Source organism: Dromiciops gliroides, chromosome 2, assembly GCF_019393635.1.
Source record: "Dromiciops gliroides isolate mDroGli1 chromosome 2, mDroGli1.pri, whole genome shotgun sequence".
NCBI lineage: Eukaryota > Metazoa > Chordata > Mammalia > Microbiotheria > Microbiotheriidae > Dromiciops > Dromiciops gliroides.
Window position 1 is genome coordinate 688,696,282 of NC_057862.1, and position 144,179 is coordinate 688,840,460.

The window sequence follows — 144,179 nt, forward strand, 5'->3', positions numbered from 1 at the left end:
TTAGAATGAAATAATTTACTTTCCAATTGATTTTCATTCTACTTTTCCATGGCTCTTTCTTACATGTATTTTTTATTGCATCATGGTCTGAGAAGGATGCATTTACTATTTCTGCCTTTCTACATTTGACTATGATGGTTTTGTGCCCTAAGATATGGTCAATTTTTGAAAATGTGCCATGTACTACTGAGAAAATGGTATATTCCTTTCTATCCTCATTCAATTTTCTCCAGACATCTATCTTGATTAACTTTTCTAGTAATCTATTCACCTCTTTCACTTCTTTCTTATTCATTTTTTGGATACATTTATCTAATTCTGAGAGGGGGAGTTTCAGATCCCCCACTAGTATAGTGTTACTGTCTAATTCCTCTTGTAACTCATATAATTTCTCCTCTAAGAATTTGAATGTTATACTACTTGGTGCATACATATTTTATGTTGATATCACTTCATTATCCATAGTGCCCTTTAGCAAGATGAAATTTCCTTCCTTACCTATTTTAATGAGATCTATTTTTGTCTGTGCTTTGTCTGAGATAAGGATTGCTACCCCTGCTTTTTTTACTTTAGCTGAAGCATAATATATTCTGCTCCAACCTTTTACCTTTGCTCTGTGTGTATCTCTCTGCTTCAAATGTGTTTCTTGTAAACAGCATGTTGTAGGATTCTGGTTTTTAATCCGCTCTGCAATTCACTTCCATTTTATAGCAGAGTTCATCCCTTTCACATTCACAGTTATTATTACTGTCTATTTACCTCCTTTGCACTTTTCCCCCTTCTTTCACCCTATTCCTCCTCACTGACATTTTGCTTCTTACCCCTGCCTCCCCCAATCTGCCTTCCATTTTTATCACCCCCCTCCCTTTTCTTTACCCTTTACTCCCTTGCTTTTGTCCTCCCTTCTATCAGTTCCCCCCTTTCCCTTCCCCTTTTACTTCTCTAAAGAATGAGCTAAATTTCTTTATCCCAATAAACTTATATATTATTCCCTCTTTGAATCAAATGTAATGAGAGTAGGGTTGAAACAATTTTCACTCTTCCTTTCTTTCCCTCTATCGTAATAGTTTTTTTTTCAACTCTTCATATGATGTAATTTACCCCATTCCACCTCCCCTTTCCTCTCCTCCCCATAGACTCCCTTTTTAAATTCTTAATTTTCTTTGTAACCTCACATCAAAAACAATTTATAGTTATACCCTCTATATAACGTCCTTGTCTCTGCCCAAATGCATTTACAATTCTTAAGAGTTTTGAGTATTATCTTCCCATTTAGGGATGTAAACAGTTTAACCTAATTGAGTAACTTTTTTCCCTCTGTTTACCTTTTTAAACTTCTTTTGAGTCTTGTATGTTAAGATCAAATTTTCTATTTAGCTCTGGTCTTTTCATCAGGAAACATTGAAAGTCCCTAATAGCATTGAATGTCCATCTCTTCACCTGAAAAAGAATTATCAGTTTTGCTGGGTAATAGTTTCTTGGCTGCAATCCAAGCTCCTTTGCCTTCCAGAATATCATATTCCAAGCCTTGCGGTCCTTTAATGTTGAAGCTGCCAGGTCCTGAGCAATCCTGACTATGGCTCCATGATATTTAAATTGCTTCTTTCTGGCTGCTTGGAGTATTTTCTCCTTCACCTGATAATTCTGGAATTTGGCTACAATATTCCTTGGAGTTTTCCTTTTGGGTTCTCTTTCAGGAGGTGATTGGTGGATTCTTTCAATGATGATTTTATCCTCTGATTCTATAATATCAGGCAGTTCTCCTTAATAATTTCCTGGAATATGGTGTCTAGATTCTTTTTCTGATCACAACTTTCAGCCAGTCCAATGATTCTCAGATTATCTCTCCTGGATTTGTTTTCCAGATCAGTTGTCTTTCCAACAAGGTATTTCACATTTTCTTCTATTTTTTCATTCTTTTGATTCTGCTTGACTGATTCCTGGTGTCTCATGGATTCCTTATCTTCCATCTGTCCAATTCTAATTTTTAAGGCATTGTTTTCTTCAATGAGATTATGCACCTTTTTTTTTTTCCATTTGGCCAAATGAATTTTTTAAGGCATTGTTTTCTTCAGTGAAATTGATCACCTTTTTTTCCATTTGGCCAGATGAATTTTTTAAGGAATTGTTTTCTGTAATCAATCTTTGTGCTTCCTTTTCCAAGCTGTTGATTCTTTTTTCATAGTTTTCTTGTTTTGCTTTCATTGCCCTCCCCATTTTTTCTTCTACCTCTCTCAATTGTTTTTTTTAATACTTTTTGAGCTTCTCCAGGAAGGCTTTTTGCTCTTGATTCCAATTCACCTTCCCTCTTGAGGCTTCACGTGTAGGCAATTTCAGGGTATTGTCCTCATCTGAGTTTGTGTTTGCCTCTTCTGTGTTGATACAGGAGCTCTCCATGGAGAGGGCTCTTTTTTGCTTCTTAATCATTATTGCAAATTATTTATTTATTTTTTAAGTTGAGGTATACTCTGGGGGCACCAGGGTCCCTGTTTTGGGCTTCTTGCGCAGGTGTACAGGTGCTGTGTGACCAGTTTTTTTACACTGAGGTCTTTATAGTGTGTGCAGTTTGCCCCCCTGTACTTCCTATCTGAGCGTACTAGATCAGTGGGCCTAGTCACTCTATTCTGTTTGTGGCCCTCTAGCTGGAAACTTGACCTCTCAGATTGTGCAAGAAGGTTTTTCCATGGTCCTGCTGGGCCACCAGATTTTTGAGCCAGGATCCAGGTGCTTCAGTTGTTTGGCTGTGGCCCGCAGCTCCTGCTGACTTGCCCCGACCCCCTCAGCACTGGGCTGCTGCCCTGTGCTGTGCCACCCTTTTGCCCGAGTCAGACCGACCTTTCCTGAAGTCTTCTAAATTTTCTCTGGTTGGAAGACTGTGTCTGTCTGTCTCTTTGCAGGTTCTGTAGTTTCAGAATCCATCCAGAGGCTTGACTTAATGTTCTTTTTGAGGGAAAAGAAGGAGAGCTCAGGCAGCTTGCTGATTCCTCTCTGTCATCTTGGCTCTGCCCCCTACTAGACACTTTTCTAAGCATGGGTAATAATAACTTCCAAGCCTTTTGCCTCATGAAGGCCATTGCCTTTATTTTAACTGGTTTTATTTGTAATTCCACATATTTAATTCTATCCATTTAAAAATGCCATTCAGAGAAGCCATCTATAAGTTTTAGCAGGTTACCAAATGGATCCAGGACACGCAAAAAGGATTAAGAATCCCTAGTCTTTAAGAAAACTATTGGCCATGTAGTTTGGGAGTTCAAAATATTCATTATAAACTTGCTTTGTGCCAGGCACTGAACTTAGAGCTGGAAAGGGCCTGGGAAGGTAAGAGACCTTCTAGGGCAACCCTCTCATTTAACAAAGAAGGAAACTCCACTCCAGAGGTAGACAGAGCCAGAGAGAAAGAGACAGATGGAGATGGAGAGAGACAGAGAGACAGAGAGAGAGCACACGCCATTGGGCTGGATCAAGTCTCATTCTCTCTGAGCCTCTTTGTTTATCTGCCAACAGACTATAAGCATCCCAACCTCTCAGCACTGGGGAGGGTCAAATGAGATAATCCATGTAAATCTCATTGCAAACTTTAAATTTCTATATAATGTCAGTGATTTTTTTTTTTTTGGTCAGGAAGATAATAGCTCATTCATTTTCTCTTTACTGCTAATAATTAAAGACTATTGGTTTGGCAATGATGCTCTAGTGATTCCTGGGCATCATCAGACATCAGCAGCTCCCGCTCCCCTTTCTCTAAATGGTCTCCCTTGGGTTCCCTCCATTCACTCTATAGTCCAGTCTAGTCAGGGATAGCTAGGTGGCACAGTGATAGAGTGTTGGGCCTGGAGGCAGGAAGACCTGGGTTCAAACCCAACCTCAGACCCTTATTATCTGTGTGACCCTATGCAAGTCACTTAATTGTCATTGCCTCAGTTTTCTCATATGGAAAATTAGCTGGAGAAGAAAATAGCAAAAACCCTACAGTATCTTTTCCAAGAAAAGCCCAAATGGGATCAAGAAGATATAACTGAGGGGCAGCTAGGTTGCTCAGTGGATAAAGCAATGGCCCTGGATTCAGGAGGACCAGAATTCAAATCCTGCCTTGGACTCCTTAAACTTACTAGCTGTGTGACCCTTGGCAAGTCACTTAACTCCTATTGCCATGCCCACTGCCAAAAAAAAGATATAACTGAAGCAATTGAACAACAATAACAACAACAACAACAACAAACCAGGCATAATTTTCAACTCCCTTGCCTGATCTCTCTCACCCAAATAGTTAATCTATAAGCATTTGTTTAGGATTATATCCTAGACACTTTTCTAAGCATGAGTAATACTTACACCCAAGCCGTTTGCCTCATGAAGGTCATTGCCTTCATTTTCACTGGTTTTATTTATTTATGCCACATATTTAATTCTATGAATTAAAAATGCCATTCTGAGAAGGGGTCCATAGACTTCAGCAGGCTAGCAAATGGATCGAAGATACACAAAAAGTATTAAGAATCCCTGGTCCTTAAGAAAGCTATTGACCATGTAGTAAGAAAACATGCATTTATTTCCAAACTCTACTCTTTGTGTGTGTGATTGAATGTACTATGTCCTCTCAGTGATGAAAATCCCTTTACTGATGCAGATGGCACCTGCTCTGTAATTTACAGCCTTTGAGAGCTTTCTAGGACACTGGAGAAAAAAGTGACTTATCCAAGGTCATTCAACCGATATGTATCAGAGGCAGGAACTGGAAAAGTTCTTTTTTTAATTAAACATAAAAGCATTTTATTACTTTCTAATTAGATGTAGAGATAGTTTCCAACATTGTTTTTATAAGATTTCTGGTTTCAAATTTGTCTTCCTTCCTCCCCACCCATCTCTTCCCCAAGACAGAAAGAAATCTGATATAGGTTATATATGTTCAATCACATCAAACATATTTCTGTGTTAGTCATGCTGAGAAAGAAGAATTAGAGCCAAGGATAAAAACAAACAAAAAAACAAAAACAAAATAGAAATAGTATGGTTCAATCTTCATCTAGATGCCACAGTTTTTTTGTTTTTTGTTTTTTGTTTTTTCTGGATTTGGAGAGCATTTTCCATCATGAGTCCTTTGGAACTATCTTGGACCATTGTATTGCTGAGAAGAGTCAAGTCTATTGATCAACACACAACATTGTTGATACTGTGTACAATGTTCTCCTGCTTCTCCTCATCTCACTCAGCATCAGTTCACGTAATTATTTCCAGGTTTCTCTGAAATTCACCTGCTCATGGTTTCTTACATCACAATTTATTCCATTACATTTATATAGCACAACTTGTTTAGCCATTCCCCAATTGATGGGCATCCCCTCAATTTCCAATTCCTTGCCACCACAAAAAGAGCAGCTATAAATATTTTTGTAAATGTGGGTCCTTTTCCCTTTTTTATGATCTCTTTGGGAAAATGAACTAATAGCCTTATTGCTGAATCAAAGGGTATGCATACATTTATAGCCGTTTGGGCATAGTTCCAAATAGCTCTTCAGAATGACTAGATCAGTTCAAAACTCCACCAACAATGCACTAGTGTTATTTTTCCATAGCTTCTCCAACATTTATTATTTTCATTTTTTTGTCATATTAGCCAATCTGATAGGTGTGATGTAGGACCCCAGAGTTGTTTTCATTTGTATTTCTCTAATCAATAATGATTTAGAACATTTTTCCATATAGCAATAGATAATTTTCTTTTCTTCATCAAAATACTGTCTGTTCATATCCTTTGACAATTTCTCACTTGGGAAATGACTTGCATTCTTATAAATTTGATTTAGTTCCAAATATATTTTAGAAATGAGGCCTTTATCAGAAATATTGTCTATAAAAACTGTTTCCCAGCTTTATGTCTCCCTTCTAATTTTGGCTGCATTGCTTCTGTTTGTACAAAACCTTTTTAATTTAATATAATCAAAATCATATGTTTTGCATTTCATAATTTTCTCTATCTCGTGTTTGGTCATAAACTGTTCTCCTTTTCATAAATCTGAGAGGTAGACTGTTGCTTCCTCTCCTAATTTATCTATGGTATCACCCTTTATGTCTAAATCATGTACCCATTTTGACCTTATTTTTGTATAATGTGTAAGATGTTGGTCTATGCCTAGTTTCTGCCACATTCTCTTCCAGTTCTCCCAACAGTTTTTGTCAAATGCTGAGTTCCTATCCCAGAAGCTGGAGTCTTTGAGTTTAGAAAACAGTAGATTACTAGGGGCAGCTAGGTGGAACAATGGATAGAGTACCAGCCCTGGATTCAGGAGGACCTGAGTTCAAATCTAGCCTCAGACACTTGACACTCAGTAGCTGTGTGACCCTGGGCAAGTCACTTAACCCCAACTGCCTCACCAAAAAAAAAAAAAAACACAACAACAACAACAACAGAAACAAAAAAAAAAAAACAGTAGATTACTAAAGTCATTTGCTAGCGTGTCTACTGTGCCTAACCTATTCCACTGATCTACTACTCTATTTTTTAGCCAGTACCAAATAGTTTTGAGGACTGCCACTTATAGTAAATCTTCAGATTTGGTACAGCTAGCCCACCTTCCTGTGCATTTTTTTCAATATTTCCCTTAATATTCTTGACATTTTGTTCTTCCAGATGAATTTTGTTATTATTTTTATAGGTCTATAAAATAATTTTAGTTAGTCTGATTGCTATAGCACTGAATAAGTAAATTAATTTAGGTAGAATTGTCATTTTTACTATATTAGCTCAGCCTATCCATGAGCAATTGATATCTTTCCAATTATCTAGATCTGATTTGATTTGTGTGAAAAGTTTTTGTAATTGTGTTCATATAGTTCCTGGGTTTGTCTTGGCAAATAGACTCTCAAGTATTATTTTCCATTACTTTAAATGGAATTTCTCTTTCTATCACTTACTTCTGGACTTTTGTTGGTCATGTATAGAAATGCTGATGATTTATTTGGATTTACTTTATATTCTGCAACTTTGCTAAAGTTCTTAATTGTTTCAAGTAGTTTTTTAATTGATTCTCTAGGATTCTCTAAGTATACCATCATATGATCTGCAAAGAGCGATAGTTTTGCTTCCTCCTTGCCTATTCTAATTTCTTTAATTCCTTTTTCTTCTCATTGCTAAAACTAACATATCTAGTACAATATTAAATAAAAGAGGTGAAAATGGACATACCTGTTTCACCCCTGATCTTATTGGGAATGTGTCTAACTTATGCCCATTACATATAATGTTTGCCGATGGTTTTAGGTAGACACTGCTTATTATTTTAAGGAAAGCTCCACCTATTCCTATGCTCTCCAGTGTTTTTATTAGGAATGAGTGCTGTATTTTGTCAAAAGCTTTCTCTGTATCTATTGAGATGATCACAAGGAATTGGAGCAGTTCTTCTTGATATAAAGGCTGGCTCTCTTTCCACCGCACCACTGTCTATTCCTTAGTGATTGTAATATATCAGCAATTGGCTTGAAGTCTTTGGGTCTGCTGACCTCTAAGGTTCTTTCTGGTTTGAAATATTATGAACCTAGGGACAGGAAGAGCCCCAGACTAAGGCACATGCAAAAAAGAATAACAACCCACAGTTTAATAGTATGGTAAGATCTTTAAAGCATTCTTTCCACAGATACATTGGGTAAATGACATGAGATTTAATATCCTCCCTTTAAAGAAGGAGAAATTGTACTAGGGTAAGTGTTACAGGACCAGAACACAGGCCTCCTGATTTCAGGTCAAGGCTGTTTCTTACTTCAGTCTAGTAAATATCTTTCAGTCACTTTGTTTTCTTCTTAATAATAAGAGATTGCATTGTTAGAGACCCTTACAACTTGCAAAGTCCTTTCTATAGAGTATTTCATTTGATTTTTACAGGAACCTTATGAGATATGTGATACTATTAATTTTACTTTACATATGAGAAACTGAGGCTAACACAGGGTAAGTAATATAGCCTGCATCACAAAGCTACTAAGTTTCCAGGGTCTGGAGTCAAAGTCCAATATTCCAGCCACCACACCACTTAGCTATCTCTTTTTATCCAAGGAAGACACCTCATTTTATAGGATTTATTCCTAGCATCTAGACTCAGTTTCTTAATCTGTAAGGTAAAGGGATTCTTAATATGGTCATAGTGAGAGGAGTTTAAGTTCTAAATCTATAATTGTCTGGTTGTATGAATATATATTAAATTGTTGTAAAGATATATCGAATCAAACCCAATCACATGGTCCTTTGGAGTGCTTCATTAGAAGAAAAGGAACTACTTTTAAATTAGGCATATTGAAGTGATGTAAGAAGAAAGGCTCAAAGAGACTGTGTGTCCCCAAGGTTACACACTGATTCAGTCCTAGAGCTAGGAAATGGATAGAAAATGGTACTCCTCGAGAAAGTATATTACAGCACAATCCCTTCTCATTTTGCAAAATATAAATGCATGGAATGGGGCAAAGAGTAGGGAGGAAAAAATGACTTAACTTCATTATGGGCAAAATTCATCTCTACATATCATTGCAAGACCAAGAGCAAGCCCCATAAATAGGGCTGATTATTCTTTATGAGCCTTCCATTTTTCGGTTACTTATGTCCCCTTCATATCGAAAAATCTCATAAATGTGCTCACCATGACTCGTCCAGACACAAGGTTTTATACTTTCTTGTACAAGTGAGGAATTTTTATGTTTTTTTTTTTTTTCCCAATGACTGAGTTCTGAGTCAGGAACAAAGTACAGGGTAAGCATGAAACAGAGTGATTTATCTGTGTGCAAATAGATTTTTAATATTCTTTTTGGTAACAATAATGATAAAGATTACCTGCTCACCAAGTTTCTGTATATTATAAATGCTGGTCAAATGATTAAAACATTGGATGATAATTAAAATGCAAAAAAGGGGGAAGGAGGGTGGATCCTGACATGCTGGAACATTGGTCCGAATCTGATAAAATAAAATAAAATATCATTTAGCAAAATAAAGTTCTATATTTGGGTTAAGAAGTTAAATTCACAGATGTAGGATAAAGAGGTCATGACTAGACAACAGGTTGTGTTGAAAGAAACCTCAAGATGACTTAACAATGAGAAAATGGTCTCAAAAAAGAATGCAATCTTAGGCTTTATTGTAAACTACAGAATCAATGAGGGGCAATTGTGTGTATACAGTTCAGAACTTATTCAAAAAAGAATACCCTCTAGGACATATTTGACAAAGGGTCATCCAGCTTTTCCTTAATGACTTCAAGGGAGGAGAGCCATTCCTTCCTAAAGCAACCCATTCCATTTAGGAACAGCCCTAATTGTTGGGAAGTTTTTTTTTTTTTTTCCTAAGAACAAATTTAAACACACCTTCTTAACATATGTGCATTACAGTTGGTTCTACCCTATGGGCCTAAGTTTAAGACTTTGAATTTCTCTTCCACATAAACACTCTTCACATTTTTTTTAAATATCAGTGTTATGGTCCCTCTTAAATCCTTTCTTCAGGCTCAATTCTTCAGGAATCAATTCCTTCATCCAAATACAAGACATGGACTAGGGGGATTGCTCTACACTCCTCATTCCGGTTGGTCTCCTATGATTTTTTTCCCCTCTTTTTAATAGGTTTTCTAAAGTAAGATGCCAAGAACTGAATACAATACACTTGATGCAGTCTGACCCAAGCAGAGTAGAACAGGAGCATAACACCAGCATAGGCCTAGATACAAAGCCTTTCTTAGTGCAGATGAAAATGGCGTTAGCTTTCATGGTTGCCCATATCACATAGAGGCACAGTGTCCAGAAAGACATGTAGGCCAGGCTGCTTACTGCTTAATCATGCCCTTGTCAGACTAAGTATGGATTGTTATTTGCAGGACTAAGCACCACTGTTTGGAAAAATGATGCTAACAATCTCCTAGTTCACTCTAAACTTAAATGAGGAAATGGCACTTCTGCTTGCACATGTCAACCCCTCTAATCCTCAAAGATTTTTTCCAGTTAATTCTACCCATTCTGGGGTAGCTAGGTGGCATAGTGGATAGAGCACGGGCCCTGGATTCAGGAGAACCTGAGTTCAAATCTGGCCTCAGACACAACAATTACTAGCTGTGTGACCCTAGACAAGTCACTTAACCCCAATTGTCTCACAAAAAAAAATTGTACCCACTCTATATTATAAAAATAATTGTAATCTCCCAATGTTTATTGGCTCCTCTCTGCTTCCTACAAACAAGCCCATGTCCATGTCTCCTCTGTCACATACACACACACACACACACACACACACACATACACAAGCACACATGCACACACTCACAAACATATAGATATGTACATAAATAGAAGGGATCAAGCAATTTTATGACACTTACTATGTGCCAAGCACTATGTTAAGTACTTCACAATTATTATCTCAGTTGATCTTCCCAACAAGCCTGCAAAAGAGGGGCTATTCTTAGCCTCATTTTACAGTTAAGGAAACTGAAGCAAATAGATTAAGTATATTTCCCAAGGTTACATAGGTACTAAGCATCTGAGGCTGGACTTGAACTCAGGTCTTCCTGCCTACATATGTATATATGTATATATACATATGTGTTTATAAATGTATGTGTGCATGTATCCACACATATAAATATACAGATTGTGCATATTTACCCACATATGTGTGCTTTTAGGAAGGAAATTCTTGTAAATTTTGAAGTTTTATTGATGTAAGTTATTGTTTTCTATTGTTACCTCAGTTTTTTGGGGGTGAGGCCATTAGGCCTGGTCTATAGAACAAGGCTCCTGAAGTCAAATAAAGTTGCTGACATTGCTTGCCTGTGTAATGAGTTACTAGATTCCTATGTAGCAAAGTGCTGGACCTGGAGTCAGGAAAACCTGAATTAAAATCTTGCCTCAGAATTTAGTAGTTGTGTGACCCTAGGCAAGCCACTTAGCCTCTGAAAAATCTGTTTCCTCAACCATAAAATAATACTAATAACACTTCCCTAGCAGAGTTATTGTGAGGATTAACAGATATAATAATAACAATAAATACTTGGTCCCTTAGTATAATTTTCCCCATCTGTAAAATGTGGAAAATAATAGCACTTAGTTCACAAGGTTGTTTTTGTTGCTGTTCAGTCACTTCAGGTGTGTCCAACTCTTCATGAACCCATTTTGGGTTTTCTTGACCAAGATACTGGATGGTCATTTCCTTCTCCAGACACACGGTCAGTTCGACAAAATTAAAAATGCTTTCAAAACTTTACATTTCCAAATAACTATCAGTTATTGTTATTATTTTATTAGTATTTTCAGAATTATTTCTGGAGATTAAAAGAGAAAAGATGAAGCACTTAAATTGACAAACAGATCCTCAGATGCATCTATTCGAACTGCAGGCCCCAGAAGTTGCTGTCCAGCCTTTGTCTTAAGAATTCCCAGTGAGAAACAAGCCAAAAGTAGAGAGCTCCATTCCCACCCCATTTCATCAACTTCTATTATTAAAGAAGAATTTGGTGGGGGGTGATTTCAGGGCCCTATGTTACATGAAGCCTCCAATTCCTGAATATGATTTCTGTGAGTTTTATTTTCTTAAAACTCCCCTAATATTTTGATTCTCCCTCTCTTTATCTTCTAGCCTTTAGGACATGGACTCCAATAAGAAAAGTCATAGGTTTATTTTCTAATGAGGAAGATAGCCTGTGTGCATATATGTATACTAGAATGCAGAGAAAATGAATACCGGGTGTTTTGAAAAAGTGAAGTCCTAGCACAGAGGGGGGATCAAGAAAGATTTTTTTTCTCTCAGGAACTCTAATGTGTAATGCTTCACACAGGTTAAACATTGAATAAAGTTTCCTCCCCTCCTCCTTTCTTCCCTTCTTTTCTCCCTCTGTCCCTCCCTCCCTCCCTTCCTTCCTCTCTTCTTTCCTTTCTTCCTTCCTCCCTCCCGCTCACTTTCCTTTTCTCCCTCCCTCCTTCCATCTTGCAACTATTGTACCCTAACCTCAAATTACCTTGCTTCTATTTTTGTTTCCGTTGTGTAAGTGAATATAAATGGCTTCATCATCTCCCCATACAGTGGTAACTTCTTCATTTTTTCTTTTTGAAATAATAATAATAATAATTTTTAGTTATATTTCTGAATTCCAAATTTTATCCCCCTTTCCTCCCTCCCTTCACACCTCCCTGAGGTGGTAAGAAATCAGATATAGGTTATACATGTGGAATTATATAAAACATTACCATATTAATCATTTTGTATGAGAAAACTTGAATAAAAGAAAAAATGAAAGTGAAAAATCACATGCTTCAGTCTGTGTTGAATCAATATCAGATCTTTCTTTGGAGGTGGATAGTATTCTTCATCATTAGTCCTTTGGGATAGTCTTGGGTCATTATATTGCTAAGAGTCGTCAAGTAATTCACAGTTCCACATCTAACATTTGTAACTCTCCAGCAGGTGGCATCATTCCAATCATTACACCTTGTGTTCCAACTTCTCTTTCTCCCTCCCTCCCCTCCAAGAACTGAAGCAAATCAATATAAGCTATACATGAGTAGTCATGGAAAACATTTTCACATTAGCCAGGTTGTGAAAAAAAATAGACAACAGCAAAACTGTGGGTAAAGGAACTAACAAAAAAAAATTGCTTCAATATGTATTCAGACAACATCAGTTCTCTATCTGTAGATGAATAGCATTTTTCATAAGACCTTCAAATTTGTCTTGGATCATTTCGTTGCTGAAAATAAGCAAGTCATTCACAGCAGATCATCTTACATTATTGCTGTTACTTTGTATACATTACATTTCACAATGCATCACCTTATGCAGGTCTTTCCAGGTTTTTCTGATAGCATTCTTCTCATAATGTTTTATAGTAAACTACATTTACATAGTACACTAAATGGAGATTTCCTTAAAGTAAATACATGAGGTTTATTCTTGCAACAACAGTAATAGATAACATTTATATAGTACCTCATACCTGATAAAGAATTTCCTTCACAATAGCCCAGCAAAGTAAGTACCATAAGTTTTCTCATCATCATCAATCAATTCTCATCATCATCAATCATCCTCATCATCAATCAGTACTCACCATCAATCAATCTTCCTCAATGATCTTCATCTTCATCCGTTCATCATCAATCCAGAAATCCAGCAATTTTCACCCTCCTCCTCCTCATTGTCTTACATTACTCTTGTCTCTGCTTCAGAATTATTTTTCACAGTTCGTATTCTTAACTGTTTCCCTCTATCATATTTCCTCCCCTGTGATATTTATTTTATTTTCTATCTTCACTCTATTCCCCCTCAAAAGGGTTTTGCTTCTGACTGCCCCCTCTGCCAATCTGCCCTCCCTTCTTTCACCTCTCCCTCTTTATCCCCTTCCTCTCCTAGCCTCCTGCAGGGCTAGATAGATTACTCCACCAAATTTAGTGTGTATATTGTTCCCTCCTTGAGGCAACTCTGACGACATTGTGGTCTTTGAACCAATTCTGATGAATATAAGGCTTATTCACTGCCCCACTCTTCCCTCATCTCTCTACTCACTCCATAAACCCTTTCCTGTTTTTTTTTTCATGTGGGATTTCACCCTATTCTCTCTCTCACCTTGCCCCTCCCCAGTACATAACCCTGACCCCTCAATATTACCTTAAAGATATCATCATGGGACAGAGAGGTGACACACTGGACAAAGCATCCATACTGGACCAGGATGACCCGAACCCAAATCTGGCCTCATATACAAGACACTCACCCACTGTGCAACCCCAGGCATGTCATTCAACTGCAACCACCCCATGAAAAAAGATAAATTTAAAAAAATGATTTATAGATATCATCCCTTCACAATCAATTCCCACCTGTGCCCTTTGCCTTAATTTATTTATATCGTCTGTGCTAATACTGAGAAATTTCTTATGAGTTTGGCATACCACCTTCCCATATAGGAATGCAAATGGTTTAACCTTTTAACGTGCCTCTATTGTTTTTTCCTGTTTACCTTTTTATGCTTCTCTAGTGTCCTGTATTTGAAAGTCAAACTTTCTATCCAGTTCAGGTCTGTTCATCACAAATACCTAAAAGTTCTCTTTTTCATTGAAGTTCTATTTTTCCCCTGAAAGATTATACCAGTTTTACTTGGTAGGCAATTTTTGGTTGTAATCTAAATTCCTTTGCCCTCTGGAATATCATATTCTATGCCCTCTGGTCCTTTAGTGTAGATGCTGCTAGACCTTGTTTTATCTTTACTGTAGCTCCACAGTACTTGAATTGCTTCTCTTTGGCTGCTTGCAAAATTTTCTCCTTGACCTGGGAGCCCTGAAATTTGGCTAAAATGTTCCTGGGAGTTTTCATTTTGGAATCTCTTTCAGGAGGTGGTTGGTGGATTCTTTCAATGTCTACTTTCCCTTCTGCTTCTAGAATATCAGGGCAATTTTCCCTGACAATTTCCTGGAAGACGATGTCTAAGCTCTTTCCCTGATCATGGTTTTCAGGTAGTTAAATAATTTTCAAATTATCTCTCCTGGAACTATTTACCCCCTTGCCAACTGCTCAGCGCTCTCATTAGACTGTGAGCTTAGTTCCACAAGACACTGATACTGCAGCTGATTCAGAGACTCTGGGTGTCTCTTTCTCTGGCAAGGCTTGCCTGGGACCAGATGTGTGTGAGCATGGCCATGTGGTTGGGCTCCACTCCTGCCCTCGCACAGTGGCCCCCTCTTTCTGACTTTCTAAGATGTCTGTTTAGAAAATGATCTCAGCCTATTCTTTTGTGGGTTTTGCTCCAACGCTTTTCTTTATAGAGGGCAGATACTGGAATGTTAGCTCCTTCCCTTTTGCATCTGCTGCTCTGCCTGACTTCAACTTCACTAAACAAGGTGAACCTGGAACTCCCCAGTGTCCTGTTCCTTGCTCTCTTTTGTACCTCCTTTTGTGTAGTGCCCCTTCTTTTATATTATAAGCTTCCTGAGGGCAATTAATATATTTATTTTTATTAATTATATACCAATACTTAGTACAATTTCTGGCACATAGTTGGCACTCAAAAATGTTTATTGGATTGGATTGTATGTATATATGATGCTTAGCATATATGTGTATATATGTGTGAGAGATTGAGAGAGAGTTGTTACAAGTGAAATATGAAATAATAGTGAAAACAAAGGTTCAAGCCTCTGAGGATATCCATTTATTAAGCAATGCATGCTAATTGCATAACAAATTGGGATCAGACCTCCTCAGATTGGCATTGAACCCTCAATATAGGGGGAAGATACATATTTTTTGAATTAAGAGGAAAAAATAACAGGATATAACACAGGATATGAGATTAGGTAATCTGAATTTTAATTGGTGGAAAGATTAAGGACTTTCTGAATTTGGAAGGAAATGAGTAACTTTTGAGAGTTGGAAGCATGGGGAAGAGTGAAGAAGTGCAATTCTCTGAAGTCAAAAAAATGGGTGTTTCCACTCCCACTTATCTGTATTCAACGAAAAGAATAAGCAAATAGTAACTGATTGAGCAGTACAGCCCCACTTTTTAAAATAAGATGAAACAATTACTTGATATGTTTAACTATGAGAACACTCCTTCTGTGAATCGTTGAATCTGACTAGGTATCTGGTCAGAATAACCTCACTTAGACCATCAGTTAAAGATCTCTAATCAGCAGGTAGAGGTGGCCCAGGTTACCCACTGCACAGTATTAGATTAAAATATTTTTCTCTTAGTTCTCATAATTGACTAAACTTTTCTCACAAGACAGAAACTAGACTGGATCCATAATTGAATAGAAAGCAGACCAAGCTAGATCCAGAATTTAATAACAAGATATAGTTAATGTGATTCACTCAATTCCTACAATTCCTACCACGAATACACTTGTGTGTCTATATACATGCATATATGTGTATATAGAATATGTGTCTATTTGTAGGCATATGCATATTGTGGAGATATATTTGCATATGTATATATGTATGCACACATATATACACATGCACCCACTAAACATATACATTGTTGAAATCTTTCCCTTCATTCCCCCTGGACCTCTATATCTTTCCAATGCATTTAATACATTATTATTTTATCAAGTTGAAAGACAGCATAACATAGAGACAAGAGTGCTTTGGGGCAATACCATGGTACTCTACCTCTGATGCTTCCTGATCGTGTCACCCTGAACCAGTCATTGATTTTCTTCAAACTCTGTTTCTCCATCTCTAAAATTTTGATGTTAATCTCCAAGTGTCTACCCCACAGGATTGTCTTAGAGTTAAAAGGAAATAAAAAAAATATATCAAGTGGGCAGCTAGATTGCACAGTGGTTAAAGCACCAGCTCTGGATTCAGGAATACCTGAGTTCAAATCCGGCCTCAGACACTTGACACTTACTAGCTGTGTGACCCTGGGCAAGTCACTTAACCCCCATTGCCTGCAAAATATATGTGTATGTGTGTGTGTGTGTGTGTGTGTGTGTGTGTGTGTATTAAGCACTTAGGAATTTTAAGGCATTATATTACAGTTGGGAAAGGAACTGTGATAGAAATTGAGGCTAAGAGACCTTGATTCAAGGTCTACCTCAGACACATGGACAATCCAGGTTATTTAACCTTTAACTTATTCTTTATTTTTGAATTCTATAAACTGATCATTCTCTAACACTATGCATTGAAGACCTATCTAGTACTAATCTTCATTGTCAGAGAGAGTTTCCTCACTGAGAATTTCCTATAGCATTGAAATCATTAAGTTTTGGCCTAAATAGATGTTGCCCATTAGGGTTGCCATACAGGGCTTAACCCTGCAGTAGAGAGTAAGCTCCATGAGGCAAAGTATTATATCGATTTTCTTTATTGTGTCCTTAGAGCTAATCAAGGGACTTTGTTCATACCAGTTGCTTAATCAATGTTTGCTGAAGTGAGGGGAATTGAATATATGGTAAAACTTTTGTAGCCCTAGGACCATGCTCAATTTAACTTTTTAAGTCTTAAAGGAGATATAAAGCATGGGCAATTGGTTGCTTATTGGTGTCAGTAGGGAATAATTTTCTGGGAAAATAAATCAGGCTTTTTTGAACTGATAGAGGAAGGAAATCTATTCTCTGAAGAAGACTGAATCTCCAGATGTTCCATCTGTGAAATAACCTGATGCTGCTTTCCAGACTGGGGAGGGGAGTGAAGAAGGAGGAACAAAAGCCTGCTTATTCTGCTTTCTCATGTCTTACTTCAAGCACACATCGATTTGGTTCAGGAGAAATGATGGGGTTGAAGTTAGAATACATGGGTTCAAAGATTGGCTCTGCCGCTCAGTATGATGTAACCTTGAAGCATTGGATCACCCTTTATGGACCCAAGGTACCTCAAGTATAAACTAGTAGATTAACCTTACATGATTTTAAAGAAATCCAAATAAATCTAGGTGATTTTTTTTCATTTTAACATCTATAATACTAAACAGAAATTTATATAGACAGCAGCAGCAGCAGCACCTTCTGACCTTTTTAGTTGCCGAGAATTTCTTCTTGATAAATGGCTTCCAGAAAGCCCCAGGTCTATCTCACTTCTGTGCTTGACTCATCCCTTCTCTTCCAAATCATCAAGCTCAATTTCCCTGTTGCTGTTGTCTTTTTTTTTTTTGAGAGGCAATGAGGGTTAAATGACTTACCCAGGGTCACACAGCTAGGAAGTATATCAAGTGTCTGAGGCCAGATTTGAACTCAGGTCCTCCTGAATCCAGGGCCAGTGCTTTGTCCACTGAGCCACCTAGTTGTTGTCTTTCAATATTGTCTCTCCAACATTCAAGATTCCAGTATTACAAATCATGTCTGAACCTTTCAGTTATATCAGTATGGTTCATACCAATGATGATACATCCAAAAGAAATGTCCCATCCTCCACCTAGGATCTGACAGCTGTTGGTTATTAGTCTATACGGGACTAGTAAAGAGGCAATCAGTTCCTATGGAAAGGGTATTGGGGTCTGTATATATCTTGTATGTAGGTAGTTATTTGAATATTGCCTCTTCCTTATATTGTGAGCTTCCTGAGAACAGAGATCATTTTTTATATTTATTTGTATCCCCAGAACTAACCACAGTGCCCAGAACATAGTAGTTATTTTTTAAAATGCTTCTTTAGGGGGAAGCTAGGTGGTGCAGTGGATAAAGCACTGGCCTTGGATTCAGGAGGACCTGAGTTCAAATCCAGCCTTAGAAACTTGACACTTAACTAGCTGTGTGACCCTGGGCAAGTCACTTAACCCTCATTGCCCTGCAAAAAAAAATGCTTCTTTACTTGATAATTTGGGTCCCAAGTAGGATCTAAATGAATATAAACCAAAGGACTGAGGTAAGTTTTGAAACTGGGTTTCTATGGAGTGTAGACATCAAAAATTCCAAAGTGAGTGGGAAGTCAGTAGAAAAAGCAGATTTTCAGGCCTAGGTGGTCACTGATAGATTGGGAAGTGGGATACAAAAATGATCAGGGATAATTTGCTCGACAGCATATCTTGTTTTAGAGCAAAAACTCTGCCATCAGCCTTGCCCTAACCTGATATGTGATACAGGCTGAGTTTCTACAATCCTTCCTGACTTCTCTGCAGGCAAAGCACCATCAACATGGCTGTTCTCTTTCAGCTAAATCTTTGTCCATTGGAACTGCCCTGATTTGTCTAATTGGAACATAGAAATGAGAAGTGGTTCCTGGAACTGTTTGGCTACCCTGTGCCTGAGTATGATCTAGAAATGAAGCTACATATCTATATTTTATACCATTGGTATGTAGGTTTCATTAACCTTTAAAAGGCATAGGGGTTAATCTGTCAAATTTCCTTCCTGAAGGCATTAATTAAACTGAAGCAATGGGAGCCAATTTTGTGTCCTTTGAAATGAGTCAGTTTTCCTTAACTCCAGTGGAATTTATTACTGTATAATATCTGAAATGAGATGTTTAATTCTTTACTTGTATTAGGACCCTCTGCTGCACAGTTTAGTTTTCAAAATGCTTAGTGAGTAAACTGACCAAAATCCCCTCATAAGTTTCATGAAAATTGATGTTTTAACTAAGTTGGGTCACGTTATAAATGCAATTCAATTCAATTCATTTCAAGAATCCTATACTTCACAGGTTGTGATTGATTTCTAATCAATTTCAAAAATAAAAATACCTTCCTTTGGGAAGTTTATAATCTAATAACTGCCCTGGGGTAGCTTCCAATTTAATGACATTCTGAAGTAAAGCTTAAAGGATCTAGGGGACCATTTCACTTCAAACCCCACTTCTGACAGACAAAGTCTGGACTTGAGAAAATGTATGACTTGCATAAGGCCACACAGGTAGAAGAGTTGGGATATTGTTGTTGGGACCTTATTTTTGCATTTCCTTCATTAAAATGAATATAGCTACAAAAGGCAGACAGTAAATTTGCAGATGACACAGAACTGGGGAAGATAGCAAATAAAGATAATGCCAAAATGGTGGTTTAAATAATCCTAATGATCTAGATTGATTGGTTGATTCTAAGAAAATGAAATGGATTAGGAATAAAGGTAATATCTTCTAGTTAGGGCACAGAAGTACAGGATTGGCATGGCCAGAGAATAGCTAAAAATAAACGGAAGAGAAGGAACAGAAAGGTCTTTTCTATGGGTTAGTTGTGAGACACATGTTAAGATCATAGATAAACCATAGCATTCATCTAGTGCAGCTCCATTTTTTAAACAAATAAGGAAATCGAGGCCTGCAGAGTTTAAATGATTTGCAGAAATTAAGTAAAACCTAGTTCACTCAGGCAGTAGGTGGAAGAACAGGGAACTTAAGTTGTGATTACTGACTCCAAATTCAGCACCTTATGATGATGCCAACAAAGATGGCAATAACAACAGCAATGATGTCAGCAGCTTACATTTAAATAACCTTTTCTGCTTTACAAAACGCTTTACAAATATCATCTTCTCATCACCCTAACCTTAGGAGACAGGTTCTATTATCATCCCCTTTTTGTACTTGAGGAAACTGAAGTTGAGGGAAGGAATACTTGCCCAAGATTACACAACTATTATGTAAACATCTAAAGTAAATTTTGAACTCAGGTCTTCATAAGCCCAGTCTAAATGATCTGTTCTATACTGCCTAGCTGCCTGCATGAGCAATACAGGATTCAATGCAAGGAAACCAATAGTTTCATTGTACTCTTTGCTGGTCTGGCCACATTTAATATATTATGTTGACATATGGACCTAGGGACATAGGAAGGACAGAATATTCCCTGAGGAGGGTGACCAGGATGAAGAAGCTACTTGAAGCCATATTCCATGAAGAAAACCCAAATTCCTTCTAGTGGTTTGTTCATCTGTAGAATAAGAGGTTCTTTTGATACAGCCTCTTGTGCCTCTTTTAGCTTAAGATTCTATTATTTTATGTTTACCCAAAAGAAAAAGAAGACCTGGGGGAAAGTAAGAAGCTTATCATTCTAGAATAGGTGAAAATTTGTCTTACAAAAGTGGGTCAGACGTGTGGCTTGAGATGCGAAAAGAATCTGGAATGGAGGGTAGTGGTAGTGGTAGATATTTCAGTCCAATAAGAAGAGGAGCAATATAACAAAGAGAGCTGTCCAAAGAGAGAATGATCTATCTGCCTGCTGCCTACTTGTTACAACATCACATAACAAGTAGCTCAGGCAACAATTGAACCCAATTTTATTTTGTCTCTAAATCCACAGCCCTAACCAGAGCATCATGATACTTCTCAAGGTCAAGTGCAAACTCATCAGTTTCTTCTAGATATTCAATTCCATTCTACAGGAGGAGAAAAAGATACAATTCATTATTTTCAGCATGTCTTCAACAAGCCCTTATTCTGTCACCCCCTCCTGTCCTGTTTATTTTGGTTTTATGGTAATATTCTTTGGGGGGCTATTTTTTAACTCTAGGATGTCTCTTCTCTTATGAGCACATCTGTTCCAGCTGCTGCTTGTTCACTTGAAATCATCCAGCCTCCCTCTGTGACATCATAATCATTTCATTGTCTACCAACTGCAAAGTCACAGACAGCAACCTTGCCAGTCAATTTTGGAAAGAATACTAGCTCTCTTTTTAGAAAAGAAAAAAAAAAAAAAAAAAGCAAAACAAACCATGTGTGCATTAACCTCTTAAATACTCAGAGCATCTTTCCTTCCCATTTCATCTACAATTGGTGAAACTCATTAAAGGTGACTTCTAAAAAGACATATTTAAAGGAATGGACCTGAGAACATATCCATGCTTTCTGTATAATGTTAAAAGATCTTTCAGAGATATGTCTAGGGAAATATTCTGAAATATATCTGGAGAATGCTACAGGAAATGGGAATATTTTTGAGACAAATGTAATAGAGAGAGGTAGAAGAACGCCCAAAGCCAAGATTCCATTGGGAAGAGATCACAGGGCCTTGGTATCCTGCTTGACAGTATGACTCTCACAGGGGGAGGGGAATATGAAGGGAAGGAGGTCACCAGGAGTGAAAAGCATCACATCTAGAAATTTCCTATTTTAGCTCTTTCTTAATAACATCTGAGAACCAGCATGGCATGAGGGTGAAAGAGTTGGTTTTGTGCTGACAAATGTGGAAATATGTTTAATGCAATTGTACATCTATAACCTATATAAGATTGTTTGCTGTCTTGGGGAGGAAGGAGGAAAGAGAGGGAGAGAGAAAAATGTGTAACTCTAAATCTTATAAAAATGAATGTTGAAAATTATCTTTACATATTACTGGAAAAAATAGTATTAAGATACTTGGCCTTGGGACTAAAAAGATCTGAGTTCAAGTCTTGTTTCTGATTACATTTAACCTCTCAATATTCCAAAAGTCAAAGTCCAAGAGAACATGGTGACCTACATAGGTGAGTTTTCCTCATCAAGGGTGTCCCTTGTAGCAACAAAATGACAGGTTGAGTCCCCATCACTTATTTTGCCAATTAAGTTCTAAGTTCACTCACTCCTACCTATTGAGGGAATTTAAATACTGTTGGTGTTTTGTTTTGTTTTGTTTTTAATTTCAGCAATCTGAGGGAAAGTCCCAGTTGTTCTGCCCTAGTTATAACTCTTTCATCAATGAAAAAGAGCAAAGAGCATACAGAAGTCATTTCTCAGAAGCAAGTGGAAACAGCGAGATTGAAACTCTGAGAGATTGTGATTGGAGGAGACCCCTACTTTAGATGGGGTAGGGAGTAGGTTGGGTTTGAGGATTATTTTATCGAAAAAACAGAAAACAGGAGAAGGAAGTAGGCCACATAATATTAATATAATATAATACAATATAATATAATATACTTTAAGGTGAGATGATATGATAATAATATTATAATAATAACCTCAGCTATTTCTACTTACGAAAGGATTATGAGAATTGTCAATGCCCTCTAAATTCCTCTGCTTTTGTGCACAGTTCCAGTTGCAGAGTCCTAATTAAGACTCTAAACATTATAATCTATGAAAAATAGCTTGGATCCCTGAATTCATTGCCTGAAAGTACTTCAATGCTTATAGAACTTATATATGTTCAGATTGTTGAAGAAAAATATCTATTTCAAGGAATATGAATAGTATAGGTAATGTTGACACAAGTGCTCTCTTACCCAAAATGCTAATAATTCATTGTCACCTGTTTGATAGTCAGGAGACAAAGAAGATGAAGCTCAATGTGGAGAAGGGAAAAAGAAGAAAATGAAAAACTATATGCCCAGGATTTTCCAGAAAATTACAGTATAATGAAAGTTATTTCCAAATAGGAAAATTTTGTAAGCCTAGTCTTAGGGGCACCGTGTCTGGTTCATGATATACCTTTGCCAAAATTATTTTCTTAAAGCACTGGTGAGGTCATGTCTTGTCCCTACTCAGTAAATTCCATCAGCTCCCAATTGTCTCTAGGAATAATGATAAACTCCTTTGTTTTACATATAAAGCTTTTCACAGTCTGGCCTCACTACACTGCTGTAATTTGAATATGCTTTCTGACCTTGCCTATACTGTATATTCAACTCTACTGATCTTTGAGCTATCCTTCACACATGACATTCAAGTGGAAAGAGCACTAACTCTGGAAGTAAAGAATGAAGAGCATTTATTAAGCACTTATTTTGTGCCATGTATTGGATAAACTCTGTGGAAGTAGACAAAGATTATTTCAGCTCTCAAAGACTTTACATTGTAATAAAGGAAGGGAAAACTGAGGAAGGGCTGGATTTGAAAGGGCCAGGAAGTATAGGAGCGTTCTGATTCTGTTTAAGATAAGTTGATGGATAAACAGTTTAGAATCCAGGCTCCAGTGGGTGAACAAGGGGTGAGTAGGATGAAGAGAGAGATCCAAGTTTGGTTACATGACTTGGAACTAAACAGAAGAGGTATTTGACTCCTCTGAAGTCTTAAGTTCAAATCCTACCCCTTAAGTTAACTACGTATTTAATTTAGGAAAGTCACCTAACCTCCTAGGCATCAATTTCCTCATCTGTAAAATGAGAGGGCTGGTCTAGAGGAAATCTGGGGTCTTTTCTTGGTTTGAAATGCTCTCTCCCAACTCCGTTCATATTGCTGAAATGCATTCAAACCTTATAAACTGCTGAATGCGTTACCTGCTGAAGTAGAAAAGGTACACTTTCTACATGAGGCTCCTAATTTTCCCTCATACTTGGATCCTCCCTTCTAAATTAAATAATGCTTATTTCTTGTATATTCTGTATGTACTCATTCATTCATTTTGTTTGTTTGCTTGTTGATTTATTTATGTGTCTGTTGTCTCCCTTGATAGAGTGGGAGCTGCTTGAAGTTAGGGACTCTTATTTTTGTCTTTGGATCCCCAACAACTATTGAAGTGCCTTATGTATATATTTGTGCCTGACATAAATATATTTTGAAATATTAATAAATGCTTGTTGGCACAATAAATGACAGAGGACAGTTTCTGTGTCACATGAAAGCTATCAACCACATGACTCAATGAATTCATACCAATGAACTGGCAGTAGACATTTATTTAATAAGGAGTCAAGTGTTACAAAGTTTATATACTAACAATACTTGGCATTTATATGACAAGTTAAAGTCTGCAATTCACTCTATATAAACTAAACCAACATGAGTGCCACAACAAATATGTAATATAGATGGGTACAACTAGTGTTGCATTCTCTTTACAGATAAAGAAAATTGACGTTCAGAAATATGAAAGTACTTGCTCATGTTGATACACCTGGTTTTAGGGGCAAGATTTGGGACCTGGTCTTCATGTCCAGCACCAGATCCATATTCCTTTTGCCACAGATCTCAAACACTGGAGTTAGAGCCTGAAGACATAGTTTTGAAACTTAGATCTTCAATTGATCTATTGTGTGATCTTGGGAATGTCCCTTATCATTCTAACCTGTTTCCACACCCCTAAAAACTGAGTGAAATAGACTTGATCTCTAAGATCCTCTCTATCCTTAAATGCTGTGAGGAACATATGATCTCATGGAGTTTATAGAGTAGTAGAAAGAGGAAATCAAATAGATAGATAGATAGATAGATAGATAGATAGATAGATAGATAGATAGATAGATAGATAGATAGATCTATTAGGCATAGTTGCGTGATGAGTGATTCAGAGACGTACAGGATAAACTGCTATGTGAGACATGTGAAGGAGAATAGTATTACTGATGGGGATATCAGGAAAGAATTCATGACTCATAGGCTTGTTGTGAGGAAAGTACTTTCATGAATCTTGGAATACTATAAATATAGGTTGTTAGTGTGAGTTAAGGACAGCTACATTGGTACACTGGATTTGAAGTCAGGAAGACCTGAGTTTAAATTCAGCTTCTAACACTTACTAGCTATGTGATCTTGGGCAGGTGACTTAAATCATGTTTACCTCAAATTGCTCATCTGTAAAATTAACTAGAGATGGAAATGGCAATCCATTTCAGTATTTTGGCCAAGAGAACCCCAAATGGGGTCACAAAGAGTTGGACATGACTGAAACAACTGAACAACTAGTGTGAATTATATGGAAGACTTGATATTTGAGATGGACTTTAAAGGATGGGTGTGATTTCAAAAGGCATAGATGGGAAGAAAGGATATTCCATATGTAGTGGGATATAATAACAGAAAGTGAGGATTAAATATCAAAGGTTATAAGGTATTAAATGTGTTAATGAAGTGCAAAGGTATGTGTATATACTGGCTTCCTTTCAGGATGGGTAGGAAAGACTCTGATTGAATTGGAAATTAATTCCTGGCTATTGACTGGGGAAAAAATGGGCTATAGACTGGCTTGCCCAAGCTGGCTAATCTCACACAACAGTTCAGAGACTTTCAGATCCAGAAAAGAATAAAAATCAATATTCTCCAGACATACAAACAGAAAGACAGCATTCAAAACAGGAAAATGCTTCTAGGACCAAGATCCCTGTCAGGAAATAAAGTTGGTTCAGTATTCAAGGGCTGGAATGACAAGAGCCTAGATACAGAGGGAGCTCAGCAAACCAACCAATCTTAACAAAAACACTGTGCCCAGTGATGAACCACATGAGGAATCCCCAAGAAAGGAAAGGGATCAGAAATACCAGAGGCATGACTTACCTTGACCACATGTGTCCTCTAAATGTTAACTGCACTATCATTCAATTCTTAAATTGTGTGAATTTTTACAGGAAAACAGCATGTATTTATAGAGGAATATGGGTCAACTTTATGATAGGGAGGGTGCAGAGAAGGATTCTAGCTACTGTTCTTACTGCATCATCTTATTAAGTGACTTTATGTTCAGCTAATTAGATCTACTGTTGTTGTTCCATTGTGTCTGACTCTTCCTGACCCCATTTCAGGTTTTCTAGGCAAAGATACTGAAGCAGCTTGCCATTTCCTTCTCCAATTCATTTTACTGATGAGGAAACTGAGGAAAATAGGGTTAAATGACTTGCCCACTATCATACAGCTTTTAAGTATCTGAGGCCAGATTTGAATTCAGGAAGATGAGTCTTGCTGACTCCATAACCAGCACTCTACCCAGTATGCCAGCTAGCTGACCTATTATATCTACTGATTGAATACTAAAGGGAAACTTATCAATAAAAAGTGATGGGCTATAGTTTTAGGGTTGTAGGCCTACAGACAATATGTATTCTTTAACCTAACATTAGTACATAATACTTTTTCAGGACATGCTACAGAGTCAAGGAGAATAGTGCCAACAGAGAATCGGGGTATACAAATCCAAAATTTGGGTGAAAGGTTAGATGTCAGAAGAGTCAACATCTTTGGAAAGAAAGGAGATAAGGAGTTCTAAGACAACAAAAGCCACACTACTGAGAAGACAAGGGGATCAGGGAAGACTTCATTTGAATTTGGCTTAATGGTACTGATAGGAATTCTTCAGGCAAAGAGAAAGAGAAAGGACATATGAGTCATAGAGAATAGCTTTAAAAAAGGCACTATGGAAGGTTGGGGAAATAAATGGATGTGCTCTGATACAGTCAAATTATTTATTCATTTAGAAATTAAATCACAAAGAGGGCCCACAATTCTTTTCTTGATTAAAAAAAAATCATGCCCAATTATGTTTTGTATTTAAATGTGTGAGATTTAAAATTGGATATAAGAGCATTAAACTCCCCCTTTGAACTTTTCCCTTATATATCTTCCAGACCAGTAAGAAAAGAAGCCTCTGAGCTTCAGTGAGGGATTCGTTTTTATTGTTTAGCCAACAAACAGGTGATACCGATTAGGGAAATAGGAAAGTAGAAATACAAATGAATAATCCTAGATCTAAGCTTAGTCTACATTCTTTTATAAAACTCACTGAATCCCCAAACTGCCTGCCAGGCCGAGAACCAGAGGCGATCACCAAAGCGTGCGGCGTCAAGCCAGAGTTGTGCGAGACCGAGCGCCAACTTCCGTTCTACCCTCCATTTTAATTTGGTGTCCCGGAAGTATGGCGTGTGTGGCCACACTCTCCCGACCAGCAGCAGATGCACAGCTGTTCATCACTGTCTGTCTCCTCCCCAAAAGGGCAGTCCTTCAAAAGCCACTTCTGTAGTATGCATTCAACTCTCCAATGATTCAGTAAAATCTTCTGTTTTTTACCACAAATGACTAGGGATGGGGGAACAAAAACCGGATTATTTAATTTTTTTTCAATTATCTTTGCTGGATAAGACAGGAACAATTAAAAAATAAAATTACCCAAAACAATTTAAATATTAAATTTAAATTTTTGAATTAATTTTGAATTATTTAAAATATTAAAAAATAAACAACATTAGTTTCAACTGGCCCAGGGAAACCACTGTTTTCTTGAAGATCATAGGTAATTCTGATGGGGGATGGAATTAGGATCAAGTTGATTGTGAGTCATCCTAAAAGAATTACAAGACTCAGTGACTCAGTTTCCCAAATTTTGTTGCAATACTGTGAATGAACACAGGGAAAGAACCAGAAAAGTGGAAAGGGATCTCTCAAATAAATAAATAAAGAAAGTTATATTTATAGTATGGATAAATTGATTATCAGTCTCATTACAAGGGACGGCCTATCCTAATTTGGAGTTCCTGGGGTCCTAAGCCAACCCCTGAGGTGGATACTTTTTCCGTGAAGGCATGTTTTGAGGGTTTTCATAAGGTGAATCTGGGGACAAATTTGGCCTTTTCTGCACATGTCTCTTTTTGGTTCCCATGTCCAGTTTCAAACTATCTTCTTTATCAGCTTGGATTTCTCTACCCTTTCTGTGCATGATTGTTATATTTAAGGACTCTATGACTTGCCTCTTTATGTTCTTGTTATTGGTGCTGACTAATGTGGGTAACAAGAATATAGACTCTGACTTGTATTAATGAAGACGCACATCTTAAGTTATCCATTAACTGGGGTCTGAATCCCTCTTAGAGTTCAAATCCAAATTAGATCTTGGGTCTTAAGTTTTTCTATTAACCCCTTTTTTGCCTCCGACATAAATTCTGGCCCATTATTGGATTATTTGTATAGAGAGTATTCCCTTGCTCATGTAGCAGAAATCTCTCTTGCCAACTATCTTACTGTTTAATTAAAAATTGCTTTTCTAAACTAACGTATCCCCTGGTTGTCTTCTAAGAGAAACATAATAGTAGTAGTTCCTGAGCTATGCTTTTGGGAGTTTGCTAAATCATACTTGGGGTTTAGAGAGGCCCCCATGTACATGCCATAGCCCAGATAGTAAAGGAATATTCCTTAGATAACCTTATTTTATCCTCACAACTGAGTGTTTCAGGCAGGACATGCATTATTAAGCCCATTTTACGAATAAGGAAAAGGAAGATCATGGAAGGTAATGATTTGCCCAAAGCCCCAGAGTGATTAATCAATAACTTCTATCCATGTCTTCACTTCAAGCCTAGAAGCCTTTCCTGGGAAAAATAAGTAACTTTGCTATCCCTTCATAATCTCAGTGGTGCTGGGTGCATCTGAATTGGCTGAGTCTTTTGGTTTGTTTGTTTCTTTGTTTTTTCTCCCTTTTGCACATTAGAGATAGCATAGAGCTCATGACACTGTACAGTTCATTAAAATTAAAAATGAAAACCAGAGATTGTTCTCTTCCACCTTGTCTTGGGGGATCTAGGCTGGTTTCTGTTTGTTGTTTTGATTTCCGCCCCCCAATGTTATGCACTCCCTCTGGGCTCTGTTAGGAGCTAATTCAATTATCCCCTTTGTCTTGCTGCAGGAGCTCTTCTTTAGATTGTTCATATTTATCGATGTTTAACAATGCAAACCCAAACTTGCTGTGAACAGAGACAATATTTAACAAAGTAAATGCTCCAGGGATTTCTGGAGCTGCACCAAATCCTTTCTTTGGACAACACATTTTGAAACAAATATTCCCATACATGGTAAACAGGAAATATATCCTCCTGTTCAGTCCCCCAGAAGATCTGGAAAAACAAACAAATGAAAAAAAAAGAATGCCCAAATGGACCAAGCCCACATACACACAAACCCACTAATCATGTTCAAGGGAGTGAGATTATAGACCATGGGAAACAAAATTCAAAGCACAAAGACACTTCCAGGTTTGATACCATTACCTACACATTATCAGAGAGAGGAAATGCTACCTTTGTCCAGATAATTTAGCATCCTTTTCCTTTATTATTTTATTTTGTTTCTATCTATAGCATGATTTTCATATACTGTTTGATATTAATTATCTTGTTCTCCTTTCCAGCCCCTCCACAACCTAGCAAAAACTTCCCCTCCCAGCTAGATATCATGCTATTCACCTCCATACAGTCAAACTTCACCCAAATCAGACACTTCTTTGACCTCTGTGTGTCCACTGAGCTCTGAGCTCTCACACCTTTGTGCTTTTGCTTATCTTAGTCATTATGGCAGGATTGCATTCCCTAGGTCTCTAATTCCTGACCACATCTATTCTATAAAATCCAACTTAAACATCACCTCTGGCTAGTCTCCACTATTCACTTTGCTTAATAATAACCTTTCTATTTAAACCTCAAATGTCATATTGCTTTGCAAAGACAACAGATCAATTATTCAGTGAACAAACATGAATTAAGTACTTATTATGTGCCAAACAGTGCTATAAATTGGGGAAAAAAAGGCAAAAAGACACAGTCCCTGGCCTCAAGAAGCTCACATGGGTAGCCAAGCACTGCTTCAATAGAAAATGGTATGGGGGTGAGATTTCTTTCCTGATAAGGGTTAAGCCCAGAGAAGCAACAGCAGTGTCAAAATCAAGAAGGGGAAACTGGCCTTCCAACTGAAGATGCCTGGGGCAGAGCCAAAAGCATAGTATTTACCCACAGTTTCATTGGGGTTTCCTGAGGCTGGCTCAAACCACATCTGGATACATTTGCTACTGCCCTGGCTAAAAGAACTTGCTTTATAAGAATGAATCTAAATATCCTCACATAGGGAGGCTGGTGTTGAAAAGTAAAAGGTGAAAGGGTGTCAGACAGCCTTAACTGGGCACTCGTTAATCCCTGAAATCCAATTCCAACCTTTCTGCCAGTTCTCTTTGCAGGTGTATGAAGTTTGGCAGTCCTCCCACCACTGGTTACAATCCTTCTTTTTTTGTTTTTGTTTTTTTGGTGAGGCAATTGGGGTTAAGTGACTTGACTAGGGTCACACAGCTAGTAAGTGTCAAGTGTCTGAGGCTGGATTTGAACTCAGGTCCTCCTGAATCCAGGCCCGGTGCTCTATCTACTATGCCATCTAGCTGCCCCGGTTACAATCCTTCTTGCACAGGGGAACATTCAGGATCAGTTCCTTCCTCCAACTTGAGGACACCAGTTGGATCCAGGGTCCTAGCTTGGGGGAGCACTCATAGACACATGTGTCCTGCATAAAGTGGCATCTGCAGGCCAAACCATAGCCAAAATTACTCCCAGTATGAGACCCTTGGACTCCAGCTTCCTGCCTGACAGAGCCTGGCTCTCCTAAAACCCTGGCTTCCTCCCAATCTGGATTCTTCCCCCTCAAACCTGATCTGGAAACCTCTAACCCCCTACACATTGGATTTCACAGACCCCACACCACTACTGAGTGAGTCAGAGAGTGCCCTTCTCCCCACTTTTAAGTGATTCCAGGTCCAGTCTCCTACCTTTTTCTCTGCATAGCACAATCTACCCTTTTCTTCTTCCTTCTTTTCTTTAGGGGAAATTAAATACTGGTTTTGCCCTCTCTAAAGTGAAATCCTCCTTAATACTACTCCTTTCTATTTTTTTTTTTGTTGTTTTTGAGGCAATTGGGGTTGGGAGACTTGCCCAGGGTCACACAGCTAGTGGGTGTCAAGTGTCTGGGGCCAGATTTGAACTTGGGTACTCCTGACTCCAGGGCCAGTGCTCTGTCCACTGTGTTACCTAGCTGCCTCAACTACTACTCCTTTCAAGTAGGGATTGTTTTATTGATGATATTTGTATCCTTAGTACCCGGTCCATATATGTTTAATAAGTTTAATGTTAATTGATAAAAAATTCTTTTTTTAAAAAACATTTATTTTATTTTATTTTTTTCATATAAATATTTTATTTTCCAGTTACCTTTGGAGATAGTTTTCAACATTTGTTTTTTGTTTTTTTTTTTTGTTTTTTTTTTTTTTTTAGGCAATGGGGGTTAAGTGACTTGCCCAGAGTCACACAGCTAGTAAGTGTCAAGTGTCTGAGGCCGGATTTGAACTCAGGTACTCCTGAATCCAGGGCCGGTGCTTTAACCACTGCGCCATCTAGCTGCCCCCTCAACATTTGTTTTTATGGGATTTCTAGTTTGGGATTTTTCTCCTTCCCTTCCTCCCTCCCCGAGACAGCAGGTAATCTGATATAGGTAATATATGTACAATCACATAAAACATGTTTCTGAATTAGGCATGTTGTGAGAGAAAAATCGGAGCAGAGGTAAAGGACCTCAAAAAAGAAAAACAATAAAAACAATAGAAATGGTATGGTTCGATCTGCATCCAGATTCAACACTTTTTTTTTTCTTCTGGATTTGGAAAGCATTTTCCATCATGAGTCTTGGACCCTTGTGTTTCTGAGAAGAATCAAGTCTGTCACAGTGGATCAACACACAATGTTGTTGATGCTGTGTGCAATGTTCTCCTGGTTCTGCTCATCTCGCTCATCATCGGTTCATGCAGGTTCTCCCAGGTTTCTCTGAAATTGGCCTGCTCATCGTTTCTTGCAGCGCAGTGGTATTCCATTGCATTCGTGTACCGTGGCTTGTTCAGCCATTCCCTAATTGATGGGCAGCCCCTCAATTTCCAATTCCTTGCTGCCTGGGATGCTAAAATGTTCAACTATGAAACCGCAAAAGTGGAAGAGAAAAATAGAAGACATGAAGCTGAACATCTACTTTATAAGTGAATGCAGGGAAATATCACTATGTACATTTCAGACCAAAGGACTATTGATGAAACATACCATATATCTCCAAAGAAAGAAAAGAAATACTATAGGTATGGGAAGCATTTCCTGCTGGGCTGTTAACACCAATCTTAGAACACAAGAGCTCAGTAGTCTCAGTAGGTTAGAAAAGTTTCTCATTTTACAGGGCTGCTGGGCTAAAGGAAAGAAATTGAAGCTCAGACTCAGCTAGGCAACATGCTCTTCAGTGCTATGTGCTTAAGTTGTAGCCATTATTGCTGTTGTTGATTGTGGATGGGGAGAGAAGGGAGAGAAATTTCCTTTTTATTTTTTTGGAAGTCCAAGAGAGAGCTGGTGCTGGATCTGTCCCAGGGCAGCCCTAAAAAGAGAGGTGGTAGAGGTCTTCCATAACTCTTGTAGCCTAATGAAAAAGGTTTCTGCACAAGAGTCTATCCCCTATGACATCCAATGATCAATACTATTTGCAGACACCTACCCTCTGCCCCACAGTTGTGCAGGCACATAGGGAACAATCAAGAGGTGCTGTGTCACATCAGCAAATTAAAAGTACCTTGCCCTCAGCAAAGTTCAATGTCTAAGTCCTTTCATACAAAGCCAGAGCACATATTCCATGGGATTGTCCCCACTACATTTATTTATATTGTGAGAGGTATCTTGCTGGAGGAGCATCTTTTAGGTTACTTTTTACTCTATCACATCACAGAAACAATAAGTACAGTAGAATCTTGTATGCTCTACAACTTTCAGTCAGTTATGTGACTGAAAATGTAGTAAGCTATAAAATACTGTTTGTGAAAGCAGTCAGCTCTCTTATACCTTTATCCAGGATATGCCTGATATATGCATAGATAATTTTCATAAATATGTTATAAAGGGGAGAAAGGCAAAAAAAAGAAAGAAAGAAAATGGTATGGGGCTTGGAAACATGAAGCCCTAACTTAGAATGTTGCATGAGTCATTTACTAGCTGAGACCCTAGAAAAGTCATTTTACTTTTCTGTGATGAGGTTCTGCATCTTTTTAATCAGAACAACAGCTTTTACTTCACAGTAATAACTGCAGCAAAGATACAAACCAAAATGCTCTTTGAAGTCATTTGGGGAAGATCATCAAGACCAGGAACATCAGGCAAAACTTCCTGTGAAGACTGTCCTTATGTGGGACATAAAAAGAATGAGTGAGCAAATGAATGAATTAGGAAATTTTGGAATTGGAGGCAGGGATAACAGGATTCATATATAGCCTCTATCACATATTAGCTGTTTGACACTGGGAAAACCACTTAAATTCTCTGTATCTCAGTTTTTTCATCTGTAAAATGATGGTGCTAATGACATCTAGGGTACATTCCAGCTCTAATTCTATCATCTTTTCCCATGACTGATGTCTTAAGACTTTCTAATGGAATAATCACTGATTCATGACCCCACAATTAAATACAAGATCACAATTGAGAAATTTTCAAGATTTCTTTTAATTATTTGCTTTCTGTCTAGGAAACAAACAAGTCAATGTGTGGGAGACAATGTCTATGTAGAAAATTTTTGAGATCTCCATCTGTTCTAAAAACACTTATTTTTAATCACTCATTATTATTAAAGTCAAAGGGGTATGTGTGTGTGTCTATATATATGTATGTATATATATATATATATGTATATATATATATATATATATATACACATACATAGATAGATATGTATGTGTGTGTGTTTCCCTGAGTACACAATTGTTTGGGAAAACAGGGATGAAAGTCAAACATGATAACATTTCCTTTCCCTTTATTCATGAGGCCTCTGGAAACTAATGAGATTTATTCTGAGAATGGCTTTCTAATTGTGCTTTAACTGCATGGTGACATTTCATAATGTCAGAAGGATTTTGCTTTAGGCAGAGTGATTTTGGTCCCTGCAGAAAATTAATTACCACTTTCTGAATAAGCCACATTTTATTTTATTTTATTTTTTATAAATGCGCAAAGCAAAATTCTCAAGGTTAACCTGCTTTCCAATAGTGAAGAAATCTTGGGGAATAAAGGGGTAAAATGCACATCTACTTTAGGTCTAGTTTTATAGCCAATTTTGCCTACATAAACAAACCTGCCATGGGTAAAAGTGGAAGTCATCTACTAACAGGTATCAAAAACAACTAGTGTGTCCTAGAAATACCATAGACTTTCAGAATGTATTTCCATGGACAAAATGAGTTACTAACTTTTTTTTTTTCAGTGAGGCAATTGGGGTTAAGTGACTTGCCCAAGGTCACACAGCTAGTAAGTGTTAAGTGTCTGAGGCCAGATTTGAACTCAGGTACTCCTGACTCCAGCGCTGGTGCTCTATCCACTGCGCCACCTAGCTGCCCCATTTACTAACTTTTGAGGTGAGATAGAATCCCATTTATTATTATTGGATCAAAGATCTAGAAAAAGAAGTGTGAGATTTAGCGTGCTACCAACCTGTTGAGAAACATACTGAAGGGAAGCTCTGCCATGAATAGAACACATGTGAGTTAGCATCCAGAAATGACCTTTCTGGGGTTTTGAAGGTCAGATCAGGATCAGAAAGTGATGTCAATCAGAGATACCAGCCAATTAGCTTGGGGCTGTGTGTGTGGATGGCCCTCTTTCTTGTTTCACAAGAGGCATCTAGGAGAAGCTGTGGAGGGGAGAGAGCTTTTCATTTCCATATGGTGGAGAGCCAGCAGGGAAAGGAAGAATAGGGAGAGTAGACAAATCTCATACTTTATTCATGTGTTTCTCTTTACTAACCCCTAATATGCTTTAATAAATACTTAATGCCCAAAGATGGGTGCTATACATTTTCCAATTTAAGGCAACCACTCGTTAGATTTTAAACATCACAGCTAGAATTTTAGTTCCTTACATAAGAGAAACCAGGGGACATCTAATCTGATACCCTTGTTTTATTGACATTTGGAGAGAAAAATTGGTTTACCTAAAAACAGAAAAGTTGTAAGTTACAGAGTAAAGTTTCAAACCCAGTTTCAGTGAATTCAATGCCAATTCCCTTTACATGGTCTGTGAGAGTTTATTGATCCAGTTTATAATCTCAGCCAGTTCTCTGTTTTCTCACCATAGTTATTTGCCCCCAAATCCACTGTCCACTCTCCCTTTCATGGCCATGAATATTAGGATTAGAGAGTCATCACAGTATGGTAGCTAGGCTTAGAGTTAATACTAGCTAAGTGACCATAGGTAAGTCACTTAACGTCTCTTGGCCCCAAAGATGATTGTAGACTAGTAATATGGGAAAGGGTTCTGTTCCATTTGAAAATATATGAGGGTGCTTATCTCAGTTCTAGGTTTTAGGGAATTTAGCTGGATTTTATAATATATTGCTACTTATAAATTAGAGGCTATAGCACCAGTCTTTGACATTAAGCATTTTTAAAGCATATTAAATGTTAATAAAGAGAGAGCACATTGCTCAGAAATTTCAGAAGCCCCACATACCTAGGTAGAAAAGAGAGGGGGGGGGCATGCAGCTGCCTCTTCCGGTGTCTCAGGCACAGCATAAAATCCCCAAGGCACAGGTAGAAGACTGGGGAGAGAAGAGAGTGACCTGGCTCACCCCAAGGATTTTTATCCTTTATCAGATAGAGGTGGGTCACTGCACATTGGTCCAAGTTAATTGGCCAGTCCATTGATTGACATGACTTGTGGGGGTTGCCTAGGTGAGTTAACTTCCTTCAGCTAGTCAGGAAGGTCAATCTACATTTCTTTTCCAATTCTACTGACTCGGGGCTGGCCTTAAAAGAGGTCAGGCAAGGCTCCCTTTAGTGCAGGGCCAAAAAACACCCATTATTTTCTCACAGTTCCCAGACCAAAATTGTCCCACACTTACAAAGTCACAAATATAGATCAAAACCTGAAACAAAAGCCTAATTAAAAAAAAAAGTAAGAAGTGATATTGTATTTTTCTAAGAAAAAAATCAACCTTAGTTTTAGGTTCTCACCATATTTGAAGTAAATTAAGTGAATTGGGATCAGAAGAACATAGATTCTCTTAACTAATGACAGGAAGATTTCATGGGAGCCAGGAATGGTTATTGTTGAAGACATACTCATGAAAATTAACTCATGGAGATGAATTTCTCATTTTTTTTTCATTGGAGTGAACTGTCAGATAAGGATTTTTTTTTCTCTTTTTCCCCTGGAATTCCATTTTTACTTGCAAACTGCATTACTTCTACCATCTTAGTACACCAAACTGCTTTCATTTTTCTCTATTTATTTTAGTCTTGGGGGGGGGGGCAGCTAGATGACACAGTGGATAGAGCACCGGCTCAGGATTCAGGAGTACCTGAGTTCAAATCTGGCCTCAGACGCTTAACACTTACTAGCTGTGTGACCCTGGGCAAGTCACTTAACCCCAATTGCCTCACCAAAAAACAAAAAAAAAATGAATGTTAGTCTTTTTTGTGATCATTTCCAAAATTTCTGATTTTGTGATCATTTCCAAAAGGCCATGCATTATGTAACACAACCTCTGGAGCTACTTTGTTGTTGTTGTTGTTTTTCAAATCCCATTCATACTGATCATTTGGGTCCCAAGAAGTTATCTCTCAGGATTACAGGAGTCACCCAGAGGGTTTGAACTTTCTAGTACTATTGATCATATTCCCCAATCAGGGATCCTCTCAATTAATTATAAGCTGGAGTTAATAAGCTTTTAGAAAAGGTTATTTAAAATATTTAAATGCATTTGTTTCAGAAACATTTCTCCACATCAAGGGCAAACTCTTCCCTTGAACACAGTTTCCTTAGTGAGTATGGGGTTCAGATTCTGATAGGATATGTGTACAAAGGATACTCATTGGAAGTTATTTTTCTTCCTTCATGGAATCCTCATAAGCCACACTGAGGTATAGCTCTCTGATGAACTCTGAGAGTCAATGCTTGAAGAATACTGCAATTCTCTTTGTTATGTGTGTCCTCAGTATTTCTCTCAGTTCCTAATGCATATGCAATTTATCCAAATTGTTTCTGACCTTTTATAGTTCCCAAGGTTATCATTTAGTCAATAGAGAGGAAAAGTGGAAAAATATAACTCATCCTCCCTTCTCAAATGGCAATTTTAGTTTTGTGGGACAATGAGGGTTAAGTGACTTGGCCAGGCTCACACAAGTTGTAAGTGTCAAGTGTCTGAGTCCAGATTTGAACTCAGGTCCTCCTCAATCCAGGGCTGGTGCTTTATCTGTTGTGCCACCCAGCTGCACCTCCCAATTTTTTCTCAATGGTAATTTGCCACTTGATTCTACTACTACTTCTTATAATTGTTGTTGAAATGCTCATTTCTGAATTCACTTGTTGCGTACACATAGGCCCAGGCATATGTCTGATCTATACAATTACAAGCTATTTTCTAAGTGACATCATTTGTATTTATCCAGTAGTCAAAGAATGTTATTACTCTCAAGTTGATTAAAGACTTATTTCATACTTAGTTTAGATATTTGATCGATTGATTCAATCAATGCTGGGCCTTCTATGATTCCATTGAAAGGCCAGCCTTTCCAATTAGATCCCATAGCTACTGCTTGAAGAAAGGGAGATGAATGGCAGTGAGCTCTCTGCATGAATGCTGTTTTCTACAGGAAGTCTTTCCTGTTATAATAAAATGAAAAAGAAAAAAAGAGAATTGAATGGATTGATTCATTGACTAAAAGAATCATGGAGTTATAGGATTTAGAGGTGGAAGGGACCTTTTCTCACCATCTAGTCCCTCTCTTTTGTGTTACAGAAGTGAAAACTTTGATCAAGGGTAGTCAAGTGCTTTGCTCGATATTTGTTATCTAACTTGACACTAAATGTGTGACCTTGGGTGACTCACTTAACCCTCATTGCCCCACAGAAACATAAAAAAAATTTTAAATTTAATTTTTTTTAAAACATATCATTAGGCTACAACTTTTGGGGGCAGCCAGGTGGTAGAGTACATAAAGCACTGGCCCTGGATTCAGCAGAACCTGAGTTCAAATCTACTCTCAGATACTTGACACTTACTAGATGTGTAACACAGGGCAAATTACTTAACCCTCATTGCCCTGCCCCCACAACAATTTTTTTAAAAGCTTAAAAAATTCATTATCTAAATAAGCTGAAAAATTGAGATTTCTAAAAGAGGTCTGGTTGATTTCTCTCCTTAAGAACCTCAAATGAGGGGCAGCTAGGTGGCACAGTGGATAGAGCACTGGCCCTGGATTCAGGAGGACATGACTTCAAATCTGGCTTCAGACACTTAACACTTACTAGCTGTGTGACTGGGCAAGTCACTTAAACTCAATTGCCCCACAAAAAAAGAACCTCAAATGACTTTCTCTTGGCACTGCAATACACTATACGGTCTTCTTTGGTTATTAAAGCTCTTGGAAAGGGGAGGGGACCACCAGCAGGGCTTAGCAGGCTCTGAGGCTGGTATCCAATTCTGGACTCCCATTCCAGCAAGAATGTAAAGCTGATTAGAACAAGATCCATGGCCTATGCCACAAGTGCCAGGCGATGTTCCTGGGCTTGACAATCCTCCTGTAGCTGGAGGTGCTGCTCAAAATCTGTAATGACACCCATAGCCAGTACTATGATCTGCTCAGAATATTTGTATGGATGCTTTCTCTCTGAGAGTAACTACCTCTTTCTGAAGGAACTAGGCCCAGGGCAAACAGTCTTTGGAAACCATTTGTCTTCAAAGGCCTACAAGGTCAAATACCCAGAGAATTTCTTCCTTTTCCTCCTGCTCCTCCTCCTCAGGTAAGCACAAGCTCGCTAGCATCAACCCCTTCTTTGGCAAACACAAGAGACACTACAATATAAATCTCTCAAAAATTTCCATGGGCTCCTTCAGCCACCTGCCCAGAGCAAGCATTTTAGATGAGAAGGTTTTTGCTCACCCAGAGGACTGTCCCCCGACTTGCAGATCTGGCCCATCATGTACCACACGAAAAGCTACTGTGTGGCCTCCTGTGGCCAGACTCTGACAAAGATGACCAAGGCTGGGAGGAGAACCACCGAGACATCTCCTTTATTTTTGGAACCAAGTTCCTGAACAAGCATGACCTGGACCTCATCTGCAAGTGCACCAGATTGGAGCGGGAGAGGGTTGAAGCTAGGGTCAGGACATCCTGACTCAGTGCTGACCAGGTTTTGCTTTGGCCCAAGTGGTAGAATATGTCTGTGAGTCCTTTGCTAAGTGGCAGCTAGTGACATCCTTCTCTGGCTCCAACTACTGTGGCAAGTTTGACAATTCAGGCAACTTATGGACTCTTTCCAGTTGGGTGATCCCATGCCTGGAAGGGAGGGCAAATTTCATGGACCAGGCTCCCCAGGGTGGTACCTCTGACCAGCCCTATACTCTCTGTAGATCCTTGTTGGAATGTATAGATACTGACAAGAACAAAGGCAAATAGGGGTAATCCCATGGTCTCATTCATGGCAGCTGCCCCACCTTTCCATCCTGCAAATCCAAAAAAGCCTAGAAATAGCTTTTCCTGGGCTTCTTCAGGCATGACTGATTGGGCAGAAACCCTGGCTTCTCTTGCTGTATCAGACACCCAGGAGGGTGTCCAAACTTCAGTGTATTTTTATAAAGCAAAATCAAATTGAGCTTAATCTGTTCAAGACCTGGCCTATTCTTCCCCCACCCTTCTGCCCCATGATCTGGATCCTGGGCAGGAAGATGAGGGAAGAGAGAGGAAGGACCCCTTAAAGCAGGGAAGAAAACTTGAATCCTTCCTGGGCTCAGCTGCTCTGCCTCTTGGGCAGAGGGGTTGTGGGAACATAAGGCCCTGTGCCTTTTTCTGGTCTTTTCTGAATAAATTCCAAAGCTGGATTCAAAAACAACTAAACAATAAATCTTTTCCATTGTACTCAAAGTTACCTTACCATGCAGCTTAAACAGCACTTTCCTTCATATAATTTACCTTTCTCCATAGCTGAACTGCTTGCTCTTCCCTCTGAGTTTGTATAGTCTGTCTGTACCTTTTAGAATATTGCCCCTTCTTACCTTCACTTAACAGAAACCCTAACTCCCTTTGAAATTGAGCTCAAGTATTACCAACTACAGGGAGGTAGTGATCAAACCAGTTGCTAATGCCATGCCTCTGTAAGGATTACTTTGCATCTGCTAAGTACATATGTTGCATTCACTTTTCTGTGTTCATTTTTATATCCATTAGCCTCCAAATTCCTTGAGAACACTATTACATTTATTTTTCTTTAAATCTACATCTTTGTATCTGTATCTTTGTGGGTTTTTTTTTTTTAGTATCTGGCCTATAGTTTTTATTTAATGAATGCACATTGAATAAACGAATCCAAAAAAGGGTATATGGCTTTTATATGCAATTGTATGAAAAAGGAAAAAAAATAGATCTGGAGGTTTCAGTGGACCACAAGTTCATTATGAGTCAATATTGTGATATGACATTCAAAAATACTAATGTACTTTGGGTTCCATCAAAAAGGACCTACAATTTTATTTAGATAGGGAACTCTTTGGTGAGACAACATGTTCCATTAAGACAAGTTAGTACGGGGGGGGGGGCAGCTAGGTGGCACAGTGGATAAAGCACTGGCCCTTAATTTAGGAGGACCTGACTTCAAATCTGGCCTCAGACACTTGACACTTACTAGTGGTATGACCCTGAGCAAGTCACTTAACCCCCATTGCCCCACAAAACAAGCAAAAAAGACAAGTTAGTAACTTCTCTGCAAATTTTTGTCTTAGAGTTGTCTAGAGCACTGGATAGTGAAGGGATTTGATCAGAGTCATGGAGGTAGGATATATTCAATGCACGACTTGAACCCAGGTCTTCTTGAAGTCTAGGCTGGGTCTCTAATAAAAAGTTTATCAGTCATGTGGTGCATTAGATAAAGCACTGACTCTGGAGTCAGGAAGACCTGAGTTAAAATCCAGACTCAAATGAGTAATAGCTGTTTTATCTCAGGCACTGAACTTGAAATCAGAAAGACCAGAGTTGAAAAATTACCTTATCCACCAACTTTGTTATCCTAGGCAAGTCACTTATAATCAACCTGTTTCTTTATCTGTAAAATCTACAAAGTAATAGTAACTATTTTCTAGAATAGGTGTGAGGGTAAAAATGAGACATATGTAATATATGTAAAGTGCTTTTCAGACCTTAAAATGTTATATAAATATTAGCCAGTATTATAACAAGAAAAGTACATCAGTATCTACAAATGCAATTATCACAAGAATGTTGCATAATAACTCTGGGGTGGGAGGGGAGCAGGGATCACCTTTGGCTAGCAAATTGAAGAAACTTTACTGAAGGAGTCAGTATTTGAGCTGGGCCTTGAGGTGCTGGTGGAATTTTGACAAGCAGGTGATCGAGATAGAGGGAAGAGCCTGAGACAAGGCAAAGCATGCAGAAAATGGAAGTCCTGGAAATCTAAGCCCATTCAGAGCAATGACATTGTCTCATCTCCTCACCTATCCTGGATGTTATTCTCTTCTTAATCATATCCATTTTGTCCTTTCTACTTCTACATGATACCTGCTGTTCTTGACAGCATTCAGTTTTATAGTTTTATCATTTTTGAAAATCTACCTCAGATATAAATTTGCCAATTTATTGGTCATGTTGGAAGTTCCCTGTCATAATCCTTGCTTTCAGTCCTTAATGGGCACACCTGGCATCATCAATATTCAAGAGATTGAAAGGTGAGATACTTAGAGTTAGGGACAGTCAGGAAGACCCAGGTTTGAATCCCTCTGCTGTGTAACGATGAGAAAATTTCGTAACCCCTTAGAACCTTGGAAATTATACAAGTACCTGTCATACTGGCTTGCTGTGAGGACGAAATGAGAGAATATGTAAAGGACCTGAAAGATAGAAAAAAATAATTATATGAATACTAATTGTTATTGTATTTAACTATGATCCTGGAACATCTAGGTGGAATAATGGATAGAACATTGGTCTTGAAGTTGGAAGCAACTGAATTCAAATCTTACCTCACACACTTACTGTGTGTGTGACCCTGGGCAAGTCAATTAAGCCCAATTGCCTTTTAAAAAATCTGGGGCCATCTCCAGTCATACTATGTATCTTGCCACTGGACCCAGATGATTGGAGGAGAGTGCAAGATTGGTGACCTTGCATGGCCTTCCCTCACTTAAATCCAAATGATTGTGAGTCATGACTTCACCCTGATGTCATGATCCTCTTCAAGAAAAAGGACAAATGGGGCAGCTAGGTGGCGCAGTGGATAAAGCACTGGCCCTGGATTCAGGAGGACCTGAGTTCAAATGTGGCTTCAGACACTTGACAATTACTAGCTGTGTGACCCTGGGCAAGTCACTTAACACCCATTGCCCTGAAAAAAAAAATGAAGGACAAACAACACCAATGCTCATGATCCAAGTATTTCAGGCTCCTGGGATGCCATCTTTTCCTTTGCTTCTTTGCTCCTCCTATTTTTCTTTCTTTTCCTAAATCACGATTTTTACCTTGAAAAGAGAACAGTCTTTGACCAAAAACAGGGGAAGTCAGAATCACTAGAAATATATCCCAGTTTCTTCTGACTATATCATTTGTTTTCACATGAGTCAGCAGGATTAGACTGTGGGTAGCTGGGTTGGACAAGTATTGGCAAGCACGCTGATGCCTCTCACATACACACCCTAGGAGGACAAGATCCCCCCCCCAATCAGCCAAGGCAGCCTGACATATGTCTGCCTCTGTACCCCTCAGCCAAGAGTTAGCAACCACTCATTGCAGGGAATAGAAACAGAATACCTCCCACAAGCCTCTGCCTGTGGAGCCTTCCCACCCACTCTGAGCACTCTGTATGCCAAAGGCTCCCAAGTAGAAGCATTATTCTTTGACTTCATCCTAACTTCAGTTTATTTCAAATCACATCCTGAAAATTGTTCACATGAGAAAGTCATGCATAACATGCATATTTCTGCATCAAGAACATGAAGAAAAAGAAGAAGTAGGAGGAGGACGAGGAGGATGAGGAGGACGAGGAGGAAGAGGAAGAGAATGAGAACAAGAAGGAAAAGGAGGAGGAGGAAGAGGTGAAGGATGAAGAGGTGGAGGAGGAGGAGGAGGAGGAGGAGAAGAAGAAGAAGAAGAAGAAGAAGAAGAAGAAGAAGAACAACAACAACAACAACAACAACAACAACAACAACAACAAGAATAAAAACAACAAGAACAAGAACAAGACGACCAAGAACAAAAAGATCAAGAAAAACAAGAAGAACAAGAACAAGAACTTCCTTTGTTTGGCTAAAGTGTCACAAAAAGACTTTGATTTACAATCCAAGCTTGACAACTAACCAGCAATGTGTAATAGAGCAAATCTCTCAGATATACTGGGTCTCAGTTTACTCCTAAAACTGCCTAAAGTGAAAGTCTGGCCATGTTACTTTCCTGATCAAATTCTTCCATAGTTTCCTATTGCCAGTAATATAACAGTATGAACTCCTTAGAAGGCCATTTAAGACATGCACAGTTGGAACCAACAACGTTTCCTGTCCAATTGCTAATTTTGCACCATTGATATACGATATCTTCCAGCCATACTCGCATGAATGATGCTACCCAAACATTGAATTTCATTTCCTGCCCCTCTAACTTTACATACATCGTCCCCAAAACATCATTGCCTGGAGCATACTTCCTTCTCATCTCCACTTCATAGAACACTAAATTTTTCTTCAAAGATCTACCCAGGTCTCCTCTCATACAGGAAGCTTTTCTTGTACTCCTTCCTTACCATTAGTCTTTCATCCACAAGTAGTAACACATAGGCCCCATCAGTAGAATCTAATTACTGATATATTGGTCAGTTTTAGTAAATAGGATTTTCCCCTCTTTTAAAATCTTTTTTATAAGGATTGTTTTCTGGGAAGGGGAGAAGGAAAGTACACATTGGGAAATATAGGCAATATAAAGGCTAAATATATCAAAGTATTTTAAAATAAAAATATTCATATTGACTTTTATATGGAAATAAAGGGGCTGAATTATATGACACCTACATTTGATTTCAGCTATAATCATCTATTGATTTTTCTTCTGTTAAGAGAAAAACCAGGAGTTCAATTGAACAGGTTTATACATTTGGTTTCTAGATTCTAAGACAAGGGGGACAACAACCGTGTAAATGGAAAGACCACCAGAACTAAACTGGATTCTCTAATCCCAGAGAAGGGATGAAGAAATGCACCTTCCTCCTTTCTGTGAAATAGCAGAAGAACATGAGTGTGGGACGTTGCATATATTGTCAAATGTAGTCAATATATTGGTTCGCTTTCCTCAATAGCTTTTTTTTGTTTTTTGTTTTGTTTTGTTTTGTTTTTGCAGGGCAATGGGGTTTAAGTGACTTGCCCAGGGTCACACAGCTAGTAAGTGTCTGAGGCTAGGTTTGAACTCAGGTCCTCCTGAATCCAAGGCTAGTGCCTTATCCATTGCACCACCTAGCTGCCCCCTCCTCAATAGCTTTTAAAGGTTTTTTAAAATTTTCTGTTATAAGAAAAGTCTCACTGACAAGAGGAAGTTGGAAGGATATAGTCAGGATGAATATTTAAAATGGGATTAATAAAATATTTTATATAAATGTTTTCTTAGACATTTAAAACCCTAATAATCTTCCTAGCTTCCAATTTCTGAAGCTCAAACATCAAACCTAGTGTCATGCTTAGATTTTTGTGAGTTTTTCAGGAGATTTCTTTGAAATTCATCTTCACTGAAATGGAACATTGGATGAGTCTGAAGTAAATGGTCAGGAAAAATAATGACCCATGAAAAGAAACCATCATTTCCATTCCCAGTAGGCTCCCCCACTCTTGTAAATTGCAAGTTTTCTTTCCTAGAAATCAAAGCAGCATTGACATAGCTTAAAGTACTGCTAGGCTCTGTGCCATCACTCAATGAGACAACATGAAGATAAAAGTAGGAAGAGATGGAACCTCTCTGGACCAAATAACCAATGTATAGACTAAGTTAAAAATGGGGTGAATGGGAACAATTGTGAGCATTTCTGTGACCAGGAAAGTGACCTGTGCACATTTGGATGAGAACAAATAATGCACTGTCCATCTTTCATTCAGGTTCATAAAGAGCTTTCCATACATTCTCATAGCATCCTTAGCAAAAATGGAAACAGAAAATTATAGATAGGAGAGAAGAGAGATATTTGATTTGTCACTCATTCCTTCTGTCAGAGTGCTTTTCAAATAAAGAGCTTAACATCTCAGCACAACCACCTGTCTCTTTCTAAGGGGAATAAAAAATGTGATTACTAAAGCCACATATTCCAGATCTTTGGAAGGCAATGCTGGTTTTTTTCTTATAATTTCAAAAACAATATTCAACTGTAGTTAAAAAAAACTAATTGATAGAAAATTAACTTACATTGCAAGGGTGACAGTCCAATGTTCTTTGCACAGAGAGTCAAAAATATGATGAGATTTTTGATGAAAGAATGATACAGTAGTCTAATCTGCATCATGCTGGGATAGTGAGAAATGCTAGTGATTCTATAGCAAAATATTTTTGTAGGAAATGAGTCCAATGGGAAGCCATGAAAATTATATCATATTTTACCTGGAAAGAAAAAATGAAAATATTGAATAAATTTAGTTTTACTGACCACTTAGGACATTAGAAGCAGGAGACCTGGTTTGAAACTCTGTCTCTCTCTGCCTCTCTCTATCCCTCTGCCTCTGTCTGTCTGTCTGTCTGTCTTTCTCTCTCTCTCTCTCTCTCTCTCTGTCTCTCTCTCTGTCTCTCTCTCTCTCTGTCTCTCTCTCTCTCTCTCTCTCTCTCTCTCTCTCTCTCTCTCTCTCACACACACACACACACACACACACACACACACACACACACACACACTTTTTTCCCAATTCTCTACATAGTGGGTGTCATAGAACATTTATGAGAAATCTTTGTATTTACAGGAAGGCCTTCAGCATGACAGATAGATTCAGTATGGAAAGTTTATGAGAAAGCAAGAGAAAGAGAAATAAGGGATGTGAAGAGAAACAAAAGTTGCCATTTGTGTCACTGGAGGGAGTAACCCCATCCATGACATGACTGCTCCATCTTTGTCCTAGAGTACACATTAGTGCCTGAGTATATATTTGGGTTTTCTTTCATATACTGAAATAAATTTAATTATGGTCCAGTCACAGGTCAAATACAGCAAAGGAAAATTAATTCAGAAAATTAAGTATTAGGTTTTTATTTAAGATCTCAGTGTTAAGTATCATCATATATTATATTAAAAGAGGCATTGCATTTAATAAATTGATGAAAAGAGGTGGGGAGGAAAGCATGTATTGCAAACATAGTAGGTGCCATGGAACCAGAACACAAAGAAAAAAAATGAGAGTATCTTCCCTCCAGGAATTTCATTTATTAAATTCATTAGTCATTGGGCAATATTTAATGAGCATTTCTAATGTTTTTGCACTTCTTGGTTTGGGACATAGGCTCAGTCACCATTTCCATGTGCTGGCCAATGTAACTTATTAAATCTTAAAATCTTCCCCACACAAATGAGTACATGCAAATATAGTAGTGTAACTAGCATATTAGGGACATTGATCACTATTCTTCCCTAATATGATTTTATTCACTTCAATTCGGTTTAGGTTCAACAACTATTTTATTCCAACTCTGTGTAGGAAGACTCGTCATGTGATATGAAGTCAGGTGAGGTGCTTAGAAGGCTAGTCTCAAAAATAAAAATGAAGAAAAGAAAAGAAAAAAAGAAAAAGAAAGCTAGTCTCAGAACCAGAGTCTGGATTCAGACTCCTGCTTCTAATATATGATGGTTATTTGGCCCTGGGTAAGTCAATTAATATCTCAATTCTCCAGACAATTCTACTGGTTTCAGAGAAGGTTCTGATCTATATTGATAGAGTGAGAGTCTCTACCATTAAATACAAGATTTTGTGTTAATAACTGATATTAATGGGGTTAGGAGTTGGGGGGGGCATTGCAACAACAAAACCAAAAAGCTATCTTTACCCTACAGGCATTTTACATAGAAATAGAGAGGATAAATATAAGATAATTTGAAGAAGCATCTAACCTTTATAATGAAGGACACATTCTACACAGATCTTATAAGATAATGGTGGCTTAAAGAGAAGCCAACTGTCCATAATGATCTCTCCACTTCCCAAATGTCAGCTCAGAACTGTGTCTTTCCTCCTATTCCTTTTCCAGATACAAAATACCAGGAAATATTTGACTGTTAATATTAGATGTATACAAATATTTATCTCAATCAGGGTTTCTAAATTTTTTTCAACTCATGACCCATTTTTGCCCCATAAATGTTTATAGACCCAAGATACACAGGTATATAAAATTGATATGCAAATCAAACATTTACTGCCAAATTTTTGCGACCCCCACATTCAGCTACTTAATCCCATATGAGGTCACAACCCACAGTTTAAGAAGCTTTGATCTAAATCCCATGTAAACCTCATAGGTTACAACTTACTACCCTATGCCTACCCATGAATAGTCTGCATGCCTACAGCTCAATAATAAACTAGGACATATTCATTTTACATAAAGTTCTGGATAGATTATAGCATGTCCCCAGCAAGTAGCAGGCTATTCCAACACCATGTCTTGGTTGGGCATGACTTTATTAGATACTATAAGTTCCAGAAAAAAAACAACAGAAATAAGCATCAAAGTCCTAGGAACTATGGTTGCCCAATGGTTGCTTCTCCATTAATAGTATATTCTTATTCTCCAGTGATGAGAAGGATGGTTGGCAGACAAAGCAAGAAATGGGATCCTGGAGTTGGACAAGTGAAGAGAAACAAAAGCAAAACATGAAATTGGCTATACCTTATTCTCAACTTCTCAAATACTGATTTTATGGCACAAATATAATTACAATGGGGATTTTAGAAATATAAGCATCTTTATATGTTATGTAGGAAGAATCTGGGTGACTCAGTGGATGGAGCTATAGACCTGGAATCAGGAAGACCTGAGTTCATATCCGACTGCAGACACTTATTAGCTGTGTGATCCTGGGCAAGTCATTTAACCTTGCTTTGTCCTAATCCACTGGAGAAGGAAATGGCACCCCTGTCCAGTAAACCTTTTGGGATGTATAGTCTATGGGGTCATGAAGAATTAGAAATGACTGAACAACTGAACAATAATGAATTATCCAATATAAGTCTCTCATTTTATACATTGGAAAGTTGAAGTCAAGAGAGGTGAAGGGACTTGTTCAGAAGACTAACCATCTTTGTTTCTCCCTTAAACCAACCTAATCCAGTCTAATCCTAAATCGAATCCTATCCAATCATGAAACTTTCAATGGGCAATAAAAAAGGTAATTTTGCATAATAGCTAGAAGGCCAACATCAAAGTCAGAAAGAACTGGATTAGAAATATGAATAAACCTATCATTAACCCCCATATGGGAGAAAGCAAGGGCTAGGTATACATCAAAATTACATTCTCTTAGAATTGGAAGCTCAGTCAACATAGAATCAAAGCCAAAGCTGATTAAAAATCCTCTCTGCAGCATAATTTAAAAGAGGTCATCCAGATTTTACTTGAAGACCTTCAATGAAGGGGAACTCACTACCCCCTGAGGAGGACTGATCTGCTTTTTGGATTGCTCTAATAATTATATGATGGTCACAATGATGTGTGCTCTATTAATGAATAATAATTATATTAGGAACTGTTAGAATTTTGTCCTTGAATTATATCCTTCACTATTTCAATAGATCTGAGATTCTAGGGATGTGTGTGCTCCCTGCACAGTTCAGATCCTAATCACTCTATAGAAGATGAAAGGGGTTGGTCTAAATGACTTCTACTGTCTGTTCCAACTCTAAATTTATGATCCTGTGCATTCCCTCCAGCAGTTATTGTCTGTGTTTTCCCATTAATCGTCTACTACTAGGGCCTACCAATGTGTTGCAGTCCTTTCTGGACATTGATTGGGTATCATTAGGTTATCCATCAGGTACCCCTTGCTCCTCCAGTATTAGCAGTTCACATATTTGGCCAGACATATATGTATACCACTACAATGATATGTGGGGGTGTTACTTCAAAATATCACAAAATTTTAGTTAAAAGATGCCACAGAATCCACTGAGAACAATCCAACCCGCCTTCCCCCCCCAAAGATTCCACAATATAACTTTGTTGTTTGCCCTGCATTCTCAGAGAGGATCATGACATCAGGCAGGTGATGTTATGACTTCTAATTAATTAGATTTAAGTGAGGCTGGGCTGTGCAAAGTCACTAGTCTCACTCTCTCCTCCAGAACCATCTGGGTCCAGTGGCAAGATATAGATCATGACAACAGGGAGGGCAGGGAGATGGACCAGAATGCAGAGGGAGACCTTGGCTTTTTTAAGCTAAGGCCTTTCACATAACTCAGTTTGCCTGAGGTAACAAATGAGGCAAACAATGGAAAATAGAAATAGAAATATTTAAATATTTAAATATTAAATTAAAATATTTAAATATTCAAATAGAAAGCAAAATAAACAAAACTAATATAGCCTTCCCAAGAAGAGACAATCTAGCTTCTTCTGCTTGAAGCCCTCCAAAAAGTAGCCCATTACATGCTGGGAGCTCTCTTAAACTTGGAAGTTCTCTTTTCCTTTTCTTAATAGTGTCTCCATTTTTCTCTTTCTAACTTTCATTTTCCTTTGTTTCTTCCCTCCTGTGCTAAATAGAACAAGTGTAACTCCCTTTCCACATGTTAACTCTTCAATTACTTGAACAAAGCTCCCATGTGCCTGAGTCTTCCTTTCTCTTGTCTTGTTGTTCAGTCATATCCAACTCTTCAGGAAACCATGAATCATACATATTCTCCATGGGGATTCTTGTCAAAGATACTAGAGTGGTTTACCATTTCCTTATCAAGTGGATTAAAGCAAAAAGAGGTTAAATGACTTGTCCAAGGGCACACAGCTAATAAGTGTTATAGGCCAGATTTGAGCTTAGGTCTTCCTAATTCCAGGCCTGGCACTCTATCTATTAAGTCACCTAGTTGATGCTCCTACATGAAGGAAAGGTATCTCTCTTGCCTAAATCTCCCATATTCCTCTTTTAAAAAAAATGACTTGTAATCCTTTTATTATTATGGCTACTCTGACGACTTTCTCTCACTTATGGAATGCTTTTTTTTAAAGGATCTAGCTTTATTGAGGCATGCTTGCCTAAAGAATCCTGGCACTGGAAATCAGAGGACAGAAGTTCAAATCTCAGTTATTTTAATTAATACCTATGTCCACTTTGATCAGTCCGTTAACATCTCTTGGCCTCAGTTCATCATTTGGAAAATGAGGGTTTCAGTCATATAACCTTTTTGGAAGTCCTTTCTAGTTCTTGTGTTATGGTCCTTAGTATTTCTCCTTTACCTGTTCAGTGGCTTGCAAACTCATATCTTTAGAGACTCAGGATCCATGGGAAAATCTGGTGTTAAAATGGACTTAATGTTTATAAATACATTTTATTGGTATACTTAGTTTTTAGAAAGTCACTGTGGCTTATTAGACAGAACCTGAGATGACCCCAGTTCAACCACAACTTCTTAAATGTACTTTTGGCAGGATGCGGTATGAGAAATTTTAATTCTTGATGCTCCACAAACTTCCATTCCTGAGGTGTCAACTAACACTAGTAGAGATTTCCTTACCTGGGAAAATGCTATATCAACTAAACCACAAGGCCAATTTCTATTTCTTTGATGTTATATGACCTACATCTTGCAGATTTCTAATCTTAAAAATCTGTCATTTTAGGATCACGATTATCTAATAAATAAAAATGTCTCAAATTATGCTCTAAATCTTTACTTTTATTTTGTTTTGTTTTTCTTTTCTCCGTGTTCTGTTTTATGGTATGATACATGTTCCAGAAAATGTGTGACATCACTTAGTTATAAAAATAATCAAACATATTCTCTTATCCTTTGCTTAATATTGTATTTGTTCCATGAGAATTTCCAAAAGTCAGCTCAAAACAAAACAAAAGTGAACAGTTGGAGGCAAAGACTGTTTGTCCATCCTGTTGTCATACTGAGTACATTCTAGAGACTGGAACTTCAGGCTGATTGTTTAGTTTGAACTTCCACCCTACCTTTATCCCATAAAAAGAAGAAAAAAAAGTCACCTCTATACTATATATATATATATAAAACAAAGAATAATGGAATAAGTTGCTCAAGCAATACATCCAACCCAATTTTTCAGATTGTCTTTCATTCTTTTATTATGCTAAGTTTTGAATAAATAACCTTCCCAATGCTTCAGTGAGGCCTTTGTCATTAATATTGTGCCCTAAATTAGTGCTCAAGGACTTCACCTGAAGAAAAGCAAATTAATTAAAAGCTCTTTATAAGCCTAACAACCTGTTCATTTCACCACAAGAAATGTGACTGTTTGGGGGAAGAAAAGGGAAGAAAGAAAAGAAAGTTACAACCAAGAAAGTAAAATAATAAAGAATCATTCTGTGCCATAGAGCATTAACTCACATTCATTAAAGGTGCCAGGAATTTTAAGGAGACAAATAGAAAACAACAACAACAAGAACAACACAGAGACAGGGAGAAGAAAAAGAAAAGTTAGATTGCTTACAAGATAAAAAAAAAAACATTGAATCAAAATTATTATTAAAATGTTACACAGAGACTTTCAGTCCAGAGAAGAAGTACAGTGTTTTTGAAATGGAAAAGTAAGGAAATTGCCCTTTAATAAAATTGATTTTTAAGGCTAAAATAACCTATTTCACTCAAATCTTAAAAACATCAATTTTGTGTTGGAGAAAGGGGATTATCCATATGTAACAGAGAATAACAAAAACAGAGAACCCATCTTGTCATTAAGCCAGCTGTTACAGGCTTTCAAGAACTAATTGTTAAATAAAAAAAAATACACTCTGGAAAATGGCAAATGCTACACATCAGGGCTGGAATTATTGTTTTGTTAACTTTCTAGTGTTAAGAATATGATGGAGAAAGGGATCATGATACAGATTGAACTTCTGTGTCCTAGATCATCTATGAGCTAGTTAAAAAACATTTCCAAGAATGTACCCACTGAGGTTAACTTGGCTCTATGAAATGCCTCTGTCTTTAGCCTCTGCATTTGCCAGTTTCTTTTCTGGGTAAAGAAGGAAACAAACATTAAGTGCCTACTATGTATCAGGCACTGGGTTAAACACTATGAATAAAAAAGAAAAGCAAAGGACGGAACCTATTCTCAAGGAGCTCACAGTCTATTGGGGAAGACAACTAGCAAGCAAATCAGGGGAAAAAACCAACAACAAAAAACCCTTTGTATAGGATAAGTGAAAAAAAAATAATGGAGGAAAGGCAGTAGGCTAGGAAAGACATTCTATAGAAAGCTGGGACCTGAATCTAAACAAGGAAATTATTGTGAATAATGACAAGATCAAGAATGTGACCATGTTTTATGTGTGGTGAAGTAGGGTGGGAAAGTAGGTCATAGAATATAAGTAGGTTGAAGAACTGAATAATTAACAAGTTGAAGGTAGTGTTAATATTTATGTTGAAATATCCTAGTATGCAGAGTTGAGGAGGAAATAAAATTGTGAGCCAGCTACTGAACTCTTTGAGGAGACTAGTAAAAGGAAATGTCCTGGAAGCCTGTAGCAAACAGCTAGCAAGATTTTGACTGAGTAGAATAAAATAATGAAAACCATTCATTGATAGTCAATGAATTAAATGAAAAGGGGAATTCATCAAAAATGACCAAAAAAGTTGGGAAATACAGTTTGAGAATTAAGAATTAAAGAGGAAAAATGTTTATGGGTTGCCCAGAAACCTCATATCATTCATCATAACTGTTTTCACTTGGGAAAAAAGGTATCTGAAAGCACTGGACATGACAAGTGCTGAATAACATCATAAAAAATGAAAGTAATTATATTTTAAATGACAGGCAATGACTCATTACTGATTTGGAAGTTATTTCTGAACTGGTTGTCTTTGTACAGTCTAATCACCAACTTGTTAGAGCAAAGATAAAAATTAATATAAACCCAGAAGAAAGAATGAAAATGAAATGACTAAGCCATTAAAATGAGTTAATAATATAAAAAAGATAGAGACTATAAATGAAGTATGGGTGATTGACCAATGAAGGACCTATTCTTATACCATGCACAGGTTTCTCTTACATATATCAATAAGTCAGCAAATAAAGATTTATTAAGCACCTCCTATCTACCATGCATAACAGTGCTTGCCTGATTTTGATTAAATGCCCTAAGACTTATTGCATCTTCTTTCAGACATAAATGATTGAGAGTCTGTTCCAAAGTATAAACTACTGTGAGCTTTCAGATGGGTAGAGGGGACATCAGCTGTTCTGTGTAAGGATATAATCCTTTAGATACAGTAATTGAGGTCTGTAGTTTGTTGTTATTCAGTCATTTCAGTTGTGCTCAACTCTCAATTAGCCCACTTGGAGTCTTGGCAAAGTGGAGTGATTTTTCTATTTCCTTTTTCTATTCATTTTACAGATGAGGAAACTAGGGCAAACAAGATTAAGAAACTTGCTCAGGGTCCAAAAATACTAAGTGTCTGAGGTAAAATTAAAACTCAGGTCTTTCTGATGCCAAGCCAAATACTACCTACTCTGCAGTAGAGTCTACCAATGGGTGCCGCAACTGAGTCCAACAAGGCTCCAGCCCTAAGGAGCTAGCTACATACTTTACCCAGAAAAACACTGAAACAACATGGTATCTGAGACATTGTTTCTTTCCAGCAAGGGGATAACATCTATTGGCTATGCCCCACCCGGAAAGTTACTTGATAGGTACTTGTTAAAGAGAGAAAAGGATGCCCAAGTCCATGCATGAGTATCATTTAGTCATTCATTTTCTCTACCAGTGTGTTTCAGTATCTTTACATATCAATATTTAGACCATTTTTTCTCAGGTACTCCGTGTGTCTGCAGTAAGAAAGCTAGACTCCATATTGAGGGGAAGGGGGTTTTGTACCCACCTTCTTGGAGTATGATGCCACTTTTATCAGGGATTGAGAGTGCAGCCAGGAGAATGTACCCTCCTCCTATTAGGGAAACATTTTTGCTATTTCTTCTTATATGAGATCCATCATTATTCCTTCTAGCTATGAAGAAAATTAGAAAATATAAGCATAATGTAGCTTCAGCATTCATGATTGTTTAAAAAATAATACTTTATTTTTTCCAATTACAAATAAAAACTTTTTAGCATCCTTTTTAAATTTTGAGTGTTTTTTTTTTGTTTTTTTTGGTGAGGCAATTGGGATTGTGACTTGTCCAAGGTCACACAGCTAGTAAGTGTCAAGTGTCTGAAGTCAAATTTGAACTCAGGTCCTCCTGAATCCAGGGCCAGTGCTTTATCTACTGTGCCACCTAGCTGCCCCCACTACATTCTTTTATTACTGTGTATTGTGTACCTAATATATTCCATTCATCCACCATTCAATTTTGGAACCAGTTCTAGAGTATTTTAATCATTACCACTTCAAAATACAGTTTGATATTTGGTAGGGCTAGGCTACCTTCTTCCATACATATATATGTGTGTGTGTGTGTGTGTGTACATATATATATATATGCATAAATTTTGATTAATCCCCTTAATATTCTTGACATTTTATTCTTCCAGAAGAAATTTTACTGTATTTTCTAATTCTATAAAATATTTTGGTGGTTTGATTGGTATGGCATGGAGTAAGTAAATTCAATTAGGTAAAATTGTCATTTTATTATTTTGGTTTAGCCTACCAGTGAGAATATTTTTTTCCAATTGTTCAGATTTCAATTTGTTTGTAAGAAAAGTGTTTTGTAATTGTGTTCCTATATTTTTTGGGTTGTCTTGGTAGTTAGAATTCTGAGTATTTTGTGGTGTGCATAGTTATTTTAAATGGAATTTCTCTATCTCTCTCTTGCTGTAGGACTTTGTTGGTAATTAAATATGATGTTGATTTGTATGGGTTTATTTCAAATCCTGCAAGTTTGCTAAAGTTGCTAAAATTATTTCAACGAGTTCATTATTTCATTCTGTAGGATACTCTAAATATAGCAAAGAGTAAACGTTTTGTTTCCCCATTGCCTGTCCTAATTTTTTTTTGATACTTTCTTTTTGTCTCTTCTTGCTATGGCATTTCTAGTACAATATTGAATTCTAATGTTGAAATGGGCATTCCTCCTTCACCCCTGATGTTATTGAGAAGGCTTCCCATTACAAATGATGCATTCTAATGGTTATATATATATACATACATATATATTTATACATATATATATATACATATGTACACAACTTATAATTTGAAGGAAAGAACTATTTATTCCTTTGCTTTCTAATGTGTTTTTTTGAGAATGCCTGTTGTATTTCATCAAATCTTTTCCTATATTTATTAAAACACTCATATTATTTTTGTTGGTTTTGTTCTTCATATCATCAATTATGCTGATAATTTTTCTAATGTTGAAAGAGCCCTGCATTCCTGTTAAAAGTCCTATCTGCTCATGCAAATCCTACCTGATGCATTGCTATAATCTCTTTACTAATATTTTATATAAAATGTTTTGCATCAATATAAGTACAGCAATTGGTCTATAATTTAGTTTCTTTTCATCTCTTCTGGTTAAGGTATCAATGTTATATTTGTGCCATAAAAGGAACTTGGTAGGTTTACTTTGCCTATTTTTCCAAAAAGACTATATAATATTAGAATTAGAGGGCAGCTAGGTGGCTAGAGCACTGGCCCTGGATTCAGGAGGACCTGAGTTCAAATCCAGCCTCAGACACTTGACACTTACTAGCTGTGTGACCTCGGGCAAGTCACTTAACCCTCATTGCCCATCAAAAAAAAAAAAAGAATTAAATGTTCCCTAAATGTTTGGTTTAATTTACTTGTGAATCCATATGGCCCTGGGAATTTTTCTTGTGAACTTCATTGATGGCTTATACAACACACACACACACACACACACACACACACACACACAGGGTTATTTAAGTATTCTATTACCTTTTCCACTAATCTGGACAATTTATATTTTATAATTATTTTTTAAAAATAACTTAGATTGTAAGATTTATTGACATGTAACTGAGCAAAATAGCTCTTAACAATTGCTTTCATTTCATCCTCATTCGTGGTGAATTCACATTTTTTTTAAACAAACATTTATTTTATTTTTTCTATTTACATGTAAGGGTAGTTTTCAACATTAATTTTCATAAGATTTAGAGTTCCAAATTTTTCCCCTCCCTCCTTTTTTCACCCCTCCACAAGACAACAATCAGGTTATAGATGCACAATCCATGGGTGCTCTTTTTATCAGTTCTTTCTATGGGAGTGGATTGTATGCTTCATCATTAGTCCCTTGGGATTGGCTTGGATCATTGTATTGCTGAGAGTAGTTAAGTCATTCACAATTGCTCATCAAACAATGATACTGTCACTATGCACAATGTCCTCCCAGTTCTGCTCACTTCACTATACATCAGTTCATATGAGTCTTTCCAGGTTTTTCTAGTATCATCCTGTTTGTCATTTCCTATAGCACAATACCATTTCACTAAAATCATATATCACAGCTTCTTCAGTCATTCCTCAGACATTCCCTTATTTCCCAATTTTTAGCTACCACAAAGATTTGCTATAAATATTTTTGTACAATTTTCCCCCCTTCTCTTTTTCATGATTACAATTTTTAGCTGTTTCCCTCCATCCTATTCCCTTCCCCATGATATGTACTCTATTATCTATCTTCTTTCACCCTATCCCTCTTCAAAAAGGATTTGCTTCTGTCTGTCCCCTCCCCCAATCTGACCTCCTTTCTTTAGACCCTCTCTCTTTAGTCCCTTCCCCTCCTATTTTCCTGCATTGTTAGATCAATTACTCCACCCAATTTAGTGTGTATGGTATTCCCTCCTTTTCCATTTGGCTTTTCAAGCTGTTGACCTTTTTCATAACTCTCCTGTTTTGTTCTCATTTCTATTTCCATTCTTTTTTCCATCTCCCTTAATCTTCCTTCTATCTCTCCTACTTTTTCTTCAAATTCCCACTGAAACCAATTCACATTTTTCTTGGAAGTTTTGGATGTTGGAGTTTTGGCTTTGTTATTTTCTTCTTCTAAGTGTGTATTCTGCTCTAATTTCCCCCAAAAACTTTTTATAGTCCACTGCTTTCTTTGCCTCTCATTTCAAGCTGGAAGCAGATGTCTGATTGAAATCTGATTCTTTATGGTCGGAAGCTTGGCGTGCCTATGCTCCTCCCTCACCAGACTGCAAGCACTAGAGTCTGACCTCTGAATTAGCGCCTAGGTGCTTTGCCCCAACTTCATCAGTGGTTGCAGTCACTTCACCCCTGCCAGCTTCTGAACCCCCTCACTGGTCTGCAAACCTAGTCTCAGAAGGAGCTGTTGTCACCAAAGACTCTGAGGCCCTAGAAGCACATCTGTTGCTGTCTGGGTATTCACCATGCACTGAGCTCCACTCTCCATCTGTGGGCTGAATTCCAGAAGCAGCTGTTGCCACAGTTGAGTAAGAGGTTCCCAAGGCCTGGTTCTCTGGGGCTGGGGCTGGGGCTGGGTCCACTCAGCATGCTCCACTCTCACCCTGGTACAACAGACCTTTCCTGCTGACCCTCCAAGCTGTCTTTGGCTGGAAAATTATTTCAACCTGTCCTTTTTTATGTTCTGTTGCTCCAACAATTGTTGTATGACATTATTTATAGGTATTTAGAGGGGTTTTGGGGAGAGGTCAGGGAAATCACTGCCTTTTCTACACCATCTTGGCTCTCCCCTGTCTATTTTACCTTTTAGCAAAATATAATTTCCTTTCTTATTCTGTTTAATTAGATCTGGTTTTGCTTTTGTGTTGTCTGAAATGATAATTACTATGCCTGCTTTTTTTTTTACTTCAGCTGAAGCATAATAGATTCTCCTCCAACATTTTGCCTTTACTCTGTATCTATACACATTTCTTATAAAGAACATATTATAGGATTCTTATTTTTAATCGACTATGTTATCCACTTCTGTTTTATTGTTGAGTTCATATTATTCACATTCAGTTATGATTACTAACTGTGCATTTCCTTCCATATTCCTTTTTTTCCCCTCAGTTTATCATTTTCTCTTTCTTCTTTTACCCTGTCCCTCCTCAAAAGAGTTTTCATCTAACCACATCTTCTCCCAATCTTCCTTCCCTTCCATCAGCCATCTATTAACTTCACCAATCAGGAGAATAATACACTGAGGTAGAAGTTCCTTCTATTTATGGTTTTTGGGGTGAGCAGCAAGTATGTTGATAAAGACATTTTTGAGAAGGCAACAGGAGAGTAGAGAGTAAATGATCTAAGAAAGAACACCATCAATTAAAAATAAAACAAAAACAAAAAACATTATTCATGGGTGAAATTATTTTAAAAAGTCATTGGTAACAGACCTAAATAAAAAAAAAAGAAACCATGTGAATAGAAAACTGAAAGCTAAAAACAGATGAAGGGTGGGGAAAAAATCTATAAATGATTTGGTGGTGGTGGTTGTTTATTCCCTTCCCCTTGGTGATAAAAGCAAGCATTTATATAGCACATACTACACACTAGGCACAGTGTTAAATGCTTTCTAAACACTATTTATTTAATCATCGCTGTGATCCTGGGAGGTAAGTGTGATAATTACCCCTCATTTTCATCATAAGGCTAAAAAGTGTCTGAAACTATTTAAGCTCAGATCTTCCTGAATCTGAACCCAGCATTCTATTTATTTTGTCATCTAGTTACCTATGACAAAGACTTCTCACCATCAAAGAGCATGAAGCCCCCAGAGTTGGATTCTAACGTCCTACACTAAGATGTACGTAGACGTTGGAATGACACTGAAGAGAATAAGCATGGTAAAAATGGTTAGATTAAATTAAGTATAAGAAGAGAAGGTCTATGATCGAGGTATACACTTATAAAGACATTGAGAGATCAATTTTAATGCACCTGAAGTACAAGAAGATAATAAAGACCTGGAAAAATCCAACTTTATATTATGTGTAAGATGTCTGAGGAAGCATCAAGAGAGATATGCCTGCATTCCCTTGTATATAAGATCTTAAAGGATTCTTTATTCTTATAGTGAGAGCATTCTTTATAGGTTTCAGAATGGAACAAGCACTTTCCACAAGTGATATTCCACAGTAGATTGCATCTTTACCATCACATAAATGACTGAAATATCAACAAATATTTTCCCTCAATCAACAAGCCTTTAGTGAGTAACTGAAAAGAATAGAGTATGTGCTTTTCACAATCCCACTCTACTTATAGTTTGACAATAAAAAGCATACAATTTGGCAAGCATGGACAATTTGTAGAATAAAACAGTCTTAAAGGCTCTCCTCCAACAAGGTGTATACTCTGCATGCTTAGAGTACCAATCTCAAATGAGGCATAAATCAGAAAGATTTATGCTCATCAAAAGCATTTTCTGCTATCATAGAAAAGATCCATTGAAGTGAAGAGAAAAGCCTAATAAATGGAATGATCTTCCAGATATTCATGTTTTTTCATAACATTGTTATTGCTTATCAAGCCTTGTACCTTTGCATAAACTTCTGACCCTGTTCTATTAAGGATTAAGAGATTTTGGCCTAAGAAATGGATGGTAAAAAGCTCCAATCTCATTAGATTGTGAGCTTCTTGAAAACAGTGACTGTCTCTCACCTTTATGTATATCCTCAGGGCTTAGCACACTGCCTAGAATATTTGTTTTTTAATAAATGCTCATTAACTAAATTTAGGTTGAAAGACCTGATATTGTTTAGTCTGGAGAAGAGATGACTCAGTGTTCATGCAACTGCCTTCAAATATCTAGAGAACTACAACATGGAAGAAAGCTCACGCTTGTTCTATTTTATCCCAAAGGGCAGAAATAGGAAGAATGAAAGTTATAAGGAAGGATATTTTGAGGTGATGTCAGGGGAGAAAAAAAAAATGTGGCTATTCAAAATCAGAATGTACTGCTTTGACATATATGGTTTTCCCTTCCTGAAATTTTCCAGGAAAGTGTAGAAGATGATAAATTGGGTATATCATAGAGTTTCATGTTCTTCAAGTTTGGGTTAGGCAAGGTGACCTCTAGTTCTCTCACAGTTGTAGGATTCTATAATTCTGTCAACATTTGCTATCCTGAAACCAATACTTGCCCAATATGGATTAATGTAGGGGCAAGTGTGACCTCATTGCTTCAATACATTGAGCTTTGCATTCTTTCTTTTATTTTGTTTCCTACCGGGATAATTATTTGTCCTCATTACCATTCTGTATATCTCTGATGAAAACTCATGCCAGAGGATAGGCCCATTATGTTGTATGGAATGTTCCAGTAGAGTGTGCATTTATTCCATAAGTTTCTAAGGCTGATTTTCAATTAAATGCCTTTACTACCCCTTGTGACTATCCATGGACAATAAATGAAACATTTCAGAACATTTCATTAATATTGATGAGCTTTCCACATGGCTGGTTGCTAACCAAAGGATTTCAATTTGTGAAACAGGGATAAATCCAGCAATGAATTATGTACTGGTCATTCTGTTTTAATAAAATGGAATGAAGCTGGGTGTTATAGCAGGATGATATACCCAAGCTCTATAGTCCTTTCTTAGACACTGCGGTGCCGAAGTGATTATGTACAGCCCATATCCCTGCATACAATGGAAGTTATACACACATCCTATACACTCATACATACATACATAGACACACAAAAACATATCCATAGTGACCCATTCTCTGTGTGCCATTCATAATAGAGGTGGATTTGAAGAGGGCTGATTTGGGGATTTCATTATCATTAATCCAGTTACTAGTTATATTTTGCTTTTGGATTTGAACTCAGAAAGATTTAGATTTGAATCTTGGCTTTAAAATATACTGTGTAACCTTTGGCCAACTATTTCATTTATTGAAGTCTTAATTTGATTCATCTATAAGAGTTTAACTAGTTAATATCTAAGGTCATTTTCAAAAATAAATATCTGTTTCTATAATTCCCCCAAGTGTAGACAATTCCCAACTCTTAGAGCCTCAGTGTCCTCACCTGTCCAATAACAATGATAATACTTGCACTACCAAATGCTTTGATTTCGTGAAGCAAGTATGGGCCAGTGTAAATAGGCCTAGATCTGTAACCAGAGAATATTGTTTCTCATCCTGTTTCCACTACTGATTAATTGGCCTCAGGTAAGTCACTCTCTGGCCTCTGTTTCCCTATCTTTAAAAATAAGGGATTAGAATAGCTGATTTCTGATGTCCCTTCCATTTTTAAATCTATGAAACTATAAACAGATGATAGAGAGCGAGAGAGTTACATATAGTTATACATGGTAATATATTTAGTTATATATAGTTACATATGGTTATATATTTAGTTATATGTATAAATGCTTATATATGCACATAACTCCTATATCAAGTCTTTGTGCCCTTCTCTTCTGCTTTTTCACAATCTCCAAATTATTTCAATAATTATTTGTCAAATGCTTATTGCAATTGATTCATTACAATCAAGTAATGAACACACATTAGGCATATACTATGTACTAAGAAGCATTATAGTAGGCATGGGATTACAAAGAGTAATGAAGTGATTTACCATTAATAGTTTGATGTTTCATTGTATACATACAGGTACACACATGGAGAGATAATATATGTATACAATATACATGTATATATATATATATACATAAATGTCTACATTTTCAATTCATACTTCTAAAAATAGATCTGTTCTTATCCTTTTCCTACTCAAAAATATTCAGAGCCTCCCTCTTGTCTCTAGGATAAAATGCAAACTCTGTAGCCGAGAATTTATTGTTGTTCACAATTCTGAAACCAGACATCATTTCTCCTTTTGTGTCCAGATTGCTCCCTTAGTGCACCTCTCATTCCATGCTAACTGATCCATCCCCCAACATTCCATCTCCTACTCCCATGCCTTGATACAGTCTGGGACACTCTCCTTCCTTACTCTGCCTCTTGGAATCCCTATGCAGAGTTTGGGTGCCCCCACCATAGGATACCTTTTCTCATCTTTTCTTCAATCCCCCAAAACATATTTAGTGTCTACCACATTTTAAAATCAATTAGTATATGTTTTGTATTTGCTTTATCTGTACACATGATATATACCCAGAATAGAAAATAAGCTCCTTGCCAGAAACTTGTTTGTTTTGCCCTGGTATTCCCAGACCATCACCTGGGCTATTCCATCCCCTTGCACATTGTACTCATTGAGCATTTTTTTAAATTTGATGAAATGATGTCCTAAAAGTGCCCTGAATCTAGGAGTCAAGAATAATAGGTTTGACCCTATACTTGCATGGGAAGGTCCCTTGAAATATTCAAGTCAATTCAACTACATCTATTGAGATTCTCCTCTGGGCAAAGTACTGTGCTATGGAATGTATACAGTTTAAATAAACAAAGGCTCTTTCTTTGTGTATTGTATAGTAGAGAGGAAATACACCAACTATATTAACTATATTGCAATACATTGTGTAGTACAGGGTTTAAAGTTGTACAAAGCAATATACTTTGTGGGGTCCATGGCAGGAGGCAGGGAGGCTGTCCCCAACAAGGGGAATCACAGAACACTTTCTTGACAGGTTACAAAAGATGGATAGGAATCCAACACAAGGAAAATACAGAAGAAAAAGAAATAAGAGAAGGAAAAGAAGGAAAGAGAGGAGGAAGAAGAGGAGTAGGAGGAGGGGCAGTAAGGGGAATAAAGGATGGAAGAAGAAGAAAAGAATGAGGACATAAGAGGTATGGAGAACCATGGTAAGCAAACAATCACAGAACCAGGAATATTCAATCACCTGGTATTCTGTAATCAGAGTATCTGAATCAAAATCTGTTCTCTAGGGGTAGCTAGGTAGTTTACTGGCTAAAGTACCAGCACTGGAATCAAGAGGACCTGAGTTCAAATCAGACCTCAGACACTTGACATTTACTAGCTGTGTGACCCTGGGCAAGTCATTTAACCCTCATTGCCCTGAAAACACACACACACACACACATACACACACACACAGTCTCTATTTCTTATCATCTATATGATTTTGGCAGGTCATTTAACTTTTCTAAGCCTCAGGCATTTTTAAAAATTTTTTAACTATAAAATGAGGATATTAGAGTAGTTGCCCACTAAGACTGTTGCTGGTTAGTATTTCTATTCCTATGTCCTGGGAATAGGATAGCCTGATTTAGCTAAAGTATGGCAGAGGAAGATAAAGATAATATAAGGTTAGACAGGTAGAATGTCACTAACCTATCTTAGTCTTCAAGAAAATTATAATTTTATAAAGGAAACAAAAATATGTACAAACAATTAGCATAAAGGACCACATATTCTTCATTTATCTATCAATATTTTATTGAGCTCATATTCTTCCCAATACAAGCCTGGTCCTTCATCGGCATATCAAATATTAATATTTTGTTATAAAGTTTCATTCTTATATTCATATCTATGGGCTAAACTATGGAAAATGTGAAATCCTAGGATGTATTACCTTGTGACCAACAGGAGCTGGAATTAAGTTCCCTTGACAAGTGCCATTTAATCAGAGAATCCAAACTCACCTAGTGTTAGAAAAGGCAATCTGATTGTGTATCGTAAAGGCATTGTAACGCCCTCGAAGAGTTTATCCTATTTCTTTCCATTGGAATTTCATTGTCTATAATGTTCTTTGAAATGGATTTAAAAAAACAAACACTATCCAACTGATATATTTGGGGATCATCTATATTCTTCTTTGTCATTACCAGAAATCCACAGCAGTTTAACCAATAAGTATGATCGTTGTTGTTGTTCAATCATTTCAGTCATGTCTGACTCTTCACGACTTCATTTGGTATTTTCTTGGCAAAGATATTGAAGTGGGTAGCCATTTCTTTCTCCAGCTCATTTTGCAAATGAGGAACTGAACCAGAGTTAAATGACTTGCCCAGAATCACACAGCTAGTGCCTGTGGCCATATTTGAACTCAAGAAGATGTCTTCCTGATTCCAAGTTCAGTGCTTTATCTACTGCATCACCTAGCAGTCAGTATCAATTCTAATCACATGAAATTATTCTATTTCTCCCTTCCAAACATTTCAATGGTGCCTTGTTGCTTAAAAGTTTCTAAAGTCCTTTTCATTCCTTGGTCAGGCATTGGAAGTTCTTGGCTCTCTAGTTTATTAATATCTTCCAAGAGGTATCTTTTACTACTTTCCTACAAATGGCTCCACTCATCTTATGTACTAAAAATTCCCCATTGATATTCTATTCTTTGTTATTTCCATGCTTTTGGTTGTTCCATTCATTCTGCCTAGAATGCCCCAATCTCAGTGTGTACTGTAAAACTCCATGTAATTTCCATGGGAAGACAGATTATATCCCATTTAACTTTATACCTTACCTAACCCATGACACATACTTTTATATGGAGTAGGAACTAATTAGTTCTTGTTCAATTAAATAATACCTATAATATCAATATTCCAATAGTACCAAAAACATCTTTAGGGATTTAGAAATATAGGCTTATATTGTCATAACTCTCTAAGATAGATTTTGAAGGACCTGATATATAGGTGATTATTTCTTTGAAGAAAATAAGGATTCATTTCCAGGTCTGTCAGTAGGTAAGCAGGGCTTCATTAATACATGGGCCAGTGGAGTTGGCTTTCCTCAATTATGGCTACTTGGAATACCCACTTTGGGAACACCAACGCAGAAAGAATAATGTAATGTGTCATTCTGCATGGAAAAAGTGGTAATAAATACATTCACTTATCTTTATTAAATACAAAAAAATAATGAATCATTTAATAAATTAAGACATTCTTATAATACAGTACAATCTCTTTTACATCTGAAAGTGTTTTCAGCACCCACTAACTTATCCTTGATTTTCTTTAAAGCCGATCTACCATAACATATTAGATGGTTTGTGAAAAGGAGCTAGTTTGAAAGCAGGAAGATTTATTAGGTGACTATTCTTGATTGTCATTTGTTCCCAAAGAGAACTATGAAATCTGATGATGTCCTGACTTGCATGCATTTGGATTTAATTGAGGAAAGGCTGTGCAAAGTCACCAGTCTTCCCCTTCTTCTCCAGAGCTATCTGGGTCCAGTGGCCAAATATATATCAGGATGACCAGAAACAGCAACAGATGTTTAAAGCAGTTGGAATTAAGTGACTTGCCTAGGGTCACATAGTTAGTAAGTGTCTGAGGTCAGATTTCAGTCTTCCCAACTTCAGGGTTAGTGCTCTATCTACTGAGTCACCATCTGCCTCTGTTTTATTCAACACTCAGCTCAATCCCTACCTTCTAAATCAGGCCTTTCCTTTTCCTCATAGATATCAGTGACCTCTTGAATTACCTTGTAAATATTTGGCATGTTGTGAATAAACCTATACTTTTGATCATAACTATTTATGTGCACATTATCTCCTCTAATGGAATATGAGCTACTCTAGGGTAAGAAATATTCTATTTTATATTTTTTTTCTTCAGCACTTAGAACAATGCTGAATAAATTCAAGGTAATTGGTTTTCTGAAGCTTTCTATATGTGACTACATTTTAACTTTGTGCTTTTGGACATGCAATCAAAAGACATTTATGAGTGCTCACTCTGTGCCAGGCTTTGTGCTAAGAATTGGAGAGAGAAAGGCAAAAGAAAGGCTGCTACCTACCCGTAAGGAGCTCAATCTATCAATCAATCAATCAACTTTTATTAAGTTCCCAATTATATCGTGGACACTGTGCTGAGTGTGGAGGACACAGAAAGAGACAAAAAAAAAATAGCCCCTGTTGTAAAGGGCTTACAATCTGTGTAATTTAAGATTCTAAATGGGGGTTCTAATCTATTCCCCCAGTTTTGGGGGAAACTGACTAAAATCACTGATAAAAATGAGTTTAGGTTTTTAAGGGTTTATTGAAAGGTAGAAAGAGAAAGATTGAGAACAAAATTCCAACAGCATGGCAATCCTATCTTTCCTCAATTGTCCTGTGACTTCCTCTGCTGCCATCACCACCTAAAGTCAGGAACCAAAAAAAGAGAAACCTCTCTGTACAGGCCCTCTTTCCTCCTTCCTGTCCCCTGCCAGAAAATGGGAGGCCCCTTAAGTTGATTGGCTGGTAGCCTTGGTGGACAGTACCCATGCACAAACGTTACTTTCTGACGCCAAGGAAAAGCCACATGGCCTTGTCCTCTGAGGCATTCTACTCATGGTGGAGCTTTCCTATAGTAAGTCTCCAGTAGGTGGCATCATTCCAATCATTACAAATCTAATAGGGGAAAGAATGTGTAAATATATATATAAACAAGTGTTTTCTCTCTCTCTCTCTCTCTCTCTCTCTTTCTCTCTCTCTCTCTGTATCTCTCTGTCTCTGTCTGCCTCTATATATATGTACATGTGTATATGCTTATATAAACATATACATGTATGATAAATGGGAAATGTACAATATATTACACATATATGTATCCATACACATGTATCTGTATGTGTGTACAGATACATACACACATATAAACACATATGAATATGCCCATATACAGACATACATAAACAGAGATACACGTAGGTACATATATACACATTTGAATGCATGTATACACACACATGTGTGTGTAAACAAAGGGAGAACATTAGAATTAAAAGGGATTGGGATAGTCTTCCTTGGGAAAATGAGATTTTAATTAAGACTAAAGAGAGCCATGAAGGTCAGGAGTCAGAGCAGAAGAAGGAAAGTATAGCAGGCATGGGAGCCAGCCAGAGAAAATGCTCAGAGCTGAGAGAAGGAATGATTTGTTATGAAAAACCAGAAGGCCAGAGTCACTGGATCAAATAGTAAATGTCATGGAGTAAGGCCTAAGAATGCAAAGGCAGGAGAGGGCTAAGGTACAAAGGACTTTGTGACAGAGCTCATTGTATTTACTTCCAGAAACTATAGGAAGCCATTGGAGTTTGTTGAGTAGAGGGAAGGAGTCATGTGATCAGATCTACATTTTAGGAAAATTGCTTTAATGGCTGAATGGAGAAGGGACTGGACTAGGAAGAGATCTGAGTCAGGCAGACCCACCTGCATACTATAGCAATAATCAAGATGTGAGGGGATAAGGGGATGCATTGAAGTGGTGGCAGTATTAGGAGAGAAGGGAGCATATTACAAAGCTAAAATTGTCAGGCTTTGGCAAGATCTTAGATATGGTGGAGTGAGAGATAATGAGGAATCAGGGATGATTGTGAGCCTAAGGGACTGGGAGGATAGTGGTACCCTCTGTAATAGTAAGGAAGGTAGGAGGGAAAGAATGCTTATAGGTAAAGATAATAAGTTCTGATTTAGACATAATGAGTTTAAGATATCTATTTGACAGCCAATTTAAGATGTCTGAAAGGCCGTGGGAAGTATAAGATGTAGGGTGAGAGTCAGCAGGGATAAAAGGAACAGGTGAGGGCTTTTTGTTTTGTTTTTTTTTGTTTGTTTTTTTCCAGGATAGGGGAGACATCAGCATATTGATAAGCAATATGAGAGCCAACTAATAAGGAGAGATATAAAATAAATGAAATAATGAGTATGATAGAAGAGACAATCTATTGGAGGAGATAGGATGGAATTGGGGACAATTGAACAATTAAAAGGGCTAACCTTGAAAAAGTAAGGCCAATTCATTATGTGAGGTGGGGTAAAGAAGAAGAAAGTACTTGAATGATAGGAGATGGGGAATAAGGGAGAAGAGGAAGTTCACGTTTAGTAGCCTCAAATTTTCCTGCAAAATATAAGGCAGAGTTCTCAGCTAAGAGAGTGGGGGGAGGGAAAACTATGAAAGCATTTGAGGAGGGTTGAAAAGGCTGGGAAGAGCCATTGTGTAGGATGGGATACTGAATAAATAAAGGAGGTATATGAGGATTGCCTAGCAACAGTGAGGGCCTAGTTGAGTTTATATACTCTAAATTTCTAGTTAACCCAGTCAGAATAGTTCCTTGATTTTCTCCACCGTTTTTCAGTACCACCAGTGTAGGTTCAAAGGAGACAAATGGTGGGAGTAATGTTAGGCTTACACTTGGTTGATTGTACTTAGTTATATGTTAAGTGGAGGATGGATTCAGTAGAGAAAGACAGTGTAGAGTTGAATTGGTTCACCAAGAAGTCAAGATAGGGAGAAAAAGTGAGAGTGGTTAGTTAGGGGAGATAGCCTGGAAGAGAAGTGAGGGGTCAAACAATTGGAGGTAATGGTACAGATGAAAATTAGAATTATGTAAAGGAAAGCAAAGGAAAGGGTGAACAGCCAATGGATTCTGGTCAGATAAGGGGCTTTCAGAATTCTTGAACATGAAAGTGGTGCACTCATGGTTGATGGCAACATCAAGAGTATGACCATTTTTACCAAGTAATAGCACTACTAGGCTTGTGTCCCAGAGATTTAAAGAAAGAGAGAGAGAGAGAGAGAGAGAGAGAGAGAGAGAGAGAGAGAGAAAATAACCTTTATTTACATAAATATTTATAGCAACTTTTTTTCTGGTGGCAAAGATTTGGAAATTGAGGGATTGCCGTTGATTTGGAAATGGCTGAACAAGTTGTGTGTGTCATTTGAAATTATATGGGAGTGCCTGTCTATGTTCTAGGTTTTAGGGAACTTAGCTGGGGTTTCTAATATATTGCTAGTTATAAATTAGAGGCTTTATCATCAGTCTTTGGCATTAAGTATTTATTAAATCATATTAAATGTTAGTAAGAGAGAGCACATGACTCTGAAAGTTCAGAAACCCTACGTACCTAGGGTAGAGGAGGAGAGAGAGAGGTGCCATGTGGCTGCCTCCTTCAGCATCCCAGCCCAAGAGAGCAATGAAAGAGTATAAGTTCCCTGTGGTCCAGAGGAGAGGAGGGTAGCCCTTACACACTGTGCAAAGCTAATTGGCCAGGATCATTCAAATCTATTAGTTTACTAGACTTGAGGGTGGTCCATGAGCAGTATGTGCTGAGGCCAGAGTTCAGAGGTCAGACCCTCTCAGGGGAAAGGCTTTAAGGTACCTGTAGTTTTAATCTCTACTGTCTCTGTTCAGTGACCAAATTCCAACTTTACTGAATATGGGTTGGCTCTCCTGTGGGGGGCCCTCTGGGACCCCCCAACCCATTATTTTCTCGCATGTGTTTATGATTATGACAGAATACCATTATGCCAAAAATCTGAGTGGGTGGTTTCAGAAAAACCTTGAAATACCTATATGAACTGATATAAAATAAAATGAACAGAACCAGGAGAAAAGTGTACACAATAATAGCAATATTGTAATCATTATCTACTGTGAAAGACTTAATTACTCAGATCAATATGATGATCCAAGACAATTCTGAAAGACTCATGATGAAAAATGCTATCTAACTTCAGAGGGAACTGATGAATTCTGAGTGCAAATTAAAATATAATTTTCTCACTTTATTTATTTTTCTTGACTTTTGTGGCATATCTAATATGGCTATATGTTTTGAATGATTTCAAATGTATAATTAACATATTTCTTGCCTTTGCAGTGGATAAAAGAGGGGCTGGAGGGAGAGATTTTAGACCTCCATTTAAAAAAGAAAAAGCATGTCAAAATAAATAAATAATACATTTGAAAGTGGTATGACAATTTTTGTGTGTGCTTGAGATGGGATGGAGGAGTAGCTCATGGAAGGTGAGTAGATTGAGGAACTGATTGGTTAGAATATTTGAGGAGAATTAAAATGTATGTTGAAGTTCCCCAGTTTTAGGCAGGGAAGAAAAAATGTAAACCAGATATGAAATCATTGAAGAAAGAAAGGGAGTGAACTATGGCTCTGTAAAGAATAGCTAACAGGACTTAGATTTGGTGGTAGATGTGAATACTATGAATCTCCAAAAAAGAGAGTTTACTGAGTGATGGAAGAAGGAGGAGAATCTAGAAGTAGCAATGGGTAGCAAGGAGTATTTCAACTCAACCACCTCAAACAGTGAACTATGGAAAATTAGTAAAGGTATGACTGTATTGGAAAAGTGATCAGGGAGTCTGGGTCACCAGGAGGAAGTCAAGTTTCATTAAGAGATGGGAAATGAAGTGCAAGAGGAAAATAATTTAGGTGAAGGGAAGTCTGGTGCTTATGGAACACGCATTTTCAAGGGCACAGTTGAAGAGCTGGGTGGAGTTAGGATGAAGTTTTAGCATAGAATGTTTGAAGATAATGAAAAAGATGAATCAGGTGGTAGGAGATTTGGAATGGCATTTTGATGATGATCTATAGAAGTTTAAATTTGCTCATATTCTAATGGGAAAGACAACATGCAAAAATATGCATACAAAATATCTGCATTATACATCAAAGGTAATCTCAGAGGGAAGGCACTAGCTGTGATAGGGGAAAGGAGAAATGAGGAAAGACTTCTTTATAAGGGGAATAAATGAGGGAGGAAAATATTGCAGGCATAGAGGAAAGAGAAGGTAGTCACTGGGGAAAATACAGAGATTCAAGAAATGGAATGTCATGTGTGAACAATTTTAGGCTATCTAGTGCTCCCCAATCATAAAGTATATTAAAGGGAATTATGTGTAAGAAAACTGAAAAAGTGCCAAGGAATCATGTTGTGATGGGCTCTAAAAACTACACAAAATATTTCATGTTTAATCTTAGAGGTAATAAGGACCCACTGGAGTTTATTGAGTAGGAAAGTAAAATTATCAGATCTATGCTTTGGGAACTAGATTAGGGAGATATTTCAAGCAAGAAGACAAACCAACAAGTTGTAATATTCCTGGCATGAGTGATGAGGAATTGTAGAAGGGTAGTGGTGATGTGAGTGGATAGATGGTATATACAGAAGATATTCTTGGAGGTGGAAATAATAAAACTTTACAACTTATTACAAATTTTAGGATATGTTATATGAGTGTGAATGAAAAGCCAAAAATTACTCTGAAATTTCAAGTGTAGATGACTTGGGATATGGTGGTGTCATGTATGGAACAAAGAAACTACAAAATCGGGGGGATTTTGGGGGGAAATAAAGGCATCTTATTTGGACATATGGAATTTGATAGGTTTAAAAGACATCCAATTATACATTTGCAATTAGTAACTGGTGATGTGAGACTAGTACCCATAACAAAGATTAAGCCTTGGATTTACAGATCTGAGAATCAACTTCAATAAGATGATAAATGAACCTATTAAAGGAATCAGAACACTAAGATAATATAAAGAGAGAGAAGGTCTCATGGCTCAGCAATAGGGGACACTAACAGTTAGTAAGTATAATCCAAAAGAAGATCCATCAAAAAAAAAAGAATAAGTTGTTGTCAAAAAGGAAGGAAAAGGAGAGCTTATTGTCATGAAAATCTATAGAGAAGGGATTATCAAGAAGAGGGCAATGAGCAGTATCAGAGATTGCAGAGGTCAGAAAGGATGAGAATTTGATCAGCTACGTGACTCAGTGAATAGAGAAATGAGCCTGGAGTCAAGTAGATATGAAATAAAATCTCAGACAATTACGAGCTGTGTCATTATGGGCAAGTCAGTTAACCACTTCGTACCTCAGTTTCTTCAACTGTAAAAGGGGTATAATAATAGAATTTATTTCACAGGGATGTTGTGAGGATCAATAGACAAAATATTTGTAAATTGCTTACCATAGTGGCTGGTATATAGTACATATGACAGACAGACTTGTTTCCTTCTTTGCCCTTCCCTAAACTGGGCAATTAAGAGACTATTGAAATATTTGGAAGAAATATTTTCAAATTACTAAAGAGGTTTGACAGCATATTGCAGAGTATTTAGAATCCAGGCAGGAAGGCGGAGCCAAGATGGCGGAGAGGAATCAGCAAGCTGCCTGAGCTCTCCTTCTGTTCCCTCAAAAGGATTATTAAATCAAGCCTCTGGACGGATTCTGAAACTACAGAGCCTGCAAAGAGACAGAGAGACAAAGTCTTCCAACCAGAGATAATTTAGAAGATTTCAGGAAAAGGTCGGTCTGACTCGGGCAAAAGGGAGGCCCAGCGCAGGGCACCAGGCCAGTGCCAAGGGGGTTGGGGCAAGTCAACAGGAGCTAAGGGCCACAGCCGAACAGCTGAGGCCCCTGGAACCTGACTCAAAAATATGGTGGACAAGAAGGACAGTGGAAAAACCTACCTGCACCAGATGAGAGGGCAAGTTGCCAGCTGTAGGGCCACACACAGGACAGGCGGGATTAGGTGCCTAACCGAGCGTGCTCAGACAGGAAGTGCAGGGGGGCAAACTGCACACACTATAAAGGCCTCAGAGTAAAAAGCCAGTCACACAGCACCTATACCCCTGCACAAGAAGCCCAAAACAAGTACCCTGGTGCCCCCAGAGCAGACCTCAACTTAAAAAATAAATAAATAAGCTGCAATAATGAGTAAGAAGCAAAAAAGAGCCCTCTCCATTGAGAGCTTCTGTATCAATAGGGAAGAAGCCAACACAAACTCAAGAACAAAAAGCCTTCCTGGAAGAGCTCAAAAAGGATTTCAAAAATCAATTGAGAGAGGTAGAAGAAAAAATGGGGAGAGAAATGAAAGCAAAACAAGAAAACTATGAAAAAAGAATAAGCAGCTTGGAAAAGGAAGCACAAAGATTGACTGCAGAAAACAATTCCTTAAAAAATTCATCTGGCCAAATGGAAAAAAAAAAAGGTGAATAATCTCACCGAAGAAAACAATGCCTTAAAAAATTCATTTGGCCAAATAGAAAAAAAGGTGCATAATCTCACTGAAGAAAACAATGCCTTAAAAACTAAAATTGGACACTTGAAATATAAGGAATCCATGAGACACCAGGAATCAGTCAAGCAGAATCAAAAGAAAGAAAAAATAGTAGAAAATGTGAAATACTTTGTTGGAAAGACAACTGATCTGGAAAACAGATCGAGGAGAGATAATGTGAGAATCATTGGACTGCCTGAAAACCATGACCAGAAAAAGAATCTAGAAACCATATTCCAGGAAATTATTGAGGAGAACTGCCCTGATATGATAAAATCAGAGGATAAAATCATCATTGAAAGAATCCACTGATCACCTCCTGAAAGAGAACCCAAAAAGAAAATTCCAAGGAATATCGTAGCCAAATTCCAGAATTATCAGGTGAAGGAGAAAATACTCTAAGCAGCCAGAAAGAAGCAATTTAAATATCATGGAGCCACAGTCAGGATTGCTCAGGACCTGGCAGCTTCAACATTAAAGGACCACAAGGCTTGGAATATGATATTCCAGAAGGCAAAGGAGCTTGGATTGCAGCCACGAATCTATTACCCAGCAAAAATGCAAATTCTCTTTCAGGGGAAAATATGGACATTTAATGACATGGGGGACTTTCAATCTTTCCTGATGAAAAGACCAGAACTGAACAGAAAATTCCATCTTAACATACAAGAATTAAGAGAAGTTTAAAAAGGTAAACAGTGAGGTGTGGCTAGGTGGCACAGTAGATAAAGCACTGGCCCTGTATTCAGGAGTACCTGAGTTCAAATCCGGCCTTGACACTTACTAGCTGTGTGACCCTGGGCAAGTCACTTAATCCCCATTGCCCTACCAAAAAAAAAAAAAAAGGTAAGCAGTGGGGAAAAAAGGTTACTCAATTATTCTGAAGTGTTTATATACTTACATGGGAAGATTATACTCATAAATCTTAATGACTGTAAATGCATTTGGACAGAGAGAAGGACTTTACACAGAGGGTATAAATATAAATTGTCTTTGATGTGATGATAAAAAAAATTAAGGGGTTAAAAAGAAGTCTATGGGGAAGAGAAGAAAGGGGAGGTGGAAGGGGATGAATTATATGAAGAGGTGAAAAAAAACCTATTACAATAGAGGGAAAGAAAGGAGGGGTGAACACTGTTTCAACCTTACTCTCATTAGATTTGATTCAAAGAGGGAATAACATATAAGTTGATTGGGATAAATAAACTTAGCTCATTTTTTAGGGAAGCAAAGGGGGAAGGGAAAGGAGAGGACTGATAGAAGGGAGGACAAAAGCAAGGGAGAAAATGGTAAAGAAAAGAGAGGGGGGTGTTAAAAGGGAGGGCAGATTGGGGGAGGCAGGGTTAAGAGATAAAATGTCAGTGAGGAGGAATAGGGTGAAAGAATGGGGGAAAAGTACAAAGGGGGTAAATAGAGTGGAAGGGAATAGACAGTTATTAATAATAACTGTGAATGTGAATGGGATGAACTCTGCTATAAAATGGAAGCAAATTGCAGAGTGGATTAGAAACCAGAATCCTACAATATGCTGTTTACAAGAAACACATTTGAAGAAGAGAGATACACATGGAATAAAGGTAAAAGGCTGGAACAGAATATATTATGCTTCAGCTAAAGTAAAAAAAGCAGGGGTAGCAATCCTTATCTCAGACAACATGCAGGCAAAAATAGATCTCATTAAAAGAGATAAGGAAGGAAATTTCATCTTGCTAAAAGGTACTATAGATAATGAAGTAATATCAATATTAAATATGTATGCACCAAGTAGTATAGCATTCAAATTCTTAGAGGAGAAGTAAAATGAGTTACAAGAGGAATTAGATAGTAATACTATACTAGTAGGGGATCTGAATCTCCCCCTCTCAGAATTTGATAAATCTAGCTGAAAAATAAATAAGAAAGAAGTGAAAGAGATGAATAGATTACTAGAAAAATTAGACAAGATAGATGTCTGGAGAAAATTGAATGGGGATAGAAAGGAATATACCTTTTTCACAGCAGTAAATGGCACATTTTCAAAAATTGACCATGTATTAGGGCACAAAAAGATCATAGTCAAATGTAGAAAGGCAGAAATAGTAAATGCATCCTTCTCAGATCATGATGCAAGAGATATTACATGTAAGAAACAGCCAGGGAAAAGTTGAATGAAAATCAATTGGAAACTAAACAATTTCATTCTAAAGAATGAATGGGCCAAACAAGAAATCTTAGAGAGAATCAATAACTATATCCAAGAGAATGACAATAATGAGACAACATACCAAAATCTATGGGATGCAGCCAAAGCAGTTATTAGGGGGAAATTTATAGTTCTAAATGCTTACATGAATAAAAAAGAGAAAGAGGAGATTAATGAATTGGGCATGCAACTTAAAAAGCTAGAAAAAGAACAAATTAGAAATCCCCAATTAGATACTAAACTAGAGATCCTGAAAATTAAAGGAGAAATTAATAAGATTGAAAGCAAAAAAACTATAGAATTAATCAATGAAACTAAGAACTGGTTTTATGAAAAAAACAATAAAATAGATAAAATATTGGTTAATTTGATTAAAACAAGAAAGAAGAAAACCAAATTACCAGTATCAAAAATGAAAAGGGTGATGTTACCACCAATGAAGTGGAAATTAAAGAAATAATTAGGAATTATTTTGCCCAATTGTATGCCAATAAATTTGACAATCTAAATGAAATGGAAGAATATTTACAAAAATACAAACTGCCCAGGTTAACTGAAGAGGAAATAAAATCCTTAAATAAACCCATATTAGAAAAAGAAATTGAACAAGCCATTAATGAACTCCCTAAGAAAAAATCCCCAGGGCTAGATGGGTTTACAGGTGAATTTTAACAAACATTTAAAGAACAATTAATTCCAATATTATGCAAATTATTTGGAAAAATAGGTGAAGAAGGAGTTCTACCAAATTCGTTTTATGACACAAATATGGTGGTGATACCAAAACCAGGTAAAGCAAAAACAGAGAAAGAAAATTATAGACCAATTTCCTTAATGAATATTGATGCTAAAATATTAAATAAGATATTAGCAAGGATATTACAGCAAGTGATCACCAGGATAATACACTATGACCAGTTGGGATTTATAACAGGAATGCAGGTCTGGTTCAACAATAGGAAAACTGTTAACATAATCAACCACATCAATAAGAAAACCAAGCAAAATCATATGATTATCTCAATAGATGCAGAGAAAGCTTTTGACAAAATACAGCACCCATTCCTAAGAAAAACACTAGAGATTTTAGGAATAGGGGGAGCTTTCCTTAAAATAATAAACACTATCTACCTAAAACCATCAGCAAGTATTATATGCAGTGGAGATAAATTAGAGGTCTTCCCAATAAAATCAGGGGTGAAACAGGGATGTCCATTATCACGCCTATTATTTAATGTTGTCCTCGAAATGTTAGCTTTAGCAATCAGAGAAGAGAAAGGAATTAAAGGAATTAGAATAGGCAAGGAGGAAACAAAACTATCACTCTTTGCATATGATATGATGGTATACTTAAAGAATCCTAGAGAATCAACTCAAAAATTACCTGAATCAATTAATAACTTTAGCAAAGTAGCAGGATATAAAATAAATCCACATAAATCATCAGCATTTCTATACATGACCAACAAAGTCCAGCAGCAAGAGATAGAAAGAGAAATTCCATTTAAAGTAATGAGAGATAATATAAAATACTTGGGAATCTACTTGCCAAGACAAACTCAGTAACTCTATGAACACAACTACCAAACACTCTTCACACGAATCAAATCAGATCTAAACAATTGGAAAGATATAAATTGCTCATGGATAGGCAGAGCTAATATAATAAAAATGACAATACTAACTATATTAATTTACTTATTCAGTGCCATACCAATCAGACTACCTAAAAATTATTTTATAGAGCTAGAAAAAATAATAACAAAATTCATCTGGAAAAACAAAAAATCAAGAATATCCAGGGAAATAATGAAAAAAAAATCACAGGAATGTGGGTTAGTAGTACCAAACCTGGAGCTATGCTATAAAGCAGCAGTCATCAAAACTATCTGGTACTGGCTAAGAAATAGAGTGAAGGATCAATGGAATAGGGGAGACACAGGAAATGCAGAAGTAAATGACACTAGTAATGTAGTGTTTGATAAACCCAAAGACTCCAGCTTCTGGGATAGGAACTCAGTATTTGACAAAAACTGCTGGGAAAACTGGAAGATAGTATGGCAGAAATTAGGCATAGACCAACATCTTACACCTTATACTAAAATAAGGTCAAAATGGATACATGATTTAGACATAAAAGGTGATACCATAGGTAAATTAGGAGAGAAAGAAATAGTATACCTATCAGATCTTTGGAAAGGAAAACAGTTTATGACCAAACAAGAGATAGAGTATATTATAAAATGTACAATGGATGATTTCAATTACATTAAATTAAAAATAATTTGTACAAATGGAAGCAATGAATCCAAAATTAGAAGGCTGAAATAAATCTGGGAAACAATTTTTATGACTAGTACTTCTGATAGAGGCCTCATTTCTATAATATATAGGGAACTAAATCAAATTTATAAGAATCCAAGTCATACCCCAATTGAGAAATGGTTAAAGAATATGAACAGGAAGTTTTCTGATGAAGAAACCAAAGCTATCTATTCCCATATAAAAAAATGCTCTAAATCTCTAATGATTAGAGAGATGCAAATTAAAACAACTCTGAGGTACCACCTGACACCTATCAGATTGGCTAATATGACAAAAAAGGAAAACAATAAATGTTGGAGAAACTGTGGAAAAATTGGAACACTAATGCATTGTTGGTGGAGCTGTGAACTGATCCAACCATTCTGGAGAGCAATTTGGAATTATGCCCAAAGGGTGATAAAGCTGTGCATACCCTTTGACCCAGCAATACCACTTTTGGGTCTTTTTCCCAAAGAAATCATGGAAAGGGGAAAGGGACCCACATGTACAACAATATTTATAGGATCTCTTTATGTGGTGGCAAGGAATTGGAAGTTGAGGAAATGCCCATCAATTGGGGAATGGCTGGACAAGTTGGGGTAAATGAATACAATAGAATACTGTTGTGCTGTAAGAAACGCTGAGCAGGAGGAGTTCAGAGAAACCTGGAGGGTCTTGAGTGGGCTGATGATGAGTGAGATGTGCAGAACCAGAAGAACATTATACTCAGTATGATCAACATTGAGTGTTGATCTAATGTGATGGACAATATTCTTCTCACCAATGCAATGGTATAGAAGAGTTCCAGGGAACTCATGATAGAAGAGGATCTCCAAATCCAAGAAAAAAAAAAAAGAACTGTGGAGTATAGATGCTGAATGAACCATACTATTTCTTTTGTTTTTGGTGCTGATGTTTTTCTATTTTGAGGTTTTTCATCATTGCTCTGATTTTTCTCTTATAACATGACTAATGCAGAAATATGTTTAATGTTTATATATATATGTATACATACATATATATATACATACATACATACATACACACACACACACACACACACACATATATATATATATAAACTATATCAGATTGCCTGCTGTCTAGGGGAGGGGAGAGGGAGGGAAGGGAGGGAGAAAAATCTGAAATTGGAAAGCTTGTATAAACAAAAGTTGAGAAATATCTTTGCATGTAACAGGAAAAAAAATAAAATACTTTATTAATTAAAAAAAAAGAACCCAGTCAGAAAAGAAGTAGAGGCACCAAGTTTACTCATAAAAAAAGGGAAATATAGAATATCATTAGAGCAGATGGCCCTCAAAACCCCTCAGTACATAATTGTTCACATTATACAAATTTAGTTGTGTGATTCTCATAAGTCTATGCAACTGCTTTATCTTCCCTATATAGGTCTTACTTTTTTCTGGGATAATATAGCATCACATAATCTCAAACTTGGAAGGCAAGTCCAAAGAGTTCTTTTTAATCTAACTTTTATCTGGAAAATTCTTTCTTCAACATGGATATATTAAAGAGGTGGTTGGATGGATAGAAATGTTGTAGATAGCTGCTAAATAGATAAATGATAAAGCACTTATTACATTCTTACTATGCACCAGGTACTTTTCAAAGATCTGAAAATATGAATACAAACAGAAAGCATTAATATTCTTTCCCTAAAGAAGCTTACATTATAATGAGAGAGATATCACATAAAAGGGAGAGAACATCCCTGGGGATTCATCGGAAGTCCCAAATTTGGAGCAAACATGATTGATATGGATGCTGCAATTCATAAATCATAGGGAAAGTATAAAGAGTTGAAGAGGCTGGTAAGATGAAGAAGCTTGCTAAGGCTGAGCAATTTGACAAGTCATGGATTGAATGAGGTTTGGAGAAATGCTGAAAGGTATGATTCAACCTTAATTTGAAAATAGCAAGTGAAGGAGAAACATCTGCAGCAATTCCCTCTTATTTTGGTCATCTATAATTGTTAGGAGCCAGCTAGATAGCTCATTGGATAAAGAGCTATGCCTGGAATCAGGAAGATCTGAATTGAAATCTGGCCTCAGACACTTACCAGCTATGTAACCCTTAATTTTGATTTGCCTTAATCCACTGGAGAAAGAAATGGTGAACCTAGTCCAATATCTTTGCCAAGAAAACCCCATGGACATTATAATACATGGGATCATAACAACTTGGACATGACTGAACACAAATTGGCAGGAAGTTATATGTGATATGTATTTTTATATGTTGTTTATAAAAAGCCAAAGATGGCCTCTTTGCAATTATTGATTCTTGCATCTTGTCCTGCCTCTTTTGAAAAAAAAAAAGAGAGGATGAGAAAGATTCTTGAGGGAAAAAAAACATCACAAATCCCAGAGATTGTAATGGTCAGAACATGTTGACCATTGTTGGAGTATTGCCTAGAATGTCAGACTGGTTAGAATACAAGTTGGTTGGATTAACAGTGAAAAATGAAGTTAGAAGTACAAATTGGAGTAATTTGATTAAAAGCTATTTCATTAATTTAATGATGATAAATTTAGGCCTAATCAGGGAGGAAATGGTATAAAAAAATACACACAAACACACATGGTATATATATGTGTGTGTGTGTGTATGTGTGTATGTATGTATATGTATATATAAATGTATGTATGTGTGTATGTATATGTAAAAAAGCTACAACATTTTGCAAATAGAGTATATTTAGTGATATGGTAAGGAGAAGGATGAGAAAGAAGACAAAATAAAAGAGAATTGTGCTAATAATGTTTGGAAATTTGTTGATGATAACAATGATGGGGCTGGTAGTAGAAATTATAATGGTACTGATGGCCATGTTGGTGATATTACAGAGATAATGGCAAAGAAGAAGAAGAAGAAGAAGAAGAAGAAGAAGAAGAAGAAGAAGAAGAAGAAGAAGAAGAAGAAGAAGAAGAAGAAGAAGAAGAAGAAGAAGAAGAAGAAGAAGAAGAAGAAGAAGAAGAAGAGGGTGGCATAGGTTTTGGTGGAGAGGATAATGATAATGATGTTGATAATGGTGTTAATAGAAATGATGTTGCCTATCACATAGTAGCTTAATATTTACTCTATAGCCCATATATTTTATAAGATTTAGGGTGGTTATAATAACAATGAAAATGAGTTAATGACATGGTGAAAGTCTTATTTTAAAAGATGGCAGAACCTGGGAGTTTTCTGGAAAATATGTTTGAAATTCAAATTCATTGAAATTTATTCATGATGATTATTGTCTTTAATAAAGGCAGAACATCTCAAAAATTAATAGCCATAATGATAGAATAATGAGCAGGATTTTCAGCCATTAATTTACTAATCATTCTTCCCTGCTGTGGACATTAGATTATCTGAGTTATTTGGTCAAGATGTATTCCCAGAAATATTGAAATTACAATTGATGTTTTATTTGCTTACATATGGGAATTTCAATAACTTCAACCTCCAAGTATTATTTTTTTGTATTTGGAAAACTTATGAATTTCTAGAGTAGGCAGAGAGCAGCTGGACAGTATCGGAATTACCTGAGGTAAAAAAAAAGTGGTCACTCATTTAGAAATAGTAATTAAGGAAGTATAGTCATTGTGTTTTAACAAGCATGGATATGTAAAAATCCAATTGGAAATGTCAGAGAATTTTTATAATTCTCATTTCACTAATCTGCCAAACCTGATTATTCTCTCTCATAAAAAGTTATCTCATCCCACTTTCCAGCTGAGGTTTAATATTATAGTATGGTACATTGCTGAGGTTTCATTTTATTGGAATTCATCATTTCTATAAAAGGCATTTCAACCTGTTAACCACTGATTATAAATCAGCTTATCCAAAGGATACTCCATTGAAGAAGTTAAGCTCCATATACTTTCTAAATTTAGTTAACAAATATACATTAACATGCAGAACACTATATTCTTCACTGATAGCAATATACAACTATTAATGGTGCCTGTTTTCATGGACCTTCACATCTATCTACTTAGAAGATAAAATGCACATGTGAATGAGTATATGGCAGAGTAACACTGGATAATTGCATTACCAAGGTACAAAACAAATTGTTACTTGATATCTAAGGGGGTGAAGTTGGTAGTAAATGGAATTACTGAAGGGGAAAATAGAAGTATTCATGGAGGAGATGATACTTGAGATGTGTCTTAAAGCATGGGTGATAATCATGGTAATATAGAATCACAAGGTTGAACAAGACATGATAGGCCATGTAGCCACAATGATACCTAAATAAATAGGCTCTTTGCTGAACTTGTGCAAGGTCTTTGCTAAACTATTTTTTTAAAAAGGGATCCCCACTCTCTTCAAATGGCCCATTTTACTTTCTAATTGTTTGAAAATCTCATAAGACCTATAGATTTAAAGCCTGAAGGTAATATAGGGGTGTTTTTTTTTTATTAGACCATCCCATTTTACAAGGAAGACACATGAAATCACATAAAGAATATCAAATGGATAGTGAAAGATAGAGTCAAGCATTCAACCCAGGTCCCTGAATGCCAAATCCAGTGCTCTTTCTACTATATTCATGCTCTTAAGTAAATCATTTCCCTTAAATCAAATCTATGTTTTCTTTCTGCACCCACCCACCCCCAACACACCCACACCCATATACACATACTCTCTCTCTCTCTCTCTCTCTCTCTCTCTCTCTCTCTCTCTCTCTCTCTCTCTGTGTGTGTGTGTGTGTGTGTGTGTGTGTGTCTCTCTCTCTCCTCTCTCTCTCATCCTTTATTTTTCCTTTTTCCCACTGGGTGTTGAGCTGATCCCATTGCTGTAGGGAGAAGAGGGAGAAGCTCCCTTTATCAATTCTTAATACTAGAACTTTCTATATAACATATAAGATATTGCCAAGCCTCCTTAATTCTAATGCCTTCCGTTCCGTGGTTATTACTAATTATCATGTGTAGATTTTATTTATTGTCTCCCCTATCAAATTATAATGTTCATGAATATAGGAACTGTTTTGGCCTTCCTTTGTATATCCAGTGTTTTACATGATACCTAGAAAATAGTCCAAGCTTAATAAATGCCTGTAGACAAACTTTCAGAGAGTTGCCTGAAAGTTTTAGCAATTTGTCCAGCGTGAACCAGTTAGTGCATGGCAGTAGGGATTGAAATCCAGCTCAGCCTCACTCTGAGCCTAGTTCTCTATCAATAGAACAAGCTGCTTCTCTTTCTATATGATAGAATTCCAAACCTACCTGTCCTCTTTAAGTCTTTTCATCTCCATGTCAAACATACAAAATTCCCCCCATGAGGAATAATGTGATTTCAAGACCATTAATTTTCTTGGTTGCTCCCTCTATGGCTGTTATTTTTCTTCTTAATATTTGATATCTAGAGCGTAACACAGTAGTACACAGATAATCTGATCAGGGCAGAGATTAACAGCAGAATCCTAATTTTACTAGTACTGAAAAATAGAACTTTGAAATGACATTAGTTTTCATAGTGCTTTTGGACAACATTCTCCTTTAATATACAAATATTTTATTATTTTCCCGTTACATGTAGAGATAGTTTTCAACATTTGTTTTTATAAGATTTGTAGTTTCAAACTTTTCTCCCTCCCCCCCTTCATCCCCCCTCCCCCCTTCATCCCCCCTCCCCAAGACAGCAAGTAATCTGATATAGGTTATGTATGTACAATCACATTAAAATTATTTCTTCATTAGTCATGTTATGAGAGAAGAATCAGAGCAAAAAGTAAAAACCTCTAAAAAGGAAAACAGAAACAACAAAAAACAATAGAAATAGTATGGTTTCATCTGCATCTAGATTCCACAATTCTTTTTTTTCTGGATTTGAAGAACATTTTCCATCATGAGTCCTTTGGAACTATCTGGGACCATAATATTGCTGAGAAGAATCAATCACAGTTGATCAACACACAACGTTGTTGATACTGTGTACAATGTTCTCCTGGTTCTGCTCATCTCACTCACCATCAGTTCATGCAAGTCCTTCCAGGTTTCTCTGAAATCCACACGCTCATCATTTCTTACAGCGCAATAGCATTCCATTACATTCATATACCACAACTTGTTCATCCATTCCCCAAATGATAGGCAACCCTTCAATTTCTAATTACTTGCTACCATAAAAAGAGCAATTATAAATATGTTTTGTACATGTTGGTCCTTTTCTCTTTTCCATGATCTCCCTGGGAAAAAGACCTAATAATGGTATTACTGGATCAAAGGGTATTAACAGCTTTATAGCCCTTTGGGCATAGTTCCAAATTGTTCTCCAGAATGTTTGGATCAGTTCACAGCTCCACGAACAATGCATTCGTGTTCCAATTTTTCCACAGCTTCTCCAACATTTATTATTTTCCTTTTTTATCATATTAGCCAATCTGATAGGTGTCAGGTGGTAACGCAGAGTTGTTTTAAGTTGCATCTCTCTAATCAATAGTGATTTAGAGCATTTTTTTTAATAAGGCAATATGTAAATTTGATTTCTTCTTCAGAAAACTGCCTGTTCATATCCTGTGAACATTTTTCAATTGAGAAATGACATGGATTCTTACAAATTTGATTTAGTTCCCTATATATCTTAGAAATGAGGCCTTTGTCAGAAACACTGGCTATAAAAATTGTTTCCCAGCTTTCTGTCTCCCTTCTAATTTTGGATGCATTGCTTCTGTTTGTGAAAAAAAAAAAGTTTTACTTTAATGTAGTCAAAATCATTCACTTTGCATTTCATAATGTTCTCTATCTCTTGTTTGGTCAAAAACTGTTCTCCTTTCCCAAGATTGGAAAGGTGAACTATTCCTTCCTCTCCTAATTTACCTATGGTGTCACCTTTTATGTCTAAAGCATGTACCCATTTTGAACTTATTTTAGTATAAGGTGTAAGATGTTGGTCTATGCCTAATTTCTGCCTAACTGTCTTCCAGTTTTCCCAACAGTTTTTGTCAAATACTGAGTTCCTATCCCAGAAGCTGGAGTCTTCAGGTTTATCAAACAGTGCATTACTAATGTCATCTACTACTGTGTCTCCTGTGCCTAACCATTGATCCTCCACTCTATTTCTTAGCCAGTATCAAATAGTTTTGATGACTGCCACTTTATACTAGAGCTTCAAATTTGGTAGAGCTAGGTGACATTCATGGGCATTTTTTTCATCAGTTCCCTTGATATTCTTGACCTTTTCTTTTTTTCAGATCAATTTTGTTATTATATTTTCTAGCTCTATAAAATAATTTTTAGGTAGCCTGATTGGTATAGCACTGAATAGGTAAATTAATTTAGGTAGAATTGTCATTTTTTATTATATTAGCTTGGCCTATCCATGAGTAATTGATATATTTCCAGTTATTTATGTGTGATTTGATTTCTGTGAAAAGTGTTTTGTAATTGTGTTCATAGAGTTCCTGGGTTTATCTTGGCAGGAAGACTCTTTAAATGGAATTTTTCTTTCTATGTCTTGATATTGGACTTTGTCGGTCATGTATAGAATAGCTGATGATTTCTGCAGATTTGTTTTATATCCTGCTACTTTGCTAAAGTTGTTAATTGTTTCCAGTGATTATTGAGTTGATTCTCTAGGATTCTTTAAGTATACCATCATATCATCTGCAAAGGGTGATAGTTTTGTTTCCTCCTTGCTATTTTAATTCCTTTAATTCCTTTTTCTTTTCTGATTGCTAAAGCTAACATTTCTAGAACAATATTAAATAATAGAGGTGAAAATGGACATCCTTGTTTCACCCCGGATCTTATTGGGAATGCGTCTAACTTATGTCCATTACATATGATGTTTGCTGATGGTTTTAGGTAGAAACTGCTTATTATTTTAAGAAAAGCTCCACCTATTCCTAAGCTCTCTGGTGTTTTTCTTATGAATGGATGCTATATTTTGTCAGAAGCTTTCTCTGCATCTATTGAGATAATCATATGATTTTGGTTAGTTTTCTTATTGATGTGGTTGATTATGTTAATAGTTTTCCTAATGTTGACCCAGCCCAGCATTCCTGGTATAAATCCCACCTGGTCATAGTGTATTATCTTGGTGATCACTTGCTGTAATCTCCTTGCTAATATGTCTATGGCAGAGTTCATCCCATTCACATTCACAGTTATTATTTCTATCTATTCCCCTCCATTCAATTCACTCCCTTTGTACTTTCCCCCCCTTATTTTATCCTATTTCTCCTCACCAATGTTTTGCTTCTTACCCCTGCCTCCCCCAATATACTCTCCCTTTAATCAGTCCCCCTCCTTTTTCTTTGCCCTTTTCTTCCTTGCTTCTGCCCTCCCTTCTTTCAGCCCCCCCTTTCCCCTTACCCCTTTATTTCCCTAAAGAATAAGCTAAGTTTATTTATCCAAATGAACATATATGTTATTCCCTTTTTGAATCAAATCTAGTGAGAGTAAGGTTGAAACAATATTCACTCCACCCTTCTTTCCCTCTATTGTAAAAGGATTTTTGCACTTCTTCATATGATGTAATTTACCCCATTTCACTTCCCCTTTCCTCTTCTCCCCATAAACTCCTTTTTAACCCCTTAATTTTTTATATCCTCACATCCTAGACACAGTTTATATTTATACCCTTTGTGCGTAATCCTTCTATATGCCTATATATTTTGTAATGATTGGAATGACGCCACCTGCTGGAGACTTACTGTAGAAGAGTTCTGCCCATGAAGTGAAGGTCTTTGAGGGCAAGACCAGGAGTCTCTTCTTTGGCATCAGGAAGTGACGCGGGCTAGTGGGAGGAGGAAGGAAGAGACAGGCACTCGGTCTCAGTCTCTTTCCTGAAGATGCTGGTGGAGAGCGGGGCTAGAAATGTGCTCTCCCTTTAATAGATAGATGAATGTAGGCCTTTCTCTCTCTTTACCAAATTCTTATTCTCCTTAATAAATGCTTAAAAGTCTAACTCTTGCTAAAGCTTATAATTTATTGGCGACCACTCATTAAATAGTTTAGACAGTTTAGCTAGAATTTTAGCCCTTAACTATATATATACACACATACAATATACACAGTTCTCAAGAGTTATTATTATTTGTAGTATTATCTTCCCATGTAGGCTTGTAAATGTTTTAATCTTATTGAATAACATTTTCCCCCTGTTTACCTTTTTAAACTTCTCTTCAGTCTTGAATGTTAAGATTGAATTTCCTATTTAGTTCTGGTCTTTTCGACAGGAAACCTAGAAAGTCCCCAATTTTATTGAATGTCCACCTTTTCCCCTGAAAGAGCACAATGATCAGTTTTGCTGGGGAATCCAAGCTCCTTTGCCTTCTGGAATATCATATTCCAAGCCTTGTGATCCTTTAATGTTGAGGCTGCCAGGTCCTAAGCAATTCTGACTGTGGTTCCATGATATTTAAATTGCTTCTTTCTGGCTGCTTGGATTATTTTCTCCTTCACCTGATAATTCTGGAATTTGACTACAACATTCCTTGGAGTTTTCCTTTTGGGGTCTCTTTTAGGAGGTGATTGGTGGATTCTTTCAATTATTTTATCCTCTGTTTCTATAATATCAGGGCAGTTCTCCTTAATAATTTCCTGGAATATGTTATCTAGATACTTTTTTTGATCACAGTTTTCAGGCAGTCCAATAATTCTCAAATTGTCTCTCCTGGATCTGTTTTCCAGGTCAGTTGCCTTTCCAATGAGGTATTTCACATTTCCTTCTATTTTTTTCATTCTTTTGATTCTGTTTTACTGATTCCTGGTGCCTCATGGAGTCATTCACTTCCTACTGTCCAATTCAAATTTTTAAGGCATTGTTTTCTTCAGTGAGGTTATTCACCTCCTTTTCCATTTGGCCAAATCAATTTTTTAAGGAATTATTTTCTTCAATCAGTCTTTGTGCTTCCTTTTCCAAGCTGCAGATTGTTTTTTTCACAATTTTCTTGTGTTGCTTTCATTTCTCTCTCCATTTTTTCTTCTACCCCTCTCAATTGATTTTGAAAATCCTTTTTGAGCTCTTCCAAGAAGGCTTTTTGGCCTTGAGACCTATTAATTTCCCCCCTTGAGGCTTCACATGTAGGCAATTTGATAGTATCATCCTCATCTGAATTTGTGTTTAGCTCTTCCCTCTTGACACAGAAACTCTCAATGGTAAGAGTTCTTTTTTTTTTTGTTTGTTTCTTATTTTTTTTAAAAGTTGAGGTCTGCTCTGGGTCACCAGAATCCCTGTTTCAAGCTTCTTGTGCTGAGGTATAGGGGCTGTGTCACTGGCTTTCTACACTGAGGCCTCTATGGCTTGTGGATTTCTCACCACTCTGAGATTGCTCCCTGTGCTTGCTCCTGACATGCTGAGATGGCCAGGCCTAGTCACTCCTGTCCTGTTTGTGGCCCTCTTGCTGGCAGCCTGTCCTCTCAGCTAGTTCTTGTGGATCTCACCACTGGCCTGATACACCACATCTAAGCCAGGATCAATGGTCCTCAATTGATTGGCTGTGGTCTAGAGTTTCTTGCTGACTTGCCCTAACCCCCTCTGCATTGTACTGGTCTATGGTACACTGTGCCTCCATTTTGCCGGAGTGAGACCAATCTTTCCTGAAGTCTTCTAAATTATCTCAGGTTGGAAGATTGTGTCTCTCCTCCTTCTTGTAGGTTCAGTAGTTTCAGAATTTGTCTAGAAGCTTGATTTAATGTTATTTTTGAGGGAACAGAAGGAGAGCGTAGGCAACTTGTTGGCTTCTCCCTGCCATCTTGGCTCTGACTCCCCACTATTAATTCTTTTTTTTGGGGGGGGGTTCACTATTAATTCTTAAGAGTATTTATTTTTCCAATTACTATGTGAAGGCAATTTTTAGCATTCATTTTGTAAAAATGTTGATTAACTATGTTTTCTTCCTTCTTCTTTCCTTTCCTCCCTCCCTACAATAGTAAGCAATTTTATACAGGTTATACATGTGAAATGATGTGGAACATTTCCAAATTAGTCTTCTTGTGAGAAAAGAAACAAACCAAAAGGAGAAATATGAAAAATAAAATGAAAATAATATGTTTTCATCTGTATTAAGACTACCTCAATTCTTTCAATATTGATAACATTTTCCAACATGAGTCTTTTGAAATTATCTTAACACCATTGTTTTGTTTTGTTTTGTTTTTCATTTTTTTCAGGGCAATGAGGGTTAAGTGACTTGCCTAGGATCACACAGCTGGTATCAGTTGTATGAGGCCAGATGTGAACTCAAGTCTTCCTGAATTCAAGTCCAGTGCTTTATCCACCATTCCACTTAGCTGCCCTCAACAGCATTGATTCTTAATGAACTTAGGAACTATTAAATTCAACAATTAAACTTCTCTGTGAATGAGTTTTTGCATCACCCATCCAAATGGTATATAGAGAAATGCTATTTTTTCCACAAATTGTTGTCTTGATGGCTATTTCCAACATAAATGATAAGGATTCTCAGGAATCATAACAACTAAAGTGCTAAAATGCAGGTCCCCTGTTGAGCAGTTCTGTAAATCTTCTACTGGTGGTATAAGGGAGCAATACATATAGAGAAACATATCAATATTGGGAGGTGGCATTTGTTATTACAGTTACCATGTAGCACAAATGATGGAGTATGTGTCATATCACTTTGAGAACACAAAGGGATAGAGTGAGGAGGGGTCATAAAAATTCCTCAATTCAACAACTTCACTTCTAGATGGGGAAATTGAGTTTCAGAGGAGATCAAAAATATACATTACCCTATAAAACTACCATGTCATGCAATAAATTATTATGAACAGAGCCAGGTCTGGGACCCAGGAGTTCTTGCACTCAGGCCATTACACTTTCCCATAGACTGAAAGTTTCCAATGAATGAAGCAGTTGCTGATGCATATGAATGTAAGCAAGAAATGAGTAGATTTATAGCAAAGAGTCCATATTATTAACTGAATCTCTATAATGCATTATTAAACATACTTCCTACAAACTTATATGTAATATACATAGATATTATATTTTTCAAATGCTTATCATTATCACTTATGACATAGCTTGGCTGTGTGATGCTGGGTAAGTCAATCATGTCTCAATATTTTACACTACTCTCTAAAACTATAAGTGCCAGAATACTGGGACTTGGGAAAGGCATTTCTTCACTGGGCATTCCCAATACCAATGCAATCATTGGTCCAGGAATCTGCATCCCCCAAAATATGTGGGTGCTATTAGATTGATTAAAAATAAGTTCAGTTAAAACTGTTCTTTAAATCATCAGTTTGTTTTAATATGTATTTTTTCAATAAGATTAAACTAGGCAGACTCCATTTGGAATATTGTATTTAGTTCAGGGCACAACATTTTTGAAGGTCATTGATAAGTTGGGAGAAAGGAATGATAATGATTGTGAAAGGCTATGAGATCATACTATATGGATGAACAAATGAAGGAGCTGCCTAATGGAAATCTCCTAGCCTCAACTTCTTCTATTGAAAAGTAGAGGCGAAAAAAAAGAAAAATAGAGGCAACTAGTTGGCACAGTGGATAGGGTACTCCATCTGGAGTCAGGAAGACCTGAGTTCAAAGCAGCCTCAAAACCTTTGTAGTTATATATCACTTAACTTTTGCTTACTTCTGTTTCATCATATATAGCATGGGTATAATAATACGACATAGTTCCCATGGTTGTTCTGAGGATAAAATAATATAATGCTTATAACTTCACAAACCTTAATGCATTATATAAATGTTAGCTCTTATTAAGTAAAAATAGGAATAAGTTTCCTTTCCATGAACCCTGCAAGGTTAATTAAGTGAAGCCATTTTTAAATCTTAAAACACTAAAAATATGACTCTTTTGCATAGGTGATAGAGTACAGCTTTCCTAATCAGAAAGGACTCCATTGGAATTCTGTCTCAAATGTTTACTGTAACCTTGGGCAAGTCACTACATGTCTCTGAGGCACAGTCTTCTCAAATCCAAAATAGTAGTGGTAGTGGTGGTGGTAGTAGTAGTAGTACCTGTATTGCGTATATTTCAAGGTTGTCATGGAGCTTAAGAGACTCTGTATAGAAAGGGTTTTATGAACATTAAAGTTCTTTTCATCATTATTATTTTATTATGTATATGTTATATTTGTAGATATCTCCCCACACACACAGAACCTATGATTGTTGTAGGTAGGAGGCATTTACCTTTTGTTATTGTTTCCTTCTCTCAGTGCCTGACACATAGTATATGCTTAATAAATATATGTTGTTGGATTTATCCATTGATCCCATCATCATCATTGCCATTTTATCATTATTTGGTGTCATTGAACATTTCTCTTTTTCCGCCTTAAAAATTGGAACAATACCACCTGCTCTCTCCCTGCATCACTACTGATCCAGCCCATCCATGTAATGAAACAATTTTCTCTTCATAAAGAGAAAAACTCTTTGGGGGACAGAAGAAAGCTAGTAGTGCAAATAATGATTACTAATATGATGTCCTTTTCTGTAAAAAAATGACTATTTTGAACAAAAGCCAAGAGCAGAATAGTTGCAGGTTTTCAGACTCCACTAAGTCCATGTTCAGGATAAGTATGCCTATAAAAGTTCACATGCCTCCAAAGGATTGGAACACTATCCCTGGAGGCCAAGCTGGGTCACCCTTATTGCAGATAATGAGGTGCATCCATTTGAAAAGCTGCCCTGCTTGAAAATGTGCATGAAACATATAGCAGGCTTAGGATAGAGTATGATGAACAGTGGGAAAGAAAAGAATCTCATACAGGAGTGTATCAATGGGTATGCATTCCCAGTGTGGCACAGGTGCTGCTGAAGATAGGAACATAAAGTACCTCCTGAAGGCAAGTGGTTTGTTTTGTTTTATGTTTCTTTTTTTTTCCTTTAATCTTGTTACCTCTAGGGTATTCCAGTGCATCTGGAAGTACCTTCTCAATGCCAACTGGGATGCTAAAAAATGACTTCAAAGTCAATGAATGAAGAGTCCAGGATGAGAGATTATGTCTTCTTACTTTTAAACCAACATTGAAATAATAATTTTTAAAGTTAAATCCAAAGGCTTAATTTGTTTCCTCTAGCTGAAAGAAATTTGCCTACTTTATATCCTTTAAATTAAGGGATGAAATAAGAAATCAACAATAACATTTAAAAAGTATAATGACTCAGCATACAAGAGGATAGTCCTAGTGTATGGGTCATAATGATGGATCTCTTATGGGAAATGTACTAAATCTCCCTGTTCTCAGTTGCCATGTTGTCAACATTACTGTTGTTAGATTATCTTAATTGGTAAGTAATTCTATCCAATGTCAAATTTCCAGGATCCTAAACATAACTTGCCCCATAAATGTCTCTGTAATAGAACAGAATAGCTTAGAATACTGCCTTCTGTTGCTCTTGGTCAGTACATGAAACCTAGACTTTGCTGGTTCTTATTCCCTAGGGCTGAAAAAGCCCCCAGGGAGCCAGGCTAATGAAAGAGCAGCATAGATGTAGGAAGCAAAGGAGGCCATGACGTCACCTGATTTAGATAGAGTAAGAGCAGGGGTATTATTCATCTCATCTCATTCTTTTATGCTATTTGAAAAGTTTATTTTTATACTGAATTTAATGAATATCACCTATCAAATAAAAGAACATTTCCATATACAAAGCAAAGCAGAAAAGATTATGTGTGAAAGTGTGAAGCTCTATTATATATGGCTTGCTTTTTTCAAAGTTCTGATAGGAGCTTGGGTGGACTCCTGTGGCTATTGCAGCTCTTGTGGCTTTAGCCTGTGCTCTATCATACCCCTTGGTTCAGCCCCACCTGGTGCTCTACTAAACTGGTCCTTTGAATTGTAAAAGCATTGACCTGGGGGTACAGCAGGTCTCTAGAAATAGTTTCCCTGACCTCCAACTGGCTGCAGGGAGCTTCCTTCATTTCCTGGCTACAGAAAGGGAGTTAGGTTTCATACTATTTTATTCCAGTACTATCTATTTTAGCACTGTGAATATTAAAGTAATTTAACTGTGTGTGTGTGTTTTATGGTGAAAAAATACCTATTGCATCTTAAATAAGAAAAACGTTAAACCTTCTGGTCTAGGTTAAACTTGGGGTTACCCAAATTGAAAATATATAATAAACTGAACACAATGCTATCCAAATCATCCTAATTCATTGTCTATCTTCCTCGAATAATGAATTGGGAATGAGTAGAAATCTCATTTCAAATGTTGCCTCATATTCAGTAGATTCAAAGTCAAAAGCATGTCATTTAAATTCTGAGTCTCACTTTCCTCATCTGTAAAATGTGGGCAATGGTATCTTCAGTGCCTAACTCCCAAGTTTGTTTATGAGTTTCAAATGTGTGAATATCCATGAATCACTTTGCAAGCCAAAAGATGCAACACAAAATTCAGCTATCATGATCATGATCATCCCCATAATAATTAATTGTTTTCATCATTTTGGAAAGTTTCTGTGGCATAATGGATGGAGTAATGAACTTTGAGTCAGGAATTCCAGGGTTCAGCCCCTACTTCAAATACTTCCTAGATCAGTGACGATGGGTAAGATGTAACTATGTAACTTCTCTAGACCTTAACTTACTTATCTCTGAAATGAGGGGTCCACTTTATAGCCTCTAACGTTCATTACAATTTTTGCTCTATGGCCATATGAAGTACTTTCCATTCCCTAAACCTTAGTTTACTAATTTATAAAGTGATGGGGTTGGCTTTAAGGCCTTTTGAGCTCTAGATCTAGGGTACTATGAAGACCAGGTCTAAGCAAGGAAGGGCTATGCATAGTCACCAACCTCTTCAGGTAGAGGCTGAATGGGAGTTTTTAGAATGTGTTGTAGTGGAGATTCCTTTTTATATGAATTGTAATAGTTGACTACTGAAGGCCCTTCCCACTCCCCACTTCTATAATTATTTGATTTTGTGGAAGAGTGAAGGGCATTTTATTTATTTTGCTTATTTTAACCCTTTTTTAAATGGAGGTAGGGTGGTAGAAAAAATAAAGTCTAACTAATTTTTAAAAGTACATCAAAATAATTCCAGTAACCATATGAATCATATGAAAGGAGCCAAGTGAGTCCCATTGTGTATAAAAATGTCAGAAGCTCTATAACTATCTATAACCTAATCCCCTTTCTCCAGCCATGGATGCCTACTTGTTCCTACCAGCTATTTCAAGCCTGGATACTTGACCCTGAAACCAGTTATAGCCCTGGCAAGGAAAGATAATAGAATTCCTTGACTCACAAAATGTTTTTGTTAATATTTAGAACAGGAATTGACTTTACAATCCCTGTACCCCAACCTCTTTTTTTTTATACTTGGGAAATCTGAGGCCTAGAAAGGGAAGAATGCATGCTCAAAGTGATACAAGTTAAATTTATGACCCATGATTCAGACTCAGTTCTTTCTTAAGAAATCCAAGCCCAGTCCACTTTCCAATACACAACACTACTTTTCCCTTCTATTGTTGTGTTTCCTGCTTCTTAGATTGACAGGAGTAAAATGCTTTATAAACTTTAAAACCCTACAGAAAATCAAATTAATGTTTATATCTTTATATCTCCCATTTCCTTATGACTGTTACCCAAAATTCATATTTATATCCTATTCCTTGGTTGTTGCAATGCCTTCTTCTTGACCTCAAGCTCTTTGGTGGCAAGAGCCTTTATTCAATAGTTTTTTTGCTCCTGATCTTTGGTTTACTTGATTTATTAAATTGGGACCACAGCCAGTCTGGAATAAAAGTATGGGTAGAATTTCTGGATCTCATTTCTGGAATGCTTCAATTAAAGTGCCTGATGACAAATCACATGATGACTAGGATCAATATTGACTAAGTAGATATAGCTGAGTCATATTCAGCAGAATGGACAGTGGTAAGTTCCTCATACTGAACTGCCTTTTCTCCACCACTAAGGGCATACCAGGGCAATGTGTAGCAGATGTTTTAGGAAAAAGGATAAATTTGTCTCTTTTTAGTCTCTTAGAATCCCTGGTTTAATTCAAGGTATAAGTAAATTGTCACCTTCTATAAAAGTTTTCCCTCTACATTTAATTGTTGGTGCTTTCTCCATCAAAATGTATAAGCATATTCCCTTATATATTATTTTCCCCTCTCCCTGATAATATATTAGCTCCAAAATCATAGGGATGGGTTTTCCTTTTGTTTCTATATCCAAACCTTTAACACAGGAATTGAGATATAGCAGGGTCTTAATAATTTCTGTTTGGATTACACAGGTTTGTATTGAGATGGATTGGATTTCCTAAGTAATAACTATTTTGGGATCTCCATTGTTTTATTTTTGAATGCTGTTGATATATTTTATCTTTAAATTATTTCCATTTCTCAGTAAGTTCCTTCTTCTTTTAAAGGAATTCCATTATACCTAGTGAAATGAAATCTTTTTTTTTTCTTTCTAATAATTGTATCCAATCAAACTCATAACTACAAGGCGGCTAGATAGGTCATTGGAGGGAGTGTTTGAACTGGACTCCTAAAGAGAAATGTCAATCCTGCTTCAGGTTACTAGCTATGAGACTCTGGATAATTCACTTAACCTCTATTCAACTCAGTTTCCTATTATGGATAATGAAGATAATAATAGTATCTATATCCAAGGGTTGATATGAGGATCATATGAGAAAAAATATTTAATGTGCTTTACAAACCTTCAATTGCTAAATTCTATAGATATTATTAGAACTTTGCATTTTTCTAGCTCAAAGATTTGAATCCTAATGTTACATGAACTGAAATATATCCCTTGGCATAAATGGAGGATTGTGTTCATGAGGCAAAGGGAATAAGCATTTATATAGCACTTCCTTAAGAGCATCTCAACTACTAAGTGCTAAGATAGCCACATTGATTAGTGATAAGAACATGATCCTGGGGGCAGCTAGGAGGTGCAGTGGACAAAACACCAGCCCTGGACCCAGAAGTCCCCAAGCCCACATCCAGCCCCAGACATAAGCCACCCTATTGTGCTTCCCACACATAGAACAAGGGTAAACAAACAAAAAAATAAATGTTTTACAGATATAATCTCTTCATATTCAGTTCAGACCTGTGTCCTCTATATAAATGTCTTTCTTTCAGCTACCCTAATACTGAGAAAGTTCTTATGAGTTAGAATTATTATCTTCCCATGTAGGAATGTGAACAGTTTAATCAATATCCCTCATGATTTATGTTTTCCTGTTTACCTTTTTATGCTTCTCTAAGGTCTTGTATTTAAAGATCAAATTTTCTCTTCACTTCAGGTCTTTTCATCACAAATACATAATAGTCCTCTTTTTCACTGAAGTCCAATTTCCCCCCTGAAGGATTATACTAAGTTTTGGCGGGTACGTTATTCTTGGATGTATTTCCAATTCTTTTGCCTTCTGGAATATCTTATCCCATGCCCTTCAGTCCTTTAATGTAGAAGCTGCTAGATCTTGCTTTATCCTTATTGGAGCTCCACAGTATTTTAATTCCTTTTTTCTAGTTGCTTGCAATATTTTCTCCTTGACCTGGGAGCTCTGTAATTTGGCTATAATATTCCTGGAGGTTTTCCTTTGGGGATTTCTTTCAGGAGGAAATCAGTGGATTCTTTCAATTTCTATTTTACCTTCTGCTTCTAGAATATCAGGGCAATTTTCCCTGAAAATCACTTTGAAGATTATGTCTAAACTCTTATTTGGGTCATGGTTTTCAGGTAGTCTAAGGATTTTCAAATTATCTCTCCTGGATCTATTTTTCAGGTCAGCTGTTTTTCCAAGGAGATATTTCATTTTGCCCTCTATTTTTTTTTATTAATTTGGATTTCCTTTACTGTGTCTTGGTTTCTCATAAAGTCACTGGCTTCCATTTGTTCAATTCTAATTCTTAGGCAATTATTTTCTTCTAAGAGCTTTTTTATCTCATTTTCCATTTGGCTTTTCAAGCTATTGACTTTTTTTCTCATGACTGTCCTTCATCACTCTAATTTCTCTTTTTATTCTTTCTTCCACCTTTCTAAATCTTCCTTCTATTTCTTTCTCTTTCAAAGTCCCTTTTGAGCACTTCCATGGCCAGAGACCAATTCATATATTTCTTTTAACTTTGGATGTAGGGGCCCTGAGGTTGATATGCTTTTCTGAGGGTGCATCTTGATCTTCTTTGTTGCTAAAGAAACCTTCTATAGTTCTCAACTTTCTTTGCTTGCTCATCTTGCTGTGTTTGCTTGACTTTTAACTCCCTGTTACAATGGGGCCCTGCTTCCAAGCTACAATGTCCCAAGTTTCATATGGTCCCAGGTATTTTGGTTTGAGGGAGGACAGGGTTTTCTCTTGCCTGGCCAATTCTCTGGTCCTAAGATAACCTCAAGTCAACTTGCTAATTAGCCAGCCATCAAAACTTTTTGTGCTGTGGTTTTTAACTCCAATTAGCCTGCACCCCTCTCCCACCTGGGCCTCCTGCTGCTCAATATTTCTTCCTGGTTCCCTGCTGGAGTGGACTAGCCAATTGCGTCCTTAGGTCTCACTGACACCCCTGTATTTCCACCTCCCTGGCCAGCCATTCAGCCCTCTCTCCTGACCATAAGCCTAGTTCCAGAAGATGCTGGTGCTGAAGCTGATTTGGAGGTGAAGGGGTAGGTTTATACAATGCAGCCTGCCTGAGAACTGTGTAGGTATGATTGTGGGGTTGGACTCTACTTGAAGACCAGCTAGGCCCCTCTAAGATGTCTTTGGCTGGAAAACAATCTCAGCCCATCTTTTTGTGGGTTTTGCTGCAGCAGGGTTGGTTTTATGGCTGTTTTGGGGGTAATTGTTTCAGGAGCTCTGTTCATTCAATGTCTTTCCTCTACCATCTTGGATCACAAGATGCAACAGCAAGATTGTAAGATGATCTCCTATGAATGACTTAGTTATGTTCAGGAATACAATGATCCAAGACAACTGTGAAGAAATTAGGAAAAATGCAATCCATCTACAAAGAAAGAACTGACAGTATCTGAGTACACATTGAAATCATGAAGGCTTGTAGACCATGGAAAATTGGTTGCTCAGAGAAGTTCATCAGTATTCTACATCAGTTTCATGATTGCATATTTGCATGGGTTCTGCATAATGCAAAATGTTCTTGTTCTTTCCCATCATGAATGGAGTGAAGAATAGTTGTGTGCTTGCTACCATGATTTTTTGGATGATGTTTTCAGTGATATTCTTGGACATGTGAAATTAGGTTGACATCATTGTCACCTACTACACTGTTGGTAAATAATTTAACTTTCAAAAGCAACAAGCCAACACTAAAGTGAGGGGAAAATTGGTGCATGACTTTTGTTTGTAGATGATTATGTACTCAATATAGCCTCTGAATCTGAGATGTAACAGAATATGTATCAATTCTCAGCATCTGGTCACAATTTTGACACAAAAAAATCAGAGGTACCCCACCATCCAACTCTGCACATCCATACATGGAACCATTCATTACAGCAAATGGAGAAATTTTGAATGCTGTGGACAATTTCAGTTACCTTGGCAGAATATTTTACAGGGATATACACAGAGATGATGAGGTTGATGGACATTATCAGAGCTAGTTCAATATTTGGGATGTAGACTGTCTACACAACTGAAGATCTAGAGAGCCATTTGCTTACCTCATTGCATGCCTGTGAAACCTGGACAATATACCAGTGCCATGCAAGGAAACTGAAACACTTCCATTTGAATTGTCTTAGGCAAATTATGAAGATCAGCAAGATAAGGTAACATACCCTGAATTCCTATCCAGATCTGATATGCCAAGTATTCAATCTCTAACAAAGAGAGCATAGCTTTAATGAGCAAGCCACATGGTTTTTGTCTAGTGCACTTTTGTCTAAAATACAATTTTACAGAGATTCATACAAGGCAAGCACTCACATGGAGGTCAGAATACAATTGAGGCCTCTAAAGAACTCTGGGATGAATTGTGAAATACTATAAACACTGGCAACGAACCATTCAGTATGGCATGTCCACATCAAAGAAGGTATTGTCTGGGTGAAACAGAAGTGCAGTAGTTCAAAAGAAACATGAGATGTGCAAATTTAGAGACATGTCAATTCCAAATGTTCATTTGGACTACATGGACCCAACCTGTGGTAGAGCTTTCTAGATTGTATTGGTCTGATGAGTCAAAGTCAAACACCCTGTTCCTTTACCCCTAAATAGTGATGTTATTTTGGTCCTCTTCAAATATGAAGGGAAACAAAAATCTCTGTACCAGTGTGCTAAGTCCTTTACAAATATTACCTCAATTGATTCTCACAACAATCCTACAAGTTTAATGCTATTCTTATCCACATTTTATGTCTGAGGAAACTGAGGCAGACAGAGGTTAAGTGACTTATGCACGGTCAAACAGATAGTAAATACCTGAGAACATATTAGATCTCAGGTATACCTGACTCCAAGCACTCTTCTAACTATCTAAATTCATGTCCTATTTTTGAATCATAGTCTTAGTCATAAGGGAATGTAGAAGTAATTAACTCAGATTTCCTAGTTGATTCCAGACTTTGCCCATAATATCTCCAACACACCTTCACTTGTGATAGAGAACCCTATAATTCACCAGGCAATCAACTGCATTCATGAATAGCTCTAAGTGTTGAAAAGTTTCCTGTGAGGGCAATTATTTGCAGAGAAATTACCTCTCTCATCAGAGTCTGTCATGGGTATGTTGGTTAAATCCATCCTGCAGTTTCAGAAGTTTTTTTTCCTGGAAATATCATGAACATAATTGATACTTGGGGCTAATGTTTCAGGGAATCAGCTCTAATGTGATACATGTTTTATCCTGGTTGTAGAACCAGGGGACATGAGATCTTTAGGTGCTCTTCCAAGTTATTTAATCTTTTTTGCCTAACCCTCAATTGCAATGTCTTCATTTCCCTATCCATGAAATGGGAAAAAATAAGTTATTCTTCCTATCTCTGGGAATTGCTCTGAAAATTAAAACATATTTTATTGCTCTATAAATATCTTTGTGGTATCCAGAATGGTACAAAAACACTGATCTTGGAGCCTAAAGACCTGAGTTTGGATCCCAGAATTGTCATTTGTGACTGTAGGTAAATAACTTCTCCTAGGTGAATTTCATTTTTCTCATCAATAAATTCTACTGCCTATCTCATTGGATTGTCATGTATAAATCAATTTGTAATTATTACTGCATCATAGTATAGTTAATTGAGTGTTGACTGTGGACCTAGGAAGACCTGGGTTCTAATCTTTTCTGCCATTAGTTGACTCAATTTTCATATTTGCAAAATGGGGTTAATAATAGTGCCAGTAATGCCTATTTCATAAGAGTGTTGTAAGGCTAAAGTGACATGATATAAGTAACATATTTTGCAAATAATGTTCTACATAAATGTTTTTTATAATATTTCTCCACCAAGAATAGCAACCCTCAATTCCTTAACCTCCAGAGACCAAAATTTCATCTAAAATGAAAGTCCATTATGTTGGTGGCCAGAAGGGAACAATCCCAAATATCAGTTCCTCTTACCCAAAGGAGTTAAACCAATTTAAATCTGCCATTCCATATAGAGACTGAAATATTCTGATTGGTAATGAGTAGATGAAAATTCATCTAACTCACTGAACTTAGCTGGTTCATTCCGGAACACACACCACATCCTTCACTTAGCACAGTATCAGGCACAAGTTATTCACTTAATAAGTGCTGATTGATTGACTCATTCATCCCATTGTGGTAAAAAAAAAAAATGTAAGTTTTTAACAGTCGGTTAGCAATAACGAAAAGACGCCAGTTTTTTGAAGGACCACCCTTTCAGGGAGGAGACCGTGATGAACTACCAGGTCCATCTGTTAGGCAGTCCACTTCCGAGGTGCGAGCTTAAAAGGCAAGGAGAGAACGGAAGTGAGGTCTTTGATCCGCTCTCCTAGTCTGTTGGTTGCGCTGCACAAACAGACACTGACTGAAGTGGGACTCGGCCCTGTTAGCCATAACAGCACGTGCTAGATGTGGCTCTCAGCTTCAGAGGTGGCCTTGGGTTTTTGGTGAGCCCTATCTGGGTTTTTGGTGAGTTTTATATGGAATATAGACTAAGCTTAGATTTAAGACTACTTGTTTGTATTTTCTACTTTCCTGTCTCTCTAATCAACATCACCTTGTAATTTCCAAACAATAAAAGCTCTAACTAGAGACCAGAGGCTTCTTCCACTTACTAATCTGGGAGATAAATAAGGGAAAGTTTAAAAGGGGAGTTTAATGCTCTAGTATCCAAATTTAAGTCTCACATCATCTAGCCAGTGACATGTTAACAAATCTTTAACAATTAGGTCTCTGAAAAATGTACCTACAACACACTTTTAATTTTAAAATGTAGCCTTTATATTTTCTCCACTTTAATTCTAGACAGAAAAATAACAAATTAAGGCTTGATTTGGAATATTCATCTATTTTCCAGATGTGAATGCTCAAATTGAAACATTAACATACATCTTCCTGAACTGATACAAGGGGACTCCAGGACACTCCTGCATCCAAATTTTCATCAGGAAAACAAGGTGGTCCAGCCATCATGCACATACTATTCCTTCTCTCCACATTCCACCTCACATTCTGGATCTGGAAATAATAATCAAATTAACACTATCATTGCTATTGGAAATTATATGGTCACCTGAAGTCCCTTGTCTTTACTCACAATCCAACAATGAAAACTCCCTTCACTGGTCACCTTTCCTCTATATGCTATATCCACCTAAATAATAGAATGCAAATTTCTTGAGGAGAGTAACTTGCTTTTTTATTTTTATCTCTGGGCCCTAGAAAATTGCCTAGTTCATAGTAAGTATTTAATAAATGTTTGTGCATGTATTCATCCAACCATTCAGATAAAAATGACTTAAAAATTGGAGGGCATTCTGAAGAAAGTGACAAATTTAAAGGGTCTCAAGTCCATACCATGTGAAAGTCAGTTAATGGAACTGTGGATGTTTTGCTTATAAAGGAGAAGCCTCAAAGAGGTGTGGGAGGATTATTGTAACAGGAACTCAAATGGTTGTGCTCTGAATCAGGATTGAACTTTTTATTTGGCACCAAAGAGAAGTACAAGCAGTGAGCAGAAGTTGCAAAGAAAAATATCTAAGATTGATGTAAAAACAATTGTCTAATAATTATAGTTGTTCAAAAGTAGAAGAATGTGCCTGACATAAATTTCCAATTTGGTGAGCAATTTGAAATTATGTCCAGAGTTATTAAACTATCTATACCCTTTGACACAGAAAATAATTAGGGAAAAGGGAAAAGGATCTATAAGTTCTAAAATGTTTAAAGCAGCTGTCTTTGTGGTGGCAAAGAACTAGAAATTGTAGGGATGCCAATTAGTTCAGGAAATGGCTGAACAAGTTATGATATGTCATTGTGATGGAATACTACTGTGCTATAATAAATAATTAGCTCAATGATTTTAGGAAAACATGCAAGGACGTGCATGAAATAATGAAGAATGAAATGAACAGACCACGGGAACATTGTATACAGTAGGAGAAATATTGTTTTAAGTGTGAATTGGAGCAAATAAGTTATTTTGACTTTTATAGATACCCAAATTAACTATAAAGAATATATGAAGAAAGATGCTATCAGCATTTGGAAAAAAAAGTCTGATAAAGAGGAGGATGTATAGAATAATTTTATATACATATACATATTGGTGTCTAATGGTAGCCATATCTAGTATGGGGGTATGGGTAAGGAAGAAAAAAAAAAGAAATTTACATGATAATATTGGAAAGGACTACCAATTTGTACACAGTAAATTTGCCGTTTTGTGTGTAATTATCTTTTTATTGTACAATTTTATGGAAATGCTTATTTATTTGATAAATTAAAAATAAAATTTAATAATGAATAAACCAAATGTGCCTGACAAGGCAGTGGCTTTTCTTCACTAGAAGTCATGGAGCAGGGGCTGGATTACCATTTCATTTGTTGGAAGGAAAAATATTTTTAAAATATATGTAAAACTAAGTATTTATTCCAATCCTTCCCTCATTTGAGATCCTGTTATCCTATTTTTATTTATTGTGATATCCAGTTGTTTGAATGGTGATTCTGTGTGAGAACAAGCCAACAATATGGATTTAAAATGATTGATTTGATTTGACTCACTCAAAAAGAATCGATCAGGTCAATCAGGAAAAAAATGAAGGGACTGTTTGCCAAACTCTAATTTGCTGATCAATAAAATTAAATTAACCTGAAAGTGTTTGCTTTTGTGATTGTATAGATCCAATCCTTCCAATCACTAGTTTTCTGGGATAGGCTAAATTGACTTATAATTAATGGGAGTGTGAAAGGGACAGTCTAGTTTGTTCATTTAATGTGGGAATGCCAACCAAACTCAGACAAGCCCTTGGATGCTTGTGCACCTGAAAGAACAAGAGCTCACCATTTCAAGATGCTGAACATGAAGCTGCAGAGTATTTGACTAGATCACACTTCCTCTTCTACAGGGAGTCCCACATGTCAAATGTCCCCAAATCCATTGGTGGGGGGAAGGGGCCCTTTTGGGGGATGAGGCCTTTAACAACACTGATGGCAGGGCGTTCCCCTCATTGAGGGTGTAAACACAGGATTTTCCTGCTGTCCTTCCTTGACTGTTCCCCCTACCTCATAGTTCTATGCTTTTAACAATTTTGTTTTGTTTTTCTGTATTACCTGTGAATGAAGCACAACTACTCCCTCTTACATTAGTGTTCGGAGGGCAGGAAGTGTGTTTCTTGCCCTCCATACCCATGACTTTGGACGAAGCCCCACTCTTACAATGCTAATTATGAATCCTTTATTATTAAATTCAGCTAAATGATAGTAAAGTTCATCTTTCCATTACTTTAAGTATATTAAATCCAAGCCACACCTCATACTGAATTCTCCCACGGCTCTGACATTGGCATCGTGGCACATGCAGCTTACAGCCTGGGAATCACTCACAAAGACTCAGATGCCTTGACTTGAGACTTTATATTTCTGCTATTTAGTCCAGTTGAAAAATGAGTCATCATAACGGACAGTGAGTCTTTTGGCCCACATTCTTCTCCTAATATAATAAGGAGCATTTTTGCCAAGAAATGGATAAACTTTGTCTTTACCTATCTGACTTCAAAACCAAGAGTTGAAAAAGTGAAATCCATGGAAATGTCCGTGAAAGTGACATGTTGTATTACAAAAAAGGGGGAGAACTGAATTCAACTTAAGGGGACGAGAAGTCAAATTTCCTTGAACTTCTTCACTTAAAGACAGAGTTGAAGTTTTCATGGGTTTCCCCCTGTTCTTCAAGGTAACATACTCTTTAGAAGTGGAATTATTCATATCTACTAGACTGCAAAAACTGACATGAGACAATGTCTCTCTGAGCCTAAACTTCATTTTTAATAGTAGGTACAATTTATCCCAGAAGAGGTGGCATTGAACAGTGAACAAAAGAAAAACTTTGGAGGCAGGACCGTTGGGATTCTACTACACTTTCTCCTTACTTGTACTAGCTCTATGACACTGGAGAAGTCATGGAACTTCTCAGGACCCTGAATAGTCTCACAAGACTGTCTTAGACATCAATTATATGTTGTCAAATGGTAGAAAATTTTCCCAGTACTGTAGATACTCACACCAGTGAAATGATATGAATATTGTACATTAACATATATTCTTAAAATTCTATATTCATATATATATATATGCATGCACACATGTATATATGCAAACATGTATATACACATACATATAATCATTGGAATATATAGATATATATGGAGAGTGGTTATATACATATGCATATATGTATAGTTATATGCACACATATTTATATATTCATGTGGGTATAAACTTTATGAATTTATGTATATCTATACAAGTGTGTATGTGTGTGTATATATATATATATGTATATAAAATTTCCACAGAAAGCACTTGCAAAACCTAACTTATATTATTGTTCTTTATGTGTAAATATGGTTTATTATTTTGTGTGATCTATATTTACATGGAAATATCAAGAGGGAGAGGTACCACAGACATCATTTCCATTTAATAGACAAGACACATTAAGTAATTTGCCCAAGGACACAAAGATATTAAGTCTAAGAAGTCCAGTATTTTGTTTTTTGTTTTTTGTTTTTCAGTGAGGCAATTGGGATTAAGTTACTTGCCCAGGGTCGCACAGCTAGTAAGTTTTAAGTGTCTGAGGCCAGATTTGAACTCAGGTACTCCTGACTCCAGGACTGTTGCTCTATCCACTGTACCACCTAGCTGCCCCAGAAGTACAGTTTTAACACAAGGTGTTCCTGATTCCAAGCCTAGGATGATTTCCACAACACAACACTGGTGTAAAGAAAGGGATTTTGCTGAAATATTACACAGTGCTTCTTCTGCTTCTGATACTCTATTGTCTATGTATTAAGGTCCTTCCAAGTCTTGATGTTCTATCTTCTTAGATCTCTCCTATTTCCAACATTATTTGTTTTACCATGTCTTCTACCACTGACATTCCCTGTTCTATGTGCCAATTTCCATCCTATCCCAAAAATTCTGGATTCTACTTCTTCTAGATCTGACTTTTTATTGTCTAAAATACCACCCCCCCTCACACATACACACTATGCCTCCCATTATGCTTAATATAATACTGCCAGCTCTGATGTTCTCTGTTCTTTGTTCTAAGGTCTTTGTCATAATTCTCACTTTCTATAAGCCTATGATTTCATCAACTGAGATCTTTGTTGTTGGATTTTTGGAAACACTTTTATCAGGCTAATATTTTCTATGGTGTCACCCTTCTAGCTGAATGGAAACTGATTTTCTCCTCCTCTCATCTAAAGCCTTGAAAAAAGGTATCATTTTAAAGACTCAATAAATTCTTAAAAGAACAACCATCTCTTTCAGTCACAGCCAAATACCTTTAAAATGACTGCCATACACTGTCATTAGCCCAAGAATTGCAAGTATTCCCATAGTGTCTTGTAAATTATACCTTCAAAGGTGAAATTGCTTTCTGAATGATTTTTTTTTTTAGGGCAGGTGCTTATGTTTTTAACAGAAGTATTCAGTGTTTACCTCATAATCTCCTTCCAATACCGAAGACAGTGATTGATGTCAGCTTCTCCTCCATCCCCACACCTGTAAAGAAAACAGGAGCTCACTAAATTTGGTCATCCATATTACATACATATGTCTCATTTACTCTCTTGTGGTGAGAACTGACTTACATATGAAGACTGAACTGACTGGTTAAACTGGAAAATATATAATCTCTCATGATTATGAAATAAGAGTTCTGGTGTTAAAACTTATGGACATTTTTCCAATGAGCTCTAATGTTATCAATAGAAGTTATTCCTCCCTTCCCTGATAAAGATTAAGACAAGTACTAGATAATCATGTAAAGCTAGAAATAAATCATTATTTCAATCTCTCATTTATTGTTGTTCAGGGTGGAGAGGGCACTTCTAGACCTGGAATTTCATTGGTATAGGAAACCTCCTATTAATAAATCCCTCCATCAATACAGACCATCAACACTTCCATAACATACTATTGTAGAGAGTTCCTTGGGGTACTGAAAGTTTAATTGAAATACCCAAGGTGACATTTCCAGTATGCATCAAAAGCAATGATTGAACTTAGATCACAATGATTCCATGGTCAAACTTCAATATGTTATTTTACTACACAGAGAAATTAAATCTCAGAGCATTCAATGGATTTCACCAGTATTATAAAGTAGGATGTGGCAAAATCTAAGTCAAATCCCAGATGTTTGGTGCCAGTATCCTTGAGAGAAGTTCTGTGCTACCATAGGTAGGAAATAGGTCTTGGAGTTGAAGGATTAAGATTAAAAAATCAGCTCTGTCACTTACTAATTATATGACCCTGAGTGTGACTTAGTATATCTGGCTTTTAGTTTCCTCACCTGGACAGAATTTGGAGCTCAAATGTTTTTAAAAAGAAAATTAATGTTAAAAATGAATAAACATTACATAAAAAGAGACAGAGGACATCAATGAATTGGGCATTAAATTTAAAAAGCTGGAAAAAGACCAAAGTAAAAATCCCCAAATAAATACTAAATTGAAAATCTTGAAAATCAAAAGAGAAATTAATAAAATTGAAAGCAAGAAAACTATATAATTTATCAATAAACCTAAGAGCTTGTTTTATGAAAAAAACAATAAAATAGATAAACCTTTGGTTAATTTCATTTAAAAAAAAAGAAAGAAGAAAACCAAATTACCAGTATCAAAAATGAAAGGGGTGATTTCACCACTAATGAAGTAGAAATTAAAGCAATAATTAGGAACTATTTTGCCCAACTGTGTGCAAATAATTTTGACAATATAAATTAAATGGATGAATATTTACAAAAATACAAATTGCCCAGGATAACTGAATAGGAAATAAAATCCTTAAATAAGCCCATATTAGAAAAAGAAATTGAACAAGCCATTAATGAACTTTGTAAGAAAAGAATGTACAGGGCCAGATGGTTCTTAACAAGTAAATTCTACCAAACATTTAAAGAACAATTAATTCCAATACTATACAAATTATTTGGGAAAATAGGTAAAGAAGGATTGCTATCAAATTCCTTTCATGACACAAATATGGTGTTGATACCAAAATTCAGGTGGGGCAAAAACAGAAAAAAAATTATAGACCAATTTCCCTAATGAATATTGATGCTAAAATCTTAAATAAGATATTAGCAAGGAGATTACAGCAAGTGATCACCAAGATAATATACACTATGACCAGGTGGAGTTTATACCAGGAATGTAGGGCTGATCCAAGATTAGGAAAACTATTAACATAATCAACCACATCAATAAGAAAACTAACCAAAATCTTATGATTATCTCAATAGATGCAGAGAAAGCTTTTGACAAAATACAGCACCCATTCCTAATAAAAACACTAGAGAGCATAGGAATAGGTGGAGGTTTCCTGAAAATAATTATTATCTACCTAAAACCATCAGCAAACATTATATATAATGGAGATAAGTTACTAGAGGCCTTCCCAATAAGATCAGGGGTGAAACAGGGATGCCCATTATCACCTTTATTGTTTAACATTGTACTAGAAATGTTAGCTTTAGGAATAAGAGAAGAAAACAGAATTAAAGGAATCAGAATCGGCAAGGTGGAAAAAAAAAACTGTGACTCTTTGCAGATGACATGATGGTCTACTTAGAGAATCCTAAAGAACCAACTAAAAAACTGCTTAAAGCAATTAACACCTTTAGCAAAGTTGCAGGATATAAAATAAATCCACATAAATCATCAGCATTTCTATACACAACCAACAAAGTCCAGCAGGGAGAGAAAGAAAGAGAAATTCCATTAAAAGTAACAGAAAACAATATAAAATACTTGGGAGTCTACTTGTCAAGAAAAACTCAGGAACTCTATGAACACAATTACAAAACACTTTTCACACAAATCAAATCAGATCTAAATAACTGGAAAAATATCAATTGCTCAAGGATAGGCCAAGGTAATATAATAAAAATGACAGTTCTACCTAACGTAATGTACTTATTCAGTGCCATACCAATCAGACTACCTAAAAATCATTTTGCAGAGTTAGAAAAAATAATAACAAAATGCATCTGGAAAAAGACAAAGTCAAGAATATCAAGAGAACTATTGAAAAAAAAAACATAGGAAGGTGGGTTAGCTGTACCAAATCTGATGGTATACTATAAAGCAGCAGTCATAAAAACTATTTGGTGGGGCAGCTAGATGATGCAGTGGATAAAGCACGGGCCCTGTTTTCAGGAGTACCTGAGTTCAAATCAGGCCTCAGACACTTAACACTTACTAGCTGTGTGATCCTGGGCAAGTCACTTAACCCCAATAGCCTCACCAAAAAACAAAAACAAACCAAAAAAAAAAAAAACTTATTTGGTACTGGCTAAGAAATAGAGTGGAGGATCAATGGAATAGGTTACACACAGGAGGTATAGTTGTAAATGACTTTAGTAATCTACTGTTTGATAAACCGAAAGACTCCAGCTTCTAAAATAAGAACTCGGTATTCAACAAAAACTACTGGGAAAACTAGAAGATGTTATAGCAGAAACTAGGAATATACCAACACCTTAAACCTTATACTAAAATAAGGTCAAGATGGGTACATGATTCAGGCATAGAAAGTTACAGCATAGGTAAATTAGGAGAGGAAGGAATGGTTTAATTCTCAGATTTATTGAAAGGAGAACAGTTTATGACCAAACAAGAAATAGAGAATATTATTAAATGCAAAATGGATGATTTTAATTACATTAAATTAAAAAGGTTTTGTACAAACAGAAGCAATGAATCCAAAATTAGAAGGGAGGCAGAAAGCTGGAAAACAATTATTATAGCCAGTGTTTCTGACAAAGGACTCATTTCTAAAATATATTGGGAACTAAATCAAGTTTATAAAAATCCAAGTCATTCCCCAAATGAAAAATGGTCAAAGGATATGGACAGTCTTCTTTTTTCTTTTTTTAAATAAAAGTATTTTATCATTTTCTATTTACATGTAGAAATATTTTTCAACATTTGTTTATATAAAATTTCCAATTTCAAATTTTTCTCCCTCCCTTCCCTCCTTTCCCTCCCTCCCCCCCTCCCCTAGACAGCAGGTAATCTGATATAGGTTATATATACATAATAACATTAAACATATTACTGTATGTCATGTTATAAGAGAAGAATCAGACCAAAAAGTAAAAACCTCCAAACAGAAAACCAACAGCACCAAAAACAAAAGAAATAGTATAGTCCAATAAGAATACATATTCCACAGTTCCTTTTTTTTCTGAATTTGGAGAGACTTTTCCATCATGAGTCCTTTGGAACTTTCTTGTACCAATGGATTGGTGAAAATAATCTACTCTATCACAGTTGATCAACACATAATGTTGATAATACTGTGTATAATGTTCTTTTGGTTCTGCTCATCTCACTCATCATCAGTTCATGCAAGTCCTTCCAGGTTTCTCTGAACTCCTCCTTTTCATCGTTTGAACAGGCAGTTTTCTGATGAAGAAATCAAAGCTATCTATTGTATGAAAAAATGCTCTAAATAACTATTGATTGGATAAATGCAAATTAAAACAACTCTGAGGTACCACCTCACACCTATCAGTTTTGCTCATATAACAAAAAAGGAAAATAATAAATGTTGGAGAAGCTGTGGAAAAATTGGAACACGAATGCATTGTTGGTAAAGCTGTGAACTAATCCATACATTCTGGAGAGCAATTTTGAACTATGCCCAAAGGGCTATAAACCTTTGCATACCCTTTGACCCAGCAATACCACTATTAGGTCTTTTTCCCAGTGAGATCATGGAAAAGGGAAAAGGACCCACATATACAAAAATATTTATAGCTGCTCTTTTTGTGGTGGCAAGGAATTGGAAATTGAAGGGATGCCTATCAATTGAGGAATGGCTGAACAAGTTGTGGTATATGAATGTACTGGAATACTATTGTGTTGTAAGAAACAACGAGCAGGTGGATTTCAGAGAAACCTGGAAGGACTTGCATGAATTGATGATGAGTGAGATGAGCAGAACCAGGAGAGCATTGTAAACAGTATAACAACACTGTGTACTGATCAACTGTGATGGACTTGACTCTTCTCAGCAATACAATGGTACAAGATAGTTCCAAAGGACTCATGATGGAAAATGCTCTCCAAATCAAGAAAAGAAAAGAAAAAGAACTATAGAATCTAGATGCACATTGAACCATACAATCTCTTTTTTTCTTTTTTGAGGTTTTTCCTTTTTGCTCTGATTCTTCTTGCATGGCATGTCTAATGTAGAAATATGTTTAATATGATTGCACATATATAACTGATATTGTATTGATAAGTGTCTTGGGGAGAGGGGGAGGGAGAGGAAGGAGGGGAGGGAAGGAGAAAAAATTGAAACTAGAAATCTTATAAAAACAAATTTTGGGGCAGCTAGGTGGTGAAGTGGATACCTGAGTTCAAATCCAGCCTCAGACACTTAACACTTATTAGCTGTGTGACCTTGGGCAAGTCACTTAACCCCCATTGCCCCACCCCCCAAAAAAATTCCTTTAAAAAAAGTTGCTAACTATCTCTACATGTAACTGGAAAATAGTAAAATACTTTTGTGTAAAAATAAATAAATTAGTTAATAAGTAAATAAATAAACCGAATTTTATTTTTTAAAGATGTAAAGTGGGGCAACTAGGTCATGCAGTGGATAGAGCACTGGCCCTGGATTCAGGAGGATCTGAGTTCAAATCTGGCCTCAGACACTTAACAATTACTAGCTGTGTGACCCTGGGCAAGTCACTTAACCCCCATTGCCTCACCAAATAAAAGAAAAAGATATAACATAAATTCCTTGACCACAGGAATAGAATTTGTGAATGTCTTTTTATACTGAGTACTTAACTAATACATTATAAGTACTTAATAAAATTTTATTGGTGAACTATTTATACTATTGTTTAAACCAGCCTGTGGGGAGAAGGGGAGGGATTAATCTGCTAGCATCTATTATACAGCAGGAAACATCTTAGATTGCAACATTCCATAAGACAAAAGATAAAGCCTTCCACTAAATAACAACTTACCCTGAAAAGCAGCCTATATTCCTATAAAAGATGAAAATATTTATGTTTTTTCAATAACAGAGGACTTTCAAGTATTCCTAATGAAAAAACAAAGGTTGAATGGGAACTCTGAAATATAAATAAAAAACTCAAAAGAAACTTTGTGTAACATGTAGTGCTAGCTGAGAACTGTTACCTGATCTCTCCCTCCTGACTTCCTGTAGTTTACTCTCCTGGCCTTTCAAAAGTCCAAAAATTGTAGAATTCTCTCTCTTTGTTCTAAGTCATGAGGAAAAGAGTCACTGAACTCCAGAGTTCTCAAGCCAATAAGAAGAGTCTAAAGCTGCCAGGTCTCTTCAAATGTTTTCACCTGTACCCAAAGAACCACTTCTTCAACCGCAGTCGGTTGAACTCATCAAATAATGGTATCTTTAAAGCATTTTCCTTCAAAGTCACTATTGTCCAGTAAGCAGCTACTGTGAGATTTAAAATTGGATATTAGATCATAAATCTCCCCTACTTAACCTTTCCCTTAATTTATCTCCCAGACTAGTAAATGGAAGAAGCTTTTGGTTTACTAGATAGACCTTTTATTGTTATGGTAGTCACAAGGTGATGTTGATTACAAGGATAGGAAAGTAGAAACACAATACAAATCGTCTTAAGTCTAAGCTTAGTCTATATTACTTATAAAAACTCACCCAAACCGAAGGCCACCTTTGGAGAGAGAGAGAGAGAGACCGTCTGTGCAGCACAGTCAGGAGAGCAGCAGAGCAGGAAAAAGCTTCCATTTAGAAAATCTATCTTGAGCAATCTGAGCATTAATTAGACCCCTATTCCACAAGAAAGGTACATTTATTCAAGCAATTAAAAGATGTATTATGATGATTAGTTAACATTATTTTAGGGTGAGAAGAAATGTGTCACTTCAAAACCTTAGTATTTTAATCGGGTATTGAAGAGGTTAAAGGGGAAAAAAAGAGAATCTAGGAGATGGATTGTTTCGGTCCTTAAAGTGTTCAAGAGAAAAGAAAAATCAGAATACAAATAAATGCATTCATGTTGAAAGGAGGAGTTGTGATGAAAAGATATAGCTTGCCCTAATTGGGATTTAGAAGAATACTATATCAATGTGGAGTAGATGAGTAGAGGGCATTAGATAAAGCTCACTATTATCTGAATTGGACAGAGGAGAGTTTAAAACATGAACACACACATAAGCAAAGAGATTGATATAGAAATATGTCAAACTCATCAGAGAAGGCTGTGCTGGGAAGACAGGAATTGGTGTAGGATAATGTAATGAAAAGAATAATCAAAAGCAAGTAAGCTTCCTTAACTCAGTGAAAAGAAAATCACTATAAATGAATGGAATGCCTACCAACTTAAGGTTAACAATGTATAGAATAGTAATGTAGGGAACAATATTACCCTGCAAGAAATTATGGACAACCATCTCAAAGAACCCTGGGAAGTCAGAAAAAATGCAGAATTCAGTGAGCAGAACCAAAACAACAATTTGTACAAAAGCAAGAATATAATAAAGAACAAATATCAATTCTATGAATAAACATGTCTCCTGATGACCTATAATGAAATATGCTACAAAATATCAGAAGGTTCAAAAAGAGATGTATATTTTTTGACACTTCAACAATGTGTAATTGTTTTGTTTGACTCAGCTAATTTACTTAAAAGAATTTATTTTTCTTTCTGTTTTAATTTTAGTAAACATGGCTAATGTGGAAATATACTAAATATAGGCTGAATGAGCATTCTATTTATCACCACAATGGGTACAGGAGAAGGTGGAGGGAAGGAGAGAATTTGAAACAGAAAACAACTTAAAAAATAATTTAGATGGGGGGGGGGATATGGACAGTAATGATGCCACTTCCCCCAAAGAGAAAATAAAAATATATGAGGGTCATTGAAACATTAAAAAAAAAACAGGGGGAGAAACAAAAGGAAAATTATAAAGAGGCACCATCAAGCAGAACAGTTTTAAGAGTCATGTGTTAATTTTATTAATTTTAGCAAGCAATGCGGAATAGAGATTCACACTTTAATCAACAATGGTCTATGTTCTACTTTGTTCATCAAAATCCAAATTTTTGTTACATTTTTTAAGTTTAGAATAAAATTCTATAATAATAAAAAAAGATTTAAAAGCAAGAACACATTCAGATTTCAGTTACTGGAGAGATGATAGGATTATGGACTTCAAACTGGTAGGGACCTTAGAAGCCATCAAGATCACACATCATACAATTTTATGATTCAAAATTTGGACCAAAATTCTGTTGATTCTAGATCTAGAACTCTAACAACTGCACCATGCTAACTCTCCAAAGAAATAATAACTTCAAGATCCAGCTTTGTAATTTACTAGTTCCATGGTCTTGGTCAAATTGCATTACATAATGGAAACCACAGTTTCCTCCTTTGAAAAAAAATGTGGTTAATACTAGAAATTCCAGATACATCAATCTGTTTATATTTTATAGTTCTTTTTTAAATTTTACTATAATTTCTTTTTGTGCATATGCACTTTAAATACAACTAATTACTATCAAACTTTAAAGTTTTCCTTTGAAATAAAAACAAATCCTCCTATTATAACTAATACCTTTTTTGTGGGTAAAACAAATGCAATGTATTACATCAATTGACCCAAGCTTCATCCTCCAAGGTATTGTTAAATTAAGTATTTCAGTAATAAGTGTCCTCTTCTCCAAGATCTCCTTGGCATTAGGAACAGAATGTTGCTACTAGAAGTGCTCTGTTCCTAGACAGTTCTTTGGAATCTGTACTCCAAATTTGAAAAATGAAAGTAGCAGACAATATGGGAAAGTGGAAAACTTCCCCAAGGATGACAACATCATGCCCATCTACTTCACATACTTCCTAATTCATATGACCAGTATGGTTCACACTGTCATTGAAGTAGATGGTTTCCATGGTAAATAAGAATAAAATAGTCAAAAAAATCAACATTGGGGCAGCTAGGTGGCGCAGTGGATAGAGCACCGGCCCTGGAGTCAGGACTACCTGAGTTCAAATCCGGCCTCAGACACTTAACACTTACTAGCTGTGTGACCCTGGGCAAGTCACTTAACCCCAATTGCCTCACTTAAAAAAAACAAAAAAAAACAAAAAAAAACTTAAAAAAAAAAACTTTAAAAAAAAAATCAACATTGGAGAGACACCTCCCCTCATTGTTATTTTAGGCATTATGGGTTTCATACAAACTCCCCAAGATTGCAATTCATTTAAAACACTCTTTGCAAAGCAAATCAGCAATGAAAGCATATGGTAGTCTTACAATACCTGACACCAATCCAAGAAGAACATTTCACCAAATACTGCAAGAAATGATAGGATAAAGATATCAAGGAATAGCTTATACAAACTAGGACAATATTTTAAAAATTCTTGCCAATAACCCAAGGAATATCCTATATCCAGGTATGCCCACTTCCTTTGAGGCAGAAGTCTCATCTGATGAAATTCCAGAAACATGGTGGCAATGTGACTGAGAAACTTGACTGAAATTGGAGGAAGATGGAATATCAGGTGCCAGTGTCCTATGAACTTAGACAGGCTGACATGATTGACATCTTTGGCTGAGATAAAGACAGAGGGTGTAAATAGGTCACCAGCTGATGGCACATTTAAAAGCTAGCCTATAAAACACAATGAGACCTGTATAAAGTAATCTATACCAAAGTTCAGTATCCTGTCCATATAGTTGCCCCAGCCTGGGCTAGTCAGAATGCCTACTACTACCATATTGAGGTTAACAATAAGATTTCCAATAATATCCAGGGGTTCCAGGTCAACGATGGTAAAGTAACAAAAACAATGCTTCCCTCAATGATAATCTGTCTGATGAGGTCCTTCACCCTCTTCAATGGTTTCATGAAGGATCAATAACTTTATTATGCTGAAAGTCTGTGCTTTGGGGACCAAAAAGCATTTTCTTACCTGACAAGAGTCACCATGGGTACAGATGAAATGCCACTTCTTGCAGAAGTTTGATTTGATGCCTGTTGTTGAGTGAAAAAGAAATTATTCATGGGACCACACAAGAAGAACCATAATGCTAAGGAGAAGGCTGGTTAATGTATCCAAGAGAATCATTATCTCCTGGACTTTTAAAATTGAAATTATCTTCTGAAAAAAAGCACCACATTTACTATGTTATTTGCCTCATTGTACTTTCTGAGGATCACTGAGGCAGCTTGGTGGCTCAGTGGATAAGAACAGATCCAGTCTCAGACACTTACTAGCTAGATTGTAAATTATATAACCTGTTATTCTCAGTTATCTCATCTACATAATGTAGATAGCAATGCTACCCACTTCCCAAAGTTGTTGTGAGGATCAAGTTATATGGCATTTGCACAGTGCTTACTACAGTACCAGGTACATAATAAGTATTTGTTTCCTTCTTTCATGTGGGACAACATATATGGAAATAATTTCTGATATGAAGTTGCTCTAGAACTGTAACTATGCCTATTGATTATAACATTATTATTCTTTCTCTCCATGTTTTTTTACTGGAACTTTCTGACCCTTAAGAGGCAAGGTTTTCAAAAGAGTGAATGGCTCTCATGAATCAGAAATAATTCTTCATTTCATTTTTTCCTATGGTCATGTTCTCCTTTTTAGAGTGTCCCTGAGTTAGTTTGTCTTTTTTTTTTCAAGGGCCAGAGGATGTATGAGGTTGGACCAGGCAGATCTTCCTTTCAAGTAACTTTCTGGAAATCAAAAAACCCTGTTGAGTCACACCCATCCTTGCCCATTGATGTGCCTGCCCTCTGTCACCAAAGTCAGTTAACAGCAGTTTTGACAACTCCTCGACAAATCAGGTTTTAAGGAAGATTCATTTGCACTGATATTTATAGAGTCTGAACATTTGAGAAGGTCCTTTGATCCTTCGTAATGCAATTAGTTTCCCTGATAATGAGCTTAGAGAGCCATGAACTGAGAAATATTGCCAAGCTCTCTGTATGTATTTGCTCAAACAGGGGTTGTATTTTTAATGGTGTTATGGGGATATTAAAATAGGATCCAGGAAGAGAATAAATAAGAATCAGAATTTGCATAATGCATTTTTAAACTAGAGGATTTCAAGATTTTTTTGTTCATCTTGGGAGAAGCAGCTGACAAATATACCTACTTCATGTCAGATTAACTTGACTTCAGGGAGGTGATGTCATCAGCCTCAAAGGAATGAGTGTTTTTTAATGGCTAGTATTAAAGGAACACTGTCTTTAGGCTTCTATCATGGCTACAGATATGAGATTCTGTAAAATGAAATCCATCTAAGGGCAAAAAAATGGTTTTCTAATTTAGGTAATTCATAAGAAGTGAATTCAAGGACAAGTGAGCTATGTCAGGCTACTCATCTGGTAAGAATTAAAGAGACCAGATGTTTAACAAAAGGGAGTCACTGATGACAGATACTAATTAGTATGCATGTACTAATGTACAGTATGTACATAATCATGTACATACTTATGTATATGAATGTATATGGGCAGTTAGGTAGTACTAATGGATAGAGTGCTGGGCCTGGAGAAAGCAAGACAAGTTCAAAGCTGGCCTCTTACTAGCTTACTAGCTATGTGACCCTGAGTAAGTAATTTAATCTTGATTGCCTGAGTTTCATTATTTTTAAATGAACTGTAAAAGGAAATGGAAAACCACTCTTTCCCATGAAAGCCACAGAAGAGTGAAATACAACTGAACAACAGGATGAATGTGTATGTGTGTGTGTATATACATGTGTGTATGTATAAGTATATGTGTGTATGTGTATACATGCATGTATGCATATATGTGTTATGTTTGTGTATATATGCATGTGTGCCTATGTGTTGCACATATAATATGTTTGCATGTGCATACACATATACACATATACATGCATACATACATACCTCAATTTTGATAAGGAATTTCCATTAAATTGTTCCATGGTGAATACATGAGAGAAATTTTGTAAGAGTTGTAAAGAATTGGAAGAAATTAAGAGGAAAATACTAGCCGGCTATCTCACAAAGTTGTTTTGGAGAAAAATTATTTATTACTTGTAAAACATTTTGTAGACCTTGTTATTGTTAAGCCATTTTTCAATTTTGTCTGACTCTCTATAACCCCATTTGGGATATTCTTGGCAGAGATACTAGAGTGGTTTGTCATTTCCCGCACTAGCTCATTTTACAGATGAGGAACTGAGGCAAATAGCTGTAAGTGACTTATCTAGGATCACATAGCTAATATGTATCTCAGACCAGATTTGAACTTAGAAAGATGTCTTTCTGTTTCCAAGTCCACTTCTCTATCTGCTGTGCAAATTTGCTGCACTTTTGATGTCCTTAAATCACTACAAAAATGCCAGTTGTCATTGTTCTTGTTAATCTTTATCATCATCATCATCATCATCATCATTATTTTCAAGCTAATTATCTTTGTCTAAAAGATATAAGAACCACAATGGATACAGGCTCATGAGTGATACTGGACTGTGAGGATGAAGAGAAATTTTAAAAAAAATAAATAAATAGGTGGTCATAAAGAGAAAGGAGAGGTTCAGAAGGAAGCAGAGAGTTGGAAATTTAAAAGGATAGAAATTTATTTAAGAGGGAGGCAGAGCCAAGATGGCAGAGGAAAGACAGTAACTTGTCTGAACTCTTCCCAAAACACCTCTAAATACCCTTAAATAATGTCATTAGATAATCCCTGGAGCAGCAGAACCCACAAAAGGACAGGGTGAAATAGTTTTCAAACCAAAGACATGTAGAAGGTCAGTCAGAAATACCTGTTGTACCAGGGTGAGAGTGCAGCATAGTCCAGCACAGGCCATGCCAGTGCAGACTGAGCCCCAGAAAACCAGGAGCAGGCCTTGGGAGTCTCTGAATCAGGCAACAGTGGCTTCTTCATGAACTTACCCCACAGATAGTAAGGGGTTTGAACACCTGGTCAGGAAATTACAGGGGTCTCTTTGCTAGCACTGAGGTAGGACTCTGTTGCTTTCCCCATACTCATTTCAAGGTCACAGTCAGAGGTGGCAATCCCAGTGTGGAAAGGAGCACTAGCACACCAGAGCTTGCACTCACAGTGGACCAAGGACCATGATTACAGTTCCAAAGCAAAAAAAAAAAATCATTTGTTGTTGTTCACAGTCCATAGCACAGGCCAGAAGAGTAGTCATATCATTCTCCTTAGATAATACCACCTTGGAAAAACTGAAACTTACAAATCACAGTATCTCTGATAGGAGTTGCATGAAACCACCCTGGAAGCAGAGATGTACATTAGCAAAGAGTTAAAAGTCAATAAATATGCTGGGAAAATTAGCAAACAGAAAAAATCTAACCATAGTGTTAAAGCTAAAATTCTAGCTAAATTTTAAATCTCACAATAGAAAGTCACTATGATGATAAGGAAAACCAAAACAAACCCTAAGAAGAAAGTAAAAAAGTCAAAGATCCTACCTCCAAAGCTTCTAAAAATATGCATTGTTCTCAGGCCATGGAAGAATGTAAAAATAATTTTGAAAATCAAGTAAATTAGGTAGAGGGAAAAATGGGAAGAGAAATGAGAGTGATACAAGAAAATCATGAAAAAATGAATCAAGAGCTTGGTAAAGGAGACCCAAAAAACCTGAAAAAAAATAACACTTTAAAAACAAATTAGACTAAATTATAAAAGAGGTACAAAAAGCCAATGAGCAGAAGAGTGCCTTGTAAAGCAGAATAGGCTAAATGGGAAAAAAGATACACAAAAATTAAATGAAGAAAAAAAAACCCTTAAAAAGTAGAATTGTACAAATGGAAAAAGGAGGTACAAAAATTCACTAAAGAAAATAATTCCTTAAAAATTTGAAATGCGCAAAATGGAAGCTAATGACTTTATGATAAATCAAGAAACAATAAAAAACAAAACAAAAGAAGAAAAAAAAGAAGAAAATGTGAAATATCTTGTTGGAAAAAACAACTGACCTGGAAAAGAGATCTGGGAGAGAGAATTTTAACATTATTGGAGTACCTGAAAGCCATAATTAGGGAAAAAAAAGCCTAGATATCATTTTTCAAGAAATTATCAAGAAAAACTCATATTATAGAACCAGAGGGAGAAATAGAAGCAGAAAGAGTCCATCAATAAGCTACTGAAAGGGAGTAGCTAGGTGGCACAGTGGATAGAGCACCAGCCCTGGAGTCGGGAGGACCTGAATTAAAATCCAGCCTCAGATACTTAACACTTACTAGCTGTGTGACCCTAGGCAAGTCACTTAACCCAAATTGCCTCACAAATAATCATCATCATCATCATCATCATCATCATCATCATCTACTGAAAGAGATCCCAATTTGAAAACTCTCATGAATATTGTAACCAAATTCCAGATCTCTCAGGTCAAGGAGAAAATATTGCCAACATCCAGAATGAAAAAAAAAAATCAAATATTGTGGAGAAGCAATCAGGGTAACACAAGATTTAGCAGTTTCTACCTTAAAGGATCAGAGAGCTTGGAAAATAATATTCCAGAGGGAAATGGAACTGGGATTATGAACAAGAATCACTTATCAAGAAAAATTTTTTAAAAAACAGTATAATCCTTCAGGGAGAAAAATGTGCTATCCATAAACTCAGGGACTTTCAAACTTTCCTGATTAAAAAATTAGAACTGATAATTAGACTTTCAAATACAAGACTCAAGAGAAACATGAAAAGGTAAACAGAAAAAGAAAATCATAAGGAATTTCATAAATTTAAATTGTTTACATTCTTAAATGGGAAGATGATACTTGTAAGTCATAAGATATGTATTATTATGGCAGTTGGAAGAAGCAAATATAAGCAAAGAGCATAGGTGTTAGTTGAATATGAAGAGATTATAGGGAACAAGATAAAATTAAAGGTGAGAGGAATACACTTGGAGAAAAGGAAAGGGAGAGATGGAGTGGGGTAAATTATCTCATGTAAAAGAGGCAAGAAAAAAATTTACCATGGAGGAAAACATGGGGAAGTTAAGGTGGAGTAAATGAACATTACTTTTCTCAGTATTGGGCCAAAGTATTGGGAATAACATATACACTCAATTTGGTATAGAAACAAACATATCGTAAGAGGGGAAGGGGATAAGAGGAAGGGAGTGATAGAAGGGAAGGCAGATTGGAGGAGGAGGTAGTCAGAAGCAAAACACTTTTGAGGAGAGAAACAGTAAAAAGAGAGAAAGAAGAATAAACAGGGGGAAAGGATGGAAGTAAATACAGTTAACAATAGTAATCATAGAAAGAAAAATTGAAGTGAGTTTCATTGATAAAGGCCTCACTTCTCAAAAATATTGATAACTGAATCAAATTAATAAAAATAAGAATAATTATTCAATTGATAAATTATCAAAAGATAGGAACAGTTTTCAGATGAAGTAAACAAAGCTATCTATAGCCATATGAAAAAAAAAATGCTCTAACTCACTATCGATTGGAGATAAAAATCAAAACAGTTCTTAGGCATTACCTCATACCTATTAGATTGGGTAATAGGACAGAAGAGGAAAACAAACAACAATTGTAGTGAATAGAGGGAAAGGATACATTAATACATTGCTGGTGGAGTTGTAAATTGATTCAGCCATTCTGTAAAGCAATTTGGAACTATGTCCAAAGGACTATAAAACCATGCATATACTCACTGACCTATACCACTACTAGGTCTGCATTCAGAAAGAGATAAAAACAAAAAGGAAAGGACCCATATGTTCAAAAATATTTATAACAGCTGTTTTCTGACAGCAAAGAAGAATTAAAAATTGAGGGGATACCCATCAATTGGGGAATGGCTAAACAAACTGTGGTATGTGATTATGATGGAATGTGATTGTGCTGTAAGAAATTATGAGTAGGTTGCTCTCAAGACAACCTGGAAAGACTTACATGAGCTGATGCAAACTAAAATATATTGTGTATGAAGTAAAAGCAATATTGTTCAATGAAAAACTATGAATGACTTAGCTATTACCAGCAATAAAATGATCAAGGACAACCACGAAGGACTTGTGATGAAAAATGCTATCCATCCCCAGAGAAAGAACTGATGCTGTCTGAATACAGATTGAAGCATACTGTTTTCCTTTATTTTTGAGGTTTTTTTTCTATGTTTTCTTTCACAACAAGACTAATATGGAAATATTTTGCATGACTACACATGTATAACCTAAATTGAATTATTAGCCTTCTCAGTGGGGGAGAGGGGAGGGAGGAAGGGAGAAAATTTAAAAATCAGTGTTCTAGAAACAAATGCTAAAATTGTTTTTTTAATGTAATTGTTGAAAACAAAATACTAAATCAATTTTTAAAACAGAAAAAAAAATAGGAGACAGAGAATTTCAGAGTTCATTACTGTGAGTATAACAACAAGTGATGCCAATAAAAATTTAAGTTGTAAACATGTTTGTGAATAGTTTTCTGTGATAGGCAAATAGATGTGAGAGGGGGAGAGAGAGTAGTGGAGAGAGAGGGACAGAGAGAGAATAGTTGCTATTTACAAAGTGCTTCTAAGATTTCCAAAGCACTTAACATGTATTACTATATTTGAACTTCTCAAAAACCCTATCAGGTACGTGCTGTTATTATAGCAATTTTACTGGTGCAAGAACTGAAAAACAGAGATTTACTTTCCCAGGATCACAGACCTAGTAAACACCTAAGGAAGGATTCAAACTCATGTCTTCTTCACTCAAAGTCTAGCATTCTATCTACTGTGTGCTTTATAGATTATGTGAGCACACATTGAAAGAAAATATTAATTCATTAGTATGGGGAACTCTAAATAAAGGAATTTCCTCCACTGGAGTAGTTTATTACCAGATACTCTATTCTCTTTAATTTATAGTCTTATACAGCTTCCTGTGACAGACAGGTAAAGTGACTTCTCCAAATGATACACTTAAGCAAGCTTATCAATGTATGTCAAAAACAGGAGTTGGGCCCAGATCTTCTTGACTCCAAGGTTGGCTCTCTCTCCATTATACTATGACTGCCATGTATGTATGTAAGTATTTATGTATGTATTTGTAAGATGTAGGTTTGTATGCTACTTATCTGTATATTTGTTTTATACCTGAAATCACCTAGTAAACCTCAAAAAACATTCTAATAATGTTGTCATATATGTACTACAAAAAAATTGTGACTGACTGCATCATTGATTGAAACACCAAATATTGTTCAAGATTTTAGTGATCTACATCTGAGTCTGGAGGCAACAGGGTTGTCTGAGCTGTAGGGACCAATTTTAATTGGGCAGTGGCTCGTGGCAATATTGGGACAAGGAAGGAGACCGACAGCCTCCCTCAAGACAGAGTAGGATGTTTTTTAACAAGAATGAACTTTAAAAAACCACAAACAAGATCAGTAGGATTAAGGAAAAGGAAATAAAATGGGGAAAAGGAAATAATACAACCTGAATCACACCACCTCCCAGGAATCAGCTGAGAATACACAGCAGAGTCCGGTCACCTTCCAGCTTCAAGGTAGAATGGTGGAAAACTCTCCCTTCTTCCCAGCAGACCCCAGGCTGACCACACACAGCCCCAAGACAATAGGCTGGCAACTCTGACAGTAACATGACTGCCCTCACTGGGCTTCCAGTCATTATAATGTTGCCAGGCCCATGTAGGTGTCAGCGAGTGGTGATGACATGAGGTGCCAGCACCATGGTGATGGTTACAACCAGTGTGTGGAGCACTGTGTCTGAGCCCCAGGCCAGTGCGCATACTGGGTTTTTTTAAATTCTAGCCAAAAGATGGGGTCATAAAAACCTCAAATAACAATTCATTCTTTACAGAGCTAAAGAATATTTAAGACAAAAACCAAAAGAATATTTAAGACAGCAGAAATCACCCTTCAATCTGTGCTGAAATCAAAATAGGACAAAGTTAGGAAAGCTTGAGAATCATTTGTGTTTTAGAAATTGGAGAATTCCTCCTCTAATTTTTAGTAACTCATCTTCAGAATTAGGATGAATATGCACATTAAAAATGAATTATCTGTGGGCAGCTGGATGGCACAGTGGATAAAGCACTGACCCTGGATTCAGGAGGTCCTGAGTTCAAATATGACCTCAGACACGTGACACTTACTAGCTGTGTGATTCTGGGTAAGTCACTTAACCCTCATTGCCCTGAAAAAAAAATATCCTTTTCTTCTTCCTCCTTTTCTTTAGTGTAATCCTCATTTTCAAAGTCTAACTCTAGGAAAGGCGGCCCCCTCCATCGATTGATTTCCTATATTAAGCTGGGATCTTCTGGACAATTCCAGGCACCTTCAATTTCTGATATTTTTTTAAGGTATTTAACTAGGTAGGTGTAGACTTTTACTATCAAAGTGTGGCAGAATCAACAGCTTTCAGGGTCTTGAATTAAATTATTTCTGAAATTTCTTTTCCCCCAGGAAAATTCTTTGTGAAGACATAAGAAAGTATTGATCATTATGCTTGTCTGTTTTGAAGGTGGATAGATGAGAATAATTTATTGATTTGTCATAGCTATTTATTTTTAGTAACAACACATAATATTTACCCAAAGCATCTCTGCAATCATCTCAATGATTTTAAGTCAGTCTCTTTGGTCATTTTTTCTGTTAGAAGTCTTTGCTGGGCTGAGAAGGACACTCAAGACTCCCCTTTCCCAAATCACAGATGAAGTACACTCATTTTGGACCTCTTTTATTTCTTTGGATACCCCAAAGCTCTTCAGCTTTTTTTCTGTATTGTCTTCAACTCTATTCAACTGTAAGCCCCTTCTTTTGTATTTGGATATCCAAAGCTAAGCAAATTGCTCTCACATAGTAGGCAATTAATAAATATTTATTGACTACTGATTTTTATAGATATAGTGACCTCCATACCGCTAAGGTTTAACAGAAAATTCACATTTCTAGAGTATTTTCAAAAGTTCAAAATGACCCTTATCCTCAACAACTCTGTGAGGTAGGCATTAGGCATATGATTATTCACATATGAAGTGATGACAGAAGGGAAATGACTTGGCTAAAATCACAAACTTAATTACAGAAGGAAATCAGTTCAAATATTGTTATCCCCATTTATTCAGATCCATCCACCCATCATCAATACTTATAGCTAACATTTATATAGGGCTTACCATGTACTAGACTTTGTGATAAGTGCTTTACAAAAATCTCATTTGATCCTCAAAACAACTTGAGATAGATGCTATTATTATCCTCATTTTACATATGAAATAACTGAAGAAAACAGTTCTTACATGATTTGCCCAGGGTAACAGAGCTAAAAGGGTCTGAATCCAGATTTGAACTCAGGAAGATGAGAAAAATTTGAACTCAGGTTTTACTGAGAAGCCCAGTGCCCTGTTCACTACACCAGCTACCTGCAAGCACATTTGAAGCAGCACCTTTTAGTATCTATTAAGCAACTTTTTATGTTAGGAACCATTCTAGGAACTGGGGATAAAAAATACAAATATAAAAAAGTGTCTTTCCCTCAAGGAACATACAGTCAAATGGAGTTGTATGGGTAGATATATAAATAACTACAAATATAAATAAATGCAAAGGTTATTTTGGGGAGAAATTCACGATGCAGTCATGGAGAGAAGGTGAAAAAGGGTCCCCTGGAGAAATCCATGCTTGATCTAAGTTTTGAAAGAAATAAGGAATTCTGATAGATGGAGGTGAGGAGAGTGGGCACTCCTGGTATGCGAGAAAAGTTATCCAAAAGCATGCAGGTAATAAACGGAATGTCATACAAAAGGAACAGTGAGAGATTCATATCAATGGGTTATAGAGAATGTGATAAGGAAAGATAAGCAATGAGTCTGGAAAAGGATATTGGGGTCATATTACAAAGCGTTTTAAATATCATGAAGAGGAGTTTGTATTTGATCCTAGAGGTGAAAGTTAGTCATTGGATTTCATTGGCTAGGGAGTTGCTTGGTCATATTTCTACTTTAAGAAATGTATCGGGGGCAGCTTGGTAGAGCAGTGGATAGAGCAATGGCCCTGGATTCAGAAGGACCTGAGTTCAAATCTGGCCTCAGACACTTGACACTTACTAGCTGTGTGACCCTGGGCAAGTCACTTAACCCTCATTGCCCCCCCCTCAAAAAATGTATCGTATTGACATAATATATGTGCGTGTAAGTAAATATGTATGTATATGTGTGTATAGATATAGATGTTTCAAGCACTTAGAATTTTCTAACTAGATATTTGTTTTTCAGTCATTGCAGATGTCTCTTACTCTTTTGGGCTTTTCCTGGCAGAAATATTCAAGTGCTGTGCCATTTCCTTCTTCTGCTTATTCTATTGATGAGGAACTGAGGAAAGCAAAATTAAGTGACTTGCCCAAGGTCACACAGCTAGTAAGTGTTTGAGGCAAGATTTGAACTCAGGAAGATGAGTCTTCCTGACTTCAGGTCTGGTACACTCTACTGTGCCATTTAACTGCCCTGATGACTATATGACTAGATAAATATAGTTTGGGAAATTGACAGTTGAAGTGAATTTTAAAATATAAGAGGTTTCCAAATGCTGGGGGAAATGGAGGGTCTAGTAGTGACAGTGGGGGTGGGTGGGTAAAAATAGTGCCATGTCCTCCTATAATAGCCTATACAGAGCGGTCAGAACTAGAGAGGAATCCCTGGGATAAGGAATCTTTCAGAGAGATCCAGGTTTCTACGAGCACATGAAGATAGTTAGAATGTGATAGGAAAAAATTCAAAGATGAGAAGATCTTGCCAATGACAGAGTGGGAACTCCAGTGAGAATTATGGAAGAAATGGACCAAGTAGGAGAAACTGTGTTCATTGATAGTGTGAACTGTATACACAGAGAGTATAGATAGAAGTAAGAATGGAAAAGAGTCTTCACCTGGACAGGGGATGACTGAGTCAATGGAATTAAAGGAACATGTGAACATTATTTTCTATCTATACATAGAGTAAATGCCAGTTAAGTCTGGAGCCCTACCTTCCCTTTGTTAGACTCTGCAAGGAAGCAGGCTAATAGTGTATTGAACGAGTTGGATTTAGGGAAGCAGGAAGTTTTAACCTCTGGACCAGCAATTAACCCATTATGAGGTTGCCAGATGACCGAATAAACTGATACAAAGTACCAGCCCAACAGCCTTGCTGAATTGTTGGCAAGATCTATGCCAAGTCGTCAGAAAATCAATTTAATGTTATAAGGTGTTAATCATATCATGCAGGGCTATGTAGTGAAGACACCCTTTCACCTGATGCTTTATACTCTATCGGTTTCCTTTCCTAGAAAGTTGGGGGTCAACGTGTTATATGGAAAATAGGAGAGCTCCTAGAGATGTTGATGTCAGTTAGCATGGTTATATGGGACCTTTTTGACCTTACCTTTTCTACTTCTTCTGTGGTCTAATCCCACATCCAATTTAAATCCCTCTACAAAAGAATTATCTTGTTATGGGAAGGAAGAATGAGAAAAAATACTGACTACAAATCAGCATGAAGAATAGCTTTCAATATTTGCACCATCATTACAGACTGGCATCTACCCATGCCTGCCCATTCTAGGAGACAGTGTGCTTCAATAGAGAGAGCACTGGAATTGAATGCAGGGATCTAGGGTTTAAGTTCCAGGTCTACCATTTACTAACTGTATAATTTTGGGAAAGTCAATTAATCTCCCATGGCCTCAATTTCTTCACTTGTAAAATGAGGGAGTTGCCCAACTTGATTGTTAGGGTCTGTGACAGCCCTACATCACTGGCTCCATGTCCATTTGTCATCTACAAATTCCTAAAAAGTCACCACAATAACTGCTGGTGTGTTCTTTCTGTTCTCCTGACACTGTATGGATACAAATGGGACACCCAATCTATCTAAAATGTATTATTCTTTACTCTCAGCATGTGACAGGTCTTTCATTTCCACCCTAACCCCCTCCAGTAGTTCATTTATTCAATAAATATTTACCACGTGTTTACTCTATGATGAGTATTGAGGTCAATACTATGATAAAAATACAATACCACAATGATACTTGCCTTCAAGGAAGTTACACTCCATTTGGGGGCAGGGAACAGCATATACAGAAGCAAATAAAGCATATGCAAAGTAAATACAAAGCAATATGGTGGAGGTGTGGAGTGCATTAATGACTGGGGCTATTATTTATTCTGACAAGACCCTTCATTTATTATTCATTCAAAAGGCATTGATTAAGGATCTGCCCTTTTCTGGGTCTGGAAATACAAAGACAAAGAAAAGATAAATATCCTCAGCTATCAAGGTTTTATTTTGTAGGGAAAGAATAATAATAACAACAACAACTAACATCGATAGAGTGCTGACTATGTGCTAGGCACTGTGCTAAGGGCTTTCCAATGATTAATTCATTTGATCTGCACAAAAACCCTGGGAGGTAGTTTCTATTACTTCCCTATTTTACAGATGAGAGAACTGTGGCAGAGATTGAACAACCTACCTGGGATCACACAGCTAGTAGCTGTCTAAAGCCAAAGTTGACCTCAGGTCTTCTTGACTCTAGGCCTACTATTCTATCCACTGTGCCACCTAACTGCTTCAATATTATATCATATGTACAAAATGTCAAGGAAATTTGATGTTGGGGGGTAAGAACTTACAGCTTGAGGGCATTAAGATAAACTTCATATCAGGCTTGTTCTGGAGCTCCTGAAATCATTTGTAGTAATTCAAGCCTGCTCCTGCTTACCAAGGTTCCCCATGGTCACACTTTAGGTGGCCCTCATTGGTGTCATGTTTATAGCTTTATAGACTCCCATCATACCTCACAAGTCCTAGGGTATTATAACCTACTGGCATTACTATTACCCATTTTACCCATAAGAAAAATGAGGCTCAGAGGTATCATAGGATTATATGTAAAAGATTGGAAGGGATTCAGGTTTAGTCCCCTCATTTTATAAATGAGGAAGCTAAGGTGCAGAGAGGTGAGCTAATCTCTCTATGGTCACATGGCTAATAATGTTGGAGGTAGGATTCGAACCAAAGTCTCCCTAACTCTATCCAGTGCATTTTCGTCACCACTTTGTCTCTCTCCAGTTGCCCAGCAGAGACTTATGTCTTGAACAGTATAGTCTAGAGATCTATTTGTCATCCTTCATGTAACATTTTTACAATTAACAAGGGACAAGTACCATAACTGTGAATGAGGTTCTGTCATCAGTTCTTAGTGTGGACAGATGGTGTTTAAAATGCAAGATGAAAGAACTGACTTTGCTCAGGTTGCAACAATGTCAGGAGAGAAACTGGGACCTGGGCTTTTTCTTCCCCATCCAAGATCCCTTGGGGCTCCTTGACTGTCATGAAGAAATCAAATTGCCAAATGCTTCTCTTTAGTCATACCCTGATTCATTGACCAAAGTTCTTCTGAGTAAATATGTTGATTAAATTAAACCAGGAATCATCCAGAAAAAGCCTGACTCTGTGAGTTAATCCTTTTCTTAAATGATGGCATTACCTCCTCCCCTTCTTTGTAGAGGAGGGGGACTATGGATAAGGAACATTGAATATACTGTCAGATTAGTTGCATTAGCTTTACAGAACTACTTATTTTTTTTTCCTTTCTTTTTTCTAACAATGTATGGCTCATTGGGTAGGGGAAGTTAGAGGGAAATATTCAGAAATCAAATTGGTGGAAGAACAAATAGTGTCAATAAAAAATTTTAAATTACTAAAAAAAAAAATTGGCTGAAATGGTGATATCTAGTATGTGACCATTCATGAGTGTAGGGGAAAGGGTAGCATGAATATGATGAGTGGAGGAGAAATATCTGAAGTCAAAGGACTTAAGTTCAAAGTTTGACTTTACTACTTTTCAGTTATCTATTTCTGGCCAGGTAAATATCCTGTCCCACAGTGCCCTTATCACTAAAATGATGACATCAAGTTGTGTTGTTTGAAGGTTCATTCTAGCTCTAATCTATCATCCAAAGAACTGTAAAATAAGCAAGTTGGACTAAGCTGAAGTAGTGAATATTGGTGGAAAGATGACTGCCTTTGGAGTCAGTTGACCAACCAGCAAATCCTTCCTGTCACCTATTGTTTGTGTGACCTTAGGAAAAAAAGTCATTGAACATATTTTGGCCTCCATTTGTTCATCTCTACCAGTCTAGTTGGCCAGTTAATCTGCCACTTCTTTTCTTTTCTCTTTATGCAGATCAATAGTGACCTTTGGCTTTAAACCTTACTTAGAACACTGCTTGCTTTTAAAATTCTAATACACTTATCATTCATAAAAATTGTAGTCAGACATTGAGGGGTTGGAGCCAAGATAGCAGAGGAAAGGTATTAAGCACTCAGAGACCCTAAAACAATTACTCCAAAAAACTCAAAACACAGCCATAAGAAAATTCCTGAAGCAGCAGAACAAATAGATGGGCTAAGGTTATATTCCATCCAAAGACATCTTAGAAGTTTGGCAAGAGGGGGCTGCTATGCTGGACTGGAAGTGGAGTCCAACCCATGGTCACACTGACAGAGATCCAGTCCCAGGCAAGCCAAGCCAGAGAAAGAGACACCCAGAGCCTCTGAATCAGCTACAGTTCCAGTGTTGTCTGGAACTAAGCTCATGGTCTTCTGAGAGGGCTGAATGGCTGGCTGGGTGGGGCTGGGGGTGGGGGGCAGAAATACAGGGTTGTCAACAGGAACTGGGGAGGAATTAAGTTGTCCTACCCAAGTGGGGAACCAGACATAAATATTGAGTGGCAGAGGCCCAGGTAGGGGAAGGGTGCAAGCTCATCAGAGCTAACAACCACAGCAAACAGAATTTTGTTGCTGGTTAATTAGCATGTTGGCCTGAAGTTATTTACAGAACAGAGCATAAGCCCAGTGAGTAAAGAAACTGACCCTCCTTAAATAATATCACCTGTTACCCCCTGAAACTTGGGTCAGTGTAGCCTAGGAGCAGGGCGCCACTTTACAAAGTTAAAAGTCAAGTTAAAGATGTGTAAGATGAGCAAGCAGAGAAAGTCGTAAACTATAGAAAGTTTCTCTAATAACAAGGAAGATCAAGGGTCACCCATAAAGGAGGATAGCCATATCAGGGCTCCTGCATCCAAAGCTTCCAAGAACAATATGAATTGATCTCAGGCCATAGAGATGTTCAAAAAAGACTTTGAAAATAAAGTAAGAGAGGTAGGGGAAAAATGGAAAAAGAAATGACAGTGATGGAAAGAAGTCATGAGAAAAAAAGTCAACAGCTTGAAAAGCCAAATGGAAAAGGAGATTTAAAAATCTCTGAAGAAAACAACTGCCTAAGAATTAAGATTGATACATGAAAGCTAGTGACATTATGAGAAACCAAGACACAATAAAGCAAATCCAAATGAATTAAAATAAGTCGAAGACAATGTGAAATATCTTATTGGAAAAACTGCTGACTTGGAAAATAGATCCAGGAGAGATAATTTGAAAATTATTGGACTACCTGAAATACATGTTCAAAATAAGAGCCTTAGACATCATCTTCTAAGAGATTGTCAGGGAAATTTTTCCAGATATTCTAGAAGCAGAAGGTAAAGTAGAAATTGAAAGAATCCACTGATCATATCCTGAAAGAGATCCAAAAATTAAGATTTCCAGCCCAATTCCAGAGCTCCCAGGTCAAGAAGAAAATATTGCAAACAGCCATAAAGAAACAATTCAAGCACTGTGGAGCCATGGTAAGAATATCACAGGATCTAGCAGCTACTACATTGAAGGATTGGAGGGCACAGAATATGATATTCAGGAAGAAAAAGGAATTGGGATTACAAGCAAAAGTCACCTACCCAGAAAAACTGAGTATAATCTTTTTTTTTTTGGAGGGGGGAAATGGGTCTTCAATGAAAAAGAGGATTTTCAGGTATTTGTGATGAAAAGACCTGAGCTAAATGGAAAATTTGACTTTCAAATGCAAGACCCTAGAGAAGCATACAAGGCAAACAGGAAAAAGAAATCATGAGAGATGTTTAAGGTTAAACTGTTTAAATTCATACATGGGATGATGATATGTCTAAATCATAAGAGCTTTCTGAGTATTAGGGCAGATGATAGGAATAAAATTAAACAGAAGGCATAGGTGGTAATTGATTATCAAGGGATGATATCTGTAAAGCATTTATTTTTTGTTTATCTTCTTTGGGGGGTAGGAGGGCAGTCAAGGTTGATGAATATCCTGTATCTGAGGCCAGATTTGGGATTGAGTCCTCCTGGATCCAGGGTGGGTTCTCTGTCCACTGTGTCACCTAGCTGCCCCATGATGACTTCTTTAGGGTAAAATTTAGGGGGAAGGGGAGTGCACTGGGGGAGGAACAAAGGGCAGAAATAGAAAGGGATGAAATCTCATAAGAAAGTAGCAGGAAAGGGCTTATGGAGTTGGGGGAGAGATGGGGGAGGAGTAGGGAAGTGAATGAGCCTTACACTCATCAGAAATAGCTCAAAGACCTTAATCTCATCAGAGTTGGCTCAAGGAGGAATAACACACAATCAATTGGGTGGAGTAATCTATCTAACTATGTAGTAAGGTAGGAGGGGACAGGGATAAGGAAAGAAGGGTGAAATAAGAGAGGGCGGAGGAGGGGGAAGGAGGCAGTCAGAAGCAAAAACCTTTTGAGGAGTTATAGGGTAAAAGAAGATAGGAAATAGAGTAAATATCATTGGAAGGGAATAGGATGGAGGGAAACAGTTAACAGTAGTAATTTTGGGAAAAAATATTGAAATACAGGCAAGAGTAATGTAATATGATTATGATTGATGATGAGGATGATGGATAGATTGGTTGATTGATTGATGATGATTGGAGGAAGTTGATGTGATGTTTAAAATCTATACTGTGTGATTGCCTTAAATTAGAGGCTTCAGCACCAGTCTTTGGGCATTAAACATTTATTAAAGCATATAGGTATTAACATGGAGTTCAGAAAGTTAAGAAAAGGCCTATCACACATAGAGTTCCACCCTGGTTGGGTTCTTCCTCAAGTCCTCCTCCAGGAGCCTGCTTTAATGAGGAACTCTCCAGCAAGCTGATTGTGGAAGCTTTTTATAGGTCTGGCACAGAGGCAGTCCTTACACACTGCTTCAAGCTGATTGGTTGGCGTCCTCCAAATCCATTGGCTTTGAAGGTGTTCTCAAGTTCAGTTCACAGTCTAGCTTCTGAGAACAATGCCTCCTTAAGGGCTAGCCAGGTGTTATTACAATCCAGTTAACTTGAAGTAGGCTAATCAGCAGTCAATCACTCTCACTTGATTCAATCAGTCTAGATTAATCTCCAGGTGGGTCTTTGAGTATCTGCTAAATCCCATTATTTCATCACATTGAGGAGTGATTGATGAGTAGGACTGATTGATGAAGAGGAGGATTGAATGAAAAAGATGAGGATTGATTGACAATGATGAGGATTAACTGGGGATGGTGATAATGATTTATGGATGATGATTGGTGATTGATGATGGCAAAAATATGGTACTTACTTTGCTGGACTATTGTAAATAAAAGTCTTTGTCAAGTTTAAGGGACTTTATAAAAGTTATCTATTACGTTAGTTTCAATATTCAACTTCATGGGTTCATTGAAGGAACTCTCTCTTTTAAACACTATTTAAATGTACTTTACTATAAAAAATGATTAGCAGGATACCATCAGAAAAACCTGGAGGGACCTGAATGAACTGATACAAAGTGAAATCTACTGTATACAATATCACAGTCATATTGTGAGATAATCTACTGCGAATGACACAGTTATTTTCAGCAATGCAATTATTCAAGACAACTTCAAAGGTTTTATGAAAAATGCAATCCATCTACAGAGAGACAACTTATGGCATTTGAATACAGTTTGAAACATTTTTTTGTGAGTTACTTTATCAGAAACAAACAAAACATGATGAGCAGGAAGCTATCAGAAAAACCCGGAAATGTCTACATGAACTGATGCAGAGTGAAATGTTCTGTATACAAAATAACAGCAATAGTGTAAGATGATCTGCTGTGAAGGACTTGGGTATTTTCAGCAATTCAATGATAAAGCTGTACATACACTTTGAATCAGAAAAACTACTTTTGAGTCTCCTTCCCAAAGAAATCATGGAAAGGGGAAAGGGACCCACATGTACAAAAATATTTATAGCTGCTCTTTATGTGGTGGCAAGGAATTGGAAGTTGAGGGGATGCCCATAATTTGGGGAATGGCTGGACAAGTTGTGGTATATGAATACAATGGAATATTATTGTGCTGTAAGAAATGATGAGCAGGAGGAGTTCAGAGAAACATGGAAGGACTTGCATGAACTGATGATGAGTGAGATGAGCAGAACCAGAAGAACATTGTACACAATATCATCAATATTGAGTGTTGATCTACTGTGATGGACTATATTCTTCTCACCAATGCAATGGTACGGAAGAGTTCCAGGGAACTCATGATAGAAGAGGATCTCCAAATCCAAGAAAAAAAGAAAAACAAACCAAAAAAAAAACTGTGGAGTATAGATGCTGAATGAACTATACTATTTCTTTTGTTTTTGGTGCTGTTGTTTTTTCTATTTTGAGGTTTTTCATCATTGCTCTGATTTTTCTCTTATAACATGACTAATGCAGAAATAGGATTAATGTTATTATATGTATATATATGTATATGTATATATGTGTGTGTATATATATGTGTGTATATATGTATATGTATATATATGTATATGTATATATATGTGTGTATGTGTGTGTGTATATATATATATATATATATAGGGGAGGGGGGAGGGAGGTGAGGGAGGGAGAAAAAAATGAAATTAGAAAGATTATATAAACAAAAGTTGAGAACAATCTTTACATGCAATGGGAAAAAATAAAATACTTTATTAATTAAAAAAATAAAAAATAGGGGCAGCTAGATGGCACAGTGGATAGAGCACCGGCCCTGGAGTCAGGAGTACCTGAGTTCAAATCCAGCCAAAAACACTTAACACTTACTAGCTGTGTGACCCTGGGGAAGTCACTTAACCCCAATTGCCTCACTTAAAAAATAAAATAAAATAAAATAAAAATAAAAATAAGAAATGGAAAACATAAATGGCATCAACCATGATTCTTATATTTAATCTAAAGTGGCAATGTAAACTAATTATTAGAAAGAAATTGAGAAAACCCAGCAAGTAACAGTCAGCAAACATATTGCTTACCTGACAAATGGAAAGAAATGACTACAAAAATTTTATGACAAAGGATTATAGAGGATTATAATCATTACCATGTAAGAGAAAAGCACTGGAAGGTTAAAACAATTTTTAAAAATTGGCAAGATATCTGACAAAGAAAAATCATTTTGAGAGAATTCAAAGGAAAAGTGGAAAGAGGAATATTAACCAAACAAAAATGCAAACTACTTTCATAAACATTTTATAACTGGTTTCTCCATTAAGAATAGTAAAGCCATCATACTTGGAGCCTAACATCACAGTACCTAAGATACTTAGGAAAAAAAAAGACATTTCAATGACATCAAAAGACAGGAAAATCAACAGGGTTGTACCAAGAATATTTAGAATTTTTTTTTTGGAGGCAAAACATTTGTGAAGCCATCAAAGAACCAAAATACAGGGTTTCTAGATAAAGGAAAGATATCAAAAGTATCAAAAAAATATCTTGCACCTTATTATGCTTTTTTATGACAAAGTTGACCACTAAAAGTAATCAAGAACTGCTGTACTATATGATAACTTTTCCAACTAGAGAAAATCTTCATTAAGATTATCTACATCAGTTGAAAACATCCTCAGTAAAGATATAAGTTGGTAAGAAGCAAGTTTTTATAAATTGTATTCAACATTAGATGCCATCTTACTATCTCACAACTAATAAAGATGAAGAGTATAAAATGCTATTGTGCTGATTATTTGTTGATTGTACAAAAGCATTTGACTCCATTGAACAAAATATTATCTTAAGACACTTTCATAACAAGTGTCTACCATCTAAATGTCAAAATCAATATAAAGTTCCTTTGGAGATAACTGAAATAATTCAATGGTCTCATAATAAATATATGAGGCATAAAACAGTAAGTGGTATGCTTGCCAAAACTAATGGCATTGCACCGTAGTGTAGTCTGGCTTTAGGATTCTGATGGAAGCAAGCCATATAGAGTTCAAGGTGAGGATACATTTCTGTGGAAAGTAAGGTACTCTAGAAATAGATAATTATAAATGGCTGTTTTGATTAATTCTTACATCAAAACATGAGTGTTCTGAACAACATTTGTAATCACTTAGGGGATTTTGGCCTGTGGTCCCTCATCACAGGAAAAACTAAATGCATGAAGAATTGTTATCACCCAGATTAAAATACTCATCTGAATGGATACCCTAGGGATCTTGTCCAACATTATGTATATATGGAACGAAGTTGTAAAGAGATGAGGAAAGGAAAGTCAAAGCAGTACATAAAGCACCAGATCTAGAGTCAGAAAGATCTGAGTTCAAATCCAACCTCAGGCACTAATTAACTGTGTGACCTTTGACAAGGCATTTAGCCCTGTTTCCTCATCTGTAAAATGAGCTGAAGAAGGAAGTGGCAAATTACTCCAGTATCTTATCCAAGAAAATCCCAAATGGAGTCATAAAGGGTCAGATATAACTGAAAAAAAATGACTCAAACTTCTACTGGCAACAAAAGCCCACATTTCTAATCCAGATATTTTAGTAATTCTGCTGTATGATACCTGGATGAAGAGGAGGTAGAGAGAAAGGAATAAGCATTCACATTCATACCATGCCTACTATGTTCTAGGTATTGTACTAAGTGTTTTTTACAGATATTATTGCACTCCTAGAAGACTTGCAGGAACATAAGTGTGTATGAAGAACTAAAGATAAGCATTCCAGAGAGGACAACGGAGAAGTTCATAATGATTGTCAGAAAGTTATGTCATATAACTCATGAGGAACTCCTGAAAAGAACATGACTTTTAAAAATATTGAAGGAATTTTATGACAAAAATATGAACAAGTCATATGATGATATCAAGGCATGTTGGGTGAAGAGTGGTTCACTGGTACCTTCCCACTGTTTGGAGGAATTGTTTGCTGAGTAAATTTCCTAAAGAAAACTATTGAGAGTATATGTCAAGAGTGGGCCTGATTGTGAATGAACCTTACACTCATCAGAATTGTCTAAAATACTTTAATCTCATCAGAGTTGGCTCAAGGAGCGAATAACGTACATACTTAATAGGGTGGAGTAATCTATCTAAACTGAGCAGTGAATGAGCCTTACACTCATCAGAATTGACTCAAAAACTTTAATCTCATCAGAGTCTCAAGGAGGGAATAACATACAATGCAACTGGGTGGAAAAATCTATCTAACCCTGCAGAAAAATAGAAGGGGTAAGGGATGAGGAGGGAGGGGTGAAAGAAGGGAGAGGATATTGGGGGAGGGAGCAGTCAGAAGCAAATCACTTTTGAGGAGGTATAGGATGAAATAAGATGGAAATAGAGTAAATATTATGGGGAAGGGAATAGGTTGGAGGGAAACAGTTCATAATAATTGTGAAAAAAGTTTTGAAGCAGAGGTAAGAGGAATGTCAGATGATGATAATGTATTGATTGATGGATGGATGATGATTGGATAAAGATGGGGTTGATTGATGACTATGAGGATGGATTGATGATGATAGTGATTGATTGATGATAATAAAAGTATGGTACTTACTTTCCTAGGCTATTGTGAAGAAAATACTTTGTCAGGTATAAGTTACCCTATCAATGCTATCTATTACTGTTGTTACAAGAAATCAATCTCATGTGTTTATTGTAAGGAAATGTCTCTTTCAAGTACTGTATAAATGAAGTTTACTATAAAAAAAATGATGAGCAGGATGCTGTCAGAAATACCCAGAAAGACCTACATGAGCTGAATCGATGTCAAATATACTATATACAAAGTAACAGTAATACTGGGAGATAATCTGCTGCAAATGACTTAATTTCAACAATGCTATGATCCAAGACAACTCCAAAGGTCGTATGAAAAATGCAGTCCATCTACAGAGAGAGAATTGATGGTGTCTGAATAGAAAATGAAGCATTTTTTTTGTTAGGTCCTTTATCTGAAAACAAAAAAAAGAAAGAAAGAAAGAAAGAAAGGAAGGAAGGAAGGAAGGAAGGAAGGAAGGAAGGAAGGAAGGAAGGAAGAAAGAAAGAAAGAAAGAAAGAAAGAAAGAAAGAAAGAAAGAAAGAAAGAAAGAAAGAAAGAAAGAAAGAAAGGATGGGACTGATTAAGGTCAATATTCCATTCAATATTGAAAAGAAAGGAGGTAATAGTAGGTCATTCGACAGTTAATCGAAGGAAGTTTACTTAGCCATTATGCATATACATGAGTAGATCAAGGATATCCAACACAGTCTGCTGTCAATCCACTTCCAAAGAGATTTTTCCCTTAAGTACAGGTCTAATCATCATCAATGAATCTCACTGACTCCCTCTATTTCTGCATCAAACATCAATTGTTTTATTTGGCATTTATCTAGCCACTTCAGCTCTTTCCAGCTTTCTTACAAATTACATATATCCACTAATCCACTGTTGGTGCAGTTGTGAACTGATCCAACCATTCTGGAGACTAATTTGGAACCATGCTCAAAGGGCTATAAAACTTTACATGTCAGCAATACCACTTCTAGGTCTAGATCCCAAAGACAACTAAAAAAGTGGGACTTTTTTGTACAAAACATTTATAGCAGCTCTTTTTGTGGTGGCTAAAAATTGGAAATCACAGAGATGCCTGTCAATTGAGGAATGTCTAAACAAGTTTTGGTATGTAATTGTAATGGAATATTATTTTATTTTAACAAATGACAAGCAAGATGATTTCCTAAAAGTTCAGGAAGACTTAAATGAACTGATGTATAGGGAAGCAAATAGAACCTGAAGATATTTTATAGAGTAACAACAATATTGTTTGATGTGGAATTGTGAATGACAGCCATTCTCAGCAATACAATGATCAAGAACAATCCTAAAGGTCTAATGATGAAACATACAATCTTTCCCCAAAGAAAGAACTGAAATTGAATGAATACATACTGAAGCTTGATTTTTCACTTTCTTTCATCTTTTCTTTTATTCAAGTCTTCTTACACAAAATGACTAATGAGGCTTACTGCCTCAAAGAGGGATGAGGGGAACAAGAGATAGAGGAATAGAATTTGGAACTCAAAACTTTAAATAAATTTTTGTTTTGTTTTTGTTTTTGGTGGGAAAATGAGGGTTACGTGACTTGCCCGAGGTCACACAGCTAGTAAGTATCAAGTGTATGAAGCAGGATTTGAACTCAGGTTCTCCTGAACCCAGGGTCAGTGCTTTATCTACTGCGCCACTTAGCTCCCCCCTAAAAATGTTTTAAAAATTAAGAAATAATGTTAAATTTGCTTAAGGTCAATCATTATCATTGAAAGTTATTAATTTTCTTTATGAATAATTTCCAGTGGCATTGTGGAAAGACAGGAAAATGAATATGCTATTGATAATTTCATGATTGGTTCAACTATTCTGGGAAGCAATGTGGAATTAGTATAATAAAGTAGCAAAAAACCTCACTATTTCTCACAAGTGACACTTTATCTGCTCTCTTGCCTAAAGTGTTCTCCTCCTCACCTCAACACCATTTGCTTCCTTGAAGACTCAGTTCAAATATCATTTTCCAGATCTTTCCTACTCCCCTCTCCACTAATAGTGCCTTCCTCTCTAACTTTACTTTCTATCTATACTTTTTATGTCTCATTTATACCCAATTATATACATGATCTTTTCTTCTTAGTATGTAAGTGCCTTGAGGGCAGGGTCTGTCTTGTTCAGGGCTTTTATTTCCAGCTCCTATAATTTTGCTTGGTATATTGTATTAGAAACTAAGCCCCTTGAGAACAAAGATTCTCACTTTTCTCTGTTTTCTCAGTACCAAATATTTTGTCTGGTGCAGAGTGATTATTACCAAAGAGTAGTTATTTTGTGTGTGTGAGGGGGAGGAGGCAATGAGGGTTAAGTGACTTGCCCAGGGTCACATGGCTAGTAAGTGTCACGTGTCTGAGGCTGAATTTGAACTCAGGTCCTCTTGAATCCAAGGCCTGTGCTTTATCCTCTGTGCCACCTAGTTGCCCCTAAGACTAGCTATTATTAACAAAAGCTTGTTTATTCTCAATTGTATGTATCACACATTAGCTTCCTCTACCACTGCAGATCATGCTATTCATTATACACATGCATAGCCATACCCATGTGCTTATTATATTCATTATGCTTATATACACATATTTATAAATTTGTATGGATATAAACAGATAAATACATAAAATTCCTTACCAATGTGACCACTGTCTTGATGACTACTGAATATTCTGCACTCAGGAGGCAGTCAGTAAGTGACTACTAACTAAACGTTAAGCTCAAAATCTTTTGTTTCCTCCTCCTCATTCTTCCCTCCCACTACTTATAGGTAACTCACACCTTACATCTAATCTCTCCCATAGGGCAGCTTTTGGGAGCTGAATATGGCTTAGGAAACAGCTTGAATCTGCTATCCCCTGAGGACCAGCCCAGTTCAGTGCAATGACTTGCATGACCACACCAGCTATTGTGTGATGATTATTTGGGCCACCACCCACAAGATATGAAATAGTACCTTCATCAGTTTTAGCATGGGGGGTGGAAGGGGGCGGCAGAGACCACCTGATTGCCTATGATTGTCTCTGTACCTAAAACATAAGAACTGTTTTTGTGTTCTGTCCCAAGTTGGATCCCCTACAAGTTCTTCCTGAGTTTGTAGATTTCAATAGCAAATAAAATGGGGAGGGGATTGTGGATCAAATAGTACAGCTTAGCAGACTGATGGCTCTGAAGGCATAAGTAAAAGAGGTGCTGTTTCTCAGGCTTGATATTCCATAGGGCAAAAGTGAAAGTTCTGAAGCCACAGGCTTTTATTTTATCATCTATTCTTAGCAACTCTCCTGATTTCTCAGCTTCATTTCAGGGCTTACAGAGTCACTGTTTGGAATAAAAAAAAAAAACTCAGGGGAAAAAAAAAAGATTTCAGGGCTTTTTAAAATCATCTTAAACAAGAATTGAGCTGCTCGTTCAAAGTTTTCTGAAATCTTTTATGCCTCAAAGAGAACTATGAATGTAATTGCTATGGCCCAAATTATACTTTGCATAGATACAGTGTGGTGTAATTGAAAGAATTCTAGTCTTCATGGCAGAGGTATATGATGCAGAGATTTCTAGCCTGAGTGAACCATATAATATCTATGAGCTTTATATCTCCTTGTTTTGATTTTTTTTTTGGGGGGGGGAGGTTGGGTAATGAGTGTTAAGTGACTTGCCCAAGGTCACACAGCTAGTAATTGTCAAGTGTCTGAGACTCGGTTTAAACTCAGGCCCTCCTGAATCCAGGGCCGGTGCTTTATCTACTGCACCAGTAGCTGCTCCCTACTTCAGGTCTCTTTGGAAAGATGCAGAGTCTTAGAATCGCCTGTAAGTTATGTCAATCAATGCTACCAGGCAATTAGCTTGGGGGGCAGCTAGGTGGTGCAGTGGATAAACCACTGGCCCTGGATTCAGTAGTACCTGAGTTCAAATCCAGCCTCAGACAATTGACACTTACCAGCTGTGTGACCCTGGGCAAGTCACTTAACCCCCATTGCCCTGCAAAAAAAAAAAAATTAAAAAGATGGGAAAAAAATAAATAATGGAGTGGTGACATGGTCTGCACTTTTAGAAGCTGAACTGGACAGTTGAGTGGAGAATGGACTACACTGAAGAGAAACTTAAAGCAGGTAGACCATCCAGCCGGCTATAGCAGTCTTCTTTAGTAATAGCTGATGAATGAACATAGATGCCATCCTAGTTCAATTGCCCATCCTCTCCTTCATAGACCATTCCATTAGTCTCCAAATTAGTGTCCCTTCTCCAAATCATTGTCCATATAATTGCTGAATTGATATTTCTAGAATAGGATTCCTTAAGCTTTTTCCTCTTATGACTCTTTTTTTTTTGCCCAGGATATTTTAAAGTGACTCCAATATATTGTAAAGATTGGAATGATGCCACCTGCTGGAGACTTACTGTAGAAGAGTTCTGCCCATGAAGCGAAGGTCTTTGAGGGCAAGACCAGGAGTCTTTTCTTTGGCGTCAGGAAGTGACAGGGGCTAGTGGGAGGAAGAAGGAAGAGACTGGAGGCTTGGTCTGACTCTCTTTCCTTTGGACTCTGCTGGAGAGCAGAGCTAGAAATGTGCTTTCCCTTTAATAGATAGGAATCTAGGCCTTTCTCTCTCTTTACCAAATTCTTATTCTCCTTAATAAACACTTAAAAGTCTAACTCTTGCTAAAGCTTATAATTTATTGGCAACCACTCATTAAATATTTTAGACAGTTTAGGTAGAATTTTAGCCCTTAACAATATAAATATATAAAATTGGTATACCTAACATTATACTATTCTCAAATGTTCCACAACCCCCACATTCAGTTATGCAACATGAGATGGGATCATAACCCACAGTTTAAGAAGCTTTGTTCTAGAGCACAGATATGAGCACAGTACTCTCCTGCTTAAGATATTCTAGTGACTGTGTTTTAATATAAACTTTCTTTGGCTTGGAAAAACTCACAACAACCTTTTCAGATAAATTATACATTATCCTAACTCATTTTATGTTCCAGCTCAAGTAGATACTTACTAGTTACCCATAAATGAAAATATATTTCCTACCTACAAGCTTAGAAGAACCCACTAGGCCTTGAACTTGGCTGGCCCAGACTTTGAGAACCCAACCAAAGTAATGATAAGGAATGGCAGAAGGTATTTAGTGGAATAGTCTACCTAAACCAGGACTGAAAGAGTAAAATCTTGCAATTAGAAAACCCCTTTTTCCTAGTTGGATTTTGGCCTCCTTTGAGGAAATGACTGTGCTAAATGATGCCCCAAATTGTTAGTATCATTCTACACATTCTTTAATTAAAGACCTGTTATACCAGGGGGCTAATTTATACCACCTATTGGGAGATTTCTTAAAGGAAGTTGTATTGCAGTCTCAGTGCTGCATATCACTTAATGGAAAGCTGTTAAAGAAATTCAATGTAAATTCTTAGCTATTAGCACTGCAAGGTTTATGGCATTTCCATCTCCTGAAATGGAAACTGTTAATTTGGTGAGCCTTATGTTTAAGGCCATTGGCTTCATCTGAGCCAAACATCTCCATGATGGAGGGTGATCAGAGGACATTTGTGGTCATTACCAGCCTTATCAGCAACCAGGGGTTGGTTTTATTTTTCTCTCAAATGTAAACGACAAGAAAATCAGCATCCATTACTGAATACTCATTTCACGGCACAACCCTTAATCTTTAGCAAGACTCTTATTGGCAGCAGTGAAACTGCCAAGAGGGGGAAAGAAGTGACTATAGTGACTGGGACTCGATTGACTGCTCAGGAACTCTGATCTGACAGCATCTCAAATTCCTGTAGAGATCATAAATCCAAAAAGTGATGATCTTGCTTTAAATATAGCTGAAAGTAAACATGTCAGCTATTGAACAATTTCTTGTGGCAGTTTAATGCCAAATGGATAGAGTGATAGACCTGGATTTAGGAAGACCTCACTTCAAATATGTACTCAGACACTTAAAAGCTGTGTGACCCTCAACAAGTCATTTTCTTCTGTCTACCTCAAGTTCTTTACCTATACAATAGGAATAATAATAGTTAAATGTGTGTGTGTGTGTGTGTGTGTGTGAGTCGTGTCATGAGGATTAAAGGAGAAAATATTTGTAAAGTGCTTAACTTGGTACCTGCAATACAGCAGGTATTAATGAAAGATTCTTTCCTTTCCCTTTCATTGAAAATAGGACCTTCCTGTATGAAAGTCAGGGGTAGGAAATGGTGGGGAAGGGAGGTCCTACATTTAGGAATTGGAGTTTTCTTTGCTGTTTCTCCACTTGATTTTCAACATTCATCTTTAAAAATAAGTTATCCAAAAAAGGCATTCCCTTTGTTTCACTCCCATTAGAATGGAAGTTCTTGGAAGGTGAGATTGATTATTTTTTCCTCTTTTATCGCCAGCACTTAGCACAGTGTCCAACACATAGAAAACAAATGGAAATGGATATTTCTTACATTGATCCCTAGAGAATATGAGCAACATTTAGAAAATGATGTATTTGACAGATGAGGAAACTGTGGCCCATAGAGAAGAGAATAATCAAACACTTCAAAAGCATTTACTTAGCATTGATGTTTTTTACTACTTACCACAATTTATTGGAAGTACAAAGAATAACAAAGGCAGATTGCCACCTTAAGGAGCTCATATCCCATTGGGAGAGACAACATGCAAACAACTATATATTTAAAGGAAATATACGGTTTCAATAGCCTTCGAGTAAAGGCACTAGCAGATCGAAGGAGGCAAATATCAGGAGGGAGAGCATCTCCTGGGGGTGGGGGGAGAGGAGAGGAGAGGAGAATGAGAATTCAGAGTTGGAAGGTAGATTGTCTTCTGAGAGGAAGAGCAAGGAAGTCAATGCCACTGGATCATAAAAAATGCATAGGGAATAAGATATAGGGATACTGGAAAAGTAGGAAATAACTAGTTCTACAAAGGCTTTGAAAAGTCAAACAGGATATCATATTTGATCACAACAGTGATAGGAAACCCCAGGAGTATAAAAATAACATGTTCAGACGTGTCCTTTAAGAAAATCACTTTGGGACAACTAGGTGGTGCAGTAAATAGAGAACCATCCATGGGGTCAGGTGGGACTTGAATTCAAATGTCTTCATATTTACAAACTTTGTGACCCTGGACAAGTCACTTTTCCCCAGCCCACCTCCCCCAAAAAGATGATTTTATTGGTTGGATGTTGGGTGGACATGTGAGGAGAGGCTTGTGACAGGCAGACCAACAATCAGGCTGTTGCAAAAATCTTGGCATGGAGGCTATAATTGGAATAGTAGCAATGTCAGAGGAGAGAAGGGGGAACTTGTGAGATAACACAAAGGTGAAATTGATAGGCATTGGCCCAGATCGGATAGGGTGGGGATAAGTGAGAGAGTGATGTGTGAGAATGACAGCCTAGTTTTTAGTCCAGGAATCTGGGAGGATAGTGATTCCCTTAACATTAATAGGTAAGTTAGGAAGAGGGCAAAGTTTGCAATAAAGAGAATAACATCTAAAATTCACAAAACATCGGAACTCCAAGTACCCTTGAGATCACCAAGCCCGACTGTTTTATTATATGTGTAGTGAGGTCAGAGTTGAAGGAGAGAAAAAGCA

General features: G+C 36.8%; 2 pseudogenes; one reads left to right on the top strand and one right to left on the bottom strand.

Annotated features, from left to right (window-relative positions):
* Positions 1–29,701: 29,701 nt before the first annotated feature.
* Positions 29,702–30,514, bottom strand: LOC122739645 (annotated as a pseudogene).
* Positions 30,515–38,400: 7,886 nt separating this feature from the next.
* Positions 38,401–105,366, top strand: LOC122739646 (annotated as a pseudogene).
* Positions 105,367–144,179: the final 38,813 nt, after the last annotated feature.